Here is a 128,723-nt window from a genome sequence, read left to right as displayed (position 1 = left end):
TTTCCAAACTTGTTACAAGAATGTTGAAAAACATGACAAAGTGAGGTTGGACTGACTGATGCTTGAGTACGAGATGCCCTGGTTTGTTTAGACATGGTGTAATGTGCCATAACCAGTAGGTTCACCGCTTGTGCCATTTGGTGAAGTCTGTTCTTGAAAAACAGGCTTTTTTGACGAACAATAATGGAACGATGTGGGTTTCCGTACGATGACCACTATGAATGTTCTTTAATGAAGAGTGGGATTTACAGGCTTTAAAAAAAAATACAAAAATAAAGAACTGGGTCAGGTTTATAACAGACCATTTTTTTAAATATTAAATATATATATATAACTTGTGCGCTATAACCGGATGGAATGTTGAACATTGCAGCAGCAATGTTCAACATTCCATCCGGTTATAGCGCACAAGTTGTTTTGATCAACTTTGTGCGACTAAAACCACTGATTTCTGTTATTTATTTAACTTGTAGTTGCAAATCGGTATAACTAAAGAACTTCATTCAAACTTTGAATTTAAAATGTCATTGCTATGGAATTTTACTGCCTCCAGTTGCTACAGCTAGTGGTAGAGTCGACTCCAAAATAATCGATTCCTCGACTCCCATTCTGCTATGATTCAGTATTTTTGCAACGGAGGAGACTGAGTGGTTGCCATAGTCACTTTAATTATGCCATACTGTGCAGCAGCTCAAATCAGCAGGATGGGGAGCGGGGGCATTTTTATTAAGAGGTTTACCATGGATTTCTGAAATAATGATTATGATCACACTTCCTCAATGTAAATATTATGGGGACACCTATACATTTGGCTGCCAAGCATGAGTTTTCAGTGTAGCCTTGTCTAGACATGACTTTGAAAAACTATCTTCACGTCTTTAATTTTTTTTTTTAAATAAATAAAAACTCCACTCCAGGCTTCCGTTAATTGAATGAAAAATAAGAATAATTACGTGGCAGTTTGGAAAAACCTAACCTTTATGAATTGTCCACTGGAATAATGTTAGTATTACTTGAGATGTTTATTATGTAATTATTATCCCCATCCAGAATGGGCTATATAACACCGCAAAGAATGGGTTTATCAGCATAGTGCTCCACATAATCCCAAGGCTGTGCACAGCAGAATTATGACTGAAATATTCTAGTTCCTACACACCACCTTCCATATTCATACAAAATAGGCCTTTTTATAAGCTGATAAGCATCATGCTAATGGCAGTTCTCTCTAGAATGCAAAATGTCTTTAGTAGGACTCCGCAATATTGAGTTGGTGTGTAGGCTTTGCACAGACGTTTCAGCTTGTTTTGGGAGTTGAGGAAGATTCGACTCCAACCACAGGAGTCTGAGTCGACTCCAAAAATCATTGAGTCGTTCACCCCTAGCTTTAGCTAGCTAAAGCGTTAAGTTCAATGTTCAGATAAAAAAAAAAAGTTTGAACCCCGGTCACACCACACCCAGACCCATATATTTAGTTACGCCAACTTTTAGAATTCTAGACATTCACTGTTACACGACATTGTTTAAATGTTCCCCATGTAATGTTAATGAGGAGGTAACATGGCTGCCATAGAATGTTGAAGTGTCATGTACAGGGCTGTGAAAAAGTATTTGCCCTCTTTCAAATTCTCTACTTTTGCATATTTTTGATGTGAATGTTATCAGATCTTCAACCAAAACCTGATATCAGATAAAGAACCTGAGGGAACAAATAACACACTGACATTTATTTCATAAACAAAGTATACAACACCAAAGGCCCGTGTGTTACAAAGTAAGTGCCACCTTTTAGCTGCGATGATTCCAACCAAATGCTTCCTGTAGTTGTTGATCAGTCTCATGTCACTGTGGAGGAATTTTGACCCACTTTTCCATGCAGAACTGCTGTAACTCGGCAGCTATTTGTGGGTTTTCAAGCATAAACTGCTCATTTCAAGTCCTGCCACATCTCAGTTGGAATTAGGTCTGGACTTTGACTAAGCCATTCCAAAACTTAAAATGTATTGCTTTTCAACCATTTTCATGTAGAGTTGATTGTGTGTTTTGGATCATTGTCTTGCTGCATGACCCAGCTGCGCTTCAGCTCACAGACAGATGCCCTGACATTCTCCTGTAGAATTCTCTAATACAGAGCAGAATTCATGGTTCCTTCCATTAAGTCAAGTGGTCCAGGTCCTAAGGCAGCCAAGCACAGCAGTAATTGAGTGTACAGGGGCAATTACTTTCTCACACAGGGGAATTGGGTGTTGCAAAACTTTGTTAAATAAGTATAAAAAATATTATTTGTAAACTCAGGTTCCCTTTATCTAATATTAGGTTTTGGTTGAATATCTGATAACATTCAGTACCAAAAAGATAGTAAATTAGGAAGGGGGCAATGTAAATGCATCATAATGCAGAAACCTCATTGGCCCAACGCTTTAAATACATGTCTCTGACCAGGAAGGAGATGCGTTCTGTCTCCTAGAGCTGAACCAACTTTGGTGTGGAAAGTGCAAATTGATCCCAGAACAACAGCAAAGGACCTTGTGAAGATGCTGGAGGAAACAGGTACAAAGTATCCATATTCACAGTAAAACGAGTCCTATATCGATATAACCTGAAAGGCCGCTCAGCAAGGAAGAAGCCACTGCTCCAAAACCGCCATAAAAAAAGCCAGACTACGGTTTGCAACTGCACATGGGGACAAAGATGGTACTTTTTGTAGAACTGTCCTCTGGTCTGATGAAACAAAAATAGAACTGTTTGGCCATAATGACCATCCTTATGTTTGGAGGAAAAAGGGGGAGGGTTGCAAGCCGAAGAACACCATCCCAACCGTCAAGCACAGGGGTGGCAGCATCATGTTGTGGGGGTGCTTTGCTGCAGGAGGGACTGGTGCACTTCACAAAATAGATGGCATCATAAGGAAGGACAATTATGTGTATATATTGAAGCAACATCTCAAGACATCAGTCAGGAAGTTAAAGCTTGGTCGCAAATGGGTCTTCCAAATGGACAATGACCCCAAACATACTTCCAAAGTTGTGGCAAAATGGCTTAAGGACAACAAAGTCCAGGTATTGGAGTGGCCATCACAAAGCCCTGACCTCAATCCTATAGAAAATGTGTGGGCAGAACTGAAAAAGCGCATGCCAGCAAGCAGGCCTACAAACCTGACTCAGTTACACCAGCTCTGTCAGGAGGAATGGGCCAAAATTCACCCAACTTATTGTGGGAAGCTTGTGGAACGCTACCCAAAACATTTGACCCAAGTTAAACAATTTAATGGCAATGCTGTCAAATACCAATTGAGTGTATGTAAACTTCTGACCCACTGGGAATGTGATGAAATAAATAAATCATTCTCTCTACTATTATTCTGACATTTCACATTCTCAAAATAAAGTGGTGATCCTAACTGACCTAAGACAGGGAATTTTTATTAGGATTAAATGTCAGGAATTGTGGAAAAACTGAGTTTAAATGTATTTGGCTAAGGTGTATGTAACCTTCTGACTTCAACTGTACATAAAGTGCATTTGGGATGCATTCAGACCACTTTACATTTCCACATTTTGTTACGACAGTCTTATTCTGAAATGTATTAAATAGTATTTTTCCTCATCAAGCTACACACAATACCCCTTAATGACAAAGCAAAACAGGTTTTGAGAAATGTTTACAAATGGGTTAAAGAAACTAAAGTATCATCAATTGTATTCTCTAATGGCACACGGAAATATGTATTGAGTCTTTTGGCTTTTGTTATGTTCTTTGTGTAACAGAGTCAAATATTGTCCTGTAAGCTTTCCCAAAAGCTTGACATTTCTCTACTGGCGCTGCCGAATTGGATCCTTTTTGGAGGCGCAGCTGGTTACTATGTTGTCAAACAGTGGGGTCGCGTGTTGGTGAAGCCGAGGGCGCAATATCAACTACCATTAAGGATGTTGAGTGCAGAAGCAATACTGCTAAGCAGCACTGAAGCCTGTTACATTTGTTCCCAGCAGGAGCCTTCCTCCCAGGAGGCAGCGATGGCGGCGGCAGCAGTGTGTGGTGCCTCCTCTTTCTCCCCTTGCCCTCCAGACAGACCAGGACAAACTTCAACCTGAGTAAAGATGTGACCTGTGGCATCTGCATGAAGACGGTGTATGAGAAGACCAGCACTGGGGATAGGCGCTTCGGCATCCTGACAATCCTTCTGCCTGAGCTACAGTGTCACCTGGAGAAAAAAACTAAACTTCCAGGAAGAAGGTATAAAGTAAGCGAATGGGGAGAAATGTTCGTTTTTTGTAGCTTGTTTTAGTTTTTCATCATCTGCTGTCGGCAGTGTCCTGTCCTGTCTTTGTTTATTTATTTTTAAAATTTTGACTTGTCGAAGTATCCAACAACTTTGTCTCTCTTCCCAAGGGGTTGCCAAAAGTGCAGAGTCAAGTCGGCGTTTTACATCCCCAACAAGTACTGGGTGGAAGGACAACCAAAGGAAACCCTTATCCGTAACTTTAAAGATAAATGCAGGTCAGCTTTTACCATTCTCTCGACCAGATGTCATTTTGGATTTCTGGGGTTCTGGCATCCTAGTTTGATTGTGGTAAACCTGCTCTGTTTCAACTCCAAAAAATAAGATGTAGTTTCTTCATGTGTCATGGATGCTGTCCCTTCATGTGTCACGGATGCTGTCCCTTCATGTGTCACGGATGCTGTCCCTTCATGTGTCACGGATGCTGTCCCTTCATGTGTCACGGATGCTGTCCCTTCATGTGTCACGGATGCTGTCCCTTCATGTGTCATGGATGCTGTCCCTTCATGTGTCACGGATGCTGTCCCTTCATGTGTCACGGATGCTGTCCCTTCATGTGTCACGGATGCTGTCCCTTCATGTGTCACGGATGCTTGTCACGGATGCTGTCCCTTCATGTGTCACGGATGCTGTCCCTTCATGTGTCATGGATGCTGTCCCTTCATGTGTCACGGATGGTGTCCCTTCAAGAAGGAGTGTCTGTTGGTATGACCTGCCTCAAGGCTACAGACCCCGTCACCGCCACGATCATCTTGTGGTATTTCAATGATCGTATTAATGTCACACACACACAGTTCAACATAGATAAATGTAAACTGAAACAGATATTTGTGATATTGTTGTGACCACTCAATGCATTTCTAATTGTAAAAAGGTTCTTTTTTTTTGTTCTCACCCAACAGCACCATGCCATGAGTCTAGATGACTTGGACAGCTTCTTGACTATGTCATTGTTCTGACTCTATTGGATGACTTGGACAGCTTCTTGACTATGTCATTGTTCGGACTCTTCTGGATGACTTGGACAGCTTCTTGACTATGTCATTGTTCTGACTCTATTGGACGACTTGGACAGCTTCTTGACTATGTCATTGTTCTGACTCTATTGGACGACTTGGACAGCTTCTTGACTATGTCATTGTTCTGACTCTTCTGGATGACTTGCTGGATGATGACGAAGGTGTTCCTGCTTAACCTGAGCGAATATGACGAGTATGACCTATTCTAAGCACCGCCACCCTTCCCCATGGGTTTGGACTGCAATGGGTTAACTAGGGCCTTTACTCTGGCCCCATTTTTAGAAGACTATTTGTTAACTCACTGCCCCTAAATAGCCTCTCTGAACTGTTAGTACCAATAGATGCTGGAACAAATTATCTTTCCTCGTGGGGAAAAACAAATGTAAGGTTATAAGCCTAGCACTTGCAGACCTGTTGCTTCAAGATCGGTACCGAAGGCTAGGACGACCACTGACTCCCTTACTACCATCTACTAACCTTTTGATTGGATCCCAGGGCTGTGTTGGTTGTTGCTTGGAGTCATCCTCTTAGACCTGTGATTGGCTGTTCTCTTGCTGTTGATGGGTTTTTGTTTCCATGCAAGTTGATGGGTTAATGAATTAGTTGGCTAATTGATGTGATGGGCTCCGACCTGTTGGTTTGCCATCTGTTGTTCCATTGGTTGGTCCTGTTGTGCCAATATTGTCTTTTGCACCATTTAGTACGTTAGTGAGATTTTAATAATGCTGTAAGTCTAGATTGAAAGTATACTTTGCCTTGCCCTGAGATATGGCTAGACTCCTATAGTGCCATTATAATCTAGCCATGCCTCCTCAGTGGCGGTTCTAGACCATTTCAACTGGGGGGGCCAAGCTGGGGCCAGTTGTACTGTTAGAGGGGCCAGTTACATTAGACGTTATTGTTGTCATATCGTTTTCTTCACTGCATTGCAGGCATTAGCAGGCAAAAGACCATGTTCATAATCATTAGTGTTCCGCGTTGCCACTGTCTAATAACGGATGTAAAAAAAGAACGATAGCAAAAATGTGTTATGTAAAAATTATTTCATAATCCACATTTAGGGGGGCCACAAGGGGGTCCAAAATTGTTGTCACAGGGGCACTGCCCCCCCCCCCCCCCCCATTTTTCACTTGTCTGACATATTTGAGATGCTTATTTAAAAATATATATCTTTCTTTTAACCTATATTGAACTAGGCAAGTCTGTTAAGAACAAATATTTTACAATGACGGCCTACCCCGGCCAAACCCTCCCCTAACCCGGACGACGCTGGGCCAATTGTTCGCGCCGCCCTATGGGACTCCCGATCACTGCCGGTTGTGATGCAGCGCCTTACACCACTGCACCACTCGGGAGCCCAGATTAGGCTTCATGCTTACCTTTACTGTTGACAGGGAAACTCTTGTTGCGGTGTTGACATGCTGATTGAAGACCTAATGTTAGATTTTATTTATTATATTATGTTTTCTATTTTCACACAGAAAAGTGAGTAAACTATTGTTTCACAGTTTGCTGCTTATTTTTTCCCCTGCTGCAGGCATTGGCGATGTCTAATGTTAGTGAATTCCCACATACGCACAAGTGGTACAGTGAATTCAGACCCCTTCTCTTTTTCTACATTTTGTTACGTTAGTCTATTTCTAAAATGTATTACATTTATTTTTTCCTCATCAATCTACGCACAATACTCCATAATGACAAAGCGAAAACAGGTTTTTAGAAATGTTAGCAAATTTATAAATAAAAAAACAACAGAAATACCTTATTTGCCTAAATATTGCGACCCCAGTATGTCTTAGTTGGCTTCAAGTTTCATTTGAGTACTGGTTTGTTTTTGTTGAACCTTTTTATACTGAAGCCAAAACTGTACACAGTGGTTGTGATAAAGACTGCTTGGTATGGATGACTCAAACACACATTTTCAGTATAGCCCCCCAAAAAGTGAAAAACCATTTATTGAAATGTGTTAATGTACTGTATGTCCAGGATCCAGTCAGCCAGGAAGAGCTCCGTTACCACTCCAGCTCAGTAGGCGGCGCCAAGTTCACGTCAGGAAGAGCTCCGTTACCACTCCAGCTCAGTAGGCGGCGCCAAGTTCACGTCAGGAAGAGGGAAATCTCATGACATTTTGTATCGCTGGTTAGTTGGAGGCAAAAACCAGAGTTCCAAATTAACAACACATTACGCTTATTTTAGGCCGTTTCTTGTTAGCCATAAGACGACCATGGACACAAATACTTTGTTGCTCCGGTTTGATGGACGCTCCCGGTTGCTGCTCCGTTCTTTTCTCTCGGGAGCTACCGGTGCCCGTCGAGGTCTGTGGGTTTTCCAGCGGCAGCGACGGTCAGACCCGGACCGCTGCCTACACACCTGTCTCGAGACCCTTTGCCAGCAGGAAATATGTCTGAACAGTGATGCTCAGACCCTGACAACGTGAGAAAATAGTCCAAACTCGTTTATTCCACTAAAGTTAAACAGCTAGGCTTTTTGGCCTCGTTGTTTGACTTCTCTAGACTGACCAGACTAGTGATGTGTATTTTAAATGTAAAACAATGCATACAATATACGTTTCTCTTCGATAACCCACTGCTCTTCTCCTTAGCAAACCACTCGTGTGCCTGTTTCCAGTTGCCTTCCAACGGAGTCTCATGTCCTTCCTCCATCTCACCCACCCTTTGCATCCCCGGACCAGTGTTGTTCGCCTGCTAGACTGCCTCAGCCAGGGGGAGCATGCCCCAAACCCCTGGGTGTCTGCCCTGGTCGTACAGCTCCGGAGAGACTTGGGAGCCCCTGGGGGGAAGGAGCCCCTAATCACCCCCCAGTGCAGAGAAAGACTAAGGGGACTATGTGAGCGTCTGAGGGGTGGTGGTGGTGGTGATGATAAAGCAACAGGATGGGCCTTGTGTTTAGGTGGACCAATAGAGCCACAACTGTCCTCATCCTCACAGAGTGGGCTAGATGTGGTTCCACAGAGGAAGAGGAAGAGCAGCTGTGTGGATCTGGACTCAGAACCAGAGGACGACGCCGGACAGCAGCGTAAGAGGATGAAGATAAGTCTCTCTCCTGTGGACACTGAGAGGAGTTGTAGCAGAATGGAGTATGTGGTGGGAACGGAGGGTTTGAAAGATGAGATGGAGACGGACCGGGTGGATGGTGTCATCCCAGAACCAGCTGTGGAACCGCAGCCAGCAGCAGGGAGTCCATGTGATGTCCTGCCTGAGAACGTAAAGGTGAGACAAATAAAGGACATGACTTAACTATTCAGTCACATTAGTATTCTGTTGACACCACCAAAGAACAAAGTAACTTATGTGTTTTCTTGTTTCAGGCTTCTATCCCTCAAATCAAGGAAATATTGGAAAGTGAGATGGAGGTAAGATACCTATTTTAATGAAGTGATCATGTCTGAGATGTACTCACTCACATGAAAGTGCCTAAATCCCCTGTGTCCTCTTTGTTTAGTGGGACCAGAGCTCAGCGGAAGTCTTCAAGGTGCTGAACGACTGTGACCCGTCCCAGGTTGGACTTTTTTAAATTGACACTAAAACGTTAGCAAAATCAGGTCATTCATGAGCACTACTTCCAACAACAACAACCATTCTCTCTGTAGGTAGAGATCTTATGTAGGATGCTGAGTTTGTCTGAGATGCCAGAACAGATCCTACCTCAGCTCTGTAGCTGCCTGCTGGAGCTCTCTCCTGATCTCAGTCACAGCACAGCAGCCACACTCATCAAGAGTCTCCTGCTGGGAAAGGTACCTCACAGTTCATTCATATGTACCCTTTTCACACTACTGACCAACACTGAGCCAAGACAAGCTGCGCTGGGCTGGCCTGGTTACCAAGCTGCGCTGGGCTGGCCTGGTTACCAAGCTGCGCTGGGCTGGCCAGGTTACCAAGCTGCGCTGGCCTGGCCTGGTTACCAAGCTGCGCAGGGCTGGCCTGGTTACCAAGCTGCGCTGGCCTGGCCTGGTTACCAAGCTGCGCTGGCCTGGCCTGGTTACCAAGCTGCGCTGGGCTGGCCTGGTTACCAAGCTGCGCAGGGCTGGCCTGGTTACCAAGCTGCGCAGGGCTGGCCTGGTTACCAAGCTGCGCAGGGCTGGCCTGGTTACCAAGCTGCGCTGGGCTGGCCTGGTTACCAAGCTGCCCTGGCCTGGCCTGGTTACCAAGCTGCGCTGGCCTGGCCTGGTTACCAAGCTGCGCTGGCCTGGCCTGGTTACCAATCCATCATAGTTTCTTTGCTGGAAAGGACAATGTGAAAATAAAAATCTGAGCCAGCACAGTACTGTTCAAGTCGGCCTTATAATGTGAATAAGACAATAGCTTGTCAGGCTACCTGCATCTCAGACTTCTTCTCCCGTACTGTTGACCTCTGGCAGGTTCTGTCCCTTTCTGAACCTGCCTCACGCTGTCTAGTCACGGCTGTGACGTCACTATGCAGTCGCTACCCCAGGCCAACCTGCCACGCTCTGATTGGACCAGTCCTGGAGGAAGGGCAGACAGGTGAGTGGGAAATATACATTGATCCATTGTGGACTCCAAAATAGAAGAGCATTAACTCTCAGTCAATATAGTATCCACCACCTATGATGTTCTGTTCGGCCACTAATCATCAATTAATCTTTCTATTTATATATAATCTCTTTATTTACCACGTACGGTGCCTTTGGAAAATATTCAGAGCCCTTGACTTTTTCCACATTTTGTAACATTAGAGCCTTATTCTAAAATGTATTGCATTGTTTTTTTCCCCTCAATCTACACACAATACTCCATAATGACAACGCAGAAACAGGTTTTTATAAATGCTTGCTACTTTATACAAAATAAAAAAAACTGATCACATTTCCATAAGTATTCAGACCCTTTACTCAGTACTTTGTTGAAGCACCTTTGGCAGCGATTACAGCCTTGAGTCTTCTTGGGTATGACGCTACAAGCTTCACACACACGTGTATTTGGGGAGTTTCTCCCATTCTTCTCTGCAGATCCTCTCAAGCTCTGTCAGGTTGTATGGGGAGCGTTGCTGCACAGCTATTTTCAGGTCTCTCCAGAGATGTTCGATTGGGTTCAAGTCTGGGCTCTGGCTGGGCCACTCAAGAACATTCTGAGACTTGTCCCAAAGCCACTCCTGCATTGTCTTGGCTGTGTGCTTAAGGTCATTGTCCTGTTGGAATGTGAACCTTCGCCCCAGTCTGAGAACCTGCTCCAGAGTCCTCAGGACTTCATCAAAGATCTCTCTGTTCGTCTTTCCCTCGAAACTGACTAGTCTCCCAGGCCCTGCCACTGAAAAACATCACAGCATGATGCTGCCACCACCATGCTTCACCGTAGGGATGGTGCCAGGTTTCCTCCAGACGTGACGCTTGGCATTCAGGCCAAAGAGTTGAATCTTGGTTTCATCAGACCGTCAGACCAGATGTTTCTCATGATTTGAGAGTCCTTTAGGTGCCTTTTGGTAAACTAAGTGGGCTGTCATGTGCCTTTTTACTGATGAGTGTCTTTTGTCTGGCCGCTCTACCATAAAGGCCTGATTGGTGGAGTGCTGCAGAGATGTTTGTCCTTCTGGAAGGTTCTCAAATCTCCACGGAGGAACTCTGGAGCGCTGTCAGAATAACCATCGGGATCTCATAGCAAATGGTCTGAATACTTATTTAAATAAGGTATTCGGTTATTTTTAGTACATTTGCAAACATTTCTAAAAACCTTTGTCATTATGGGGTATTGTGTGTAGATTGCTGAGGAAATGTTTTATTTAATCCATTTTAGAATAAGGCTGTAACGTAACAAAATGTGGAAAAGTCAAGGGGTCTGAATACTTTCCGAAGGCGCTGTATATCTAAATCTTGGATGTCTCATCAGGCAGTGCACAGGCTGAGCTGCTCAACAGGTTGATAGAAGACTGCCTGGATCCCCACTACAGACTGCTGGTGTTTCAGTAAGACAAACCAACCCGTTAGCTGTAATGGATCTAACAACTAGTGAAGTGTTCTGGCTGTATTGATTATATGCATTTTAATACAATGTCTTATACAGTCTCATAAGCTCTTTTGTCCAGAATGACAATCAAAGGGATTTGGTGTGAAGGACTGCTGTCTGTCATTCATGCCCTGCTGGACAAGAAGGTGAACCATAAATCTACTCCACTCACGTACAAACTAGTCCTCTAATGTACCATACCTACCAAGCCAGACCAAACTGTACTGAACAAAAATATAAACGCAACATGCAACAATTTCAATGATTTCACTGAGTTAAAGTTCATGTAAGGAAATCAGTCAACTTAAAAAAAATGTTTTTCCCCACAAAAGGGCTTCATTATAGACAGAAATCCTCCTCAGTTTCATCAGCTGTCCGCGTGGCTGGTCTCAGACGATCCCGCAGTTTAAGAAGCCGGATGTGGAGGTCCTGGTCTGGCGTGGTTAAACGTGTTGCGGTTGTGAGGCTGATTGAACGTGCTGCCAAATTCTCTGGCAACAGCTCTGGTGGACATTCCTACAGTCTGCATGCCAATTGCACGTGTGGCGTTGTGTGGCATTTTAGTAGATTTTTATTGTCTCAAGCACAAGGTGCACCTGTGTAATGATCATGCTGATTAATCAGCTTCTTGATATGACACAGCTGTCAGGTGGATGGATTATCTTGGCAAAGGAGAAATACTCACTAACAAGGATGTAAACAAATTTGTGCAAAAAATTGGAGCGAAATAAGCTTTTTGTGTGTATGGAACATTTCTGGGATCTTTTATTTCAGCTAATGAAACATGGGACTAACACTTTACATGTGGCGTTTAGATTTTTGTTCAGTATAGTTTTCTAATGTACCATAGCTATCCAAACCAGACCAATTGATTTGATCGCATTGTATGTGAAAACAGTATTCATAAAATCCCTAGTCTCTCAATGATTTGAATCTGTTTGTATGACTTTTCAGCTGGAGCTAAATGAAGAGCTGTTCACACTCTTCACTGACCAGCTAAGCTCCCAGGCACCTCACTTCACCAAGTCCATGAAGTATGCCAAGATGATGCTCGCTGTGCTGACCAAGTATAACACGCATGTAGGTTATTTCAATCAATCAAACGTATTTATAAAGCCCTTTTTACATCAGCAGTTGTCCAAAAGAGCTGTACAGTAACCTGGCCTAGATCCTAAAGAGGAAACAGAGGCACGTTGGCTATGAAAACACCTTAAGTCCAGTCTAAAGGTTTAACTGTCACTTGACGTCTGTTTACTGATAGACTGCTATTGTCTGGTTGTATTTGTCCAGGTAACTGTGGCTCACAAACACACACTGTCCTGCTGCTTGTCCTCCAATGAGACATTCTTGAAGAAGTCCCTTCAAGCTGCCCTGAAGAGAATCAAACATTCATGAAATACTGTCTGAATCACAATACTGTTAAACTATTAAATTAATTATAATGCCTGAGTACAGTAAATGGTAGGGTATTTTAAAGTCATTTTACTAAAATGGTATGTCAGCTGTGTTTAAAAAACGCAAGTTCTTGCAGAATTCCAGAATGTTTACATTAGATCAATACGAAACTACAAACTTGCGTAGCATACATAGTTTGTAATTTTTTAAAAACAAATTACAAGTCGGACATTTGTAGTTTCGTATTGATCTAATGTAAAAATTCTGGAATTCTGCAAGAACTTGCGTAGCATACATAAGCCTGTATGTATAAACAATGTTGCAAATGTCTGGAATGCGGTTTTAACCAATCAGCATTTAACCAATCATCATTCAGACCCACTAGTTGTAATAAAAGCCAACATGCACAAAAATATTGGTTACCTTTTGGAGAGTGTACTGTCTGAGTCTTTTAACTTGTATTTTTCTGTCAGAGAGGCATACATATGGTACCACAGTATTCTCTTTTAGTCCCGATCAGATTTTCTTCAGTGGCATGATGGAAAAAATATTGCAATATTTTGCACCCACCAATATGGCTGAACTCCGTGTCCAGTTTATTTTTGTGCAATTTCCGGGTCGACTTCCTTTCCAGCGCAGCGTGAAGGAGGAGAAACCGACAATATGAGGTCAGTAAAAAATGATTTTATAAATCGCTTATTTTTTTTAAATTACACTTATTAAGGAATATATTTATGTAAATCAGCACTTCAACAATTGCTCATTGGATGGATTTACCTTTTTAACTAACATCTGGACACATGATTTTTGAATGTCAAATTTACCCAAGGACTTGTGGAGACATAATTCTATTGTTAGAAGTATTTTTTTCTTTAACTCCTTGATTTACTTCAATTCAATCTTATCTAATGGAACACATGGAGCAGTTAGAGGATTTACTTCTGATTTATTACTGATAAAGCAACAATTGTTCAAGGGTCAACATACTGTATGTTCAACCATCTAATTATAGCCTGCTATAAATAAGGGGGGGGGGGCACTCAAAAGCTTTGCTTAATTTTTTCACTGCTCAGAAACTTAACTTCATAGTAAGTTGTTTTTTTTTTTACAAAAGGGTGGTAAATAAATCCCTTGCTGCCCTGTACTATAATTGTATGTAGTAATTTGTTGTTTGTCCTGTTTTTTCTTCATTCACAGTAAGGTCTCCAGGGACATGTTATACGAGGCTTTTTGGGAGGTCCAGCAGGGCTCTGGCTAAGCCCAGGAAGTAAGACCACTGAGCAGTCCATATTCACATGACTTTGTGTCATTACAATAAAAAATATCAAGTGGGATAGTACTGTAATGGCAAATATTGGCCATTATTGTATTTCTGTGATTTAGAGAGAGTGCGTTCGGAAAGTATTCAGACCCCTTGACTATTTCCACATTTTGTTACATAACAGCCTTATTCTATTTTTTTTTTAATCCTCAATCTACACACATTACCCCATAATGACAAAGCAAAAACAGGATTTTAGAGATTTTTGCAAATGTATAAAAAAACAGAAATTCCTTATTTACATTAGTATTCAGACCCTTTGTTATGAGACTAGAAATTGACATCAGGTGCATCCTGTTTCTATGTATCATCCTTGATGTTTCTACAACTTAATTGGAGTTCACCTGTGGTAAATTCAATTGATTGGACATGATTTGGAAAGGCACACACCTGTCTATACAAGGTCCCCCAGTTGACAGTGCAGGTCAGAGCAAAAATCAAGCCATGAGGCCGAAGGAATTGTCCGTAGAGCCCCAAGGTACCAAAAAATGTCTACAGTATTGAAGATCCCCAAGAACACAGGAAACAGTTTGGAACCACTAAGACTCTTCCTAGAGCTGGCCGCCCAGTCAAACTGAGCAGTTGGGGGAGAAGGGCCTTGGTCAGGGAGGTGACCAAGAACTCGATGATTACTCTGACAGAGCTCTGGAATTCCTCTGTGGAGATGGGAGAACCTTCCAGAAGGACAACCATCTCTGCAGCACTCCACCAATCAGGCCTTTATGGTAGTGTCCAGATGGAAGCCACTCCTCAATAAAAGGCACGTGATAGCCCGCTTGGAGTTTGCCAAAAGGCACCTAAAGACTCAGACAATGAGAAACAAGATTTTCTGGTCTGATGAAACTAAGATTGAACTCTTTGGGCTGAATGCCAAGCGTCACATTTGGAGGAAATCTGGCACCATCCCTACGGTGAAGCATGGTGGTGGCAGTATCTTGCTGTGGGGATGTTTTTCAGCAGCAGGGACTGGGAGACTAGTCAGGATTGAGAGAAAGATGAACGGAGCAAAGTACAGAGATCCTTGAGGAAAACCTTCTCCAGAGTGTTCAGGACCTCAGACTGAGGCGGCGGTTCACATTCCAACAGGACAACGACCCTAAGCACATGTTCAAGACAACGCAGGAGTGGCTTCGGGACAAGTCTCTGAATGTTCTTGAGTGGCCCAGCCAGAGCAGGAACTTGAACCCGATCCAACATCTCTGGAGAGACCTGAAATAGCTGTGCAGCGACGCTCCCCATCCAACCTGACAGAGCTTGAGAGGATCTGCAGAGAAGAATGTGAGAAAATCCCCATATACAGGTGTGCCAAGCTTGTAGCGTCATACCCAAGAATACTTGAGGCTGTAATCACTGCCAAAGGTGCTTCAACAAAGTACTGAGTAAAGGGTCTGAATACTTATGTAAATGTGATATTTCCGTTTTTCATTTCTAATAAACATGCCAAAAAAATATATTAACCTGTTTTTGCTTTGTCATTATGTGGAATTGTGTGGATGGGGGGGGCTGTAATGGAACAAAATGTGGAAAAAGTCAAGGGGTCTGAATACTTTCCGAAGGCAATGTATATCCTGTCGTTAAGGCCCTTGAATAGTTTTCAAATCATTTTGTAAGTTTTTCCTAAGTGTAAAAGTCATTGTCATTGTATGACACTTGGAATCAAAACATTTACAATGTTTAAGGGGTAATCTGCAGTTGCAACATCCATTTTGACTTATACATGAATTATATATGCTCATTGATTCTTGAAGAATATTACTTGTAAATGCCTCATGAGCTTAGTTCAACTGTTGTACCCCATTAGAAGCCAAAATATAAGCTTGTAAATGTTAACAACTGCTGTAAAGCCTCAAAATGTGCTTAAAACTATCATTTGATATCTTGGATGGTCAGTCCTTGCATTAATAGCTCTGTTTATGAATTTAAGAGCGGTTACATTTCTCCATGTCCATCCCGTGTCCTCAATATTGTGTCAACTACGGATATCACCTTTAAACCCGTGATATGCATGACACGTCTTTCCATTGTATCTTCTCTCTGCTCAGGTTTGTGGAGACGGTGGAACTACAGATCAGCCTGAAGAACTACGGTCCCCAAAAGGACAAGCTTTTCTCTGGTACTGTCAGGTCCGGTCCACTACTGTCTCACCCTACCTTCTCTTTGTCTGCTCCTTAACCTTAACGCTGAAGAGTGAGAATCCACCTTTGTATCAGTCTCTCAATAGTCTAAAATGTCATCCTCTTCAACAAGATGGGTGAAAACAATAGTAATGGCTTGTGATGAATTGGGAATTTTCTTTCACCTGTCCAGTTCTGAAGGAAAGAAGACAAGGAGAGGAAAGGAGGCTTTTTAGACTATTGAGATGCATCCACATACCCCAGGTGACATCCAGGACAATTCATTGAAGAAGTAATGGTTCATCTAACTGAGCCTATACCATAATATATAATATTCCCTGTCCCCAAGCCAACCATAGTGCTATGAAATACTGTACCAGTCGGTGGAGGTAGACCGTCTGACTGACTGTTTGGAAGCCAGCCAAGGTGGTAAAGCTTCTATGTTGAGTCTGTTGGAGGAGGGAGGGTAGCCTGGTCCCAGATCTGCTTGTGCTGTCTTGGCAGCTCCTAATATGACACAGATCTGGGACCAGGCTAGAGAGAGGGTCAACTACAGACGTTAACCAGTGAGGGTCAATGTTCTCTGTCTCTCCGTGTGTCCCTTACCACAGACTAAAGACCCTGCCCGGGCCCAAGTTCTCAGTGTGTATCCTGAGTGACCAGCAGCACTGTGATGAGGCTAAGGCTGCAGACCTGCCCCACATGGACATTGAAGCCCTGAAGAAACTCAACAAGAAGCTTGTCAAGAGACTCTGTAGGGAGTGTTTCAATACGCTTTGTGTTGTATATCAATATGAGTGTAACATCTATTGCTACAGAGAGATGAGTGGCTATTTCATGACATGTGACAATATGACTTGAACCTATTGTCACAAAACAGTTTCCCAATACATACAAACATTGCCTAGACATGACTGACACTTGTTGCTGCATAATTGTAGAAGGATGGGCAACATATGAGATGTAGTAGGAAACAGTGCATACTCTGACTTATATAAGATTCTAGCACCCTTTCCACAGAGTACGTACCACACCTTGTCAAAAGGTCTTTCAGCCAAGTAGTATGATGCATTCCTGGCATCCGAGTCTCTGATCAAGCAGATCCCTCATATCCTGGGGCCTCAACAAGGCTGGCAAGTTCCCCTTGCTGCTCACACACAATGAGAACCTTAGCACCAAGGTGAACGAGGTCAAATCCACCATCAAGTTTCAGATGAAGAAGGTATATGGGCACACGTCACCTCACGTCCCGAATCTCTACTCTTCTCCCTGAAGTGTGCTCAGCTCACTTTCCCTAATGGGTTTGAAGCATTGAATTGGCGTTAACATAGGCTAGAGGGCATATTCACCGTATTTCTTCCACCAGTCCATCCGTAAATCCAGGAGGGGGTGAAGAAGTACACATTTGTACTTGTTGAATCAGAATCTCACTGGTTGAGATTGACAACACTTTTCTTATTGCAATACTTTTGTGCTAAATGTCCCACTGTGTGTGTGTTCCAGGTGCTGTGTTTGGCTGTGGGTCACATAAAGATGACAGAGGAGGAGCTGGTGTACAACATCCACCTGGCCGTCAACTTCCTGGTCTCTCTGCTCAAGATGAACTGGCAGAACGTTCCTGCCCTCTACATCAAGAGCACCATGAGAAAACCCCAGCGTCTTCACTAGTCTTTATTATTCTCCACTAGAGTCAGCTAGAGAATCACACTGCCCTGTGAGTCAGGATCACTATGGGAAAACCCCAGCACCTCTCCTAGAGAGCCAAACCAGCCTGGTCCCAGATCTGTTGGTGCTGTCTTGCCAACTCCTTTGGTTATTGTTGTGTCTTGAACTAGCTGTCAAACTGCCTTCCTTTTTTCTATGAATAAACCTGCAAAGATCCTCAAATCTTCTGTTTTGTTTGTTGCAGTTGTGAAATGACACCTTTTTAATAAACAGTGTGGTAGTGTAGATCTGAAAATATACTGCAGAAACCATGCACGATTCCTCCGTGTCAGTAACAGAAATGCATTACCTTGACTAAACAACATGTTGTTTCAAGAGGATTAGTGTAAGTAAGGAGGTGGGAGAGTCGGTCTTGGCGTCCAGATGTCTGTTTAGAACAGACAACAGACTGCTTCTTAACCTCTGACTCTAACCAAGGCACAGCCTGCCCTGATGTATGTGATTTTATAACACTATACACACACACCTACTAAGTGATTGCTGTGAGCTGAGCCACACAGACACACACTGAGCTTTTTTAGGTTGTACCTTATACGGTTAGGCTCTGTACCTGTCCTGGTCTCGTTCCCTGACTGACTGGATCTCATAGGATTAATGACTGAGTGCAGTCCTCTGGAACTGACAGAGAGAAGAGATTAATGGAGTGAGAAAGATTTTTTTTTCTCAGAGTGATATGCAGATCTGATCTTGTTCTTGTCTACTTTATTATTTGCTCTGCATTACATTTTCATCTGTAGTCCAGGGGACAGGGATTAGTTGATCAAATCACCTTGGTTGTCATTAGTAACCAGTCTGTATACCATTGTTCTGCTGGTATGGTGCCAATCCATGCTATGAGCACTCTGGGGAGTCAGACTGTTAATCATCCAGACTGTATCTAATACATTGGGCTCATAATGTCAGAATGAGTCATGGTGTTTCTATTCCTCTAGGCTGCTGATGGGACACCTAAACAAAGTAACCATCCGACCAAGATGCTAATCGTGCTAGACAGTGTGGACAGTGAGGAAGGCATAGTACCCCTCTCTAGAAATAAGGGAGTCATTATTTTATGGTTGCTGTTATTTTGTCTAATGAATAGGATGACACAAGCTTCAGCAGCATCAACATTTTTGGGGGGGTGAATATGAAGCCTAGGCCTACAGTGTATGAGGTGTGTATTGTTTATGAGGGGATTTGTAGCAGAGTTTTGACCTGTCTCTGTTGTCAGGCTCTGTGTCTGGACAGTGAGCGCAGTAAGATCCTCCTGATGGAGATGTGTCTGGCTATGCTGGGAGAAACAGAGGAGATCATCTCCAACACAGCAGAGGTGCTGGCAGCTGTACATCAGGTAGTCTCTCTCAGACATTACTATAGAGTTAATCTACCTCAAGACTTTGATTATGTCTCTGTGTGGCGGGAGGCTCTGTGTGGTAGGAGGCTCATGTGAGACGAGCGGTGGAGCTGATGGTGAGCCACGTTGACAAGCTGAAGAGGTGTTGACAACCTGAAGAGGTGTCATGAGAGAGACGACACTGAGCTGGACGAGACCAAGAAACTCACTGGGAAATGTTTCTGCAGGAACTACAGCGAACCTGGGTCTCCCACACGCCACAAGACTGTTAGCCCGCTGAGCTAAAGCCTCTGTAGATCTCAGGTCGAGGACTTAGGTGAGGTTACTTATCAGGTCTATCTTCGTAGGCCGTCATTGTAAATAAGAATTTGTTTTTAATTGACTTGCCTAGATAAATAAAGGTAAAAAAAAACTTAAAAAACACGGATCATTATGTGATAGGCACTGTGGTTGTTTGACTGGTGTATCTCACGTTGCAGATACAGAGGCAGAAGGCCAATAAAACCTCAGCAGGTAAGATCACTTCCCTGTATGTCTTACTGTGTTAAATGAGGCCTCACCTCCTGGTTACACTAGTGACCATATCCCGCAAAAGCGGAGGTGTTGCTAACATTTACGATAGCAAATTTCAATTTACAAAAAAACCCCGACGTTTTCGTCTTTTGAGCTTCTAGTCATGAAATCTATGCAGCCTACTCAATCACTTTTTATAGCTACTGTTTACAGGCCTCCTGGGCCATATACAGCGTTCCTCACCGAGTTTCCTGAATTCCTATCGGACTTTGTAGTCATGGCAGATAATGTTCAAGTTTTTGGTGACTAATATTCACATGGAAAAGTCCACAGACCCACTCTAAAAGGCTTTCGGAGCCATCATCGACTCAGTGGGTTTTGTCCAACATGTTTCTGGACCTACTCACTGCCACAGTCATACCTAGTTTTGTCCAGTGAAATAAATGATTTGGATCTTAATGTTTTTCCTCATAATCCTGGACTATCAGACCACCATTTTATTACGTTTGCAATCGCAACAATAATCTGCTCAGACGCCAACCAAGCCGTGCTATAAATTCTAGGACATCCAAAAGATTCCAAGATGCCCTTCCAGACTCCCTCCACCTACGCAAGGACGTCAGAGTACAAAAATCAGTTAACCCCCTAACTGAGGAACTCAATTTAACCTTGCGTAACACCCTAGATGCAGTCGCAGCCCTAAAAACAAAAAACATTTGTCACAAGAAACTAGCTCCCTGGTATTCAGAAAATACCCGAACTCTGAAGCAAGCTTCCAGAAAATTGGAAAGGAAATGGCGCTACACCAAACTGGAAGTCTTCCGACGAGCTTGGTAAGACAGTACCGTGCAGTATCGAAGAGCCCTCACTGCTGCTCGATCATCCTATTTTTCCAACTTAATTGAGGAAAATAAGAACAATCCAAAATGTATTTTTGATGCTGTCGCAAAGCTAACTAAAAAGCAGCATTCCCCAAGAGAGGATGGCTTTCACTTCAGCAGTGATAAATTCATGAACTTCTTTGACGAAAAGGTCATGATCATTAGAAGCAAATTACGGACTCCTCTTCAAATCTGCGTATTCCTCCAAAGCTCAGATGTCCTGAGACTGTCAGGACCTAGGATCAAGGGAGACACTCACGTCTTTTAAACTATATCTCTTGACACATTGATGAAAATAATCATGGCCTCTAAACCTTCAAGCTGCATACTGGACCCTTTCCAACTAAACTGCTGAAAGAGCTGCTTCCTGTGCTTGGCCCTCCTATGTTGAATATAATAAACGGCTCCCTATCCACCGGATGTGTACCAAACTCACTAAAAGTGGTAATAATAAAGTTTCTCTTGGAAAAGCCAAACCTTGACCCAGAAAATATAAAAAAACTAATCGGCCAATATCGAATCTCCCATTCCTCTCAAAACATTTTGAAAAATCTGTTGCGCAGCAACTCACTGCGTTCCTAAAGATAAACAATGTACACGAAACGCTTCAGTCTGGTTTTAGACCCCATCATAGCACTGAGACTGCACTTGTAAATGTTTTAATGGCGTCAGATCGAGGCTCTGTATCTGTCCTCGTGCTCCTAGACCTTAGTGCTGCTTTTGATACCATCTATCACCACATTCTTTTGGAGAGATTGGAAACCCAAATTGGTCTACACAGTTCTGGCCTGGTTTAGATCTTATCTGTCGGAAAGATATCAGTTTGTCTCTGTGGATGGTTTGTCCTCTGACAAATCAACTATCAATTACGGTGTTCCTCAAGGCTCCGTTATAGGACCACTAGTGTTTTCACTATATATTTTACCTCTTGGTGATGTCATTTGGAATTAACTTTCACTGCTATGCGGACGATACACAGCTGTATATTTCGATGAAACATGGTGAAGCCCCAAAATTGTCCTCCCTGGAAGCCTGTGTTTCAGACATAAGGAAGTGGATGGCAGCAAATGTTCTACTTTTAAACTCGGACAAAACAGAGATGCTTGTTCTAGGTCCCAAGAAACAAAGAGATCTTCTGTTGGATCTGACAATTAATCTTGATGGTTGTACAGTCACTCTGGACCCTGATCTCTCTTTTGACGAACATATCAAGACTGTTTCAAGGACCGTTTTTTTCCATCTACGTAACATTGCAATAATCAGAAACTTTCTGTCCAGTAATGATGCAGAAAAATGAATCCATGCTTTTGTCACTTCTAGGTTAGACTACTGCAAAGCTCTACTTTCCGGCTACCCGGATAAAGAACTAAATAAACTTCAGTTAGTGCTAAACACGGCTGCTAGAATCTTGACTAGAACCCCAAAATTTGATCATGTTACTCCAGTGCTAGCCTCTCTACACTGGCTTCCTGTTAAGGCAAGGGCTGATTTCAAGGTTTTACTGCTAACCTACAAAGCATTAGGTAGGAGCAAGCCCATGTATCTTTCCAATTTGGTCCTGCCATACATACCTACACATCCGCTACGGTCACAAGACGCAGGCCTCCTTACTGTTTCTAGAATTTCTAAATTTCTAAGCAAACAGCTGGAGGCAGGGCTTTCTCCTATAGCGCTCCATTTTTATGGAATGGTCTTCCTATCCATGTGAGAGACGCAGACTCGGTCTCGACCTTTAAGTCTTTTTTGAAGACTCATCTCTTCAGTAGGTCCTATGATTGAGTGTAGTCTGGCCCAGGAGTGTGAAGGTGAACAGAAAGGCACTGGAGCAACAGACCGCCCTTGCTGTCTCTGCCTGGCCGGTTCCCCTCTTGCCACTGGGATTCTCTGCCTCAAACCCTATGACGGGGGCTGAGTCACTGGCTTACAGGTGCTCTTCCATGCCGTCCCTAGGAGGGGTGCGTCACTTGAGTGGGTTGAGTCACTGACATGATCTTCCTGTCCGGGTTGGCGCCCCCCTTTGATTTGTGCCGTGGGGGAGATCTTTGTGGGCTATACTCAGCCTTGTCTCAGGATGGTAAGTTGGTGGTTGAATATATCCATCTAGTGGTGTGGGGGCTGTGCTTTGGCAAAGTGGGTGGGGTTATATCCTGCCTGTTTGGCCCTGTCCGGGGGTATTGTCGGACGGGGCCACAGTGTCTCCCGACCCCTCCTGTCTCAGCCTCCAGCATTTATGCTGCAATAGTTTGTGTCGGGGGGCTAGTTATATCTGGAGTATTTCTCCTGTCTTATCCGGTGTCCTGTGTTAATTTAAGTATGCTCTCTCTAATTTTCTTCTTTCTTTCTCTTTCTCTCTCTCTCTCGGAGGACCTGAGCCCTAGGGTTTTATAAATATATTTGATTGATTGATTGTCTTCATGCAGCTGACAAATTCACTATGTAAAACATTGTATTATATATATATTTTTGTCTTCTTTTAACCTTCAATCCCTTTCATGTCACTCTCTTTTCTTTTCCCTTATCTCTTTCTTCCTCTCATTCTTCTAGTTGCACATTGGTGCAAGTCGTCGAAGCAGTGATCACCAAACAAGCCCAGGTCTGAGGAGTCCACCCCCCAGACCCAGACCCCTCTCTCAGGTCTGAGGAGTCCACCCCCCAGACCCAGACCCCTCTCTCAGGTCTGAGGAGTCCACCCCCCAGACCCAGACCCCTCTCTCAGACCCACACCAACCAATACACGACTGGAACGTAATGTGATAGCTGTACCAAAGATTTGTATAATTAACCCAAGATAGACCAGAGCCTGTCGTTTCCAATGGTAGCAAATGAATTATAGTGTGCAGAATGAGCCAGGAGGTGGGCAGAGCCAAGCACGCGTTCTAGCATTTAATGTTATTTGTCACATGCGCCGAATACAACAGGTGTAAACCTTACAGTGAAATGCTTACCTACAAGCCCTTAACCAACAATGCAGTTTTAAGAAAAAATACGTTTTAAGAAATGATTTACCAAAATTAACTGAAGGAAAACATTTCAAAGAAGAAAATAGAAAAATAACGAATAATTAAAGAGCAACAATAAAATAACAGTAAGTCAATTCGCCATTGACTTCTTCTAAACAATGCAATTTTTAGAAACTTTGGCGAAGTGTAAAGTCTACAAAATGCAGTCCACTCTGTTTGCTACAGATTATAGTTTTGGAAACAGAAAACTGTATGGAGATCAAATGTTTTATTGATGACAAAATTAGCATAATGTTGGCCAAAATCCAATCTCGCTCCACTGCCGGCTACTGGGCTTTTATCATCACCATATTTGGTAGTGAGTGGTAATGAAAACCGGACGCTTCACTTTTATACATCCGGTGAAATATCTGGCTCATTGTTCTATCTGTGGCTATACTAGGACTTTCTCCTCTGATGTCACTACTATGGAAGCATATTGCTATCAAAATGTATGCGCAGACATATGCTTCCATACTTTACTGCCATGACATAGACAACCACCTTCTCTCTTTAGTTGTGGCCCTGTGTGCAAAGAGCACCCCCTGGCCCACTGGCTATGGCACTGCCGCTGGGTTGTCCTCAGCGTGTTTCTGTTGGTGCTCTGCTGTGGTCCTACTGATCACCCTCTTTCAGGTTCAGTCCTGAACAAAGATCCTTTCTGGTTTTAAGCTTCAACACAAACACTCCCTGAAGGAGACAGACCGGCACAGCCCGTCCTGGTTCTGGCCCCTTGCATGTACTGGCAGAAGTAACAAGCTGGTGTTATCTTCTATTGCAAACTGTCACATGGTGCATGCCTACCTTTTAAAATATGTTAATAATATTGTTATGAAGTTATTTTATACTGACTAGAAACAAAAACCTGCAAATGAATCTCTCAAAAAATAAATGCCACTTGACGATCAATCATATCAAGCCTTTTAATTAGAAATATAGAAACGATATCAAAACGTAGACAATAAACTGGTTAGTACCACAACAAAACCGCAATGCAGTGAAAACCTCCAACACAATTATGCTTCAAAGAAACCAATTAGAAACAAATGCATCTTAGGTTAATATAAATTAAAAGTTTAACAGGTTAATGTTCAGCTTATTTCATGTTATTGTACTACAGCTCACAGAGAAACAGACACTTTCTAGCATTTTCTAGTTCTATTTTCAAAATTATGTTATAAAATAATATAATACAATTATATTAAGGATTTAGTGACAGTTGTGCCTTTACTTCTAAAGGATCCATTAAGTTAATAGATAGAGAAAACAAAGATAATGTAGACATTCAATTAAATAAATACATAATTATATTAGGAATGTTGCAGATTTATTACTCCCGATGTAATAGATAAAGAAAGAAAACAAATATATAGAAATTAAATAAAGAAATAATTATATTAAGAATGGCGTACCTTCATTTGGAAACTACGTGAATCTTGTTGTGCAAATATGTGTGCCAGACACATAACTTCTACAGTAAGCTATCTTGATATGTTGTAGTCATTAACAAATTTATGAAACTTGTTACAAAAACATATCGTATTTAACCTGAAGAAAATAATCTAATTGACACCTGAAATAATAATAACTTAATTTTTTAAATAAAATAAATAAACTGGCAAAGTGCCTTTTATATAGAAATGTCAAACTTGCTTTGCATAAAGCATTAGATAAAATAGTGGTCAAGCTAGATACATATCATGGTACCCAACTACCCATGGAGCCAAGGTCTTCATTTTGTCGAGGACAGTTGTCCCTCACCAGGGACATATAATCTCACAGAGTCCATTGACTCCAAAAATACAGACATATTCAATAGTCTAGAGAAAGTCCTTCCCTCTCGTGTGTAGCATAGCATACTGCAGTAGGGAAACTCCCCCTGGTTACAGCCAGAGACATATACTGCAGTAGGGCAACTCCCCCTGGTTACAACCAGAGACATATACTGCAGTAGGGCAACTCCCCCTGGTTACAGCCAGAGACATATACTGCAGTAGGGCAACTCCCCCTGGTTACAGCCAGAGACATATACTGCAGTAGGGAAACTCCCCCTGGTTACAGCCAGAGACATATACTGCAGTAGGGCAACTCCCCCTGGTTACAGCCAGAGACATATACTGCAGTAGGGCAACTCCCCCTGGTTACAGCCAGAGCCATATACTGCAGTAGGGACACTCCCCCTGGTTACAGCCAGAGACAGATACTGCAGTAGGGCAACTCCCCCTGGTTACAGCCAGAGACAGATACTGCAGTAGGGAAACTCCCCCTGGTTACAGCCAGAGACATATACTGCAGTAGGGCAACTCCCCCTGGTTACAGACAGAGACATATACTGCAGTAGGGCAACTCCCCCTGGTTACAGCCAGAGACATATACTGCAGTAGGGCAACTCCCCCTGGTTACAACCAGAGACATATACTGCAGTAGGGCAACTCCCCCTGGTTACAACCAGAGACATATACTGCAGTAGGGCAACTCCCCCTGGTTACAGCCAGAGACATATACTGCAGTAGGGCAACTCCCCCTGGTTACAACCAGAGACATATACTGCAGTAGGGCAACTCCCCCTGGTTACAGACAGAGACATATACTGCAGTAGGGAAACTCCCCCTGGTTACAGACAGAGACATATACTGCAGTAGGGCAACTCCCCCTGGTTACAGCCAGAGACATATACTGCAGTAGGGAAACTCCCCCTGGTTACAGACAGAGACATATACTGCAGTAGGGAAACTCCCCCTGGTTACAGACAGAGACATATACTGCATATATATAGATATATATTGTGTACCGTATACAGTATATGGATGTGGTTACACCTGGCTGACGATCTCTGAGTCCTCTTCAACAAACCACTGTACAGGAGTTCCATCTGCAGCCCTCTGAAGGATCCTCTTCTGGTGGGGACCCTGAAACACAACAACACATTTCATTCCTGTTCATTATATTTATATGTATACTTAAAATGTTAGTCATTTAGCAGACACTCTTATCCAGAGCGACTTACGGGAGCATTTAGGGTTAAGTTCCTTGATCTACGACACATCAACAGATGTTTCACCTTGTAGGATCAGAGATTCGAAGTATCAACCTTTCGGTTACTGGCCCAACGGTTTTAACCGCTAGACTACCTGCCTCCCTACATTACATTACACTCCTAACCGCTAGACTACCTGCCTGCCTACATTACATTACATTACACTCCTAACCGCTAGACTACCTGCCTCCCTACATTACATTACACTCCTAACCACTAGACTACCTGCCTCCCTACATTACATTACATTACACTCCTAACCGCTAGACTACCTGCCTCCCTACATTACATTACATTACACTCCTAACCGCTAGACTACCTGCCTCCCTACATTACATTACATTACACTCCTAACCACTAGACTACCTGCCTCCCTACATTACATTACACTCCTAACCGCTAGACTACCTGCCTCACTACATTACATTACACTCCTAACCGCTAGACTACCTGCCTCCCTACATTACATTACACTCCTAACCACTAGACTACCTGCCTCCCTACATTACATTACATTACACTCCTAACCACTAGACTACCTGCCTCCCTACATTACATTACACTCCTAACCGCTAGACTACCTGCCTGCCTACATTACATTACATTACACTCCTAACCGCTAGACTACCTGCCTCCCTACATTACATTACATTACACTCCTAACCGCTAGACTACCTGCCTCCCTACATTACATTACACTAAACTCCTAACCACTAGACTACCTGCCTCCCTACATTACACTACACTCCTAACCGCTAGACTACCTGCCTCCCTACATTACATTACATTACACTCCTAACCGCTAGACTACCTGCCTCCCTACATTACATTACACTCCTAACCGCTAGACTACCTGCCTCCCTACATTACATTACACTCCTAACCGCTAGACTACCTGCCTCCCTACATTACATTACACTCCTAACCTCTAGACTACCTGCCTCCCTACATTACATTACACTCCTAACCACTAGACTACCTGCCTCCCTACATTACATTACATTACACTCCTAACCGCTAGACTACCTGCCTCCCTACATTACATTACACTCCTAACCACTAGACTACCTGCCTCCCTACATTACACTACACTCCTAACCGCTAGACTACCTGCCTCCCTACATTACATTACACTCCTAACCGCTAGACTACCTGCCTCCCTACATTACATTACATTACACTCCTAACCGCTAGACTACCTGCCTCCCTACATTACATTACACTCCTAACCGCTAGACTACCTGCCTCCCTACATTACATTACATTACACTCCTAACCGCTAGACTACCTGCCTCCCTACATTACATTACACTCCTAACCGCTAGACTACCTGCCTCCCTACATTACATTACATTACACTCCTAACCACTAGACTACCTGCCTCCCTACATTACATTACACTCCTAACCACTAGACTACCTGCCTCCCTACATTACATTACACTCCTAACCACTAGACTACCTGCCTCCCTACATTACATTACACTCCTAACCGCTAGACTACCTGCCTCCCTACATTACATTACACTCCTAACCGCTAGACTACCTGCCTCCCTACATTACATTACATTACACTCCTAACCGCTAGACTACCTGCCTCCCTACATTACATTACACTCCTAACCACTAGACTACCTGCCTCCCTACATTACATTACACTCCTAACCGCTAGACTACCTGCCTCCCTACATTACACTACACTCCTAACCGCTAGACTACCTGCCTCCCTACATTACATTACATTACACTCCTAACCGCTAGACTACCTGCCTCCCTACATTACATTACACTACTAACCGCTAGACTACCTGCCTCCCTACATTACACTCCTAACCGCTAGACTACCTGCCTCCCTACATTACATTACACTCCTAACCACTAGACTACCTGCCTCCCTACATTACATTACACTCCTAACCGCTAGACTACCTGCCTCCCTACATTACATTACACTCCTAACCGCTAGACTACCTGCCTCCCTACATTACATTACACTCCTAACCACTAGACTACCTGCCTCCCTACATTACATTACACTCCTAACCACTAGACTACCTGCCTCCCTACATTACATTACACTACACTCCTAACCACTAGACTACCTGCCTCCCTACATTACATTACATTACACTCCTAACCGCTAGACTACCTGCCTCCCTACATTACATTACACTCCTAACCGCTAGACTACCTGCCTCCCTACATTACATTACACTCCTAACCGCTAGACTACCTGCCTCCCTACATTACATTACACTCCTAACCGCTAGACTACCTGCCTCCCTACATTACATTACACTCCTAACCACTAGACTACCTGCCTCCCTACATTACATTACACTCCTAACCACTAGACTACCTGCCTCCCTACATTACATTACACTACACTCCTAACCACTAGACTACCTGCCTCCCTACATTACATTACACTCCTAACCGCTAGACTACCTGCCTCCCTACATTACATTACACTCCTAACCGCTAGACTACCTGCCTGCCTCCCTACATTACATTACATTACACTCCTAACCGCTAGACTACCTGCCTGCCTCCCTACATTACATTACACTACACTCCTAACCGCTAGACTACCTGCCTGCCTCCCTACATTACATTACATTACACTCCTAACCGCTAGACTACCTGCCTCCCTACATTACATTACACTCCTAACCACTAGACTACCTGCCTCCCTACATTACATTACATTACACTCCTAACCGCTAGACTACCTGCCTCCCTACATTACATTACACTCCTAACCGCTAGACTACCTGCCTCCCTACATTACATTACACTCCTAACCGCTAGACTACCTGCCTCCCTACATTACATTACACTCCTAACCACTAGACTACCTGCCTCCCTACATTACATTACACTCCTAACCGCTAGACTACCTGCCTCCCTACATTACATTACATTACACTCCTAACCGCTAGACTACCTGCCTCCCTACATTACATTACACTCCTAACCTCTAGACTACCTGCCTCCCTACATTACATTACACTCCTAACCACTAGACTACCTGCCTCCCTACATTACATTCCCGTTCCTTTAGCTCCACATCTATCTGTTCTAATATCAATGAGAGATGTAGGTAATGCAATGGTGGTGAGTGTTAGGGGGTATCCTCACCTGCAGGTAGGGCGGGAGGAGGTGAGGGGACGTGGGGCTCTTCGCTCTGAACGACCCCTGGCGCGACTTCTGGAACTGGTTCCAGGACTTGAGCTCGTCTGACAACATCTCCCTGGGCAACACCCGGGCAGGTTGGTTGGGGTACTCCCTCAGTGACGGGGTATGTACCAGGCGAGTGTAGGGGGGTGGAGGCTTCAGAACTCTCCTTGGGGATGACGGTGGGGGCCCCTGCTGCCAGTGTCTGTGCTGCTGCTGTGGCTGGGGGGGCCGGGAGGGGGACAGGTAAAGACCCTTCCCCAGGGGACTGCCCAGGTCCTGTGGGGAAAGAGGGGAACAGGTGCCTTCCTCTGCCATTCTTCTCAAGCTGGGAGAGGACTGGTGCTGGTTGTTTTTCTTGTGAAAGCTGGAGCCATTCAACGCAGGGCTGGTGGGACTTTGGGCTCCGTAGTGGAAGCCATAGGGAGGAGGGCAGAGCTTAGGGATCTCGGGAGATGCGGGGCCCTCCCTGTCTTTGTGATTATCTCTGTCCGTGTCCCGGCTGGGGGGGCTGGTGTAGGAGGGGAGAGAGTGTTCAGAGCTGCTGTCCTCAGAGCTGGACTGGTACAGCCGCTGGGGGTTGGTGTAGGAGGGGACAGAGTGTTCAGAGCTGGACTGGTACAGACACTGGGGGGCGTACTGTGGAGACCGAACCAGGAACTCTGGCCGTCGGCGTGGCAACCTGGCTCTCCCACGTCCCTCACCCAGGTCATGAGTGGGCTTACTTCTGGGAAGCCTGAGAAGAGGAAAAAAGACAGGGGAGAGAAAAGTGAGCTACTGTGATACACAAAGTGCATGTCTGTCTCCCTATACTGTGCAATTAATACAACAACTTCATTATTAAATGCGATCTAGTCAATGTATTTTATCAATATAATTTATGTAACTTATTACCCACCCACAACAATAGACACACAAGAAGACACAATAAAGGTAATCAACACCTTTATCTGTGTTATGGTGTTGGCGTTCTGTATTAGGGTGTTGACATTCTGTGTTCTGGTGGTTACGTTCTGTGTTATAGTGTTGTCAGTCTGTGTTATGGTGATGTTCTGTGTTATGGTGTTGACGTTCTGTGTTCTGTTGTTGACGTTCTGTGTTCTGGTGTTGACGTTCTGTGTTCTGGTGTTGACGTTCTGTGTTCTGGTGTTGACGTTCTGTGTTATGGTGTTGACGTTCTGTGTTATGGTGTTGACGCTCTGTGTTCTGGTGTTGACGTTCTGTGTTATGGTGTTGACAGTCTGTTATGGTGTTGACGTTCTGTGTTATGGTGTTGACAGTCAGTGTTATGGTGGTAACGTTCTGTGTAACGGTGGTGACGTTGTGAAGCATTGGTTGGTTACCTGAAGGACAGGGAGTACTGTCTGCGTAGGTGCAGCTCTGGAGTAGAGGGGGCGCTGGAGGAGTTGATCTGTCCATGTCTCAGAGCCATGTTCTTAATGGAGGGGAAGTGGGAGGGCAGGACTCTGCTGTCTGCAGGGAACACTGGGGTCCCTACTGGGATCCCTACTGGACTTCTGCTCAGAAAAAGAGGGAGAGAGAAAGAGATTTAAACAACTGCTAGTTTAGAAGTTAGAAGATGTAGGTTATGTAGTCAAAAGCAAATCCCTTTTTATGGGGTTCTGGGCAGAATAAATATTTGAGTAGTGAAGTAGGACCTGCACACTCAGTTGCTCCACCTTTATTGGCTAACAGCGTTCCGATCCAAAAAGGATATGGACTCTTACCTGAGAGGTGTGTTAGGTTTCAGATAGGACTGGTCCAGATTAGACTCTCTCCAGGGGGAGTTCTGGATGGGGGAGCGCTCAGGAAACTCCACACTGCAGCTGGAGCCCATACTGGAGGTCTGGGTCTGCTCCACACCGCAACTGGAGCCGAGGCTCTGGCTCTGGGCTGAGGTGTGATGGAGACTGCCCTGGGAGGAGGAGGACTGGAGGGACAGGGAGCCCACAGACGACTGTATGAGTGGGTCTACAGATGATGAGGAAGAGAGAGAGTCTATGGATAGACCGAGGAGACACAATAGAAAGGGTCAGACATGATGACACTTTGGAATAGTTGAATTGTATTGGCATTTCTACTGTGTTCGTTGATAACTCACCATCGTCCAGGGCCACTGCATCAGACAGGGAGCTGTCGTCAGACATGCACAGATCTGGGGACAGAAATAAAAGAAAGGCTTTATTTAAGACTTCAGTTAGAGGAAGGTGTTGTGGAAAGGATCAACATTGTAATTCTTCTGACATGTACTGCTTATGTGATTCAATAACTAAACAATTGTGAATAAAAAATAAAAAACTCCAACCTCCATCGGACTGAGTGAGAATATAACCAAAGACAGCACAGTATGAAAATAGGCATAGCCTTAATGGCCATGTACTCTTAAAATCTCTTAGAACCTTCCTAGGTTCCAGCCTTTCTAGAAAGTTTTTCCTAGCCACTGTGCTAATACATCTGCATTACCTTTAGGCTGGGTTTCTGTATAAGAACTTTGTGACATCTGCTTACATAAAAAGGGCTTTATAAATACATTTCATTTGATAGGCAGAAACTGCATGTCAATCAATGTCATGGCGACCTTGGCTAGCTAAGCTCATGTGTAGAAACATGTCATCGGGTCTTAACTGTCCAATGAAAATAGTATCTGAAATACTTCTTCAGTATATCCTGTCCACAGGGGGCTGCTGACGGGAGGACGGCTCATAATAATGGCTGGAATGGAGTGAATGACTGGTATTAAACACCTGGAAACTACGTGTTTGATGTGTCTGATACCGTTCCATTTATTCCGTTCCAGCCATTACTATGAGCCGTCCTCCCCAATTAAGGTGCCACCGGCCTCCTGTGATCCTGTTGCTTTCATCCCTAAAATATCTGTATAAATGAATTGGTCCCAATTAAGTATGAACAACAGTACAACTATAAAAATCAAAGGCACTCCTTCGATATAAATGTGTTTTTGGCAAAAATGAAAACGTGTGAGTTCGTCACTTTCACGAGGTTGGAGTAATAACATGTTCAACTACTTAAGAAATGGGATCCAATCAAGGTTGTGCCTTTAGATTTAGAGAAAATTAACAACTAAGGAATCATTTTTCATTTCTCTCATCGACTTCTCAAGCACCAGCCTGGTCTGCTTGGTTTGCTTAGCAAGCGTTCCCGGAAGTCTCACAATGTTTAGTAACTGTGATTCTGTTTAACCTGAGCTCCCTGCAGACTGCAGAGCCCAATGTGGCCAGATGGGGGCAGCAGTAACACAGGCACAGCATTCACCTCTGTGTTTGGCTGTGTTGTTGTTCTTGTTGGTTGGTGGAGAGGAGCACTCGTTTCTGATCCTGTGCTGAAACACAGCTTCCTGGAGATCCTTGACTTTCCTATCTTCCCTCTTACACTGCAGCAGCCTGCTCTTCTTCTGTGGTTTGGACAGGTGCTCCTCCACTGAGAGTCTACGAGCCGCTTCAACGATCTGGAGCTGCAAGGCCAGGTCTGCCTCTAAGGAATGAAGCTCTGAATCCTGAATGAGAGAAAGTTTTTATTTTTATTTAGCTTAGATGAATAACAATGAACTATCAATTTAATAGACTTCTTGATTGGGTTTAAGGAAATAAATACTGTATTCAGTGTTCAAATCTCTCTATCTGATATGCACTTTGCCTTTGCTTATAAGCTTTACAACATATTGTTAGGAAAATCTCCTGACCTTACCTATTACCAATACTGTGTAATATAGGAAGTGTAAAGGGTTCATATTGGTCAGTACCTCTCCATCCTGGTGGATGAGACTGTCATCCAGTTTGAAGGTAGCTCCTATCCTCCTTCGGACACGAGGGGGCTTCTCATCAGGAAGTAAGGGGTAGTCTGAAGACAACTTACCTGTCAGCTCCTGTAAAATAAATACAATCCAAAGTCAACTGAAGTCATTTCTAAACATACCCCTAAGAGATTACAGCTGAAAGAGCAGTCTGTAACTCTTCTATGAACCATTGGTATGTAAATATGAGACTCAGTCTTGTGACGTGCAGGAGACCTATGTTAGCCCACTGAACTACAACCTAGGCATTACCTCAGGGAGCTAACATAGGTCTTCAGGTCTCAGGCTAGGTTAGACACTCACAGCCTCCATGACGCAAATATATATATATATATATATATATATATTATATATTTTTTATATATTTTTTATATATTTTTTATTAGGGGGTAGATCAGCTTTAATGTTGCAGATAGATTGTAGCTTCCATCAATGTAATTGTTTGCATCACCCATATTGTCACGTATATTCCCTCTCTGGCCTCTAGGTCACCAGGCTGCTCGTTAGGGCGCACACCTGTCACCAGCGGTACGCCCATAATGACACTCACCTGGACTCCATCACCTCCTTGATTACCTGCCCTTTATATATCACTCCTTTTGGTTTCTTCCCCCGTCGTCATTGTTCCTGCTTCATGTCGGTGAGCTGTTTGTGTTTCTTGTTTTGTTCATTTATTAAACGTATTCACTCCCTGAACTTGCTTCCCGACTCTCAGTGTACATCGTTACACGTATATTTATTTGCAAATATATATACAGTACCGGTCAAAAGTTTGGATACACCTACTCATTCAAGGGTTTTTCTTTATTTTTCTATGTTGTAGAATAATAGTGAAGACATCAAAACTATGAAATAACACCATATGGATATATTTTATTTGAGATTCTTCAAAGTAGCCACCCTTTGCCTTGATGACAGCTTTACACACTTCTGGCATTCTCTCAACCAGCTTCATGAGGTAGTCACCTGGAATGCATTTCAATTAACAGGTGTGCGTTTGAGCCAATCAGTTCTGTTCAAACAAGGTATGGGTGGTATACAGAAGATAGCTCTATTTGGTAAAAGACCAAGTCCATATTATGGCAAGAACAGCTTAAATAAGCAAAGAGAAACGACACTACATCATTACTTTAAGACATGAAGGTCAGTCAATGCGGAAAATTTCAAGAACTTTGAAAGTTTCTTCAAGTGCAGTCGCAAAAACCATCAAGCGCTATGATGAAACTGGCTCTCATGAGGACACCACAGAAAAGGAAGACCCAGAGTTACCTCTGATGCAGACAATAAGTTCATTAGAGTTACCAGCGTCAGAAATTGCAGCCCAAATAAATGCGTCACAGAGTTCAAGTAACACACATCTCAACATCAATTCTTCAGAGGAGACTGTGTGAACCAGGCCTTCGTGGTCGAATTGCTGCAAAGAAACCACTACTAAAGGACACCAATAAGAAGAGACTTGCTTGGGCCAAGAAACATGAGCAATGGACATTTGGTCTGATGAGTCCAAACGTGAGATTTCTGGTTCCAACCACCGTGTCTTTGTGAGACGAAGAGTAGTTGACCGGATGATCTCTGCATGTGGTTCCCATCGTGAAGCATGGAGGAGGAGGTGTGATGGTGCTTTGCTGGTGACACTGTCAGTGATTTATTTAGAATTCAAGGCACACTTAACCAGCATGGCTACCACAGTATTCTGCAGCGATACGCCATCCCATCTGGTTTGCACTTAGTGGGACTATCAATTGTTTTTCTACAGGACAATGACCCAAAACACACCTCCAGGCTGTGTGAGGGTTATTTGAGCAAGAAGGAGAGTGATGGAGTGCTGCATCAGATGACCTGGCCTCCACAATCCCCCGACCTCAACCCAACTGAGATGGTTTGGGATGAGTTGGACAGAGTGAAGGAAAAGCAGCCAACAAGTGCTCACCATATGTGGGAACTCCTTCAACACTGTTGGAAAAGCATTCCTCATGAAGCTGGTTGAGAGAATGCCAAGAGTGAGCAAAGCTGTCATCAAGGTAAAGGGTAGCTACTTTGAAGAATCTCAAATATATATATAAAATATTTTTTGATTTGTTTAACACTTTTTTGGTTACTACATGATTCCATATGTGATATTTCATAGTTTGATGTATTCACTATTAATCTACAATGTAGAAAACCCCTGGAATGAGTAGGTGTGTCAACTTTTGACTGGTACTGTATATATATATCTTAACACCGGTATAGATATGTATAAATACAATAGTGTGAATACTCACAGCCTCTCTAATGCAGAGCTTCTTGAGGTCCAGTAGACACAGCTCCAGCCTGTCCTCCAGAGCCTGGTGCTTCAGCCTCATGACCCGGGTGTGGGTGGTCAGGTCCCTGACTGGCAACGTGGGGCTGTCGGGACCTGAGATGATGTTAATGGAGATTTTTCCACAGAGCATAGGTCTCATGCAGGCATCAAAGGTGCCACATTTGGAGCTTTTATCACAGAATGAATGATTGTTAGTGTATTGATAGTTGGTCTATAATCTATATCTGCTGAATTTATCTCTGAAGTTCAATATTTGATACGATAGATTTAGGTCTCAGCATTAATAATGCATTCAGTGCTTTCCGTAAAGATTTATATCTGAACCTAGAATGGATCTAAAGCCTTCACATTTAGGGTTCAGCATTGTTGATGTGTTAAGCTCTTACCAGAGTTGAGAATGATCCCACTGTCAGTGTCACTGATCTCCTCTTTATCCATCATGGCTGTTGGAAGGTATTTTCACACTGTTAAAACCTGTTGGAAAATAGTTAAATATTTCAATCAGATTTATTAAATCATCCTTATTCACCAAAAAACACATCCAGCGTTATGATCACTCAGGACAGGGGAAAATTGCTTCACCTACAAAATATACGTTTCCATTCCTGATGCCGAATGACTCTTTTTATTCTGATCCACTAGCTCTCTCCTTCCTCTTATCTCTCTTCTTCTCCTTCCTCTCCCTTCTCCCTCCGTCCTGCCCTGTTCTCCCTCCCTCCTGCCCTGTTCTCTCTCCCTCCTCCCCCTTCTCCCTTCCCTCTGCCCTGTTCTCCCTCCCCCCTGCCCTGTTCTCCCTCCCTTCTGCCCTGTTCTCCCTCCCTCCTGCCCTGTTCTCCCTCCCCCTGCCCTGTTCTCCCTCCCTCCTGCCCTGTTCTCGCTCCCCCTGCCCTGTTCTCCCTCCCTCCTGCCCTGTTCTCCCTCCCTCCCTCCTGCCCTGTTCTCCCTCCCTCCTGCCCTGTTCGCCCTTCACAATAGGCCGCAGCCCCCATGCTTGACTCGGCACATGTGTGAGGGGACCAGGGGTTAATCCGAAACCGGACGCTATGGCAACGGTCACAGGGTGCACCGCTGTTCTCCGAGGGGAGTGTGTGTGTGTTGCCATACGGAATGTCAGAGGGCGTTTAAAAGGGACGCACCACCGCACCCCCAAAAAAGAGAACAGGAAAGCAGATGGCTGCAGGGCAAGGGAATTACCCCTCTCATGGACTGCACCTGTTCCCCCTCCCAGTCACACACACACACCAACAGCGCTCCATTCAACCAGTGTCCAGAGAAACAACCCTCGAGGGGCTTTTGAAGTGGAACAATGTCTCAATGCTGAGCCTGTCTCTGTAGCATCAGCCAGCTCACAGAAAGACACTGAAGATTCATGATATAGCACATCTAGGATTTCACTTGTACATTCTCACACTGTTGAACACATAAACAATGTTTATGATCCATTCTATTGTGTGTGTGTGTGTGTGTGTGTGTGTGTGTGTGTGTGTGTGTGTGTGTGTGTGTGTGTGTGTGTGTGTGTGTGTGTGTGTGTGTGTGTGTGTGTGTGTGTGTGTGTGTGTGTGTGTGTACTAGGGTTGAATGGCGGGAACCCGGTTACTGAGATTTACCACCCAAAACCACTCCCTTTCCCGGGATACATAACTGCGAGAAACCGATAAATTATAATAAATTATTTATATGAACAGCATGGCGTGAAATTGAACTTTTTAATTATATGCAATGTCTAAATATGGCCTCTCTACGGCCTCGGCGTGATGAATCAACGCTCAGGGTGGGGACAGACCATCTCAGTATGGAGAGTAGTTCACAATGAATGTACTGTAGACCTATGTATCATCTCACCATTGTAACATTTTTTCTTGTGACAGGTAGGCCTACATTTGCAGCAGCGCAGCCTATGCTACAGTAATATAAAGCCTGAATGTGTGTCTAATTCACCCATCTCCCTCTGGCTTTCAGTTACTGTTTTAATTGCAGATAGAGTTTTAAAACAGCCTATCACTCATATCGTTGCTTTAAATCAGTGTACACGCAAGCACTCTCTCTCCATCAACATCCACAATAGATGATCCTGTTCTAGATTTTCTAGATAGATTGAACAGGTCAGTGTAGACCAAGTGTGCGTCTGAAATGGCACCCTACTCCCTATATAGTGCCCATAGCTCTGGTCAAAGGTTGTGCACTATATAGGTAATAGGATGCAATTTTGGGCACATCCCAAGACCACTACACTGCTGGAAATAACTTCCTTTAGACTGGGCAGCTATTTGAGCTGTTGACATGAATCTTCTGTATCTATGTCTAAAAACACAACTTCAGTATGTCAACAGACGGAAGGAACTCATGTAGCTCACGTCTCTACACATTCAGGTCATGTTGCCTTAGCCGCTGTGGGTTACCAAGTGCAAATAATCCACTGGTCCTATCTAGACTCATCACCCTGGGAATGTCCCAAATGGAACCCTATTCCCTTTAAAGTGCACTACTTTTGACCAGGACCCATGTCTTCTATATAGAGAATAGGCTCAATGGCACGGCACAGACAGAATTTTCACCTAGTCGGCTCAGGGATTCGCACCAGCGACCTCTCGGTTACCGACCCAACGCTCTTAACCACTAGGCTACCTGTATCCACCAGTCTGGATAATCTGCTGTGGGTTCAATAACTGCTGATCCAGTCGAGGAGGAGCGCTGGTTGGTTGGGCCAACACTGAGACAACAGCAGGAGGAGGAGAGTGGAAAGGAACAGGGCTGAGGTAGGGGCCTACAGTGAGACAGTGGAAGGAAGGGCCTGAGGTAGGGGCCTACAATGAGACAGTGGAAGGAAGAGGTAGGGGCCTACAGTGAGACAGTGGAAGGAAGGGCCTGAGGTAGGGGCCTACAGTGAGACAGTGGAAGGAAGAGGGCTGAGGTAGGGGCCTACAGTGAGACATTGGAAGGAAGAGGGCTGAGGTAGGGGCCTACAGTGAGACAGTGGAAGGAAGAGGGCTGAGGTAGGGGCCTACAATGAGATAGTGGAAGGAAGAGGGCTGAGGTAGGGGCCTACAATGAGACAGTGGAAGGAAGGGCCTGAGGTAGGGGCCTACAGTGAGACATTGGAAGGAAGAGGGCTGAGGTAGGGGCCTACAATGAGACAGTGGAAGGAAGAGGGCTGAGGTAGGGGCCTACAGTGAGACATTGGAAGGAAGGGCCTGAGGTAGGGGCCTACAGTGAGACATTGGAAGGAAGGGCCTGAGGTAGGGGCCTACAGTGAGACATTGGAAGGAAGGGCCTGAGGTAGGGGCCTACAGTGAGACAGTGGAAGGAAGAGGGCTGAGGTAGGGGCCTACAGTGAGACAGTGAAAGGAAGAGGGCTGAGGTAGGGGCCTACAGTGAGACAGTAGAAGGAAGAGGGCTGAGGTAGGGGCCTACAGTGAGACAGTGGAAGGAAGAGGGCTGAGGTAGGGGCCTACAATGAGACAGTGGAAGGAAGGGCCTGAGGTAGGGGCCTACAGTGAGACATTGGAAGGAAGAGGGCTGAGGTAGGGGCCTACAATGAGACAGTGGAAGGAAGGGCCTGAGGTAGGGGCCTACAGTGAGACATTGGAAGGAAGGGCCTGAGGTAGGGGCCTACAGTGAGACATTGGAAGGAAGGGCCTGAGGTAGGGGCCTACAGTGAGACATTGGAAGGAAGGGCCTGAGGTAGGGGCCTACAGTGAGACATTGGAAGGAAGGGCCTGAGGTAGGGGCCTACAGTGAGACATTGGAAGGAAGGGCCTGAGGTAGGGGCCTACAGTGAGACAGTGGAAGGAAGAGGGCTGAGGTAGGGGCCTACAGTGAGACAGTGGAAGGAAGAGGGCTGAGGTAGGGGCCTACAATGAGACAGTGGAAGGAAGGGCCTGAGGTAGGGGCCTACAGTGAGACATTGGAAGGAAGGGCCTGAGGTAGGGGCCTACAGTGAGACATTGGAAGGAAAGGCCTGAGGTAGGGGCCTACAGTGAGACAGTGGAAGGAAGAGGGCTGAGGTAGGGGCCTACAGTGAGACAGTGGAAGGAAGAGGGCTGAGGTAGGGGCCTACAGTGAGACAGTGAAACGAAGAGGGCTGAGGTAGGGGCCTACAGTGAGACAGTGGAAGGAAGAGGGCTGAGGTAGGGGCCTACAATGAGACAGTGGAAGGAAGGGCCTGAGGTAGGGGCCTACAGTGAGACAGTGGAAGGAAGAGGGCTGAGGTAGGGGCCTACAGTGAGACAGTGGAAGGAAGAGGTAGGGGCCTACAGTGAGACAGTGGAAGGAAGAGGGCTGAGGAAGGGGCCTACAGTGAGACAGTGGAAGGAAGAGGGCTGAGGTAGGGGCCTACAGTGAGACAGTGGAAGGAAGAGGTAGGGGCCTACAGTGAGACAGTGGAAGGAAAGGCCTGAGGTAGGGGCCTACAGTGAGACAGTGGAAGGAAGAGGGCTGAGGAAGGGGCCTACAGTGAGACAGTGGAAGGAAGAGGGCTGAGGTAGGGGCCTACAGTGAGACAGTGGAAGGAAGAGGGCTGAGGTAGGGGCCTACAGTGAGACAGTGGAAGGAAGAGGTAGGGGCCTACAGTGAGACAGTGGAAGGAAGAGGGCTGAGGAAGGGGCCTACAGTGAGACAGTGGAAGGAAGAGGGCTGAGGTAGGGGCCTACAGTGAGACAGTGGAAAGGAAGAGGGACTCTAACCTTAAATACAAACTGATATGAGCAGAAACAGCATATTCAGACAGAGAGAGGGGGAAACAGGGCTAGGTCTGAGTGGGGGAAGTGGAGTGAGGTAGAGACCTACATAAGGGGAACTCCCTGACTCAGACACTGACTGTAATAAAAAACAGGAACTCAGAGGAACTCAGAGGCAGGCAGAGGCAGGGTAATGTGGTGTTTCGCCCACTTACACCCCATAACTCTCCTAAGACTTTCACAATGTCTGTGGTTGCCTGAGGCCAAGGTCTACTGAGTGGTTGGATTGGAGTACAGCATTATTCAGGACCTTTCTATAAGTTGTAAACCTATGCCAAGACGAAATAATTTGCCATAAAGTCTCCCTCTGTAGTGCCTTGCCATACCAGGCAGTGATGCAACCAGTCAGGATGGTCTCGATGGTGCAGCTGTAGAACCTTTTGAGGAACTTAGGACCCATGACAAATCTTTTCAGTCTCCTGAGGGGGAATAGGTTTTGTCATGCCCTCTTCACGACTGTCTTAGTGTGTTTGGACCATGTTAGTTTGTTGGTGATATGGACACCAAGGAACTAGAAGCTCTCAACCTGCTCCACTGCAGCCCCGTCGAGGAGAATGGTGGTGTGCTCGGTACTCTTTTTCCTGTAGTCCACAATCATCTCCTTTGTCTTGATCACGTTGAGGGAGAGGTTGTGGTCCTGGCACCACACGGCCAGGTCTCTGACCTCCTCCCTATACGCTGTCTCGTTGTTGTCGGTGATCAGGCCTAAAACTGTTGTGTCATCGGCAAACTTAATGATGGTGTTGGAGTTGTGCCTGGCCATGCAGTCATGAGTGAACAGGGAGTACAGAAGGGGGCTGAGCACACACCCCTGAGGGGCCCCTGTGTTGAGGATCAGCGTGGCGGATGTGGTGTTACCTACCCTTACCACCTGGGGGCGGCCCGTCAGGAAGTCCAGGATCCAGTTGCAGAGGGAGGTGTTTAGTCCCAGGGTCCTTAGCTTATTGATGAGCTTTGTGGGCACTATGGTGTTGAATGCTGAGCTGTAGTCAATGAATAGCATTCTCACATAGGTGTTCCTTTTGTCCAGGTGGGAAAGGGCAGTGTGGAGTGCAATAGAGACGGCATCATCTGTGGATTTGTTGGGGTGGTATGCAAATTGGAGTGGGTCTAGGGTTTCTGGGATGATGGTGTTTATGTGAGCCATGACCAGCCTTTCAAAGCATTTCATTGTTACAGGAGTGCTACGGGTCGGTTGTCATTTAGGCAGGTTATCTTAGTGTTCTTGGCCACAGGCACTATGGTGGTCTGCTTGAAACATGTTGGTATTACAGACTCAGACAGGGAGAGGTTGAAAATGTCAATGAAGACACTTGCTAGTTGGTCAGCGCAAGCTCGCAGTACACATCCTGGTAATCCGTCTGGCCCTGCGGCCTTGTGAATGTTGACCTGTCTAAAGGTCTTACATCGGCTGCGGAGAGCGTGATCACACAGTCTTCCGGTACAGCTGGTGCTCTCATGCATGTTTCAGTGTTATTTGCCTCAAAGCGAGCATAGAAGTAGTTTAGCTCGTCTGGTAGGCTCGTGTCACTGGGCAGCTCTCGGCTGTGCTTCCCGTTGTAGTCTGTAATGGCTTGCAAGCCCTGCCACATCCGACGAGTGTCAGAGCCGGTGTAGTACGATTTGATCATTGTCCGGTATTGAAGCTTTGACTGTTTGATGATTCGTCGGAGGGCATAGCGGGATTTCTTATAAGCTTCCAGGTTAGAGTCCCGCACCATGAAAGCAGCAGCTCTAGCCTTTAGCTCAGTGCGGATGCTGCCTGTAATCCATGGCTTCTGGTTGGGGTATGTACGTACAGTCACTGTGGGGACGATGTCATCGATGCACTTATTGATGAAGCACTCGGCGGTTCCGTTCTCTTAGCTTGTGTGGCCTACCACTTTGCGGCTTACAGTTGACCGGGGCAGCTCTAGCAGGCCAGAAGTTTGACGAACTGAGTTGTTGGAAAGGTGGCATGCTATGACAATGCCACGTTGAAAGTCACTGAGCTCTTCAGTAAGGCCATTCTACTGCCAATGTTTGTCTATGGAGATTGCATGGCTGTGTGCTCAATTTTCTTGGTCGACCAACAGCCTATCGACCAAACAATCAACCAGTCGACTAATTTGGGTCAGCTCCACTCCATTGGGTCAAGAGTAGCCAAATATCTCAGCATTTCCTGTAGTATTACTGTTACCTTATGCTCCACTTTACAGTAGACCATGGCTTCATTGCTTTGTCATAACAAGCTAACTTCCCCAAAGTCCTGTGATGATCAGTGATCACAGCAATCTAAGGATGGCTTGTCAGGATCACTGCTTCTGTTACTCCCATCCTCATTCCCCTCTGCTTGCCGGACTGTGAAAACTAAACTAACTAATCTAACGGGAAACTGTTTGTTTACAGGAGATGATGATGATGATGTGTGTGTCATGTGTGTGTGTTTGTATATGTGTGTGTGTGTGTTCAACTGAAACCAAACCAAGGCCTATGTGAAGCCTGTAATTAAGATTCTCTAGTGAATGCTGATACTATTGAAGAAATTAAATTACTTTACAGCATGTCTGATTTCAGAGGCTGGTCAATAGGAAAATGGATCCATTCTGTTCTGTCTGTATATACACAACATGGTCTGCTGGAGAGGAGGAAAGGGATTCCATGTTTTATTTAACCTTTATTTAACCAGGCAAGTCAGTTAAGAACAAATTCTTATTTACAATGACAGCCTACCCCAGTCAAACCCAGACAACGCTGGACCAATTGTGCGCCACCCTATGGGACTCCCAATCACGGTCAGATGTGATACAGCCTGGATTTGAACCAGGTACTGCAGTGACACCTCTTGCACTGAGATGCAGTGTCTTAGACCACTGCGCCCCTCGAGATCCCCAAAATGTGCATGACTGAGTGAGTGAGTGAGTGAGTGAGTGAGTGAGTGAGTGAGTGAGTGAGTGAGTGAGTGAGTGAGTGAGTGAGTGAGTGAGTGAGTGAGTGAGTGAGTGAGTGAGTGAGTGAGTGAGTGAGTGAGAGTGATTTCAGAGGGGTTTTATACACACACACTCTCTTTCTTAGATCATCTTATCTAGACCAACAGTACTGTAAAGTCAAAATATGTGTCCATCAACATAGTGGTAAAACAATGGGCAGAGATGGGAGAGAAGAACATCTGAAATTCCACAACCATAGAATTAGAATGAATAGAATGGGAATTCTAAAGTCATTCATTCTAATTACATCACCACACCAGCATGGAGAGAATGAACCTCCCTCCCACATACACAGTTGCCTGATCCCTCGCAGTGGAGGCCATATGCTAGGCAGACACAGCAGCTCTGCTACAGACCAAGAACAGCATAAATACAGAGACCATAGAGGATAGCATTAACACAGAGACCATAATACAGAGACCATAGAGGACAACAGTAATTCAGAGACCATAGAGGACAGCATTAATACAGAGACCATAATACAGAGACCATAGAGGACAACATTAATACAGAGACCATAGAGGACAGCATTAATAAAGAGACCATAATACAGAGACCATAGAGGACAGCATTAATACAGAGACCATAGAGGATAGCATTAATACAGAGACCATAGAGGACAGCATTAATACAGAGACCATATAGGACAGCATTAACACAGAGACCATAATACAGAGACCATAGAGGACAACATTAATACAGAGACCATAGAGGACAGCATTAATAAAGAGACCATAGAGAACAGCATTAACACAGAGACCATAGACGGCAGCATTAACACAGAGACCATAGAGGACAGCATTAACACAGAGACCATAGAGGACAGCATTAATACAGAGACCATAGAGGACAGCATTAATACAGAGACCATAGAGGACAGCATTAACACAGAGACCATAATACAGAGACCATAATACAGAGACCATAGAGGACAGCATTAATACAGAGATCATAGAGGACAGCATTAATACAGAGACCATAGAGGACAGCATTAATACAGAGACCATAGAAGACAACATTAATACAGAGACTATAGAGGGCATTATTAATACAGAGACCATATATGACAGCATTAATACAGAGACCATAGATGACAGCATTAACACAGAGACCATAGAGGACAGCATTAATACAGAGACCATAATACAGAGACCATAGAGGACAGCATTAATACAGAGACCATAGATGACAGCATTAATACAGAGACCATAGATGACAGCATTAACACAGAGACCATAGAGGACAGCATTAACACAGAGACCATAATACAGAGACCATAGAGGACAGCATTAATACAGAGACCATAGATGACAGCATTAATACAGAGACCATAGATGACGGCATTAATACAGAGACCATAGATGACAGCATTAATACAGAGACCATAGATGACAGCATTAATACAGAGACCATAGATGACAGCATTAATACAGAGACCATAGAGGACAGCATTAATACAGAGACCATAGATGACAGCATTAATACAGAGACCATAGAGGACAGCATTAATACAGAGACCATAGATGACAGCATTAATACAGAGACCATAGATGACAGCATTAATACAGAGACCATAGAGGACAGCATTAATACAGAGACCATAGATGACAGCATTAACACAGAGACCATAGAGGACAGCATTAATACAGAGACCATAGAGGACAGCATTAATACAGAGACCATAGATGACAGCATTAATACAGAGACCATAGATGACAGCATTAATACAGAGACCATAGAGGACAGCATTAATACAGAGACCATAGATGACAGCATTAATACAGAGACCATAGATGACAGCATTAATACAGAGACCATATATGACAGCATTAATACAGAGACCATAGATGACAGCATTAACACAGAGACCATAGAGGACAGCATTAATACAGAGACCATAGATGACAGCATTAATACAGAGACCATAGATGACAGCATTAATACAGAGACCATAGATGACAGCATTAATACAGAGACCATAGATGACAGCATTAATACAGAGACCATAGAGGACAGCATTAATACAGAGACCATAGATGACAGCATTAATACAGAGACCATAGAGGACAGCATTAATACAGAGACCATAGATGACAGCATTAATACAGAGACCATAGATGACAGCATTAATACAGAGACCATAGAGGACAGCATTAATACAGAGACCATAGATGACAGCATTAACACAGAGACCATAGAGGACAGCATTAATACAGAGACCATAGAGGACAGCATTAATACAGAGACCATAGATGACAGCATTAATACAGAGACCATAGATGACAGCATTAATACAGAGACCATAGAGGACAGCATTAATACAGAGACCATAGATGACAGCATTAATACAGAGACCATAGATGACAGCATTAATACAGAGACCATATATGACAGCATTAATACAGAGACCATAGATGACAGCATTAACACAGAGACCATAGAGGACAGCATTAATACAGAGACCATAGAGGACAGCATTAATACAGAGACCATAGATGACAGCATTAATACAGAGACCATAGATGACAGCATTAATACAGAGACCATAGAGGACAGCATTAATACAGAGACCATAGATGACAGCATTAATACAGAGACCATAGATGACAGCATTAATACAGAGACCATATATGACAGCATTAATACAGAGACCATAGATGACAGCATTAACACAGAGACCATAGAGGACAGCATTAATACAGAGACCATAGAGGAGATAACCCATTGTTCACCAAGATCAAGACACATGGCTCTCTTTGACCCTCCGGGCCTCAACACGACTTAATAGTGGTCAACCCCTGTAAATTATGGTAACAGGATGTGTGACTCTGACAGATTTAGCTTCTTCTCCTATTTATAGCCTCTCTGTTCGGCTTCACCCTATTTAATCCACCCATGTGCTTGACAATAGTAACACATTCATCTTGACAATAGTAACACATTCATCTGGACAATAGTAACACATTCATCTTGACAATAGTAACACATTCATCTTGACAATAGTAACACATTCAACTTGACAATAGTAACACATTCATCTTGACAATAGTAACACATTCATCTTGACAATAGTAACACATTCAACTTGACAATAGTAACACATTCATCTTGACAATAGTAACACATTCATCTTGACAATAGTAACACATTCAACTTGACAATAGTAACACATTCATCTTGACAATAGTAACACATTCATCTTGACAATAGTAACACATTCATCTGGACAATAGTAACACATTCATCTGGACAATAGTAACACATTCATCTGGACAATAGTAACACATTCATCTTGACAATAGTAACACATTCATCTTGACAATAGTAACACATTCAACTTGACAATAGTAACACATTCATCTTGACAATAGTAACACATTCATCTTGACAATAGTAACACATTCATCTTGACAATAGTAACACATTCATCTTGACAATAGTAACACATTCAACTTGACAATAGTAACACATTCATCTTGACAATAGTAACACATTCATCTTGACAATAGTAACACATTCATCTTGACAATAGTAACACATTCAACTTGACAATAGTAACACATTCATCTTGACAATAGTAACACATTCATCTGGACAATAGTAACACATTCATCTGGACAATAGTAACACATTCAGCTTTGCATATAGTGTTTGAAGTAGAAGTAACACTGAGGTGTTTTACTGTAGGTCAGTGGGGGTTGTTTGTCAAAAATTTAAAAAACGTAAATTGTTTAGTGTCAATGGATGCAAACAACCGTTTTTTTTATACAAAGACTGAAAAGGCTTGTTATGTGCAATATGGAGACCGTTAGGTCCTTTTGACTCATCTTCCTGTGTAAAGTGCCTTCAACATGTCTATTTTACCTCTTGGTGATGTCATTCGGAAACACAATGTTAACTTTCACTGCTATGCGGACGATACACAGCTGTACATTTACATTTACCTTTAAGTCATTTAGCAGACGCTCTTATCCAGAGCAACTTACAGTAGTGAATGCATACATTTCATTTCTGTGCTGGCCCCCCGTGGGAATCGAACCCACAACCCTGGCGTTGCAAACACCATGCTCTACCAACTGAGCTACAGGGAAGGCTGTATTAATGTTGTCTTCTATGGTCTCTGTATTAATGCTGTCCTCTATGGTCTCTGTATTAATGCTGTCCTCTATGGTCTCTGTCTCTGTACATTTTGATGAAACATGGTGAAGCCCCAAAATTGCCCTCCCTGGAAGCCTGTGTTTCAGACATAAGGATGTGGATGGCGGCAAATGTTCCACTTTAAACTCGGACAAAACAGAGATGCTCGTTCTAGGTCCCAAGAAACAAAGAGATCTTCTGTTGGATCTGACAATTAATCTTGATGGTTGTACAGTCGTCTCAAATAAAACTGTGAAGGACCTCGGCGTTACTCTGGACCCTGATCTCTCTTTTGACGAACATATCAAGACTGTTTCAAGGACAGCTTTTTTCCATATATGTAACATTGCAAAAATCATTAACTTTCTGTCCAGAAATGATGCAGAAAAATGTATCCATGCTTTTGTCACTTCTAGATTAGACTACTGCAATGCTCTACTTTCCGGCTACCCGGATAAAGTACTAAATAAACTTATGTTTGTGCTAAACACAGCTGCTAGAATCTTGACTAGAACCAAAAAAAATTATATTACTCCAGTGCTAGCCTCCCTACACTGGCTTCCTGTTAAGGCAATGGCTGATTTCAAGGTTTTATTACTAATCTACAAAGCATTACATGGGCTTGCTCCTACATATCTTTCCGATTTGGTCCTGCTGTACATTTTACCTTTATTTAACTAGGCAAGGCCTCCTTATTGTCCCTAAATTTCTAAGCAAACAGATGGAGGCAGGGCTTTCTCCTATAGAGCTCCATTTTTATGGAATGGTCTGCCTATCCATGTGAGAGACTCAGACTCGGTCTCAACCTTTAAGTCTTTATTGAAGACTCATCTCTTCAGTAGGTCCTATGATTGAGTGTAGTCTGGCCCAGGAGTGTGAAGGTGAACTGAAAGGCACTGGAGCAACGAACCACCCTTGCTGTCTCTGCCTGGCCGGTTCCCCTCTCTCCACTGGGATTCTCTGCCTCTAACCCTATTACGGGGGCTGAGTCACTGGCTTACTGGTGCTCTTCCATGCCGTCCCTAGGAGGGCTGAGTCACTGGCTTACTGGTGCTCTTCCATGCCGTCCCTAGGAGGGCTGAGTCACTGGCTTACTGGTGCTCTTCCATGCCGTCCCTAGGAGGGGTGAGTCACTTGAGTGGGTTGAGTCACTGACGTGATCTTCCTGTCCGGGTTGGTGCCCCCCCCCCGGGTTGTGCTGTGGGGGAGATCTTCGTGGGCTATCCTTGGCCTTGTCTCAGGATGGTAAGTTGGTGGTTGCAGATATCCCTCTAGTGGTGTGGGGGCTGTGCTTTGGCAAAGTGGGTGGGGTTATATCCTGCCTGTTTGACCCTGTCCGGGGGTATCGTCGGACGGGGCCGCAGTGTCTCCTGACCCCTCCTGTCTCAGCCTCCAGTATTTATGCTGCAATAGTTTATGTGTCGGGGGGCTAGGGTCAGTCTGTTATATCTGGAGTATTTCTCCTGTCTTATCTGGTGTCCTGTGTGAATTTAAGTATGCTCCCTCTCCTCTCTCTCTTTCTCTCAGAGGACCTGAGCCCTAGGACCATGCATCAGGACAACCTGGCCTGATGACTCCTTGCTGTCCCCAGTCCATCTGGTCGTGCTGCTGCTCCAGTTTCAACTGTTCTGCCTGCGGCTATGGAACCCTGACCTGTTCACTGGACGTGCTACCTTGTCCCAGACCTGCTGTTTTTGTCTCTCTCTCTCTCTACCGCACCTGCTGTCTCTAACTCTGAATGATCGACTATGAAAAGCCAAATGACATTTACTCCTGAGGTGCTGACCTGTTCCACCCTCTACAACCACTGTGATTATTATTATTTGACCCTGTTGGTCATCTATGAACATTTGAACAACTTGGCCATGTACTGTTATAATCCCCTCAGAGACGTGTTCCTCTCTAGGTTTCTTCCTAAGTTCCTGCCTTTCTGGGGACTTTTTCCTGGCCACCGTGCTTCTACATCTGCATTGCTTGCTGTTTGGGGTTTTAGGCTGGGTTTCTGTATAGCACTTTGTGTCATCGGCTGATGTAAAAAGGGCTTTATAAATACATTTTATTGATTGATTGACAGGATCTACTGGTGATTGTATCATTAAGATAACTAGTGTGGTGTATAAACAACACACTCTCAACTAGTAATATGTTAGGTCTATTGCAGCTTTAATTCTGGGTCTAAGAGGTCAACTTAAAGCAACGCTCATATGACTCACCGTTTATCAGACCAATAATAACCATGTAAAACAACAGCACCGCTGAGAGTTGCTCATCTAATGTCTGTCAAATATTTCATGTCTGAATCAAAGAGAACTTTTCAGATATATCACAGTTGAAAAAGTCATCCTCATAGTCAGTCACACTCACACAGATAAAATGCATTCTGAAGAATCGCCGCCAAACTCATCGATTGAAACTGTGCATCAGTTGTCCTGTTGGAACGTCTATACGTTCATCTGATAATGATACAGTAACTTTGCATAGTTTTAAACTGTCTACATTGTTACAACCTGACTGTACACCCAGTTATTGTAACTGTATTCTCACTGTGCCATATAACAATACGTTTATGAAATGTGATAGTTATTTTTACCTTTTAAAAGCGTTGGTCCAACAATCCTGAGGACTTCACCACAGCCCCTCGTTGAAGAAATGTGCGGAGTCTATCTCGGGTCACATGTGTGATGGGTGTTGGGGGCGTTTCGTTCTATGGTGGGACGTCTGTCCTCGGATCAATCCGTTCTCTAGAAAGAGAGAGGAGCGTGCTGCGAACTTTTAGAATTTTAACAGATTTTTTTTCTTTGACTGGGTATAGTTTCTGGATGAGTTTTTAAAAGAATAAAAAAGTTAAATCTAACTTCATTTTGGATAATTCCTCCTTACGTTTTCACTTTTTTTTGTTTGTCCAGACACGCTCTGCCCCATTGACACAGACAGGACTCTCGGAGGAGGGGAAGGGGGCATTATACGACTGAAAGGGGAGATCGAGAAGAATAGCCGGAGGAAAGAAAAGTTTGTGGGAGGGGCAGAGACGAGTGCCGGTGGACAGCTGGCTGGTAGGACTGTGTGATGGAGCATGCCTCTTGAATAATAGAATGACATACAACTCAAATGCGTGACATGCATCCACAATTACATCAAACTTTTTTCATGCTATTTTGACTAGTTCTAAGAGATATATATATATATAAAGGTATTTGAATTCAATGAAGGAGGATGATGGATTGTAGAATACATTAAAATCAATTAAAAAAAACAACCTCCAGAGTCACAAACGCCCCACGGAGCATCCCTTTACTTGCCTGGTCGGGGAGGAGAGGGGAGAGGGAGAGCCTGTCGCTATAGCTACCATTCCCCCCGCCTCATCACTCCAGATGGCCAGCTTTCTTCTCTCATCCCGTGATGGAATGAAAAGATCGGCTAATTAAACAAAGTCCCATATCCATGTGAAAGACTGAAGAGCCCTTGGGGAAGAGTTGAGCGCAGGAGAGCTGGCCAGGCCAAGTATTGATTCTCACAGTTGTTGTCCCCTAGAATCTACAACACTAGGGTTATTTAAACGGGAATGTTTGTAATCGTTGAAATCTTTATTGCTAAAAAAAGAAAAGGAACAACCACAACAACAACGACAGATAAACAAACAATTTAATTAAACGAATTGGACTAATACACATAACATCTGCCATTATGGGGGTTTAGCTATATGCGTGACAACTGAAAATAGAAAATAACTACATTACATAAAGAGAATTCAGAGTTTCAGTCACTGCTCTGTGTCCAATAGTGGAGTAACGTATACTTAATATATGGCCTTTGAAAGAAATGAACAAATGAAAATGAACACACACACCACATTATGACGCCATGCTGCTGTAAACCAATTGCTTGTGTTGAATACAGACTTCAAAACTAAAAGTGAATAATTTTTCTAGTAATATTATTTAAAAACGTAGAAAAAGAAAAACATCTATTCATAAATAAAATAAGATATTTATCCTTAACATACACATTGTTTACAGTAGACCTAAACTCAGCAAAAAAAGAAATGGCCATTTTTCAGGACCCTGTCTTTCAAAGATAATTCGTAAAAATCCAAATAACACAGATCTTCATTGTAAAGGGTTTAAACACTGTTTCCCATGCTTGTTCAATGAACCATAAACAATTAATGAACATGCACCTGTGGAACAGTTGTTAAGACAGTAACAGCTTACAGACGGTAGGCAATTAAGGTCACAGTTATGAAAACTTAGGACACTAAAGAGGCCTTTCTACTGACTATGAAAAACATATAAAGAAAGATGCCCAGGGTCCCTGCTCATCTGTGTGAACGTGCCTTAGGCATGCTGCAAGGAGGCATGAGGACTGCAGAGGTGGCCAGGGCAATAAATTGCAATGTCCGTCCTGTGAGACGCCTAAGACAGCGCTACAGGGAGACAGGACGGATAGTTGATTGTCCTCACAGTGGGAGACCATGTGTAACAACACCTGCACAGGATCGGTACATCTGAACATCACACCTGCAGGACAGGTACAGGATGGCAACAACAACTGTCCGAGTTACACCAGGAACGCACAATCCCTCCATCAGTGCTCACACTGTCCGCAATAGGCTGGTTGAGGCTGGACTGAGGGCTTGTAGGCCTGTTGTAAGGCAGGTCCTCACCAGACATCACCGGCAACAACGTCGCCTATGAGCACAAACCCACCATCGCTGGACCAGACAGGACTGGCAAAAAGTGCTCTTCACTGACAAGTCGCGGTTTTGTCTCACCTGGGGTGATGGTCGGATTCGCGTTTATCGTTGAAGGAATGAGCGTTACATCGAGGCCTGTACTCTGGAGCAGGATCGATTTGGAGGTCCGTCATGGTCTGGGGCGGTGTGTCACAGCATCATCGGACTGAGCTTGCTGTCATTGCAGGCAATCTCAACGCTGTGCGTTACAGGGAAGACATCCTCCTCCCTCATGTGGTACCCTTCCTGCAGGCTCATCCTGACATGACCCTCCAGCATGACAATGCCACCAGTCATACTGCTCGTTCTGTGCGTGATTTCCTGCAATACAGGAATGTCAGTGTTCTGCCATGGCCAGCGAAGAGCCCGGATCTCAATCCCATTGAGCACGTCTGGGACCTGTTGGATCGGAGGGTGAGGGCGAGGGCCATTCCCCCCAGAAATGTATGGGAACTTGCAGGTGCCTTGGTGCAAGAGTGGGGTAACATCTCACAGCAAGAACTGGCAAATCTGGTGCAGTCCATGAGGAGGAGATGCACTGTAGTACTTAATGCAGCTGATGGCCACACCAGATACTGACTGTTACTTTTGATTTTTACCCCCCCCCCCTTGTTCAGGGACACATTATTCCATTTCTGTTGGTCACATGTCTGTGGAACTTGTTCAGTTTATGTCTCAGTTGTTGAATCTTGTTATGTTTATACAAATATTTACACATGTTAAGTTTGCTGAAAATAAACGCAGTTGACAGTGAGAGGACGTTTCTTTTTTTGCTGAGTTTATGTATTTTCACTCACATTCTTTATATGAAACCTACTGACTGGTTTTCCTACATTGCTTATTTGCCTTTTTCCACACAGTATAACAGTCCAGCAAGAGATGCATATCAGTCCTAGGAGTAGACTTTTCAATAACTTGCTGCAGTGAAGTTGGTCCTCATCATATAGCTGTAGGATATGGATCGCAGTGGAGGCTGGTGGAGGGAGAAACAGGAGGATGGATTCATTGCAATGGCAGAACCATTGTGGTGAGGGAGGTGAACAAGTGCACCCTTTGGACTCTTGGGTGAAGAAACGGGGCGCAGCCAGGGCCTCCGTGGTGAGAGGCTGCGGGGGCTGATGGGACAGGATGGAACGTCAAGTGGTCGTCACTGCCCAGACATCTGTGTGCGCCTCAGGTTGTCCTTCACTCGTACAAACTCAGGGACTTCTCTCTCCTGCTCCTCCCGGCGCCTGATCTCCTCCTGCTCATACTGAAACATGACAGTAGATTCATTTCAAACATGGTCATAGCCTTCTGCTGTTTTTGTAAATAGTAAATACACAATTTGTTTTTCTCCCACTTATTGGTGTTTTATTACATAGTGTGTGGATGTGTGTTTGGCGTGTGTGTGTGTCTGGTGTGTGTGTTTGGCGTGTGTGTGTGTGTGTGTGTGTGTGTGTCTGGTGTGTGTGTGTGTGTGTGTGTGTGTGTGTGTGTGTCTGGTGTGTGTGTTTGGCGTGTGTGTGTGTGTTTGGCGTGTGTGTGTGTGTGTGTGTGTGTGTGTGTGTGTGTGTGTGTGTGTGTGTGTGTCTCTGTGTGGTGTGTGTTACCTCCAGCAGTATCTGCTGTCTCTTGCGTAGCTCAGTCTCCAGTTCCAGAGGAGGCTGTAGAGCCAGTTCCTGCTCTCTGTGCTGCTCCAGCCTCCTCTGTTCCAGGACTCGCTTCAGCTCAGGCTTCTCTCCTGGCAACAGACCTCTAAGTGGGCACAACAGACAACATATTCAGACATATTTACACTACTGCGCCAAGCAGAGCTGAGCTGACCTGGCATGCATCCATCATAGTTGCTGGAAAGGACAGTGTGAAACGAAATATCTAAGCCAGAAGAACGGTTCAGGTTGGCATGATTTGGGTGAAAAGGGTATTACATGCAGGGGGCTCAGTCTCACACACACACACACACACACACACACACACACACACACACACACACACACACACACACACACACACACACACACACACACACACACACACACACACACACACACACACACACACACACTACCACTCGGTCTGTCCTTGTGGTGCTGGGAATAAAGGCAGCATAGTTTAATAATACTAGACCTACACTCAGACACTATTATCTCTGCACCTTTCATTTGGTCTATGCTTCAGCAGATGAGATCTTTCTTAAAACTTTGGAGATGTATAATAGAGCCTTTTGTTGATTTCTGTGTATATTGTAAGTATATGGAAGTGTTTTATTTCAACCCCACCGTTTGGTGCTGACCAACAGTTCGCGGTGCAGGTCGTGGTGACTGGGAGTCTCCACCGTGGAGCAGTTCAGCTTCCCCCTGGGCTGCTGCAGCTGGGACTGGCTCACCTCCTGGACCTTACTACACTCTGTAGACTGCCAGGACAGGGCGTCGCGGCACACATAGTTCTCTACAGGAGAGAAAAGGGTATAAAAAAAATATATATCTGAGGATTTGGCAAGTCGAGCGTTTTTCCAGATCTGTTTATGCGCTTGCCAACTCCAATGCTGTCATTGTCAGATAATTCCATAAGTTGTCAAGAGAGCAAAAACAGACAAATCAAATCTAATTTTATTTGTCACATGCGTCGTATACAACAGGTGTAGACCTTACAGTGAAATGCTTATTTACAACTCAGGCTACCACAAGTCAACTTGTACCATCAAATCTGAGATCACATCATTTATGAATTGAATCAGTCTTAGCTGTTACTATAGATGTACCTTTTCTATGGTGACGAAATCCTGGCCGCTGAGGAAGCACCTGAAAGGTGAGAGAGAAAAGAAAGGAAATCGCCCATTAATTAACTCCAGCAGAGTATAACAAACATTGTACTGCATGGAGTCTAGTAATATGATACAGTAGGGAACCACACATCCGCACCACACGGTACCAAGGGCATGTAAAACAGAGAGCTAATGGAGAAATAAGGATGAACCACTGTCAATGAACCACATAGGTGCATTATGTGGAGTGGAGTCTGGACATCCTATCTGATCACCATCTCAAGCATCTGCTCAGAAACACTGGATGAGTGGGTAATATTTTCCTATAGTGTAAAACATCTTCCTTCACAGCACATTGTAATCAAACAATGTGCTATGTAATCATGTTTTCCCTGTGTTAATCAAGCTGCTTGTTGATTCACCCCGTGGGATCTAGGTTGTGTAATAAGGGATAGAAGAAGAGCCATCCCCGGCTAGGCTGCCTGCTGTGTTACTATCGCGTGAAGAAGAAGAGCCCTCCCCGGCTAGGCTGCCTGCTGTGTTACTAACGCGTGAAGAAGAAGAAGAGCCCTCCCCGGCTAGGCTGCCTGCTGTGTTACTAACGCGTGAGCGTGAAGAAGAAGAGCCATCCCTGGCTATGCTGCCTGCTGTGTTACTAACGCATGAAGAAGAAGAAGAGCCCTCCCCGGCTAGGCTGCCTGCTGTGTTACTAACGCATGAAGAAGAGCCCTCCCCGGCTAGGCTGCCTGCTGTGTTACTAACACGTGAAGAAGAAGAAGAGCCCTCCCCGGCTAGGCTGCCTGCTGTGTTACTATCGCGTGAAGAAGAAGAGCCCTCCCCGGCTAGGCTGCCTGCTGTGTTACTAACGCGTGAAGAAGAAGAGCCATCCCTGGCTATGCTGCCTGCTGTGTTACTAACGCATGAAGAAGAGCCCTCCCCGGCTAGGCTGCCTGCTGTGTTACTAACGCATGAAGAAGAAGAGCCATCCCTGGCTAGGCTGCCTGCTGTGTTACTATCGCGTGAAGAAGAAGAGCCATCCCCGGCTAGGCTGCCTGCTGTGTAACTATCGCGTGAAGAAGAAGAGCCACACGGAGGGAGCTCCTGTCAGAGCGCCAGGTCTTATTAACGGTTTGACTCTACACTCAAGGTTACCAAGCTTTCCCAGTTCGGTCCATTCTCAAGCTCATCATCATCATCATCATCATCATCACAGGGGCTTCAACTAAGGAGCTTCAATGTCATCATGATAATAATGCCATGGCAACCACCTGATGACAAAATCAACAAATATAAGGAGAAATCGTAGTATGCATGTGAAAACAAGCACCAGACTATTAGAACTGAACAACGTAACAGCCATGTAACAGCCTAATTATAAAACCTTTATAAAAGGTGACTTTATTGTAAAGTGTAACTATGGGAAGTATAGAAATAGTTACCACAGCTGGTAGAGAGAATTAACTCATCATAAGACTGTCCCTACTAGTTCCAACAGACAGCAGATTCCTCTGTCAGCCACACCCAGTAGTTGAAATCAGATAACCCTACTCTCAGATATATAATCACACTCCCCTTTGGAAGCAGGCCTCATGAACAGTATCGTATTAACCAGAGGACAGATGGCATACTGCAGTTGTCGTGACTGTTCTGTGACTGGCCTTTGACTCACAGACAAAGTCAAAGACAAAAACTAGCATCTTGCTCCAGGCCACAAACAATATCAACCCTGCAGGTCTACTACTGGTCTGTACATAGTTTTTCGTGCTGGACTGATTGTACTACACCCATAATGTGTCGGAAGCACTGAGGCTGTGGGAAAAGACTGCTATTGGTCCTTCAGCCTATCAACTACCCAGCATGCTCTGTACTGTGCATGCATGTCTGTTTAGAACACGTCACTCTAAAGACTGTCAGGGACTATCTGCTATCTCTGGAACCAGTGTTATAAGCTGTACTGTCCTGTTGCCCTCTCCCACCCTCCCTCCCTCCCATCCTCCCTCCCTCCCTCCCACCCTCCCTCCCTGCCTCCCTCCCTCCCTCCCTCCCTCCCTCCCTCCCTCCCTCCCTGCCTCACTCCCTCCCTCCCTCCCTCCCTCCCTCCCTCCCTCCCTCCCTCCCTCCCTCCCATCCTCCCTCCCTCCCTCCCTCCCTCCCTCACTCCCACCCTCCCTCCCTCCCTGCCTCCCTCCCTCCCTCCCTCCCACCCTGCCTCCCTCCCACCCTCCCTGCCTCCCTCCCTCCCTGCCTCCCTCCCTCCCTCCCACCCTCCCTCCCTCCCTCCCGGCCTCCCTCCCTCCCTCCCTCCCTCCCTCCCTCCCTCCCACCCTGCCTCCCTCCCTCCCTGCCTCATATTGCATTCTTGGGGGAAAACATATTGGATTGAATTTGTATCATTATGCCATAGGTTTATGGTCAAATCAGTTCAATCGGAAGCTATTCCCTTCTTGTAACATTCAGATGACCCATTTTAAAACCCACTTGGCCACCTTGTGGCCACCAGTGGTAACATCTGTGGTCGGACCTGAAGTGTTTTTGATCATGGTCTGTAGACTATAATTAACTCAAAGCCCAATGCTTGGTTATGACAGAAGGATAGACAAGACACAAGTGATAGAACATAGATACATCCAAAGTAAAATTAGACTAAACATTGTAAAATTCTCCTAACTGAAAATTAAACATGTTTATATAAACTTGAGTGATTATCTTGAGTGATTATCCTTCATAGCCTGGTTCCTCTCTAGGTTTCTTCCTAGGTTCTGGCCTTTCTAGTGAGTTTTTCCTAGCCACCCCCTCATAGCCTGGTTCCTCTCTAGGTTTCTTCCTAGGTTCTGGCCTTTCTAGTGAGTTTTTCCTAGCCACCCCCTCATAGCCTGGTTCCTCTCTAGGTTTCTTCCTAGGTTCTGGCCTTTCTAGTGAGTTTTTCCTAGCCACCCCCTCATAGCCTGGTTCCTCTCTAGGTTTCTTCCTAGGTTCTGGCCTTTCTAGTGAGTTTTTCCTAGCCACCCCCTCACAGCCTGGTTCCTCTCTAGGTTTCTTCCTAGGTTCTGGCCTTTCCAGTGAGTTTTTCCTAGCCACCCCCTCATAGCCTGGTTCCTCTCTAGGTTTCTTCCTAGGTTCCTGCCTTTCTAGTGAGTTTTTCCTAGCCACCGTGCTTCTACACCTGCATTGCTTGCTGTATGGGATTTTATGCTGGGTTTCTGTACAGCACTTTGTGACATCAGCTGACGTAAGAAGGGCTTTATAAATACATTTGATTGATTGATCTCTCATCCTTTGCCAAAAAACACCAACATACACCTCCAGTCTACTGCGAAGAAATCCTCATAGGTCTGTCTGAAATCTTTTAGATTGCTCGACTCTTTTGATTGTTTGGATCAATCCACACACCGTCTGTAATTCTGTACTACTGATTAAGTATAGGCACAGTAGAGTTGTTGCTCTCCAATATAACCCCATAACATTTTGACTATGCAGAAAGAAGCAACAGCATCCATAGCATCAATGCATAGTCAGCTTAGGTATCCATTCCTAGAAGGTCACAGATCAGTTTCTCTAATGTGTTGATCAGAATCACCTGTCACTGTCAGTCAACACCATATAATCTAATATAACACAAATGTAATGTATCTCTATGGCCAGCACCCACCACCTATGACAGGTGTCCAACAGAAAACCAGGCATGACAGTTGAGCCGCCAATTCACAAAGGAGTTCAGACAATAATAAACAGACTCACTTTCTTTGCGTTGTATGACCCTTCCATGGCACGGTCGCTACGGTCCCCCGTTTCTATCAAGCTACAAGGTCTCTCCCCTCTCTCGCTCTCTTATTCAATAGTCCATTGTCAAATGCCACACACCTCTACACAGACAGGTGCCTGCTTCTTTGCAGCTCCCAAATCCAACATAGTAGTGCTGTCGCTGAGGAGAAGACTGTCTGTAAGGTTACAGTTGAATGATTTAAACTACCAGTCGTTGACACACAGTGGCAGTAGACAACCCCGATAATCCCATTACGCCATTCAAGATTAAGGGTACATCCCAAATGGAACCCTATTTCTTATATAGAACACTACGTTTAACCAGAGCACTGGTCGAAGGTAATCTACTACATAGAGACTAGGGTGCCATTTGGAGTTCATATCCCTAGATTAGGACGTGGGATTAGCTAATTGCCTTGGACATCAATGCTGCTTTTAACCACTCCAAATTACAAAGGTAGTGTAATGCAAAATGAACGAGTTGAGTTGCTATGCTGCTGTTATTAAACCAAAATAACATGGCAGTGATGGCAGAGTCCCCTTGGCAGCTTTGGGAATCTACCCCTTGACGGCTGAGCCCTTTAATGCTGTCTAGTAAATAAGACAACATGGTCTAAGGACAAAGGCCTATATCAGTGGAGGCTGCTGAGTGGAGCACGGGTCATAATAATGGCTGGAACGGAGTGAATAGAATGGCACCAAACACATGGAAACCATGGAAACCACGTGTTTGATATATTTGATACCATTCCGCTAAATCTGCTCCAGCCATTACCACGAGCCCGTCTTCCCAATTTAAAAAAAAATAATGTTTAACCTTTATTTAACCAGGCAAGTCAGTTAAGAACTAATAATTATTTTACAATGACGGCCTACCCCGGCCAAACCCTCTCCTAACCCGGACAATGTGGGCCAATTGTGCACCGCTGGACTCCCTGATCACGGCCAGTTGTGATACAGCTCGGGATCGAACCAGGGTCTGTAGTAACGCTTCTAACACTGAGATGCAGTGCCTTAGACCGCTGGAGTCCAAAGGTGCCACCAACCTCCTGTGGCCTGTATGTTTTCAAGTAAACCAATACGTACACTACCGTTCAAAAGTTTGGGGTCACTTAGAAATGTCCTTGTTTTTGAAAGAAAAGCAAATTCTCCGTCCATTAAAATAACATAAAATTGATCAGAAATACAGTGTAGACATTGTTAATGTTGTAAATGATCAACAGTGAAGAGGCGACTCCAGGATGCTGGCCTTCTTGGCAGAGTTCCTCTGTCTGTGTTCTTTTGCCCATCTTAATCTTTTATTTTTATTGGCCAGTCTGAGATATGGCTTTTCCTTTGCAACTCTGCCTAGAAGGCCAGCATCCCGGAGTTGCCTCTTCACTGTTGACGTGTTTTGCGGGTGCTATTTAATGAAGCTGCCAGTTGAGGGCTTGTGTGGCGTGTTTCTAAAACTAGACACAATAATGTACTTGTCCTCTTGCTCAGTTGTGCACCGGGGCCTCCCACTCCTCTTTCTATTCTGGTTAGAGCCAGTTTGCGCTGTTCTATGAAGGGAGCAGTACACAGCGTTGTATAAAATATTCAGTTTCTTGGCAATTTCTCGCATGGAATAGCCTTCATTTCTCAGAACAAGAATAGACTGACAAGTTTCAGAAGAAAACATTTTGTTTCTGGACATTTTGGACCTGTAATCGAATTCACACATGCTGATGCTCCAGATACTCAACTAGTCTAAAGAAGGCCAGTTTTATTTCTTCTTTAATCAGCCCACCAGTTTTCAGCTGTGCTAACATAATTGCAAAAGGGTTTTCTAATGATCAATTAGCCTTTTAAAATTATAAACTTGGATTAGCTAACACAACGTGCCATTGGAACACAGGAGTGATGGTTGCTGATAATGGGCCTCTGTACGCCTATGTAGATATTCCATAAAAAAATCTGCTGTTTCCAGCTACAATAGTCATTTACAACATAAACAATGTCTACACTGTATTTCTGATCAATTTCATGTTATTTTAATTGACAAAAAAAAGGTGCTTTTCTTTCAAAAACAAGGACATTTCTAAGTGACCCCAAACTTCTGAACGGTAGTGAGTGTGTATGTGTGTATATATATATATATATGTATATATATGTGTGTGTATATATATATATATACATACATACAGTTGAAGTCGGAAGTTTACATACACCTTAGCCAAATGCATTTAAACTCAGTTTTTCAATTCTTGACATTTAATCCTTGTAACAATTCTCTGTCTTAGGTCAGTTAGGATCACCACTTTATTTTAAGAATGTGAAATGTCAGAATAATAGTAGAGAGAATTATTTATTTCAGCTTTTATTTCTTTCGTCACATTTCCAGTGGGTCAGAAGTTCACATACACTCAATTAGTATTTGGTAGCATTGCCTTTAAATTGTTTAACTTGGGTCAAACATTTCGGAGAGCCTTCCACAAGCTTCCCACAATAAGTTGGGTGAATTTTGGCCCATTCCTCCTGACAGAGCTGATGTAACTGAGTCAGGTTTGTATTCCTCCTTGCTCACACACGCTTTTTCAGGTCTGCCCACACATTTTCTATGGGATTGAGGTCAGGGATTTGTGATGGCCACTCCAATACCTTGACTTTGTTGTACTGAAGCCATTTTGCCACAACTTTGGAAGTGTGCTTGGGGTCATTGTCCATTTGGAAGACCCATTTTCGACCAAGCTTTAACTTCCTGACTGATGTCTTGAGATGTTGCTTCAATATATCCACATAAATGTCCTTCCTCATGATGCCATCTATTTTGTGAAGTGCACCAGACTCTCCTGCAGCAAAGCACCCCCACAACATGACGCTGCCATGCCCGCGCTTCACGGTTGAGATGGTGTTCTTTGGCTTGCACGCCTCCCCCTTTTTCCTCCAAACATAACGATGGTCATTATGGCCAAACAGTTCTATTTTTGTTTCATCAGACCAGAGGACATTTCTCCAAAAAGTACGATATTTTTCCCCATGTGCAGTTGCAAACCGCAGTCTGGCTTTTTTATGCCGGTTTTGGAGCAGTGGCTTCTTCCTTGCTGAGCTGCCTTTTAGGTTATGTCGATATAGGACTCGTTTTACTGTGAATATAGATACTTTTGTACCTGTACCAGTTTGCTACTGGAACGAGCTGCAAAAAACACTCAAACTGGACCTTTTTATCTCCATTTCTTCATTCAAAGACTCAATCATGGATACGCTTACTGACAGTTGTGGCTGCTTTGCGTGATGCATTTTTGTCTCTACCTTCTTGCCCTTTGTGCTGTTGTCTGTGCCCAGTTGTGTGTACCATGTTTTGTGCTGCTGCCAAGTTGTGTTGCTACCGTGTTGTTGTCGTGCTGTGTTGCTACCATGCTGTGTTGTCATGTGTTGCTGCCATGCTATGTTGTTGTCTTAGGTCTTTCTTTATGTAGTGCTGTGGTGTCTCTCTTGTCGTGTTTTGTCCTATACTTTTGTTTTATTTTTAATCCCAGCCCCCGTCCCCACAGGAAGCCTTTTGGTAGGCCGTCATTGTAAATAAGAATTTGTTCTTAACTGGCTTGCCTAGTTAAATAAAGGTTAAATAAACATTTATTAAGAACTAACATGCACACAAGCAATTAGTATTTTTTAAAGAGACTGGATTGCGTGATAAAATGTCCCATCAACCATTGTCTTTAACATTTCAATAGTCTAAAGTGGGTTTCTCTCATTGTCTCGTTTCAAAACAGATCTGTTGAGATCAGCTTGGTCCAGTTTAGCTCAGTGCAGAATGCAAATGTAGGGATTAAGTAAGTTAAAAACAAAAATATATCACTAAGAGATTCACCCTCATTGATTTAACTAAGAGATGCACCCTCATTGATTTCACTAAGAGATGCACCCTCATTGATTTCACTAAGAGATGCACCCTCATTGATTTCACTAAGAGATGCACCCTCATTGATTTCACTAAGAGATTCACCCTCATTGATTTCACTAAGAGATTCACCCTCATTGTACCAGATATGGACTAGAAGTGATCTTGCAACTGGTTTACATTGCCCTCCTACTGTGATCAAACAAATGTAAATATAGTAGCAGCATGCCTTTGCTTTGAGAATGCCTTCTGTTCCTGTGATGCATCTTGATCGGCGATCCATTGGTCTTCCCTTTCGAGCAGCACTCCAATCGACGTTATTCCTGTTCCACTGGTTAGCCTGTTTACACAGAAGTTGCTCATGTTGCTTCAAAGACGATATCAAACATAACGACCAAAAGTAGACAGATAATGACAGATTTTCGGTATCGTTCTAAAAGTGTTTAAGTACAGTTGCTTATTAGCTAGCAAGCTAACTTTAGCCACCAGCAAGTTTTCAGGTGTCGTTCGCCATCTCGCCAGCAGGTAATTTAGCTAGATAATGTGAAAACGTGGCTCTGACTCAGTCAATAGCCATTCACTTCAAAAGCACAATAAAGACCTAAATTAACGCCACACTTGGGACTATTCGTTCAACTTCAGCAAGTTAGTACACAAACGGTCTACAAACAAATCTACGAAATTGTTACATCAGTTTGCTAATGCCTATCTCTGAGTAATGTATTCGTTCGACCGTGTACTGGTGTTCGGCTTGCTGTTGATCTGCACGTGTGCCTCGCATGAAGGGCTGACAGAGAAGGGTCTGGGAGAGTGTTTTACAATGGTATTAAATGGGAATAAAACTGCCTCCTAATGAACATGCCAGAGATTGATAATTAGTCAACAGGATTAAATCAGGCATCCCTAAAACATAGTAAAGGGTCTTCTTATTAATGTGCTATTTAAAATGGAAAGTTAATCATGATTTCAATAAAAGTTCAAGCACATCACTTGTGCATTTGTAAACACACCTTCCACATGCTTTTCTAATGATTTTGAAATGTGATGTTTAAAACTTGATATAACCAGTGTTTGTCTATGTTCTTGTCTCAACAGCATCTGTGGGACCAGACTTCACCTGACAGTGGCTCTATCCTATGTGACCATGGTGTTCTGTGTCCTCTTTCTTAAGTGACCAACTAGGGGACTGGACACCTCATGGACACTAGCCTGGTCCCAGGTTTCTTTGACAATGACAGCAATGGAATTTTCAAGACAGTAGAAACACAAATAGATCTGTGATGAGGCTACATGGACACTGGCTATGAGCTTGGAACCAATGAACGATGAGGCTAAAAACTTTCCAAAAGTGGGCTTCTCTGTCAACATGCCACACACCCTGCACTTTCTGAGCTGAGATGTTATTTGAGTTGAGATGGTGATGAAAAAAGGTCAAGACACTGACTGACACAGAGATCAACAACATGAGAGAGTTCTCCTCTGTGTGCAGTCAGTGGTGAAAACAGGTTAGGTGATATATCTCTTTCTGTATATTCAAAAGGGGACTTTGGGGAATTTACTGTGAATCTAGTGCTTTTGGAGTTCAGTTTGGACCAAGGTATAACACAGCCATTCATTTGACATAAATTTTTTTAAGTGTGATTTTCTATTATGTGGATGAAGGTGGAATAGAGGGTGGAAATGGAAAATAAATTTTATAAAATATATTGCAGTAAATTAATAAAGTTGAACCATTTATAAGTTATTTATATGTTAAGAATGTTGTGTGATTAATTATAAAAAAGGCACATGTACGCCTCCTTCCTGCTCAATACAAGGCAACCACAGGTTACCATCTATGGCCACGTGAGGGCACGCTAGTATTTACCCCAGCCTTTCCCCCCGAAATGTCCCATGATTCCCTGCGCTATATAAATTCACTAACTCGGAAACGGAGCCATTCTTGTTTTGTTTGAGTGGTGGCGTGTGTTTGTGCGAGTGAATGAATGCGAGAGAATGATTGTTTTATGTCTGTAATGTTTAATGTCTTAGTCTAGCGACCAAAAAAAAAAAACTACACAGTGATCTTATTTGATCTGGTCGGGGTTTGGCCTGGCTCCGATTCGGAAATGATAGTACCCGACATGCGAGCCCCAGAGGCCATGAGCATGAAGCTTCCACTAACTTCAGGGCCTCCACAAGAAATTGTGGTCAGAAGTGATGACTCGATCAGATATACTAGTGCCGAGGAGATTTGTGGTTTTACCTCATTCTCCACACCGGCCAATGAGTATAACAGCGATTCTGATCTGCCATAAATTCGGTAATTGTGCCCAGGTGTAAGAAGCTGCCTGTGTTTGGTTGGCTAGCTACTAAGCTAACGTTGCCTAACGAGGTAACTCTTGCCCATGCGAACAGCAAAGCTAATAAACAGCCAGGTAATGAGCCAATGACAATGGAAGTAAAGTAGTTTTGGAGATAAGTGGGCAAATTTGTAGTTTCAAAGATATTCGGTTTGTGGTCCTGCTGCTGGTCACTTCAAATGAAACCATGCTAGTTAAACACTTTCTGGTCAATGTGCATCCAGTCTAAAAAAATGTCATTTGACTTGGGGGAGAGATAAATAGTTGCTTCCGTCAATGTAATTGTCTGCATCATTTTCAATCTCCCATGTATTTTATTTGTGTGTGTGTATAAGTAGCGTGGTTCGTTCTGCACTTTTAATTAGGACCCAGCCACGACTGTAGGTCTGCTGGTTGGATTATTTTTATTTGTCCTGCACACGAAGAGACAACACAATATTTTAGCCCTTGGCGCAGTCACAGCTCTCAGGCACTTTGCTAGCCGAAGGTCAGGCAAAAGAGAACAGTAAGGGGGTACGGAAATACAGAGAACAGATGGGACAAACCAAAATATACAAAACCTTTACAATCACGTGTATGTGCAATATTGGTATGAAAAAGTGTTTGTACACCCAAAAATAACAAATAGCTATGCAGCTGTAATTAAAAAAACAATTCAAAACACTGAATTATTATCAAATTATAACATCCCCTCTTGATCTTGCCTTTATATCCTTTATCATTTTCTGCTAACCCTACCCCCCCCTAATTGGAGTAAACTAATGAACAACACTTAGGCTTTTACTTCCAGTTTATACACACTATATACATTTTACAATAGTTATGTTTTGTTTGTTTTTAGTCCTGTCCTTCCCCAACCTCTCCCATCTATTTCTGATGTCCATCTAGTTTGAATTCTATTTGCTGTATATTTTTAACTGCTGTTTCACAGAAGTTCTGAACCTATATACATTTTACAGACACAGTATATTTTACATGTGTTATCTTGTTATTAGTCCCACCCTACAGCTCCATTCAACTCCTCCCATCTGTCTCTTAACACCATCCATATTGGATTTCTATTTGCCGTATATTTTTCAACTGCTGAGATGCTTCACAAAAGTTCGGAACCTTATCTCATAGTTTCTATAGATTGTAAATTAAATAGTTTTTTTTGCTAAAAGTATTATATACTGCTCAAAAAAATAAAGGGAACACTTAAACAACACAATGTAACTCCAAGTCAATCACACTTCTGTGAAATCAAAATGTCCACTTAGGATGCAACACTGATTGACAATAAATGTCACATGCTGTTGTGCAAATGGAATAGACAACAGGTGGAAATTATAGGCAATTAGCAAGACACCTCCAATAAAGGAGTGGTTCTGCAGGTGGGGACCACAGACCACTTCTCAGTTCCTATGCTTCCTGGCTGATGTTTTGGTCACTTTTGAATGCTGGCGGTGCTTTCACTCTAGTGGTAGCATGAGACGGAGTCTACAACCCACACAAGTGGCTCAGGTAGTGCAGCTCATCCAGGATGGCACATCAATGCGAGCTGTGGCAAGAAGGTTTGCTGTGTCTGTCAGCGTAGTGTCCAGAGCATGGAGGCGCTACCAGGAGACAGGCCAGTACATCAGGAGACGTGGAGAAGGCCGTAGGAGTGCAACAACCCAGCAGCAGGACCGCTACCTCCGCCTTTGTGCAAGGAGGAGCACTGCCAGAGCCCTGCAAAATGACCTCCAGCAGGCCACAAATGTGCATGTGTCTGCTCAAACGGTCAGAAACAGACTCCATGAGGGCCCGACGTCCACAGGTGGGGGTTGTGCTTACAGCCCAACACCGTGCAGGACGTTTGGCATTTGCCAGAGAACACCAAGATTGGCAAATTCGCCACTGGTGCCCTGTGCTCTTCACAGATGAAAGCAGGTTCACACTGAGCACATGTGACAGACGTGACAGAGTCTGGCGACGCCGTGGAGAACTTTCTGCTGCCTGCAACATCCTCCAGCATGACCGGTTTGGCGGTGGGTCAGTCATGGTGTGGGGTGGCATTTCTTTGGGGGGCCGCACAGCCCTCCATGTGCTCGCCAGAGGTAGCCTGACTGCCATTAGGTACCGATATGAGATCCTCAGACCCCTTGTGAGACCATATGCTGGTGCGGTTGGCCCTGGGTTCCTCCTAATGCAAGACAATGCTAGACCTCATGTGGCTGGAGTGTGTCAACAGTTCCTGCAAGAGGAAGGCATTGATGCTATGGACTGGCCCGCCCGTTCCCCAGACCTGAATCCAATTGAGCACATCTGGGACATCATGTCTTGCTCCATCCACCAACGCCACGTTGCACCACAGACTGTCCAGGAGTTGGCGGATGCTTTAGTCCAGGTCTGGGAGGAGATCCCTCAGGAGACCATCCGCCACCACATCAGGAGCATGCCCAGGCCTTGTAGGGAGGTCATACAGGCACGTGGAGGCCACACACACTACTGAGCCTCATTTTGACTTGTTTTAAGGACATTACATCAAAGTTGGATCAGCCTGTAGTGTGGTTTTCCACTTTAATTTTGTGTGACTCCAAATCCAGACCTCCATGGGTTGATAAATTGGATTTCCATTGATTATTTTTGTGTGATTTTGTTGTCAACACATTCAACTATGTAAAGAAAAGTATTTAATAAGATTATTTCATTCATTCAGATCTAGGATGTGTTATTTTAGTGTTCCCTTTATTTTTTTGAGCAGTGTATTATTGATTGATTTACTATTTACTATGACTTTTCAGATCACCCAGTATTGCTATCTGCAGAGTTAGCTCCAGGTAAATGTTGCAATTCTTCAGCCATTCCTGAACCTGTGACCAAAAACAAGTTACATATGGACAGTACCAAAATAAATAGTTTAATGACTCTGTCACTTCGCAGCAAAATCTGCAGAGCTGGGAAAGTTGTATCCCCCATATGCACTACCGTTCAAAAGTTTGGGGTCACTTAGACATTTCCTTGCTTTTGAAAGAAAAGCAATTTTTTTGCCCATTAAAATAACATGAAATTGATCAGAAATACAGTGTAGACATTGTTTATGTTGTAAATTACTATTGTAGCTGGAAACGGACAATTTTTTTATGGAATATCTACATAGGCATACAGAGGCCCATTATCAACAACCTTCACTCCTGTGTTCCAATGGCAAGTTGTGTTAGCTAATCCAAGTTTATCATTTTAAAAGGCTAATTGATCATTATAAAACCTTTTTGCAATTATGTTAACACAGCTGAAAACTGTTGTTCTGATTAAAGAAGCAATAAAACTGGCCTTCTTTAGACTAGTTGAGTATCTGGAGCATCAGCATTTGTGGGTTCGATTACAGGCAGGGTTCTTCACAACTGGCAGGTTGGGGCTCCCGACGGAGCCAGGGTGGACCTCACAGGCAGGGACTAGCAGAGGTTGTAGGGCAGAGGACTGAAGGGCCCAGAAGTCAGGGTCGAGCTCTGGCCTCTGAGGTCGCTGAAGGTCTCGGATGAGGAGCAAGCGGAGGCTCCCCCACAGGGTCAGAGAGGACCTTGCTGGCGAGGATGGGACCTCAGGGCGGAGGCTGAAGCAGCTCCCGTGGAGGAAGCCATGGTGGGCTCCCACTCAAGACCAGGTGGGGGCTCCCCAAAGGAGCTGGGCTGGTCTCTTTGTGCTGAGATAAGTGGGAACTGCAATGCATGGGCAGCCGGTGTCTGGAAGCCAGGGCTAAGTGGAAGACCCATGGCTGGAGATTAACTTGGCTCCTCATCAGCCTTGGTTTCTCAAATGATTGCCTCGCCTGGTTCACCAACTACTTCTCTGATAAGAGTTCAATGTGTCAAATCGGATGGCCTGTTGTCCGGGCCTCTGGCAGTCTCTATGGGGGTGCCAATTCTTGAGCCAACTCTTTTCTCTGTATACATCAATGATGTCGCTCTTGCTGCTGGTGAGTCTCTGATCCACCTCTACGCAGACGATACCATTCTGTATACTTCTGGCCCTTCTTTGGGCACTGTGTTAACAACCCTCCAGATGAGCTTCAATGCCATACAACTCTCCTTCCGTGGCCTCCAACTGCTCTTAAATACAAGTAAAACTAAATGCATGCTCTTCAACCTATCCCTGCCCGCACCTGCCCGCCCGTCCAGCATTACTACTGTGGACGGTTCTGACTTAGAATATGTGGACAACTACAAATACCTAGGTGTCTGGTTAGACTGTAAACTCTCCTTCCAGACTCACATCAAACATCTCCAATCCAAAGTCAAATCTAGAATTGGCTTCCTATTTCGCAACAAAGCATCCTTCACTCATGCTGCCAAACATACCCTCGTAAAACTGACCATCCTACCGATCCTCGAGTTCGGCGATGTCATTTACAAAAGAGCCTCCAATACCCTACTCAATAAACTGGATGCAGTCTATCACAGTGCCATTCGTTTTGTCACCAACGCCCCATATACTACCCACCACTGCGACCTGTACGCTCTCGTTGGCTGGCCCTCGCGTCATACTCGTCGCCAAACCCACTGGCTCCAGGTCATCTACAAGACCCTGCTAGGTAAAGTCCCCCCTTATCTAAGCTCACTGGTCACCATAGCAGCACCCACCTGTAGCATGCGCTCCAGCAGGTATATCTCTCTGGTCACCCCTAAAGCCAATTCCTCCTTTGGCCGTCTCTCCTTCCAGTTCTCTACTGCCAATGACTGGAACGAACTACAAAAATCTCTGAAACTGGAAACACTTATCTCCCTCACTAGCTTTAAGCACCAGCTGTCAGAGCAGCTCACAGATCACTGCACCTGTACATAGCCCATCTATAATTTAGCCTAAACAACTACCTCTTCCCCTACTGTATTTATTTATTTTGCTCCTTTGCACCCCATTATTTATATTTCTACCTTGCACTTTCTTCCACTACAAATCTACCATTCCAGTGTTTTACTTGCTATATTGTATTTACTTTGCCACCATGGCCTTTTTTGCCTTTACCTCCCTTATCTCACCTCATTTGCTCACATTGTATATAGACTTATATTTCTATTGTATTATTGACTGTATGTTTGTTTTACTCCATGTGTAACTCTGTGTTGTTGTATGTGTCGAACTGCTTTGCTTTATCTTGGCCAGGTCGCAGTTGTAAATGAGAACTTGTTCTCAACTTGCCTACCTGGTTAAATAAAGGTGAAATAAATATAAATAAATAAACAAAGTGCGGCAATGCCTGCTAAAACAGCATTCTCTAAAGCAAAAAATAATAGACTATTTTGGTAAAATAGACAAAATGTTGCTGTCCATTCATTTAAAACCCTATATTTATTTAATTATTTTCCCTGGCTCTAGAGAGGGGAAGCCTGTGCCTCATAGGTAGGCTAGATACTGTATCAGCAGTCGTGGAATAAGTTCAACTCTCCACCCCTACGTGCATCAGCACTTGGCGGTCCCATTCTGTGAGCTTGTGTGGCCTACCACTTCACGGCTGAGCCATTGTTGCTCCTAGACATTTCCGCTTCACAATAACAGCACTTACAGTTGACCAGGGCAGAAAATGACGGTGCCACGTTGAAAGTCACTGAGCTCTTCAGTAAAGCCATACTACTGCCAATGTTTGTCTATGGAGATTAAATGGCTATGTGCTCGATTGTACACACCTGTCAGCAACGAGTGTGGCTGAAATAGACAAATCCACTAATTTGAAGGGGTGTGCACATACTTTTGTATAGAATGATGTATCATCATCATCAATCTGCATTTTCAAATAAAATACATATTTTAGTGTTAAAGATACGTTACAATAGTTTTGAAACTTAAAGGCAGAGATATAACCAGATGTACTAGTGGTGGTTATTGTTGTTCTGAGTATCAGTACTATCCTAACTTAATACTATATAACCTGTCTTTATCAACCAGTACTATACCAACTTAATACTATATAACCTGTCTTTATCAACCAGTACTATCCTAACTTAATACTATATAACCTGTCTTTATCAACCAGGACTATCCTAACTTAATACTATATAACCTGTCTTTATCAACCAGTACTATCCTAACTTAATACTATATAACCTGTCTTTATCAACCAGTACTATACCAACTTAATACTATATAACCTGTCTTTATCAACCAGGACTATCCTAACTTAATACTATATAACCTGTCTTTATCAACCAGGACTATCCTAACTTAATACTATATAACCTGTCTTTATCAACCAGTACTATCCTAACTTAATACTATATAACCTGTCTTTATCTACCAGTACTATCCGAACTTAATACTATATAACCTCTATTTATCGACCCCAGCTGTTCTCTCCCAACCTGAATAAGTTCTGCTGTGTGACGTCTGGCAGTGTGAGACTACTACAACATCTTAACTCTCTCAACTTGAAAAAGAGCAAAGCACCAATATTTGGAAAGGCACACACCTGTCTATATAAGGTCCCACAGTTGATAGTGCATGTCAGAGCAAAAACCAAGCCATGAAGTCATCATCAGGTTTAGAGATGGAAATTAGTTAGAGGAGGGATTCCCAACGAGGCCCCGAAATATGAGACTCCTCTGGTAGATCCCAGTTTGGGAATCCCACTAACTAGAAGAGCACCTGGAACCTCCAACCTCTGGATGGAGGAACACATATGGGATGTATTTATTATTCAGTGTGTTGACATTTTCAGAACGTTGCATATAGAAATGTATTAAATAGTGCTGACACGATTCCTGGACTCTATCCTGCTGACAGACAGTCATATTTGTTCTACACAATACAAATCTATGAGAACATTCTGTAATGTTGCACCTGGTGAACAGTATGAATGTTGATCCCTTCACTGCTTTGCACCAGACAAGAAGCATATATTCTAAACCAAACAATGGAATGGCTGGAACATGATGGATGTCTTTATAAGTTTACAGAGAGGTGAAGAGAGTAAACATTTTGTTCAGAAACACTCTCCATTTAAACTCTCAACATCTCTGGGTTGTTGCAAGAACTATGTTAGTTTTACAGTGGTGCAAAAAGTACCCAATTGTCATACTTGATTAAAAGTAAAGATACCTTAATAGAAAATGACTCAAGTAAACGTGAATGTCACCCAGTAATATACTACGTGTATAAAAGTATCTGGTTTTAAATATATTTAAGTACAGTTGTGGAAAAAGTTCTCAATTGTCATACTTAAGTAAAAAGTAAATACTATACATCAAAATCCTTATATTACGCAAACCAGATGGCACAATTTTCTTATCATTTTTTTTATGTACAGCCAGGGGCATACTCCAACAACACTCAGACATCACAAATGCAGTATTTGTGTTTAGTTAGTGCACCAGATCAGAGGCAGTAGGGATGACATTCAAAATGTAACAAGTACTTTTGGGTGTCAAGGAAAATTTGGGGATTAAAAAGTACAGATTTTCTTTAGGAATGTACATTTTACATTGACATTTTAGTAATATAGCAGACACTTTTATCCAGAGTGACTTGCAGTTAGTGCAGTCACCTTAAGATAGCTAGGTGTGACAACCACATATCACAGACATAGTTAGTACACGTTTCCTCAATAAAGCAGTTGTCAGCAAAATCAGAGCTAGAAGGGGAAGTCAAGTGCAAGTGTTGGTTCAGGAAAGTTTTTTTGTTTTTGTGGGGGGATTCGAGGGGGATTATTTAAGGTAATCTTTGAAGAGGCAGGGTTTCAGGTGCTTTCGGAAGATGGACAGGGACTCTGCTGTTCTAGCTTTAGGGGGAGCTGGTTCCACTATTAGGGTGCCAGGACAGAGAAGAGCTTCGATTGGGCTCCTGTATGGGTGGGAGGACAGCTCCTGCTCAAAATGTAGTAATTTTACATATTAGTCATTTAGCAGACACTCTTATCCAGAGTGACAGTAGTGAGTGCATACATTTTCATACTGATCCCCCTTGGGAATTGAACCCACAATCCCAAAGTTGCAAGCACCATGCTCTACCAATTGAGCCACACAGGACCAATGTAGTGAAGTAAAAGTTTAAAAAAATATAAATAGTAAAGTACAGATATCCAGTAGAACCTCAAAGTAGTTTTACTTAGTTACTTTACACCTCTGTTAGAGATAATGGGAATATGTTTTTTACCTAAAGCTTTTATACATTTGATCATATCAAAACAAATTCATTTGTTTCCAGGCATTGGGAGAATGCTTTTCTCACCAAATTGTGTTGGTGTTTAGAAGCGAACATGGACCGATTTGATGCTCTCCCAATAGTAATACAGTTTGCAGCCTTGTAAAAATCTCAATGGGTGCCTTATATTTTATGGTGAGATTGATTTCCCACAATATTTTCGGTATATTTTTACGAAACATGTGAACCTGTGCTTTTGGTGTAATGAATTAATAACATGTGTTTTTTTCATTGTTCCCCCATTATTATCAGCCATTATGGGTCTGCCTTATATAAAAACATTTCCAACTGATGTCTGTTTCCAAAAATATTTTGTGAAAAACATGACTTTGTTCTTATTTCTACTCATACTGAGGTATAGTTTTATTTAATTTGGAATGGGGCCATTTACTAAATGTTTGATACGTGTTTTTATTGACTCTTGAAATAATTTTTATTTGCATTAAAATCACTGTTTGTCTAAGCTTTTAAATAAACTTATTAAAAAGGTTCTGTGAAAAAATATCTGCCATATCTGGTTTCTCCAGTATCTGGTTTGTCCTTTGAGTTGCTCGAGATTTGGAGTTGATCTCGCGACATTTTGTTGTTGCAGCAGAGGAAAACGGGCGCGCTGGGTAGATGACATTGTGAAATCCCGGGAGCCCAGACGCAAATGGAGTAGCTAGAAACGCTTTCTCAACAAACTCTTTCCGCCCTAAAACGTGCAGAATTTCAAGAATTTTGCACCTTGCTCACAACGAACTAGCTAGCCAGAGGTTACAGCATTTTCTTAAACTACTTAGCGAACTTACTTTAGTTGCACGAGTCTAGCTGCTGCCACCCTTGACCAAGAAAAAGGAGAAGTCACAACTTGCAGTTTGAGGGTTGTTCTGCAGGGATGTCGCAGAAAGAAAGACCTACGTTTTATCGGCAGGAGGTGACCAAGACGATTTGGGAGGTACCAGAACGCTACCAGACCCTTTCTCCAGTCGGTTCCGGGGCCTACGGATCAGTTTGGTAAATCACGTTTTTTTGTTGTCTTATTATGTCTACAATAGAGCTAACCAATGTAGCCATTAATTTCTATAAGGCCTGTTTAGATAGACGCTCAAGTTAGCTTTCCCGGCTGGTGTATTCAGAATAGAGCGATGCCCGGCCGTAAGGCCCTATCGTTTCTCCAACTGTGCCAGAGAGAGCGGAGCATGCGAACCAGTCTGTCCTCACAGTCCCAGAACATTAACTAGACTCACCATTCGATAAAACGTTGCCATGTGAAATGCTGCAATGTCCCAGCTACAAAGTTGGCTAGTTACGTGCACGATTTAAATGTATCCAGGTACTTGTATAGTTTATCCGAATAGCAACATTACATTTAAACGTATTAAAGCTATGAACATATTATGCAAATTGATAGCCACAAAGAGAGTTGCAAAGTACTCCGTGTGGTCGTATCGGTCATTTGGTTTCGTGTACTTTCTGTTATGTTATTTAATAGTTTATCCAGCGGGTTGGGCAACGGAGGCATTTTCAACCCAAAGTTGGCTAATTCCATCTGTTGTTAATTAAACCTCAGAGTTATGCCATGATGATGTTATGATGACTCATCAGGCCCAGAATAGGATTAATTATTCTAACCAGGATACATGGCTCACTGGTTTACTGTCTGGACTTGTTCCTTAGATGTTGAAGAAAGGGGATAGGGTCTGTCTGTCTTTACGCGTTCCTTAGTTGAGGAAACAAGATATGGTGTGTGCTTCTGTATGAAGGACATTAACTGCAAGTTATTAACCTCTTGCCCTTTTTTACACTTTTGACATCTATGTTTCCCCGTTTGAATCCACTTTTAGTGAAGTACTTGCCTGGTCCCACATCTGTTAGTGCTTTTGCCAGCTCCATTGTCATGTTAGCCTAGTTTGTTTTGCACCAATACAGGCTCCTGTAATACTTCTGCTGCTAGGCAACAACAGGACAGGGTAATCCTTCAACGATCGTATGTTCAGAGGTTTCCTTAACCTTTAGTTAATGAAAATGGGACCAGTAGTAGCCTTTATTACCTGAGTATTACCCTTGTAGTACCCTGTTTTACCCTTGTAGTACCCTGTCTTATCTTTATCTAATACCGACTATGTTATTATTATCATCTGCTGGGTTGGTGTCTGAGTAAACATATAGTTTGTTGTTGTTCTCCCCAGAGCAGGAAGTGACTGCTGTGCTGCTGCTAGGCAGTGGGCTCATTTTTTGATGGCGGGATTACTGTAGGGTTAAAAAGGGAACTGGATATCAGACCAAGGGACATTTTATATGTGTGCACCGAAGCTCACATACATACAACTTTATCTAAATGTTTGTTTGGTGTGTCCTGGGGACTCCTGACCTCCTTGGTCTTGCAACTATTTCATCACAAACAATTATTCACCTCTGCTCTGTGAGTGTGTACAACAGTTTTGGCTCTCTTGCCAACTTCCTGTGGAATTGTCAATGACCGCAATAGATTTGACAAGAGAGACCAAACCGATCCAGGCTGGCAGCTGACTGCTCTTGACTGTGGTTAGGAGAGATTCAAAGAGAGAGGAAGTGAGCGGGAGACTTCCCTCCCGGTCTGTCAGTCAGCCAAGGTGAATCTCAAATATCCTGGATTCCTCAGGTCCTCCCTCTCCTTGCCATCTTCTCAATAAGTCAGAGGAATAGAGGAGAGCATTGTTTCACGTTTTGTAATGTCACATGCACAAGTACAGAAATGCCTTTCTTGCAAACTCAAAACCCAACAATGCAATAATCAATAACAATGTATTACTAGACAAAAAATCACACGAGAATTAAGAAATAAGAAATGCATGATAAAGTAAGTAAGCATACTATATACAGGAAATATTTAAAAAGTCCGTTCCAATACCATATTTACATATGCAGGGGTACTGGAGTGATAAGAGGTAGATATGCATAGGGGTAAGGTAACTAGGCAACAGGATATAAGGTAAACAGAGTAGCAGCACTTTGCATGTGAGTGGGTGTGCGGGTGTGTAGAGTCAGTATAAATGTATGTGCATATTATGTGTGAGTGAGCAGATGATGGAGTGAGTGTGTGTGTGTGTGTGTGTGTGTGTTGGAGTGACGTGTGTGTAGGGCCCTGTGAGTGTGCATAGAGAAAGGTCAATAAAGATACAAGGTTAACTTAGTCTGTTTTTAGATATTTTATTAGCTATTTATCACTCGTATTGGTTGGGGATAGAAGGTGTTCAAGATCCTGTTGGTGTCAGATATTATGCATCGGTACCGCTTGCCGTGCGGCAGCAGAGAAAATAGTCTATGGCTTGGGTGGTTGGGGTCTTTGCCGATTTTCCGGCCCTTCTTTTCACGCCGCCTGATAGAGGTCCCAGTGATGTACTGGGCTGTCGGCACAACTCTCTGTAGCGCTTTACGATTGAGGGCGGTGCTATTGCCATACCAAGCAATGATGCAGCCAGTCATTGGAGGAGAAGATCCAAGATGAGATCAAAGGTGTTTGTCTCCTGCAATGCTTTCCTCACTTCCCTCTAACGCAACAACACATCTGCCACGCTGATCCTCAACACTGGGGCCCCTCAGGGGTGCGTGCTTAGTCCCCTTCTGTACTCCCTGTTCACCCACGACTGCATGGCCAAGCACAACTCCAACACCATTAAGTTTGCTGACGACACAACTGTGGTCGGCCTGATCACCGACAACGATGAGACAGCCTATAGGGAGGAGGTCAGAGACCTGGCAGTTTGGTGCCAGGTCAACAACCTCCCTCAACATGAGCAAGACAAAGGAGCTGATTGTTGACTATAGGAAAAGGAGGGCCGTCAGGCCCTCATTTAACATCGACAGGGCTGAAGTGGAGCGGGTTGAGAGTTTCAAGTTCCTTGGTGTCCACATCACCAACAAACTATCATGGTCCAAACACAAAAGACAGTTGTGAACAGGGCACGACAAAGCCTATTCCCCTCAGGAGACTGACAAGATTTGGCATGGGTCCCCAGATACTCAAAGTTCTACAGCTGCACCATTGAGAGCATCCTGGCCGGTTGCATCACCGCCTGGTATGGTAACTGCTCGGCATCTGACCGTAAAGCGCTACAGAGGGTACAGCGTACAGCCCACTACTACACTGAGGCCAAGCTTCCTGGCATCCAGAACCTTTCAGTTGAAGTCGGAAGTTTACATACACCTCAGCCAAATACATTTAAACTCAGTTTTTCACAATTCCTGACATTTAATCCTAGTAAAAATTCCCTGTCTTAGGTCAGTTAGGATCACCACTTTATTATAAGAATGTGAAATGTCAGAATAATAGTAGAGAATTATTTCAGCTTTTATTTCTTTCATCACATTTCCAGTGGGTCAGAAGTTTACATACACTCAATTAGTATTTGGTAGCATTGCCTTTAAATTGTTTAACTTGGGTCAAATGTTTCGGGTAGCCTTCCACAAGCTTCCCACAATAAGTTGGGTGAATTCTGGCCCATTCCTCCTGACAGAGCTGGTGTAACTGAGTCAGGTTTGTAGGCCTCCTTGCTCACACACACTCTTTCAGTTCTGCTCACAAATTTTCTATAGGGTTGAGGTCAGGGCTTTGTGATGGCCACTCTAATACCTTGACTTTGTTGTCCTTAAGCCATTTTACCACAACTTTGAAAGTATGCTTGGGTGTCATTTTCCATTTGGAAGACCCATTTGCGACCAAGCTTTACCTTCCTGATTGATGTCTTGAGATGTTGCTTCAATGTATCCACATAATTGTCCTGCCTCATGATGCCATCGATTTTGTGAAGTGCACCAGTCCTTCCTGCAGCAAAGCACCCCCACAACATGATGCTGCCACCCCTGTGCATCATGTTTGGGATGGTGTTCTTCCGCTTGCAAGCCCCCCCCCACTTTTTCCTCCAAAAATAACGATGGTCATTATGGCCAAATAGTTCTATTTTTGTTTCATCAGACCAGAGGACATTTCTCCAAAAAGTCCAATCTTTGTCCCCATGTGCAGTTGCAAACCGTAGTCTCTTTTTTTATGGTGGTTTTGGAGCAGTGGCTTCTTCCTTGCTGAGCTGTCTTTCAGGTTATGTCGATATAGTGCTAGTTTTACTGTGGATATAGATACTTTTGTATCTGTTTCCTCCAGCGTCTTCACAAGGTCCTTTGCTGTTGTTCTGGGATTGATTTGCACTTTTCACACCAAAGTATGTTCATCTCTAGGAGACAGAACTCGTCTCCTTCCTGAGCGGTATGACGGCTGTGTGGTCACATGGTGTTTATACTTACGTACTATTGTTTGTACAGATGAACGTGGTACCTTCAGGTGTTTGGAAATTGCTCCCAAGGATGAACCAGACTTGTGAAGGTCTAGGATGATTTCTTTTGATTTTCCCATGATGTCAAGCAAAGAGGCACTGAGTTTGAAGGTAGGCCTTGAAATACATCCATAGGTACACCTCCAATTGACTCAAATGATGTCAATTAGCCTATCAGAAGCTTCTAAAGCCATGACATCATTTTCTGGAATTTTCCAAGCTGTTTAAAGTCACAGTAAATTGACTGTATGTAAACGTCTGACCCACTGGAATTGTGATACAGTGAAATAATCTGTCTGTAAAAAATTGTTGGAAAAATTGCTAGTGTCATGCACAAAGTAGGTGTCTTAACCGACTTGCCAAAACTATAGTTTGTTTACAGGAAATTTGTGGTGGTTGAAAAACTAGTTTTAATGACTTAAATTTAAGTGTATGGAAACTTCCGACTTTAACTGTATATACTATGCAGTGTCAGAAGAAAGCCCAAAAAATTGTCAAGGTCTCCAGTCACCCAAGTCATAGACTGTTCTCTCTGCTACTGCACGGCAAGCGGTACTGGAGCGCCAAGTCTAGCCCCAAAAAGCTCCTTAACAGCTTCTATCCCCAAGCCATAAGACTGCTGAACAATTCATCTAATTGCCACCCAGACTATTTACATTGATCCCCTGCAATTTTGTTCCAATTTTTTAAAGTTTATTTAGTAGATATTTTCTTAACAATTTTTTTGTTGAACTGCAATGTTGATTAAGTGCTTGTCAGGAAGTATTTCAATGTAAGGTATTGTATTCGGCCCATGTGACAAATATAATTGGATTTTATTTGCTGATAGCGTATTGAGAGGGTGTCAGGAGAGAGGACAAGAGGACTCTAGGAAAAGACTATTGACCATTCCCTAGCGATGCTCCTCTTCACCTAGCCTGTCTGTCAGACTGTCCATATTCAGACTCTCCATGGCCAGACAACATGGATATGAAGTGGACTTTTAAGGGGAATAGGGTGCCGTTGGGGGGATTGCCTCAGTCTGCTGAGAGATTACAATTTCACTTCTGCTGACGTCTCGTTTTCCTTCTCACTTCAGCACCTCTTGCTTCACTTCATCTGCTTTCATGCAAATATTGGTCCTTTTTAAATGTTTTTTCCCCTCTGTGTCTTCTTGTAAAATGACAGCCTGGCTGCAGCTTCAGGACGACACCTATGTGTGAGTTGAGTTAACTCTCTTAGGTCTATCGTTATCTGTTTTCTTTATACTGAATGTCTCTTTATTACCCCTTCATATTTTCCTGTCAGCCAATGCCTATTGACGGTGGGTCGTTCTCTCGGCCAATGCCTATTGACGGTGGGTCGTTCTCTCGGCCAATGCCTATTGACGGTGGGTCGTTCTCTCGGCCAATGCCTATTGACGGTGGGTCGTTCTCTCGGCCAATGCCTATTGACGGTGGGTCGTTCTCTCGGCCAATGCCTATTGACGGTGGGTCGTTCTCCTCGGCCAATGCCTATTGACGGTGGGTCGTTCTCTCGGCCAATGCCTATTGACGGTGGGTCGTTCTCTCAGCCAATGCCTATTGACGGTGGGTCGTTCTCTCAGCCAATGCCTATTGACGGTGGGTCGTTCTCTCAGCCAATGCCTATTGACGGTGGGTCGTTCTCTCAGCCAATGCCTATTGACGGTGGGTCGTTCTCTCAGCCAATGCCTATTGACGGTGGGGTCGTTCTCTCAGCCAATGCCTATTGACGGTGGGTCGTTCTCTCAGCCAATGCCTATTGACGATGGGTCGTTCTCTCAGCCAATGCCTATTGACGGTGGGTCGTTCTCTCGGCCAATGCCTATTGACGGTGGGTCGTTCTCTCGGCCAATGCCCATTGACGGTGGGTCGTTCTCTCGGCCAATGCCCATTGACGGTGGGTCGTTCTCTCGGCCAATGCCCATTGACGGTGGGTCGTTCTCTCGGCCAATGCCTATTGACGGTGGGTCGTTCTCTCGGCCAATGCCTATTGACGGTGGGTCGTTCTCTCGGCCAATGCCTATTGACGGTGGGTCGTTCTCTCGGCCAATGCCTATTGACGGTGGGTCGTTCTCTCAGCCAATGCCTATTGACGGTGGGTCGTTCTCTCAGCCAATGCCTATTGACGGTGGGTCGTTCTCTCAGCCAATGCCTATTGACGGTGGGTCGTTCTCTCGGCCAATGCCTATTGACGGTGGGTCGTTCTCTCGGCCAATGCCTATTGACGGTGGGTCGTTCTCTCGGCCAATGCCTATTGACGGTGGGTCGTTCTCTCGGCCAATGCCTATTGACGGTGGGTCGTTCTCTCGGCCAATGCCTATTGACGGTGGGTCGTTCTCTCGGCCAATGCCTATTGACGGTGGGTCGTTCTCTCGGCCAATGCCTATTGACGGTGGGGTCGTTCTCTCGGCCAATGCCTATTGACGGTGGGTCGTTCTCTCGGCCAATGCCTATTGACGGTGGGTCGTTCTCTCGGCCAATGCCTATTGACGGTGGGTCGTTCTCTCGGGCCAATGCCTATTGACGGTGGATCACTGAGAGAGCCTACTGTTTGTGAAGATCGTGTGCGTAACGTTTTGTCACAACGCTGATTTCTATTAGATCAGTACTTTGAACTATCCTATCAGTACTTGTATTGAAGAAGAATGGGTGCAGCTTTGTTAGATAATGTTGACTAATATCCACCTCTTGTAGTTGAAATAAAGTCATCCATTTCTGTTTTCTCCAGCTCGTCGTACGATCAGAAGACGGGTCTGAAGATCGCTGTGAAGAAGCTCTCCCGGCCTTTCCAGTCCTTTATCCACGCCAAGAGAACCTACAGAGAGCTACGGCTGCTCAAGCACATGAAGCATGAGAATGTGAGTTTTGTCTCAAAAGCTGCACAACGTTTTTTGCTGCATGAATCATTATGTAACTGCTTGAATCATTATGTTACTGCTTGAATCATTATGTTACTGCTTGAATATCATCTCTAGGATGATGTTGGCTTAAGTCTTCTATTGCCCTCTCTGTCTTGCTGTCTCTCGCTGTCTGTCTCTCTGTCTCGCTCGCTCTCTCTTGTCCGTGTCGCTCGCTCTCTCTTGTCCGTGTCGCTCGCTCTCTCTTGTCCGTCTCGCTCTCTCCTCTCTTTTAAAAGCAGCAGAACTATGTTGGCTACATGAATCATATTACTGAATACAACTGTGCTGCTGACTCAGATATCAACTGTATGAAGATGTTGGTTGAAGTATTCTATTGTTCTAGTTCCAATGCTCCTCTCTGCTGAAACCAACTCCTTGTGGAGTCAGGAAGTCATTGGGAGAGCTGATACAGTCCTCGTTCCTTGTTGGATTATTAACTTGACCATTGGCCTTTCTGTATTTCAGGTGATCGGCCTTCTAGATGTTTTCACACCTGCTACTAGTCTGGAGGAGTTCAATGATGTGTGAGTTGAGTTAACTCTTAGGTCTATCGTTATCTGTTTTCTTTATATGCTGAATGTCTCTTTATTACCCCTTCATATTTTCCTGTCAGCCAATGCCTATTGACGGTGGGTCGTTCTCTCAGCCAATGCCTATTGACGGTGGGTCGTTCTCTCAGCCAATGCCTATTGACGGTGGGTCGTTCTCTCAGCCAATGCCTATTGACGGTGGGTCGTTCTCTCAGCCAATGCCTATTGACGGTGGGTCGTTCTCTCGGCCAATGCCTATTGACGGTGGGTCGTTCTCTCGGCCAATGCCTATTGACGGTGGGTCGTTCTCTCGGCCAATGCCTATTGACGGTGGGTCGTTCTCTCAGCCAATGCCTATTGACGGTGGGTCGTTCTCTCGGCCAATGCCTATTGACGGTGGGTCGTTACATTTACATTACATTTAAGTCATTTAGCAGACGCTCTTATCCAGAGCGACTTACAAATTGGTGCATTCACCTATAATATCCAGTAGAACAAACACTTTACAATAGTGCATCTAAATCCTTTAAAGGGGGGGGGGTTAGAAGGATTACTTTATCCTATCCCAGGTATTCCTTAAAGAGGTGGGGTTTCAGGTGTCTCCGGAAGGTGGTGATTGACTCCGCTGTCCTCTCGTTCTCTCGGCCAATGCCTATTGACGGTGGGTCGTTCTCTCAGCCAATGCCTATTGACGGTGGGTCGTTCTCTCAGCCAATGCCTATTGACGGTGGATCATTGCCTCACTTCCGACATAAAGAGTAGCCTACACAGTGTCTTTATTTTCCCAGCAGCAGAGATCAAACAAGTCCTGCTCTGTCTGGGAAGCTCCTGGGTACCTATGACTATTATCAGTAGTACTACCTGTTAACAATGTTCCCTCTAAGCTGTGTGAGTGCCCGTACTCTACACAGACTGTACTACTCAGCCCGTACTCTACACAGACTGTACTACTCAGCCCGTACTCTACACAGACTGTACTACTCGGCCCGTACTCTACACAGACTGTACTACTCGGCCCGTACTCTACACAGACTGTACTACTCGGCCCGTACTCTACACAGACTGTCCTACTCGGCCCGTACTCTGCACAGACTGTGCTACTCGGCCCGTACTCTGCACAGACTGCGCTACTCGGCCCGTACTCTGCACAGACTGCGCTACTCGGCCCGTACTCTGCACAGACTGCGCTACTCGGCCCGTACTCTGCACAGACTGCGCTACTCGGCCCGTACTCTGCACAGACTGCGCTACTCGGCCCGTACTCTGCACGACTGCGCTACTCGGCCCGTACTCTGCACAGACTGCGCTACTCGGCCCGTACTCTGCACAGACTGCGCTACTCGGCCCGTACTCTGCACAGACTGCGCTACTCGGCCCGTACTCTGCACAGACTGCGCTACTCGGCCCGTACTCTGCACAGACTGCGCTACTCGGCCCGTACTCTGCACAGACTGCGCTACTCTGCACAGACTGGATATCGCGGCCTACTCTGCACAGACTGCGCTACTCGGCCCGTACTCTGCACAGACTGCGCTACTCGGCCCGTACTCTGCACAGACTGCGCTACTCGGCCCGTACTCTGCACAGACTGCGCTACTCGGCCCGTACTCTGCACAGACTGCGCTACTCGGCCCGTACTCTGCACAGACTGCGCTACTCGGCCCGTACTCTGCACAGACTGCGCTACTCGGCCCGTACTCTGCACAGACTGCGCTACTCGGCCCGTACTCTGCACAGACTGCGCTACTCGGCCCGTACTCTGCACAGACTGCGCTACTCGGCCCGTACTCTGCACAGACTGCGCTACTCGCCCGTACTCTGCACAGACTGCGCTACTCGGCCCGTACTCTGCACAGACTGCGCTACTCGGCCCGTACTCTGCACAGTCTGCGCTACTCGGCCCGTACTCTGCACAGACTGCGCTACTCGGCCCGTACTCTGCACAGACTGCGCTACTCGGCCCGTACTCTGCACAGACTGCGCTACTCGGCCCGTACTCTGCACAGACTGCGCTACTCGGCCCGTACTCTGCACAGACTGCGCTACTCGGCCCGTACTCTGCACAGACTGCGCTACTCGGCCCGTACTCTGCACAGACTGCGCTACTCGGCCCGTACTCTGCACAGACCAGTGCGGCATAAACAGTCAGTAGGACTGTATGCAAATAGACCATTGCCATATGTTTTTTATTTTTACTTTATTTAAATAGGCAAGTCAGTTAAAAGAACAAATTGTTATTAACAATGACGGCCTACGGCGGACGACGCTGGGCAAATTGTGCTCCACCCTATGGGACTCCCAATCACGGCCGGTTGTGATACAGCCTGGATTCGAACCAGGGTGTCTGTAGTGACGCCTCAAGCACTGAGATGCAGTGCCATAGACCTCTGCGCCACTCAGGAGCCCTTCTATGGATCTCTGCCATTTGCTTTGAACTTGACTGTTTACGGGGCGGCAGGTAGCCTAGTGGTTAGAGCGTTGGACTAGTAACCGAAAGGTTGCAAGATCGAATCCCCGAGCTGACAAGGTAAAAATCTGTCGTTCTGCCCCTGAACAAGGCAGGTTACTCACTGTTCCTAGGTCGTCATTGAAAATAAGAATTTGTTCTTAACTGACTTGCCTAGTCAAATAAAAGGGGAGTGATTTCTTCCTACAAGAGCACAAAACGTGTACATTTCTTGACGTCTTTGAAAAGGGAGTCGGCTAGTTTTTAATAAAAAAAGGCAAGTCCGTTAAGAACAAATTCTTATTTACAATGACGGCCTAACCCGGATGATGCTGGGCCAATTGTGCGCTGCGCTACGGGACTCCAAATCACATCCGGTTATGATACAGCCTGGAATCGAACCAGCGTCTGTAGTGACGCCTCTATCACTGAGATGCAGTGCGACTGCTGCGTCACTCGGGAGCCCTTAAAGGGGCAGTGTTGTATTTTGAGACAGGCTTGATTAAGCTAAGTAGCCAATAGGCAGAGTGTAGCATCATTTGTCTAATTCTCTGTAATAATGGTATGGGAATAATAATGCATTTGATTTTGTGAAGTGGTTTCTTGCATCATACAACACAAAAACATTTCAGTCGCCTCCTTGTCTTTATAAACAGGTTAATGTAGAATCTACATTAACCTGTTTATAAAGACAAGGAGGCGACTGAAAATTGTAGATGAACAGGTTCATGTCCAGCCCTGCGTGTTCTTTTTCAAAAGTCTTATGGAATGTAGGTCTACATTGAACACCACACATTGGCTGCTACTGTAGGCTGAATGATAGAACACCTATTTCCATGTTAAAATGTTATGGGATGCATTTTCTCTGTTGTTTTTGATGGTAGGCCATTCTTGTAGGCCTACATTATGATAAAATAGCCACAGTAGCCTACGTGGCCATTGTTGAAACTTAAAGCGGGTACAGCCTCAGTGTTCACAGTAAACAGGTGCTGGAAGTTGCACTGCATTTTGTGCTTAAGAAAACCTGAAATTTGCTCAGTGCTGACATTTATTTGAAGGAACATTGCCTGTGACTATTGTCGGTAGTACTGCCCGGTGACGATCTCCCTTCCTTACCTTGCTAATAGTTCCTCATTGACTGCCTTGGCTTCAGGCAGTTATGGTTTGTTGATGTTAGAAGTCAGTGAGAAAAGGACATTGTTCAGCTAATGAGTCATTGCTGCCCTGCAGATTGCCTTTTCCCTCTGGTGGGTGTGTCTGTTAGTGCTATTTGCCATGTTTGTCTTGACAATGACAGCAATGAAGAGCATAAACTGATCTGGGACCAGGCTACCTCTCTGGCAACTCCACCACACATAGGCAGGGGTAACTGAAGTATTCTCTCAGACTCTCAGCTGCCCCCTTGTCCCACATAGATGAACACCCTGTACCACAGAGGAATTGGGGGTGGGGGGGCACAGGCCACACAGGGAGGAGAGAGGGTAGAGGAGAAGAGGGAGGGTAGAGAAGAGAGAGGCGTCTGGAGAGAGGGAGGGTAGAGGGGGAGCGAGAGGGGTCTGGAGGGAGGGTGGAGAGAGTGAGAGATGTGAAACGGCTGCAGTGGAAGAAGCTGCTCACACAGAATGATCAAAAGGGAATCAAGGCTATTTTCAGCTCATGCTTATAATCTGTGTTCAACATACGCCTGCAGGACAGAGGAGCACAAACTGCTGTCCAGGAAAAAGATGGGATATGTTATGCAGAGGTGCTGTATCAGTGGTTCGCCCAAACAGCTTCTAAAATATGTGACTCACAGGTCTGTCCATATCTCCTCCTCTACCCCTGAGAGGGAGGGAGGGAATGGATCAACACAGATGAGGGCTCAGTATTTATGTACCTTATTTATACACCCCCCCTCTCTCTCTCTCTCTCTCTCTCTCTCTCTCTCTCTCTCATGCCCTCTCTCTCATGCCATCTCTCTCTCGCCCTCCCTCACGCTGAGTGAAACCTCCATGTGCTCCTCCTGTATGTTTTGGCTCGTCCTCCTTCCCTCCAGAAGTGCTTTACCACTGTTTAGGGCTGTTTTAATCCACTATGGGATTAGATTTGAATTGCTAAAATACGTGGGTTTAATGGACCTGTATTTTGTTTAATGCCATTCTATTCGTGGAGGGCTCGCCTTGCTGTGGCTTCTAGAGAGGAGGAGGAATGTGTGTCTGGGGAGCAGCAGCTCAACTGGTTTCAACTGGTAAAAAACGGACACGGTTTACAATCAAAGGGTTATTGACAACTTGTGAGCTATATTTCATTAGCAAATATTTATTGTGAAAACTTCAATGCATTTGTACACAAGCACGTGTTGTCTCTCAAATGCATTGTTACGGTTGGTTGTTGGTTAGCTAGCTAGCAAATTTTAGCCATATTAGCATAAACATGATATCAGTCAAAACAAGAGATGGTATCAAGAACAAGATAGTTCTATCTGAAACGAGACATTTACAATTCACAGCACAGCAGTTTCTTGTCATTGTTACCATCTATCTGACCGTTCAGGCAACATACAGCCTTTTAACTCTTTGCACGCGCATTATTGTGGTGACGTCGTCAACCCAACCGTCTATAGAAACAGGTGAATGTATGCGTCCATGGGTAAAACAAATAGAATGAAGAGTTTTGGGAAAATACACTGCTCAAACACTAAAATAACACATCCTAGATCTGAATGAAAGAAATAATCTTATTAAATACTTTTTTCTTTAATGTGCTGACAACAAAATCACACAAAAATAATCAATGGAAATCCAATTTATCAACCCATGGAAGTCTGGATTTGGAGTCACACTCAAAATTAAAGTGGATAACCACACTACAGGCTGATCCAACTTTGATGGGATGTCCTTAAAACAAGTCAAAATGAGGCTCAGTAGTGTGTGTGGCCTCCACGTGCCTGTATGACCTCCCTACAACGCCTGGGCATGCTCCTGATGAGGTGGCGGATGATCTCCTCCCAGACCTGGACTAAAGCATCCACCAACTCCTGGACAGTCTGTGGTGCAACGTGGCGTTGGTGGGTGGAGCGAGACATGATGTCCCAGATGTGCTCAATTGGATTCAGGTCTGGGGAACGGGCAGGCCAGTCCATAGCATCAATGCCTTCCTCTTGCAGGAACTGCTGACACACTCCAGCCACATGAGGTCTAGCATTGTCTTGCATTAGGAGGAACCCAGGGCCAACCGCACCAGCATATGGTCTCACAAGGGGTCTGAGGATCTCATCTCGGTACCTAATGGCAGTCAGGCTACCTCTGGCGAGCACATGGAGGGCTGTGCGGCCCCCCAAAGAAATGCCACCCCACACCATGACTGACCCACCGCCAAACTGATCATGCTGGAGGATGTTGCAGGCAGCAGAACGTTCTCCACGGCGTCTCCAGACTGTCACATGTGCTCAGTGTGAACCTGCTATCATCTGTGAAGAGCACAGGGCGCCAGTGGCGAATTTGCCAATCTTGGTGTTCTCTGGCAAATGCCAAACGTCCTGCACGGTGTTGGGCTGTAAGCAGAACCCCCACCTGTGGACGTCGGGCCCTCATGGAGTCTGTTTCTGACCGTTTAAGCAGACACATGCACATTTGTGGCCTGCTGGAGGTCATTTTGCAGGGCTCTGGCAGTGCTCCTCCTTGCACAAAGGCGGAGGTAGCGGTCTTGCTGCTGGGTTGTTGCACTCCTACGGCCTCCTCCACGTCTCCTGATGTACTGGCCTGTCTCCTGGTAGCGCCTCCATGCTCTGGACACTACGCTGACAGACACAGCAAACCTTCTTGCCACAGCTCGCATCGATGTGCCATCCTGGATGAGCTGCACTACCTGAGCCACTTGTGTGGGTTGTAGACTCTGTCTCATGCTACCACTAGAGTGAAAGCACCGCCAGCATTCAAAAGTGACCAAAACATCAGCCAGGAAGCATAGGAACTGAGAAGTGGTCTGTGGTCACCACCTGCAGAACCACTCCTTTATTGGGGGTGTCTTGCTAATTGCCTATAATTTCCACCTGTTGTCTATTCCATTTGCACAACAGCATGTGAAATTTATTGTCAATCAGTGTTGCTTCCTAAGTGGACAGTTTGATTTCACAGAAGTGTGATTGACTTGGAGTTACATTGTGTTGTTTAAGTGTTACCTTATTTTTTGGAGCAGTATATGTATGTATATATATATATATATATATATATATATATATATATATATATATATATATATATATATATACAGACCAATATATATATATATATATCAAGGATGTTTTTAGAGGCGGGTGGGAAACAGATGGCACATCGTAATACGGTGGCGTTGGTGAGCATTATGGGTTCCCTGGTTACATTAACCAGATAATAAATAATTAGCCCGAAATGGCAGCAGGTAGCCTACTGGTTAGAACATTGGACTAGTAACCGGAAGGTTGCAAGATCGAATCCCTGAGCTGACAAGGTAAAAATCTGTCGTTCTGCCACTGAACAAGGCAGTTAACCCACTGTTCCTAGGCCGTCATTGAAAATAAGAATTTGTTCTTAACTGACTTGACTAGGTAAAGGTAAAATAGTTTTTTTAAATTAAAAGCCGAAAACCTAAACATATGTCACACTAGTGGACTATGTAACAGTGAGAAACAGATGGTAGTCGATGTCTTAATACCACAGAGTTTTTAAACCCAGACGTGCAACCACGCAAGACTTCTGGGAATGCTTGCAATGTTTTTCAATCGTTTTTCAAAATCTAAATGCACAACCTAGATTGGAGCCAATGTCTTCAGTAGCTGAACATGTTTATAATGTCTTCAGTAGCTGAACATGTTTATAATGTCTTCAGTAGCTGAACACGTTTATAATGTCTTCAGTAGCTGAACACGGTTAGAATGTCTTCAGTAGCTGAACATGGTTAGAATGTCTTCGGGAGCCGAACACGGTTAGAATGTCTTCGGGAGCCGAACACGGTTAGAATGTCTTCGGGAGCCGAACACGGTTAGAATGTCTTCGGGAGCCGAACACGGTTAGAATGTCTTCGGGAGCCGAACACGGTTAGAATGTCTTCGGGAGCCGAACACGGTTAGAATGTCTTCGGGAGCCGAACACGGTTAGAATGTCTTCGGGAGCCGAACACGGTTAGAATGTCTTCGGGAGCCGAACACGGTTAGAATGTCTTCGGGAGCCGAACACGGTTAGAATGTCTTCGGGAGCCGAACACGGTTAGAATGTCTTCGGGAGCCGAACACGGTTAGAATGTCTTCGGGAGCCGAACACGGTTAGAATGTCTTCGGGAGCCGAACACGGTTAGAATGGCTTCGGGAGCCGAACACGGTTAGAATGGCTTCGGGAGCCGAACACGGTTAGAATGGCTTCGGGAGCTGAACACGGTATAACTCCAACCTCGTGAAAGTGACAAACTGGCGCGTTTTCATTTTCGTCAGAACCAACTTTATATCGAAGAAGTGCCTTTTATTTTGAAGGCCTGCGCCGTTCGGCGCAAGTCGACCGTTAGGCCAGATGACGTGGTTTTGGGCATGAGCTTGGTTGGCCAACGTCGCCATGACATCGCCGACACACGTGATCGGGGATTTCTATTGGAGAAGCAATTTCTACATATCTTCGTACTAAACCATCTTTGTTAATACAGGGGAGGTGTTTAGTTTGAGCCTATGTCTGGTTGTGATTGGCAGGTACCTGGTGACCCACCTGATGGGGGCAGACCTCAACAACATAATCAAGTGTCAGAAGCTGACAGACGACCATGTGCAGTTCCTCATATACCAGATCCTCCGGGGGTTAAAGGTGAAACACACACACAGACAGTTCCTTATCTACCAGATACTCTGGGGGTTAAAGGTGAAACAACATGCTTGGAGATTTTAAACATTCTTCAACTAACTGCCATTCACAGTTGTTGACCAGTGTTGTGTACATTCCCAGCAGGCAAAACTGTTGAAAGGAAGTCATCATTTTAGAATTTTCGCCATCTGTGATGTACCTAAAAACTACAAACTTATGATTCATGATGTTGATTTAATGTAACGCCTCTGCTCTCCTTCACCTCTCTCTCCTCAGTATATCCACTCAGCAGATATCATTCACAGAGTAAGTCTCCTCTCCTGTTTGATTCAGCCCACCGTGAAAAAACCCTTCCCAGATGACAACCCTGGGTCCTGTGTTAGTTTATGACAATTTGGTTCACTTCCACATGGCAGGTTCAGGCCCAGGCTCGCTCCTTATTCAAACACTATAAACCACAGAGGAAGTGAAACCATTAACAGTACCCCTGTTTTGTACTGTGACCGAGTCAATGATTCAGAACTGCTGTTTTGAAAGAACTGATCTGATTGAGTTAGTCTTGCAGAAGTACTGTAGTTAGTCTTGCAGAAGTACTGTAGTTAGTCTTGCAGAAGTACTGTAGTTAGTCTTGCAGAAGTACTGTAGTTAGTCTTGCAGAAGTACTGTAGTTAGTCTTGCAGAAGTACTGTAGTTAGTCTTGCAGAAGTACTGTAGTTAGTCTTGCAGAAGTACTGTAGTTAGTCTTGCAGAAGTACTGTAGTTAGTCTTGCAGAAGTACTGTAGTTAGTCTTGCAGAAGTACTGTAGTTAGTCTTGCAGAAGTACTGTAGTTAGTCTTGCAGAAGTACTGTAGTTAGTCTTGCAGAAGTACTGTAGTTAGTCTTGCAGAAGTACTGTAGTTAGTCTTGCAGAAGTACAGATAGTGGGGGTTTGGTTTGAGAGAATCTAGACCCAATTGAGAAAGCACATTCAGATCTGGCCTCATGTAGGTAGTCTGTAATAATATAGAAATAATAATACTGTTAATGTCTTGTCTGCCATCGCTCTTCAGGACCTGAAACCCAGCAACCTGGCTGTGAATGAGGACTGTGAGCTGAAGGTAAGGCGTTTATTATTGGCCCACTCATTTAAACTTTGTTCATCCTGAACAGTCCGGACAAGAATATCAGACCGTCTGCCTGAGGGGGAAAGCAAGCACACCCTTATGAAATGGTGCAATTAAAAGTTCACTGCAAGGAGAGAACAGTCTGTAACTTTTCTGTTCACTATATGACTATCTTGAAGTACCACATGGTTTGGTTCTGTCTGTCCTCAGATTCTGGACTTTGGGCTGGCGCGGCACACAGACGATGAGATGACTGGTTATGTTGCCACTCGCTGGTACAGGGCCCCAGAGATCATGCTAAACTGGATGCATTACAACATGACAGGTATAGTAGCTAAACTGGATGCATTACAACATGACAGGTACAGTAGCTAAACTGGATGCATTACAACATGACAGGTACAGTAGCTAGAGATCTGATGCATTACAACATGACAGGTACAGTAGCTAGAGATCTGATGCATTACAACATGACAGGTATAGTAGCTAAACTGGATGCATTACAACATGACAGGTACAGTAGCTAAACTGGATGCATTACAACATGACAGGTACAGTAGCTAGAGATCTAATGCATTACAACATGACAGGTACAGTAGATAGAGATCTGATGCATTACAACATGACAGGTACAGTAGCTAAACTGGATGCATTACAACATGACAGGTACAGTAGCTAAACTGGATGCATTACAACATGACAGGTACAGTAGCTAAACTGGATGCATTACAACATGACAGGTACAGTAGCTAGAGAACTGGATGCATTACAACATGACAGGTACAGTAGCTAGAGATCTGATGCATTACAACATGACAGGTACAGTAGCTAGAGATCTGATGCATTACAACATGACAGGTACAGTAGCTAGAGATCTGATGCAATACATCATGACGGGTACAGTAGCTAGAGATCTGAGTGGTTTAGACAGCCTGCATCTGCTCACTGTAGACATGTATACGAGCTATACATTTAGGCTAAACATTGTTGGTGTACTTGTGACCTTGGGCCGATGTTCTTGCCATGTGGATGTCATAATAGCAGGACACTGAATGGACATAATGAACATAATGTTTTCCACCCTATGTGTAACAGATGTGTTATTCCTCTAATATGCAACAGTAGATGTGTTATTCCTCTAATATGTAACAGTAGATATGTGTTAGTCCTCTAATATGTAACAGTAGATATGTGTTAGTCCTCTAATATGTAACAGTAGATATGTGTTAGTCCACTATCTGTAACAGTATACATGTGTTAGTCCACTATATGTAAAAGTTTACATGTGTTATTCCTCTTTATGTCACAGTAGATATTTGTTATTCCTCTTTGTCACTGTATACATTTGTTATTCCTCTTTATGTCACTGTATACATGTGTTGTCCCTCTGTGTTACGGTAGACGTTTGTTGTCCCTCTGTGTTACGGTAGACGTTTGTTGTCCCTCTGTGTTACGGTAGACGTTTGTTGTCCCTCTGTGTTACGGTAGACGTTTGTTGTCCCTCTGTGTTACGGTAGACGTCTGTTGTCCCTCTGTGTTACGGTAGACGTTTGCTGTCCCTCTGTGTTACGGTAGACGTTTGCTGTCCCTCTGTGTTACGGTAGACGTTTGCTGTCCCTCTGTGTTACGGTAGACGTTTGCTGTCCCTCTGTGTTACGGTAGACGTTTGCTGTCCCTCTGTGTTACGGTAGACGTTTGTTGTCCCTCTGTGTTACGGTAGACGTTTGTTGTCCCTCTGTGTTACGGTAGACGTTTGTTGTCCCTCTGTGTTACGGTAGACGTTTGTTGTCCCTCTGTGTTACGGTAGACGTTTGCTGTCCCTCTGTGTTACGGTAGACGTTTGCTGTCCCTCTGTGTTACGGTAGACGTTTGCTGTCCCTCTGTGTTACGGTAGACGTTTGCTTTCCCTCTGTGTTACGGTAGACGTTTGCTTTCCCTCTGTGTTACGGTAGACGTTTGCTTTCCCTCTGTGTTACGGTAGACGTTTGATATAATGATTTCCTCTTTGTTACACAGATATAATGATTTCCTCTTTGTTACACAGATATAATGATTTCCTCTTTGTTACACAGATATAATGATTACCTCTATATGTTACAGTGGACATTTGGTCTGTGGGATGTATCATGGCTGAACTCCTCACTGGCAGAACGCTCTTTCCTGGTACTGACCGTATCCTTTCATTGCCCTAACCTCAGTTACCCTACTATTGGTCTGATATGAGTACCGAAGCTGAAATGCCCTCTACTTTGTGAGTATGCCTGGCCTACCCATTAAACCACTCTGTTTCCGTGACTAACCTTCGAGTGGTTGGTGGTGAGATTCCCACACAATATGTCCTTATTGAATTACATTGGATAAGACCGGTGTACACACAGACTCCTACTGCTGGTGATTGATTGACGTGATGGTAACAGCTTTTTGCAGGTCCAGACCATGTGACCTAAAATAATGTGTTCTAAGCTAAAGCTCTTCTATGTTCCTAACCTGCTGCTCTGCAAAACTAACCTCTTCAACTAACCCCGCTGTGGTGTCTTCTTCAACTAACCCCGCTGTGGTGTCTTCTCCAACTAACCCCGCTGTGGTGTCTTCTTCAACTAACCCCGCTGTGGTGTCTTCTTCAACTAACCCCGCTGTGGTGTCTTCTTCAACTAACCCCGCTGGGGTGGTGTCTTCTCCAACTAACCCCGCTGGGGTGGTGTCTTCTCCAACTAACCCCGCTGGGGTGGTGTCTTCTCCAACTAACCCCGCTGTGGTGTCTTCAACTAACCCCGCTGTGGTGTCTTCAACTAACCCCGCTGTGGTGTCTTCTTCAACTAACCCCGCTGGGGTGGTGTCTTCTCCAACTAACCCCGCTGGGGTGGTGTCTTCTCCAACTAACCCCGCTGGGGTGGTGTCTTCTCCAACTAACCCCGCTGGGGTGGTGTCTTCTCCAACTAACCCCGCTGGGGTGGTGTCTTCTTCAACTAACCCCGCTGGGGTGGTGTCTTCTTCAACTAACCCCGCTGGGGTGGTGTCTTCTTCAACTAACCCCGCTGGGGTGGTGTCTTCTTCAACTAACCCCGCTGGGGTGGTGTCTTCTTCAACTAACCCCGCTGGGGTGGTGTCTTCTTCAACTAACCCCGCTGGGGTGGTGTCTTCTCCAACTAACCCCGCTGGGGTGGTGTCTTCTCCAACTAACCCCGCTGGGGTGGTGTCTTCTCCAACTAACCCCGCTGGGGTGGTGTCTTCTCCAACTAACCCCGCTGGGGTGGTGTCTTCTCCAACTAACCCCGCTGGGGTGGTGTCTTCTCCAACTAACCTGCTGGGGTGGTGTCTTCTCCAACTAACCCCGCTGGGGTGGTGGTGTCTCCAACTAACCCCGCTGGGGTGGTGGTGTCTTCAACTAACCCCGCTGTGGTGGTGTCTTCTCCAACTAACCCCGCTGGGGTGGTGTCTTCTCCAACTAACCCCGCTGGGGTGGTGTCTTCTCCAACTAACCCCGCTGGGGTGGTGTCTTCTCCAACTAACCCCGCTGGGGTGGTGTCTTCTCCAACTAACCCCGCTGGGGTGGTGTCTTCTCCAACTAACCCCGCTGGGGTGGTGTCTTCTCCAACTAACCCCGCTGGGGTGGTGTCTTCTCCAACTAACCCCGCTGGGGTGCCATCTATGTTTTGTTCTCTTACGATCAGCTCTGTTGTCTCTCCCTACAGCATGCCATGAGGCTGAATTACACTGTAGAAGATTTCATACTTTGTCAGTTTCTGTAGCCACACTAATTTCTACCTCGCCACACTTGGTCTCTAAAACTGTTTTATCAGGCTTCCTAGCCTTCTTCCATTGTCTGTCTGATGCACAGAGCCTCCTTCTGTAACACATGTCTAAATGTTTTCCTCTCTGGATCTGCTGAATGAGTCTGGCACTAATCTTTGTGTTTCCTTGCCTGTCAGTGTTTTCAGAGGTACTAACAACAAGGCAGTGTGTTTACCCATTACATTCCATAGTTCTTATCCAGCATGATGACACCTAGCAATTCCAATTGGGGCCCTGTGTTTTGCGCATTCGTGTGTCATAGCAAGATTTTAATAAAGTTTAAAATCCAAATATGTCACATGATTGCACAAAACACAGAGCCTCAGATATAATATAGGAGTTCATGTTGATTTTCAACCATTGAGTAGCTATTCTGATATAGTTTGTACAAGTATGTTACACTTTATTTATAATAGCAATAAGGCCCGAGGGGGTGTGGTATATGGCCAATATACCACGGCTAAAGGATGTTCTTAGGCACAACGCAATGCGGAGTACCTATATACAGCCCTTAGCTGTGGTATATTGGCCACATCACAAACCCCCGAGGTGCCTTATTGCTATTATAAACCTGTTACCAACATAATTTGAGCAGTAAAAATAAAAGTTTTGTCATACCTGTGGTATACTGTCTGATATACCACGGCTGTCAGCCAATCAGCATTCAGGGCTTGAACCACCCAGTTTATAATATATGTTATAGTCAGTGTGAAACTCTGACAATTCAATGTCCCGGGCTGCATTTGTCATTGTTCTTGGTTCCATTGTGCCAGGCAAGCTCAATCAAGTACAGCTCAGTTACTTTAAAGACTGCAAATACTGTTCTTGCTGGTTCCTCTCCCCTCCCCTGCCAGCTCCTGTTGTTCCTTTACACACGGTACCTGTTAGACATTGATCAGTTGAAGCTAATAATGATGCTCGTTGGGACGCCAGGGCCTGAGCTCTTGATGAAAATCTCCTCTTTGTCTGTGAGTTGTACACATGGTTATTATGCTGGAAGGTCTCTGCTTGCTTAAATTGCTAAAGGGCCTGGTAATTATTTGTTTTTGCATCAATTTGTGAAGTGTGTTGTACTCTTCAGCAACAACAACTATTTTACATGTTTACATCCTCTTAAATCTCTGTTTGTGAGATGGGGTCAAATGCAACACCTGTTTTTGATTTGAAAACGAATTATTCACTTGGATAAATGAACATACATTTCTCAGGGCTCTACAGTGCGACCATTTTACTTGCATATGCGCCCAAATATTTTGCTATGCGACCTGGAATTTAAATTTAGGAGCACCAGTGCTCCTAGAAAAATTACGAATTCTAGCTTTATTACCTAAAATATTTTTTGGTGTGCTCTTAAATTTCTTTGTGCCTCCATTTTTTTTTAACTAAAAAGGGTCAGCATAGAGCCCTGCTTCTATGTTCAAAGCTTGGGTTTCGCTGCTGTGATTTATTAACTTGACTTTCTCCTAATTGAACTTTCTCTTCTCTACCATAACCTCAAGCATGCTACCAGTCTGCCTTACACACACCTTTACAATCTCACCCTCTCTTTTCTTACCTTTCCCTCCAAAGATGAGACTATTCCCTTTTTTTTGCAGAGCGTCTTAGGAGTTGAGCCTTATCATAAAACTCATAAAGAAGACTGTTAGCCCGCTGAGCTAAAGCCTAGGCCAGAAAGCCAGGTATAAGCTCGACGGGCTAATGCGAGTCATCAGGTCTCCCACTGGCTAGCTGCTTGTCAACTTACCGTCTCTGCTGTCTGCTGATACCCCTTGACCCGTACCTGATAGATATAAACCAGCTTCAACAGATAATGCGTCTGACAGGAACGCCCCCAGCCTCTCTAATAAGCAGGATGCCCAGCCACGAGGTGAGCAGGACCAAATTACTCAATTCAATGCATTCTATATGGGGCCAAGCAAGGATTTGAACCCAAGTCCTCGAACCTGCGTGCCGCAAGACTGTTAGCCCCAGGGTTGGGGTAAATTCCAAGTCAATTCAGGAAGTAAACTGAAAATTGCATTTTTACTTCCTGAGTTGACCAAATTGACCCCGTCACACCTAGCCCAGAGCAGTGCCACCGCCGTCACACCTAGCCCAGAGCAGTGCCACCGCCGTCACACCTAGCCCAGAGCAGTGCCACCGCCGTCACACCTAGCCCAGAGCAGTGCCACCGCCGTCACACCTAGCCCAGAGCAGTGCCACCGCCGTCACACCTAGCCCAGAGCAGTGCCACCGCCGTCACACCTAGCCCAGAGCAGTGCCACCGCCGTCACACCTAGCCCAGAGCAGTGCCACCGCCGTCACACCTAGCCCAGAGCAGTGCCACCGCCGTCACACCTAGCCCAGAGCAGTGCCACCGCCGTCACACCTAGCCCAGAGCTACAATATTACAACCTCCTTAGAGGATATTTGCTCCCACATAAAGAGGAAGTAGACAAACATACATGTAGCATTTTGACGTTGCTGCTTTTTTCGACTGTAGGTTTCTATGTTCTGCTACCCACAGCTCTCTACTATAACCACTGAGTGGTGTCTGATGCTTGCTGTACGTCAATGCAAGTCAAGCAGCAACTACTCTCTTGCCTTCTAATGTTTGGTTTGCCATAGCAGTGTTGTAAAGCATTATGAAGCCATATAAAGTATTAATATGTCAAGAATTGCACGCTAACAAACTATGGCACATTGCCTGAACCAGAATTTGTTTGAATTGAAACACTTCCTCCTCTGACAACAGTGTGGTAAGGAAAGTAGGAACTGAAATTCACAGTATTGCAGTTCCTCTTTTTGAAGTGTGAACTGATTGAGTAGAGATGGTAGCTACATTACATGGTGATAGATTATAAGTACTGCAACCAAATAAACAATACTCAGTTATAATACTGTTTCTTCTCCTTCTGCTTTCTCTCTCTCTGCACATTCACCAAATCTGCAATGAAACCCTCTCTTAGCAGTGCTGATAATTAATCCAATGCAGCCATATGATCAAGTGATCTAGTCACATTTCTCCTGATGAGGGATCCCAAATGGCACCCTATTCCCTTTATAGTGCACAGTCACAAATGGGGACATGGGAATATGGTGTGGTTTGGGACAAGTCCTTGTCTAATATGGGACTAATTAGTGCTAATCATAATCTTTACTCTCTGAATACAAAGTTAGTGGCTGCTTTCCCAGCCCCAGATAAAGACATTTTGTTGTTGTTGCCCAGAATAAGTAGCCTTAATCTGGGTCGGGGAAACCAACCCTATGACCCCAAAAGAAAAGTGGTCATCTTGTGGCTTTGAAGTGTATTCCAAATGGCACCCTATGTTCTACATAGTGCCTACACAGAGCCCTATGGGACCTGGTCAAACAGGGCATTATGTAGTTAATACAGTGCCGTTTTGGATGCCAGCCTTGTTTGTGTGCTATTGGCCTTTGACCTCTGATCTCTTTACTCCCATTGGTTTACAGGCAAGGAACTACATCAACTCCTTGCCTCAGATGCCCAAGAGGAATTTTTCTGACGTGTTCATCGGAGCCAACCCACAAGGTAGTGTTGGAATAATTTTACACTCAAAACACTTGGCTGTAAATCAGACCCCAAGATGTTATCATTTGTGATGATAATGAGAGGAAGGAGTCATAAGATGGCCTGCTGCAGCCCTTTTCAAAAAGCATCTTAGAGTAGGTGCTTATTTAGGTTTCCCCTGTCCATACAATCTTTAGCGATTTATGATGGAAAAATGCAAAACTGATCCTATAACAGCACTCCTACACTGAGAGTCTTTGTGAATATGGACCCTGTTGGTATGGATGATGTTTTTCCTCCTTGTAGCTGTGGACCTGCTGGAGAAGATGTTGGTTCTGGACACAGATAAGAGGATCACGGCTGCCCAGGCTCTGGCCCACCCCTACTTCTCCCAGTACCACGACCCAGATGACGAGCCTGAGGCTGACCCCTACGACCAGAGCTTTGAGAGCCGCGACCTGGACATCGAAGAATGGAAACGTATGTAGAATGGAATAGACAGGGCCATTATGAGATAATTTATAGACGGGGCCATTATGAGATCATTTATAGAAGGGGGCCATTATGAGGTCATTTATAGACGGGGGCCATTATGAGGTCATTTATAGACGGGGGGCCATTATGAGGTCATTTATAGACGGGGGGCCATTATGAGGTCATTTATAGACGGGGGGGGCCATTATGAGATCATTTATAGACGGGGGCCATTATGAGATCATTTATAGACGGGGGCCATTATGAGGTCATTTATAGACGGGGGGCCATTATGAGGTCATTTATAGACGGGGGGCCATTTAGAGGTCATTTATAGACGGGGGGCCATTTATAGACGGGGGGCCATTATACCTGAATGCTTTTAAGTAAAGTGGGACCAAACTTTTTGTCCATCTTGCAAAATAAATGTATTTTGCTCTGCTCTGCTCACAACCCCTCAGACAGCTCTGAAACACCTGCGAAACACATTTCTATCTCCCTCCCTTCCTCACAGGGCTGACCTTTGAGGCGGTATGTGATTTTGAGCCACCCATCTTCGATGGAAACGACATGGAATCGTGATTGGGCGATGTGATTTCTACAAGCCCCTCTCCCGTCAACACCCCACATCTCCATCACTGAGGTTCCCTCTTATCAGACCACCTTTTGGAATAACAATATCATCATCAGAGTGCCTACAAACGTTTGTCTATTGTTAGTTATATTTCTTAAGCTCGCGCTCTCTCACCCACCATTTTGACTCAGTAAGGTGTTGCAAGGGAAACGTTACAAAAATAGCCTGGTCCCAGATTCGTTGGTGCTGTGGCATGACAATGGCCATGGGAGTTGGCTGTACAACCCAAACAGATATGGGACCAGGCTAGAACTACAATGGAGGATAGGAGAGCGACATTTTAAGGGCTGTTAAGTCGGTGTTAACAAATACTGATTGTATGTGTCTACTACCATGTATTTTCAAGGGAGAAACAGAGGCAAGCAGAAAACAACCACTAATACCATTATTGGTCCATTTCTGAAAAATCTCATGCTTCTTTTATTATTCTGTCTATATTTGTGTCACAAATGGCACCCTATTCCCTATTTAGTGCTCTACTTTTGACCAGGGCACTATATAGGGAATAGGGTGCCATTTGGAATAAAATCTATATTTAAACTAGTTTTGTATTCCTCCTTCAGAAGTTTTATTATTATGAAACTATTGCTTACCACTGTATTCTATTGCTCACCACTGTGATATCCGAAAGAAATTAGATGCTGAATTGAAACATCTGGAAAATGTGTTCTGATTGAATCATTTCATGGTGTGTATCATCTGAAATGTGTTCTGATTGAATCATTTCATGGTGTGAATCATCTGAAATGTGCAATAATGCTTGTCTGTCACTCGCGCTCTGCCAATCTACCAATCACAGCGTTCGTGTCAGACTCCCCTGGCTTTGTTTTCCTGTCAATCAGCACTGGTATCAAGACTCCCAGGCGCTTCATAAACCGTTGACGATCCGCTTTAATGGGTCTGTTATATGACACAGGATGTGTCCCAAATGGAACTCTACTACCTATATATTGCAGTACTAAATGCGAAAGACTATATTTCAGTTGAATGCATTCAGTTGTGCAACTGACTAGGTATGTTCCTTTGAACAGGGCCCATAGGCTTATGGTCAACAGTAGTGCACTATATAGTGAATTGGGGGCCTTTGGGATGCACATAGGGATTCATTCTATTCTTCAACATTGTTATGAACTTATTAACTTTGAGGAAATGTTTTAGCTGTGAGAAATGTTTCAATATACCACGATGCAGATGAATTCCCCCCCCCCCCCCCCCCCCCCCCAAGTATTAAAACTGTTCAATACCAGCGCCAGAACATAGGATGTGTAATACCTTTTACATTTTAGTCATTTAACAGACGCTCTTATCCAGAACGACTTACAGGAGTAATTAGGGTTAAGTGCCTTGCTCAAGGGCACATCGACAGATTTTTCACCTAGACAGCTCAGGGATTCGAAGTATCAACCTTTCGGTTACTGGCCCAACGGTTTTAACCGCTAGGCTACCTGCCGCCCATTTAGTGCTCACAAGCCGTAAAATCATTATTCAGCTAACTGAATACTCAAATGATGTCATTCTGGCAGATTCAGACAATTTTTGTTGCTTCCTCTCGTCCTCATCTCCTTGATCTGCACTGAGGTAAAGGAACTGGACAGGAGAAAGCGAAGGCCTGGTAGGGCTCAACTATATTGCTTTCAACTGTTCTGTGTTTTCAGAACAGAACTGTGCAGATGAAGGACACAATGGAAGGAAGACACTGTAGAATATTGAGATACAGCCCGAGTCAGAATATATAACTGATAGCCCCAGGACTCTAGCCTAGTTGAACCATGCTGCGCTCCATTGAATAGACAATTCATTCTGGTTTCACCACTTTCCATATTGACACTTTAAAACCAAATGGAACTGATATGAGCCATTGTGGGTTGTCAATGAATGTGCCAATCAATGTGGCATTAAGTAAACTAGGGATAATATGTATTTTTGGGTACAAAATCAACTCAAATGTATGTAAATATCTGTTCTATATTTTATTTTTTAATCTTCATGACTTTTTTGGTTTGTTGAATTTAAACAATCTTCATTATCAGCATGTTCATCATTTGTGCGTGTGTTTTGAATATATGTGTTAACAGGAGCTTGACGTGTCATGCTTAAAGCCGCAAAATAGAAAAATGTAAATCCATGTCAAAAAGAAATGAGGGAATTGCTTAGATATATTTATACTTTGTTGAGGTGGTATTTCAACTGGAGAGATACTGTTGTTTATTTCAGCCAATCCCCATAGAAGACTGACATCTAACAGTCTTTACAGCAGAGTAACTATTACTATAATTAATGCCTTTGTTTATAAAGAAATAAAGACTAGTCATTTTTAAGTCAATAGTCTGTTTTGTGCTTTGTGGCCTCAAGTCCATAACCTACATGTGCTAGAAGTCGTCAAGGTTTGCAAAGGAAGTGGCAATGCTTATCTCTGTAGCTTATAACAGCTTTTCACACTACTGAGCCATATCAAGCCGGATTGTGCATCCACCAACCAAGCAGTGAAAGACGATGTGAAAAGATATCAGAGCCATCACAGTTCTTTTGGTCAGAGCAGTTGTGTGGAAATGTGTATTAATGGTAAAGTTTGTTTTGCATGGCCAGGTACCCCAGGTGGGCAGAGTTCTCATTTTAGACCATTCCATTGGTCTTTAAGTGAAATCCTCATCCAACCGAGACACCAGCCATGCAAAACGAACTCCACCACTCAATTAAATAAAGGCAGCAGTGTGTGGGCCACACACATAGTGTTGACTATGACACTAGTCTATTCAATCATTAAATGTGAAGACTGTTATATTTATCAAATCAATTCTCTGTAATTATTCTGTAACTAAACAAATCACGGAATAGTAATTAGCTAGGAAGTCGGGGTACCACGGGAAAATGTTTTTATAGAGTTTAAATTTCCTGAAAAATATCTGAAGAGTTATATATCTTATCGATTACAGTCTTCTATTGATGTATTGTTACGTCGCAAACCTTTGGATATCTGCACGAATCCTAACATAAATCATGAATCAGTGATATACAAATTGGCTTAATTATTTATTTACCAACTAATCAATCACAGAATTACATAAACACACACACACACACACACAATACATTGGTTACTGACATGATACACTGAAAAGTCCCTAATGGGCTAAGTCGATATGACGGCTTGGTAGACAAAGGAAAGGGGTGGGGCCAGCTCAAGAGCGGCCCCACCCCTTCGCAGAGAGGGCCTTTGTTGTCCCTCTCTGCGATCGCCGGTCTGTCTGCTGGATAGATTGTCTGGTTTGTCCACCATCGATCAAAGTCTTTGGGAGTTGTAGCTTGTTATAATAGATATGTCAGAGTACTATTCGGTCATTCGACTGGTTGCGTTTACTAGACTAAAGTACTTAAACAGCTGCAGCCTGAATAATTGGTCTTTAGTTTGTAGATTTCTTCACCATTTAAGCGTGGGGATGATCTCCATGTTCTCTGGTCTTGTCCTTTGGTAGAGTTGTAGTATGAACCACTTCACACACCAGCATCACCCTGCATGTTTTGGTCTAGAGTTTTAGCCATTTCAACGTGGGCTCCCTGTCCCGGCGTTATCTTGACTAAATGTACATTTTGTAAATGTGCTCTGTGCTCATGGGGTGTGGTCACTGACGAGTTGAAACTTTACATGAAAAACCATACTCTCATTTAGAAGGCTAACATCACATTTCATCTTTTCAAAAGTAGTCCCATACTCAATCATTCATTTTATACAACATTCAAATGTAAATCTGGTAACTGGGAAATATACACATTCAGAGAAACAGTTATGTTGTTCAGCTGTGGTAGTTATATTACAAATTAGTAAGGAATTCGACATGATTGTTCTTTAAGTACCCACGGACAATTTCAACTGGTTGGAATACAGAAATATTGTTACATTATTACATTTATTACATTTATTATTACATTATTATTTATTATTACATTATTATTATTATTATTACATTTACATTTATTATTACATTATTATTATTACATTTATTATTACATTATTATTATTACATTTATTATTACATTATTACATTTATTATTACATTATTATTATTACATTTATTATTAAATTATTACATTTATTACATTACTACATTTATTATTACATTATTACATTTATTATTACATTATTACATTTATTATTACATTATTATTATTATTATTACATTTACATTTATTATTACATTATTATTATTACATTTATTATTACATTATTATTATTACATTTATTATTACATTATTACATTTATTATTACATTATTATTATTACATTTATTATTAAATTATTACATTTATTACATTATTACATTTATTATTACATTATTACATTTATTATTACATTATTACATTTATTATTACATTATTATTATTACATTTATTATTACATTATTACATTTATTATTACATTATTATTATTACATTTATTACATTTATTATTATTACATTATTACATTTATTATTACATTATTACATTTATTATTACATTATTACATTTACATTTATTATTACATTATTACATTTATTATTACATTATTACATTTGTTATTACATTATTATTATTACATTTACATTTATTATTACATTATTACATTTATTCAACCTTTTGAGGTTACCGTACTGTAAAGTCTTTCTCTATGGTAACAAAGGGATTCTCAACCTTCATTTTTGCCGAGTGGGGCAAAGAGTTTTAGGTATTTATGACCGTCATAAACCTGTGGTGGGAGAGAGAGAGAGGGCTATGATCTTCACCCCAAAAAAGGTGCGTCGTGACACTATATTGAGTACACTCTATTTTCTAAATAATGTTATTTTTCAGTTATTAATAAATTGATTGGGGACCCTGCATAGCACCTGGATTAGGCCAAACCTAATGAACAGACAAAGCAGGTTGTGTTCTGTAGGAAGGGGGGAGGGGACAAATAAACGTGGCGTACTGGAAGATTGAACGAACATGCGTGGGATATTAAACCTATAGCTGCTATCAGGCGTGGGATATTAAACCTATAGCTGCTATCAGGCGTGGGATATTAAACCTATCTAGCTGCTATCAGGCGTGGGATATTAAACCTATCTAGCAGCTATCAGGCGTGGGATATTAAACCTATCTAGCTGCTATCAAGCGTGGGATATTAAACCTATCTAGCTGCTATCTGGCGTGGGATATTAAACCTATCTAGCAGCTATCAGGCGTGGGATATTAAACCTATCTAGCAGCTATCAGGCGTGGGATATTAAACCTATCTAGCTGCTATCAGGCGTTGGATATTAAACCTATCTAGCTGCTATCAGGCGTGGGTTGTTAAACCTATCTAGCTGCTATCAGGCGTGGGATATTAAACCTATAGCTGCTATCAGGCGTGGGATATTAAACCTATCTAGCTGCTATCAGGCGTGGAATATTAAACCTATCTAGCTGCTATCAGGCGTGGGATATTAAACCTATCTAGCTGCTATCAGGCGTGGGATATTAAACCTATCTAGCTGCTATCAGGCGTGGGATATTAAACCTATCTAGCTGCTATCAGGCGTGGGATATTAAACCTATCTAGCTGCTATCAGGCGTGGGATATTAAACCTATCTAGCAGCTATCAGGCGTGGGATATTAAACCTATCTAGCAGCTATCAGGCGTGGGATATTAAACCTATAGCTGCTATCAGGCGTGGGATATTAAACCTATCTGGCTGCTATCAGGCGTGGGATATTAAACCTATCTAGCTGCTATCAGGCGTGGGATATTAAACCTATCTAGCAGCTATCAGGCGTGGGATATTAAACCTATCTAGCAGCTATCAGGCGTGGGATATTAAACCTATAGCTGCTATCAGGCGTGGGATATTAAACCTATCTAGCTGCTATCAGGCGTGGGATATTAAACCTATCTAGCTGCTATCAGGCGTGGGATATTAAACCTATCTAGCAGCTATCAGGCGTGGGATATTAAACCTATCTAGCAGCTATCAGGCGTGGGTTATTAAACCTATCTAGCAGCTATCAGGCGTGGGATATTAAACCTATCTAGCTGCTATCAGGCGTGGGATATTAAACCTATCTAGCTGCTATCAGGCGTGGGATATTAAACCTATAGCTGCTATCAGGCGTGGGATATTAAACCTATCTAGCTGCTATCAGGCGTGGGATATTAAACCTATCTAGCTGCTATCAGGCGTGGGATATTAAACCTATCTAGCTGCTATCAGGCTTGGGATATTAAACCTATCTAGCTGCTATCAGGCGTGGGATATTAAACCTATCTAGCTGCTATCAGGCGTGGGATATTAAACCTATAGCTGCTATCAGGCGTGGGATATTAAACCTATCTAGCTGCTATCAGGCGTGGGATATTAAACCTATCTAGCTGCTATCAGGCGTGGGATATTAAACCTATCTAGCAGCTATCAGGCGTGGGATATTAAACCTATCTAGCTGCTATCAGGCTTGGGATATTAAACCTATCTAGCTGCTATCAGGCGTGGGATATTAAACCTATAGCTGCTATCAGGCGTGGGATATTAAACCTTTAGCTGCTATCAGGCGTGGGATATTAAACCTATCTAGCAGCTATCAGGCGTGGGATATTAAACCTATAGCTGCTATCAGGCGTGGGATATTAAACCTATAGCTGCTATCAGGCGTGGGATATTAAACCTATCTAGCTGCTATCAGGCGTGGGATATTAAACCTATAGCTGCTATCAGGCGTGGGATATTAAACCTATAGATGCTATCAGGCGTGGGATATTAAACCTATCTAGCTGCTATCAGGCGTGGGATATTAAACCTATCTAGCTGCTATCAGGCGTGGAATTGACATTTTAGTCATTTAGCAGATGCTCTTATCCAAAGCGTTTTACAGTTACCACTTCACGGTCATTTTTTACTCAACAAATAGCTATCCAGCAAGGTCACAGTGTCACGCCCTGACCATAGAGAGCCCTCGGGGTTCTCTATGGTGTTTTAGGTCAGGGCATGACTAGGGGGGTTTCTAGGTATTATATTTCTATGTTGGTGTGTGTGTATGGTTCCCAATTAGAGGCAGCTGATAATCGTTACCTCTAATTGGGGATCATACTTAGTGTGTCCTTTTTCCCACCTGTGTTGTGGGATATTGTTTTGTTTTGTATGAGTGCCTATGTGCGCTACGTATTTCCCGATCGTTATATCTTTGTTGTTTTGGAAGTTTCACTATCATTAAAATGTGGAACTCTACTCACGCTGCGCCTTGGTCCAATTATTCATACGACGTTCGTGACACAGAGCTTGTGAGGGGGGGTGGTAGAGATAGAGATAGAAATATCACTCAGGAAATTCCCCATTATTGTATCATTCACTGGTCATTCAGCTCAAAACTGGTCACTGGTCACTCCTATCTCACCCAATTTCCCCACAATGCCCTTACCTGTAGCCCACTAGTGTGAACTTGTAGAACTGAAAAGAATTGTTTCTTCATACATTCACTCTGAATTCAAACATTCTGAATAGCTCAAAATGTCATTGTTGTTACAATCATATTAGCCTCTCAGAATACAATAACATGTATCTTAATTCAAAAATAAATTAAGTTCGTATTGGTAATGTCTTTGGGAGCAGGACAGACATGATCTGAAATTACATGTAATGTTGACAAAATCGCAACCCTGCACACAAAACTAAATCTGTCTGGAATAAGACAATATATTGAATTCATGAAAAATGAATGGCTATATAAGGATAGCTTTAACCTGGGTGGTTCGAGCCCTGAATGCTGATTGGCTGACAGCGGTGGTATATCAGACCATATAACACGGGCATGACAAACCATTTATTTTTACTGCTCTAATTATGTTGGTAACCAGTTTACAATAGCAATAAGGCACCTCTGGGTTTGTGGTATATGGCCAATATACCACGGCTAAGGGCTGTATCCAGGTACTCTGCATTACGTTGTGTTTAAGAACAGCCCTTAGTCGTGGTATATTGGCCATATACCACACCCCCTCGGGCCTTATTGCTTAAATAAGCATCAAATAGCAGCCTCTTTAATAGTCCACAGGGGCTCACACTTCACAAAGGATTGGGTCTTGTGGTGAGATAACGGAAAAACGCACAGAATGACAATATATATATATATATATATGTATTTTCCTTTATACAAACATTTGAAAATAATGCTTTTGGAAGACACCTTTTTACTGTCTTTTGGCTGATTTGTTTTACGCTGTGTGACAAACTAAAGATGTGTTGATGAGGTATTTATATCTTACGTTATTCCATATGACAGTCAGGATATTGTAGGCAACAAAATAAAATGTGATTCCCAATAGCAAACGTAAACACAGTAGATAGCATGGAAAATGACACACGTAATACCAAACTCTAATTGTCTTGTTTTACATTTTTGTCAAAGATGGTTTTGGGTACTTTTCCATTATGACTTTGCTGTAATTCAACAGGCTGACACCATGGAGATCCAAGGGGAACTCACAGCTGAATTCAGCCACGCCGGGGTCTGGAAAAGTCACATTAGTCCTGTTCATCCACGTCAGAAAGTCCTTCAGGCCACCGTCACAGTGGAAACGATTCCTATATAAGTTGATCCAGCTGAGAGACCTGAAAGCCGCTGGGTCAGGAGAGGAGAGGAAATTGTAAGAGAGGTCAACTGTTTTGAGACTCGCTGGGAAAATGTCTGGTTGGAGGTATGTGAGAGAGTTGAAGCTGAGATCCATCTCTTCCAGAGAGACGAGACCTTTGAATATGCCATTTGGGAGAGCCCTCAGCGAGTTAAAGCTTAAATCCAGACTAAAAAGCTTGATAAGATTTTCAAATACATCCAAACACTCTCCATGTCCCCATAAAATCTGCAGGGCGATGTTCCTTAGCTCCAGCAGCTTTAGAGAGTTTACAGCAGGCACTGAAATATTATTGCTAAAGATGCACCACTTAATGTTGTTGTTACCATACCAGATACGCTCAATGCGCATGAATTTAGCTAACACAATGTATACATCCTCTAAATTAGTTAACCTGTTGTTTTGAACATTCAGTATGATAGTACTGTTAGCAAAGCCCAAGAGGCCCTCTAAGGATGTGATCTTATTATCAGCCAAATGAAGAAGTTGCAGGTTTGGTAGTGGTGCAAGGTAACCATATGTACCTAGTTGCCGAATAGAGTTTCCTGTAAGATCCAGGATTTGTAGGTTTGGAAGTCCTGTAAATGCTTGATATCCCAATGCACCAATATGATTGTAAGATAAATCTAATTCTAAAATATTGGGTAGATTGTCAAATGTGTAAGAATAGATTTCCCCAATAAGATTGTGTGACAGGTTGAGCCTTTGTAAATTTTCAAGACCCCAAAACGCTCCCCTGTCAATCTGATTAATTTTGTTTTGGGCTAATGTTATGTCCTCTACCTCTCTTAGTGAACTGAACACTGCGTATTGCAAAGCAAATATAAAGCATTTGGAAAAATCTAGAATCTTGATGCCACTATTCTTGAGGCCATTGAATGTTTTCTTGTTTGGGTCTTTGACATTGCTGAAACCAAATGATTTTCCCATGGTGCTGTGTTTCAGAATAATATGGTGAATTTTCGTTCCTTGGATTGCATTGAAAAACAATTTGGCCTTGTCCACGTTGAATCCATTGGAAGATAAGTCAAGTGTCTCTATAGACATGTTCCTAAAGGGGTTTCCACATCGTTTCCAGTCAAAACCATTTTGAGTCATACCATATAGATATACGCTGTTCAAGTTGAGCAACCGAAAGTGTTTGCCACGAAAGCCAAGCAAATCTTCCTCACATATGCTTTCCATCTGGTTTAGGGTAATGTTTATCTCTTGGAAATCTGTCATGTTCACAAAGAATGGTGCAGGTTGGATTCTTTTCACTTGGTTACCATATAGATCTAGAGTTTTCAAAGAGACCAGGGGCCTGAGATAGTCTCCCTGTAATATGGACCCAGTCAGGTCACACACATACAGAGAGAGTGTTCTCAGGTTGGACAGTCCAACAAACGCATCTGGCTCAATCTGTAAACCTCTATTATGTCCTAAATAGAGCACTGCCAAGTTTGCCAGTCTTTGAAAGGTGTTATTTCTTATAGTAAACCCATTGACTCGTTGCCAACTGAGGTCCAGTTCCTTTAGCCCTTCAAGCCCAGAGAAGGATGTTTCGTTTATCTCACTGATGTAGTTATCCCTCATATACACATGGGTAATGTATGGAGGCAGTGCAGGGACCTGGTAGAGAGACAGGTTGGTGCAAACTGCTATAGAACCATATAGTGGACATCTTGGGGTGCATTTCACCACCTGCAGGTAGACTCCAAAGACAGCCAGCAGTATACACTTCATCATCCCCCTTGCACAAAAGTAGAAAATAATGGAAAATATTTTAATAGAATTAAAATGATGTTATATCATTACAGGGCTACCATACATACATTAATTGAATAGATATTTCAGTCTTGGGGTATCCCCTTCAGATGAGACATCCTTGGCTAGGGAGTTTATGTTTAACTGTCTGTTTGCACTAAAGGTCCATAGTGCACTGGTTCTGTCCCAGCCTGCTAATGTAAATCCCCTACTTTATGTGTGTTCTGAGTACACAGCCTTGCTCTAGCCTGGTGTAACAAGGCTTCCCCAGGCCTGTTTGTATTATATCAATGAATAAAGGTGCATCTGGGACAGCTGAGGGATGGGGCTGGAGAAATGTCACCACTCTCAAATTCATAGACGGAACTATGAGATCAAAATGATAGAATGGTAGAAGCTATTTTATTTTATTTTTTGACCATTTTAATTGAAAACAATCAAAGTTAGATACTTAGTTAATACCCAGAAATGATTTGATGGTGAGATCAAAATGGCTGCATTGGACATTTAAGTTCTTGGACAATTTTTTCCCCAAAGTTCAATACAAATCCAAGTCAACAATCAGGTTCAAATAATGTTTAAAAACAAATCAATATTTTCCCCATGTATTAAGTTAAGTCAAAAAAGGTTAAAAAAAAATCACATTAAACCACCAATCAACTTCAACAAAAAAATGAATAATCAAATAATCAAAGAATGAATGAAAAGTTGTAGCTTACCTGAAGTGATGCGCGCTCATAAAAAATGTGTTTACAGCTTGTGAGTATGTTTATGAGATCTCTCCTCGCAGATAACTTGAAGCACTGGTTTTCATAAACTCCTCCCCAGAAACGGACTTTCTTATCCAGCAATTTTTGAGAGTGATCTACATGAGATAACTTTACTTCTGTTCTGACTGACTTAGTTCAGTTTTTATAGTCCTGTGGTTTTGACTTACGTCAAAGCGTCCTCTTGAAACACAGGGGAAAAACCTTTCCCCCTGTGTAAGCATGTTGTGCAAAATTGTGTCACAATTACATTGTTATTACACATTATGCTAGTTGAATGTGTAGAACCAGGGGAATTTCTTTCTGTCTCAATACTCCCTTTACAATCAGGGGTGGAATTAGTGAAAAAATATCACTCCGGGAATTAACCACTATCGGACCACCGGGCACGCAGCTCAAAACATTATGCATGCCAGAAATGTTCGCCCTGTTATTTTGGAAACTCCTATCTTACTCAATTTCCACACAATTTGATTTGATTTGAATTCCACCGCTGCTTACCTTGTAGAACTGTAAAATGGTGTATTAATATATTCACTCTGAATGAAAACATTCTGAATAGTCCAAAACTGTAAGGTTTTAATATTACGCTCATATTAGCCTCTCAATAACGTTTAAAAAAAACGTAAAGCTCATATTGGTAATGTCTTTGAGAGCAGGACAGACATGATCTGAATTACATGCAATGATGAAAAAATTGCAACCCTGCACACCAAAAACATCAGCCTGGAATAAGACAATATATTGAACTAATGAAATAGGAACGACTTTAAGTCAATAAGGATAAATAAGCATCATCAAATAGCAGCCTCTAGTAGTCCACAAGGGGTCACACTTCACAAATGAGTGAGCCTTATCATAGAGAATGATAGAGGACTCTACTGCCCAAAAGCCTGTTTTACCATGGGCATCGCTATCGAGGACTTTTACCATTTTGAAGTCGTCAACTGGGAGGGACTTGCTATGGGTTAAGGAAGGATCACATAATTCCATCCAGGTCATCAGGAGGGATCAGTCAATTAATTATAATTGTGAGAAAATATTCCATAACTGCAAGGGGCAGTAAATCACCAACTTACACCTGTTTAAACAACACACTCCAGGTGGCAGTGTGCACCCTTTCAGTTTGTTTACCAACTCATAGAAGTAGTAGAAGAAGAAAATGGACTACTTCAAAGTGGAGATGGCCTCAATGGCGCTGCCTGTATGCTCACAGATGCCATAATGGGACAAAAACAAAAAAGAGTCCTATATCCTTCTCTATGGGACTTACCACTAGGCTTACCAGAGGTTTAACTTCTCTAGCCAATTCACTCTTCAACCACTAGAAGGCCTGTCATACCAAATAGTGTCCCCCTGCCCAAAAGTGTAATAGTTTATTGAATCCCATTATGACGCAGGGGGGACACCTTTTTGGCTTGGGGACATTATTTGGCATTACATTTTACATTTTAGTCATTTAGCAGACGCTCTTATCCAGAGCAACCAACAGTAGTGAATGCATACATTTCAATTCATTTCATAATTTTATTTTTATTTTTCTCCATACTGGCCCCCCGTGGGAATCAAACCCACAACCCTGGCATTGCAAACACCATGCTCTACCAACTGAGCCTCAGGGAGGCTATGACAGCCCCATATTTCTCTGAGGAGGATGAGCAGGAAGTAGGGCAGAGGCTTTTTTTCGCTCTCTCTCTATCTGTGTGTGTACCAATGTATTTTGGGTTTTCTATCCAGGAATCTATGTCCATTATGGATGAAGTGATTCCTGCCCCCTCCCTGACCTACGAGTCCCTGCCCAGTCCCATCTCCTCTCTGTTGGCCCTGACCTTCCTTCATGGCCCTGGTCCTCACACCTGGAGAGTCCACCACTGTCCTTCAGAGCCCTGCTCCTCACACCTGGAGAGCATTCAGCACTGTCCTTCAGAGCCCTGCATTTCACACCTGAAGAGTCCACCACTGTCCTTCAGAGCCCTGCATTTCACACCTGGAGAGCATTCAGCACTGTCCTTCAGAGCCCTGCATTTCACACCTGGAGAGTCCACCACTGTCCTTCAGAGCCCTGCATTTCACACCTGAAGAGTCCACCACTGTCCTTCAAAGCCCTGGTCCTCACACCTGGAGAGTCCACCACTGTCCTTCAGAGCCCTGCATTTCACACCTGGAGAGTCCACCACTGTCCTTCAGAGCCCTGCTCTTCAAACCTGGAGAGCATTCAGCAGGATGCAACTTCTTGGAATGTTCAGATAGAAATATGCTATGTAGAACAAACGTGCCTTGGACTTGGAGAATAAGGAATCATGTTTGCTCTACTGTGTGGTGGACTGCTGGGCCACGTTCAGTAACCAAACTTTGTTGATCGTGGCATATAGAAATGCCACGATCAACAAAGTTTGGCTACTGAACGTGGCCCAGCAGTCCACCACACAGATCCTGGGTGACACCCAAGCAAGGATGAATCACTGGCAGTCAGCTTGTAGTTCTATTTCTAATCATTAGTAAAAACCATTCTAAAATAAATTATTATTATTTTGAAATTAAGTCATTTTCTGGTTTATATATTATTTGATGTGTATAACAAGTATTTAGATTAGCTTAAATTATCTTTCGGTAGTTATTTTAAAGAACAGGAGGTTGGTGGCACCTTGATTTGGGAGGATGGGCTTGTGGTAATGGCTGGAGCAGAATCAATGGAATGGTATCAAAACATAAAACACACAAAACATAACAGCTCTCCGCTTATGAGCCGTTGTCACGTTGGTAAAAAGGGATCGGGAGATGCATAATAATAATTTTTATTTACCCAAATTACAGCGTGCCATGTAAAGGCACAGGGACGAAGACCAAACAAACACGTATACAAAACACAAGGTTGAGACCCAAACAAAAGAGCGAAGAGTACCTCGAATAAATACACAAGCGCCCAATGATACAACACGGGACAAGACCCGTAATCATCTGCGCAATACAAGCGGCACGAAAGCCAAAACACAGCACAGCTACTCACACGAGCAACGGATATTGGAACAATAATCGACAGCCCAATGGAAATCAAAGGGCACATTTATACAATTACAATTAGGGAAAGGGGGACCAGGTGTGCGTAATGACACAGTTCCGGAGGGATCCGTGACATCCGTAAAGGGATACTTTTATGATAGCCCTACGCATGGATGTGGCGCAGTAGAGAGTTCCCAAAACATGAGCCCAATGCTATCATTACAGTAAACCTCAGGAAGTGTCACGATCGCTATCTTCGAACTCCCGATCATAAATAAACCAAGGTGCAGCGTGCATGGAATTCCACATCTTTTAATGAAGATGAAACTAACCAAAACAACAAAACAGGAGAACAACGAAAACGTGACGTTCTGGGGCTGCGCAAAGGCAGCTACACAAAAACAAGATCCCACGACTAAAGGTGGAAAAAGGGCTGCCTAAGTATGATTCCTAATCAGAGACCACAATAGACAGCTGCCTCTGATTAGGAACCATACTCGACTCAACACAAAGAAATAGACAAACTCGATTGCCCACCCCACATCACACCCTGACCTAACCAAACTAGAGGAAAATAAACATCTCTCTAAGGTCAGGGTGTGACAGGAAGGCTTCCCAGACCTCCAGCATGTGGAACTACTCCCCACTGACAGCACAATCATCTCTCCATCTGCAACACACCAATTAGATAGTCAGAGATGGGTGTGTGAGCAGGCACAACATGTAAATGGTATCAGACATCAGACATCCTAGCAGTGGCGATTTTAGCATGTAAATCTGTAATGCTTTTTGTAGGAGAAGTATCGGAGTCAGGCGCAGGACACAGGGATGAGTGCAAACAAAACGTTTTACTCAAAAAAACAATAATCCAACTTCTCCCACAGTAATAAAACATGGCTGGGCGAAACACCTCCAACAACTACAAAACAGGAAACAATCACGGACAAGACAAACATGAACGCCAGAGGGTTAAATAATGAACATAATCAGGGAATAAGAAACAGGTGTGTATAATAAAGACAAAACCAAACGAACAGGGAAACATAGATCGGTGGTAACTAGTAAGCCAGTGACGTCGATCGCCGAACACCGCCCGAACAAGGAGAGGGGCCGACTTTGGCGGAAGTCGTGACAAAATCTTGGTGAGGCAAACAAAAAAATCCATGTTTTAGATGCATGCCAGCAAACCAACTACCCCAAACACAACATTAAACAATACATGAATTGCACTGTTACTGTGACAAATGGTGCCCACACACTGTTAGGGCCTACATAAAGCTGTCCCAACAGCAGAGTCCCAACAGCAGTCCCAACACCTTACCACTGCTACACCTGGCAGTGGAGCCTTGCATGGCAGTGAAACAGTTCATTCAGCCTCATTTACTGCCTTTCAAATAAACATAGCTGATATGCCTGACTTGTTTAACAAATGTGGTTTCTACTGACAATTGAGATGTACAAATTATGGCATAAGGGGACGACAAGCGGATAAGAGGCAATCTGTAATTTCGATTAAAACATTTTTAGAGCTAGGACGGGCGTAGTTAATATAACTAACTTATTTGTTTATCACTTTTGAAATGTACAGCAACAGAATTCAGAACATGGGCCGTTCTTAAAGTATTCTCCCTGTACACCAAGTCAGAACCGTAGGATAAATAATGGGGGCAATTAAGCAGACAATGAGTGCTCTTACAATATTCAGGCTAGAAAGGTAGGCTATGTTATGAGGGGAAAAGGGACCAAATTATTAGGGTGAGGCACATGGGCTACTAACAGCTCACTACACAACATCAATCAATCAATCAATCAGTCAATCAATCAATCAGTCAAATGTATTTATAAAGCCCTTCTTCCATCAGCAGAAACCCAGCCTAAAACCTCAAACAGCAAGCAATGCAGATGTAGAAGAATGGTGGCTAGGAAAAACTCCCTAGAAAGGCCAGAACCTAGGAAGAACCTAGGGAGGAACCAGGCTCTGAGGGGTGGCCAGTCCTCTTCTGGCTGTGCCAGGTGGAGATTATAACAGAACATGGCCAAGATGTTCAAACGTTCAAAGATGACCAGCAGGGTCAGATTATAATAATCACAGTGGTTGTAGAGGGTGCAACAGGTCAGCACCTCAGGAGAAAATGTCAGTTGGCTTTTCATAGTCGATCATTCAGAGTATCTCTACCGCTCCTGCTGTCTCAAGAGAGTTGAAAACAGCAGGTCTGGGACAGGTAGCACGTCCAGTGAACAGGTCAGGGTTCTATAGCCGCTGGCAAACCAGTTGAAACTGGAGCAGCAGCATTACCAGGTGGAGTGGGGACAGCAAGGAGTCATCAGGCAAGGTAGTCCTGAGGCATGGTCCTAGGGCTCAGGTCTTCCAAGAGATGACAGAGAGAGAGAGAAAGAGAGAGATAGAGAATTAGAGGGAGCATACTTAAATTCACACAGGACCCCCGGATAAGACCTGGATAAGACATGAGAAATAGTCCAGATATAACAGACTGACCCTAGCCCCCCGACACATAAACTATTGCAGCATAAATACTGGAGGCTTAGACAAGAAGGGTCAGGAGACACTGTGGCCCCGTCCAACGACACCAAAGGACAGGGCCAAACAGCCAGGATATAACCCCACCCACTTTGCCAAGGCACAGCCCCCACACCACTAGAGGGATATCTTCAACCACAAACCTACTACCCTGAGACAAGGTCGAGTATAGCCCACGAAGATCTCCCCCACGGCACGAACCTGACGGGGGCGCCAACCCAGACAGGAAGATCACGTCAGTGACTCAACCCACTCAAGTGATGCACCCTTCCTAGGGACGGCATGGAAGAGCACCAGTAAGCCAGTGACTCAGCCCCCGTAATAGGGTTAGAGGCAGAGAATCCCAGTGGAGAGAGGGTATCCGGCCAGGCAGAGACAGCAAGGGTGGTTCGTCGCTCCAGTGCCTTTCCGTTCACCTTCACACACCTGGGCCAGACTACACTCAATCATAGGACCTACTGAAGAGATGAGTCTTCAATAAAGACTTAAAGGTCGAGTCTGAGTCTGCATCTCTCACATGGATAGGCAGACTCCATTCCATAAAAATTGAGCTCTATAGGAGAAAGCCCTGCATCCAGCTGTTTGCTTAGAAATTCTCGGGACAGTAAGGAGGCTTGCGTCTTGTGACCGTAGCATACGTGTCAGTATGTATGGCAGGACCAAATCGGAAAGATAGGTAGGAGCAAGCCCATGTAATGCTTTGTAGGTTAGCAGTAAAACCTTGAAATCAGCCCTAACCTTAACAGGAAACCAGTGTAGAGAGGCTATCACTGGATTAATATGATCAAATATTTGGGTTCTAGTCAAGATTCTTGCAGCCGTGTTTAGCACTAACTGAAGTTTATTTGGTGCTTTATCCGGATAGCCGGAAAGTAGAGCATTTCAGTAGTCTTATCTAGAAGTGACAAAAGCATGGATACATTTTTCTGCATCATTTTTGGACAGAAAGTTTCTGAGTTTTGTAATGTTACGAAGATGGAAAAAAGCTGTCCTGGATATCAGAAGGTGAATACACCAATTTGTAAGTTGCTCTGGATAAGAGCGTCTGCTAAATGACGTAAATGTAAATGTAAATGTAAATGTAAATATCCTTGATATGTTCGACAAAAGAGAGATGAGGGTCCAGAGTAACGCTGAGGTCCTTCACGGTTTTATTTGAGATGACTGTACAACCATCAAGATTAATTGTCAGATCCAACAGAAGATCTCTTTGTTTCTTGGGGCCTAGAACAAGCATCTCTGTTTTGTCCGAGTTTAAAAGTAAAACATTTGCCACCATCCACTTCCTTATGTCTGAAACACAGGCTTTCAGGGAGGGCAATTTTGGGGCTTCACCATATTTCATTGAAATGTACAGCTGTGTATCGTCTGCATAGCAGTGAAAGTTAACATTTTGTTTCCGAATGACATCACCAAGAGGTAAAATATATAGTGAAAACAATAGTGGTCCTAAAAAGGAACCTTGAGGAACACCAACATTTACAGTTGATTTGTCAGAAGACAAACCATCCACAGAGACAAACTGATATCTTTCCGACAGATAAAATCTAAACCAGGCCAGAACTTGTCCATGTAGACCAATTTGGGTTTCCAATCTCTCCAAAAGAATGTGGTGATCGATGGTATCAAAAGCAGCACTAAGGTCTAGGAGCACGAGGACAGATGCAGAGCCTTGGTCTGACGCCATTAAAAGGTAATTTACCACCTTCACGAGTGCAGTCTCAGTGCTATGATGGGGTCTAAAACCAGACTGAAGCGTTTCGTATACATCGTTTGTCTTCAGGAAGGCAGTGAGTTGCTGCGCAACAGATTTTTCAAAAATGTTTGAGAGGAATGGGATTTTCGATAATGGACGACAGTTTTTTTATATTTTCTGGGTCAAAGTTTGGCTTTTTCAAGAGAGGCTTTATTACTGCCACTTTTAGTGAGTTTGGTACACATCCGGTGGATAGGGAGCCGTTTGTTATATTCAACATAGGAGGGCCAAGCACAGGAAGCAGCTCTTTCAGTAGTTTAGTTGGAATAGGGTCCAGTATGCATCTTGAAGGTTTTGAGGCCAAGACTATTTTCATCAATGTGTCAAGAGATATAATATTACAAAACTTGAGTGTCTCCCTTGATCCCAGGTCCTGGCAGTGTTGTGCAGACTCAGGACAACTGAGCTTTGGAGAAATACGCAGATTTAAAGAGGAGTCCGTAATTTGCTTTCTAGTGATCATGATCATTTTGTCAAATAAGTTCATGAATTTATCACTGCTGAAGTGAAAGCCATCCTCTCTTGAGGAATGCTGCTTTTTAGTTAGCTTTGCGACAGTATCAAAAATACATTTTGGATTGTTCTTATTCTCCTCTGTTAAGTTGGAAAAAATAGGATGATCGAGCAGCAGTGAGGGCTCTTCGATACTGCACGGTGCAGTCTTTCCAAGCTAGTCGGAAGACTTCCAGTTTGGTTTAGCACCATTTCCGTTACAACTTTCTTAGCTACAGTATGCATATCTCCCTGGCAGATAACATAATTTATGCAGCAGCATACAATACGTTTTTGGACTCACCTTGTTGTGCTGTGCTCACTTGAACAGGAACGTGGCGCGGCACGGCGGTCCTTTGTGGGCAAACTTTGTCATCAAAGTCTGACTTTCTTTGGATTTATGGTGCTTTCAAGACAACTGGGAACTTGGAAAAAAACAAGGTCGAATCATGATGACGTCAGTGACCTTCAGGTCAGAGCTCTAGAAAGAGGCCCGAGTTCCCGACTTGCAATTCCGAGTTGGATGACTGTTCAAAACGTATTTTCCCATTCAGAGCTCATTTCCCAGTTCTGAGTTTCCAGTTGTTTTGAGCGCGGAAAAAGTCATGCTGGATTGACACCATGGCCACTCACCCACTCCACCAAATAGCAGGCTAGTGATTGCTTTGCAATACTTGCAGTTAGCCGCTGATTCCTTCCAAACCACTCATTGTTGAATTTGCGATTTCCTTGTGTAATTTTTATGTTCCATGGCCGATGAGCACTGAAACATTTTATATATAATTTCTCTTCTTTATTTCTCTTCATATGATAAGGATTAAAAAGGATTTTCCAGCAGATTGTCGACTTGATTCATGATGATGCCTGCTAGCTTGCTAGCTAAGATTTTGAAAGTATGATGTTGACATGATCAGTCTAATCAAAGCTGCTGTAGATATAACGTGATTTGACATCATTTTATCTGTGGCCAATGACCTTGAGCCTTCTTGGATGGGCACTTCTAATGTAACTCTATGGCAGCACCAAAGGGGCTTGAATTTTCTAGCTCTACCCTTAGATTTGAAGGTGACGTTGTGTCCCCATGAGTGACAGAACACTGAGCCAATCACGGTGCAACTAGAGAACATTACCAACCCCTACGCTCCGTATATTCCGCTGGCTGCCCCACCACCACAGAAAGCACTGAGCTAGGCTCAAACACCTGCATTTTGGAGCTGCCTTACTCAAGAAAGCAAAAAAACACTACGTTTTTTTAAACTTTTTTTTTACATTGTTTTCAAACTGATATGTGAAGGTGGGTCTCAAAACAGCCCTGAATGACTGGTCACCACTGCATCCTAGAAATGCCTGCTGTATGGAACATCCAATCAGTGCATTCAAATAGAGGTGCCTGCCAGTCCGAAAGAGGAACAACCTCCCACATTCCTCCAACCACCAGTCATGGTACTGCCACTTAATATCCTTTTTTACTATGCATGATAATGATCATTAAACAAAACTATTCCTTAATGAAGGGGTATTGTGTAATCAGATGTGTCAGATTTATCGTAATCCATGTTAAATTTGTTTGGCGCTGTTAAATCCCAGCCTCAGGCATTGTCCGGTGTGGAGCAGAGTTGAGGTAATGTTTGGCGTGACTCATCACAACATTTGACTGATATCTCCACCGCCAGAAGTTGCAGTGGAGCACATTGTGGCGAACAGCATCATGAAAGAGCCGCCTGCCTCTCGTCAACAGCCACTTCACAATCCCCGACATCCCTAGACCCACTTCACTGTACCCAACATCCCTAGACCCTCTTCACTATCCCCGACATCCCTATACCCACTTCACTATCCCCGACATCCCTAGACCCACTTCACTATACCCGACATCCCTAGACCCACTTCACTATCCCCAACATCCCTAGACCCATTTCACTATCCCCGACATCCCTAGACCCACTTCACTATCCCCGACATCCCTAGACCCACTTCACTATACCCAACATCCCTAGACCCACTTCACTATCCCCGACATCCCTAGAACCACTTCACTATCCCCGACATCCCTAGACCCACTTCACTATACCCAACATCCCTAGACCCACTTCACTATCCCCGACATCCCTAGAACCACTTCACTATCCCCGACATCCCTAGACCCACTTCACTATCCCCGACATCCCTAGACCCACTTCACTATACCCGACATCCCTAGACCCACTTCACTATCCCCAACATCCCTAGACCCACTTCACTATCCCCGACATCCCTAGAACCACTTCACTATCCCCGACATCCCTAGACCCACTTCACTATCCCCGACATCCCTAGACCCACTTCCCTAACCCCGACATCCCTAGACCCACTTCACTATACCCAACATCCCTAGACCCACTTCACTATCCCCGACATCCCTAGACCCACTTCACTATACCCAACATCCCTAGACCCACTTCACTATACCCGACATCCCAAGACCCATTTCACTATCCCCAACATCCCTAGATCCCCCATGAATATACACTCCTCTCCATACTGTATGGCTGCAACCTGGTCTCAGAGCATTTCATATTATTCTGTACGTAAATCCATCACACTCCATTTAGTATGATATGTTACATTTCCTATGGTATGTATTAATTTGTGGATGTTCCTCACCCATTTGTATCATATTTTACAAATCTGCAAAATGTACTGTATGTTATGAATTTGCAAAACATATGATACGTTACGAATTCTAACTAGGTGGTTAGGTGGCTAATGTTAGCTTGGCTAGGGGTTAGGGGTTAGGGTTAAGGTTAGGGTTAAGTTTAGGAGTTAGGCTAAAGGGTTAAGGTTAGGGTTTGGGGAAGGGTTAGCTAACATGCTAAGTAGTTGCAAAGTAGCTAAAAAGCAGTAAGTGGTTGAAAAGTTGCTAATTAGCTAAAATTGTCCATGATGAGATGCAAACTCACAACCTTTGGGTTCCTAAACATGCATGTTACACCACCCATCCAGCCTACTTTCGTTTTGCCTTAAGTAACCATTGGCCTTATGTACAGTGAGGGAAAAAAGTATTTGATCTCCTGCTGATTTTATACGTTTGCCCACTGACAAAGAAATGATCAGTCTATAATTTTAATGGTAGGTTTATTTGAACAGTGAGAGACAGAATAACAAAAAAAAAATCCAGAAATACGCATGTCTAAAATGTTATAAAATTATTTGCATTTTAATGAGGGAAATAAGTATTTGACCCCTCTGCAAAACAAGACTTAGTGCTTGGTGGCAAAACCCTTGTTGGCAATCACAGAGGTCAGACGTTTCTTGTAGTTGGCCACCAGGTTTGCACACATCTCAGGAGGGATTTTGTCCCACTCCTCTTTGCAGATCTTCTCCAAGTCATTAAGGTTTCGAGGCTGACGTTTGGCAACTCGAACCTTCAGCTCCCTTCACAGATTTTCTATGGGATTAAGGTCTGGAGACTGGCTAGGCCACTCCAGGACCTTAATGTGCTTCTTCTTGAGCCACTCCTTTGTTGCCTTGGCCGTGTGTTTTGGGTCATTGTCATGCTGGAATACCCATCCATGACCCATTTTCAATGCCCTGGCTGAGGAAGGAGGTTCTCACCCAAGATTTGACAGTACATGGCCCCGTCCATCGTCCCTTTGATGCGGTGAAGTTGTCCTGTCCCCTTAGGAGAAAAACACCCGCAAAGCATAATGTTTCCACCTCCATGTTTGACGGTGGGGATGGTATTCTTGGGGTCATAGGCAGCATTCCTCCTCCTCGAAACATGGCGAGTTGAGTTGATGCCAAAGAGCTCCATTTTGGTCTCATCTGACCACAACACTTTCACCCAGTTGTCCTCTGAATCATTCAGATGTTCATTGGCAAACTTCAGACGGGCATGTATATGTGCTTTCTTGAGCAGGGGGACCTTGCGGGCGCTGCAGGATTTCAGTCCTTCACGGCGTAGTGTGTTACCAATAGTTTTCTTGGTGACTATGGTCCCAGCTGTCTTGAGATCATTGACAAGATCCTCCCGTGTAGTTCTGGGCTGATTCCTCACCGTTCTCATGATCAATGCAACTCCACGAGGGGAGATCTTGCACGGAGCCCCAGGCCGAGGGAGATTGACAGTTCTTTTGTGTTTCTTCCATTTGCGAATAATCGCACTAACTGTTGTCACCTTCTCACCAAGTTGCTTGGCGATGGTCTTGTAGCCCATTCCAGCCTTGTGTAGGTCTACAATCTTGTCCCTGACATCCTTGGAGAGCTCTTTGGTCTTGGCCATGGTAGAGAGTCTGGAATCTGATTGATTGATTGCTTCTGTGGACAGGTGTATTTAAGACACTCCCTTTAAGAGTGTGCTCCTAATCTCAGCTCGTTACCTGTATAAAAGACACCTGGGAGCTAGAAATCTTTCTGATTGAGAGGGGGTCAAATACTTATTTCCCTCATTAAAATGCTAATCAATTTATAACATTTTTGACATGCGTTTTTCTGGATTTTTTTGTTGTTATTCTGTCTCTCACTGTTCAAATAAACCTACCATTGAAATTATAGACTGATCAGCAGGGGATCAAATACTTTTTTCCTCACTGTAACCATACCAATCGTAACAAATACTAATTTGAGTGTTCCATATTTATGTTTACTATGTTACATCTAGTCTATGAGACCAGGCTGGTAAATGTGGCTCTATAATTGGATTTGAGATCAATGTTTCATATGAGGAGACCATACAGAATTTCACTGTCACGTCCTGACCAGTAAAAGGGGTTATTTGTTATTGTAGTTTGGTCAGGGCGTGGCAGGGGGTGTTTGTTTTGTGTGTTTCGGTGTTTTTGGTTTATGTTCTATATTTTCTATTTCTATGTGTATATCTGGTTTTCATTTTCTATGTTGGGTTTTTGGCAATGACCTCCAATTAGAGGAAGCTGGTTGTCGTTGTCTCTAATTGGAGGCCATATTTAGTTGGGTTTGTTTTCACTTGTGTTTTGTGGGTGGTTATTTTCTGTATAGCCTGTGTGCCTTACGGAACTGTTTCGTCATTTTGTTTATTTTGTTTAAGTGTTCACGTTTTCCTTAATAAATTAAGAAGATGAGCACTTTACCCGCTGCGCCTTGGTCCAATCCTTACGACGCCTATGACATTCACCTTTAATTTGAGCGTATTTTCATACATATCTGTTCCACTGTTTAGAAATGAAAGTACTTTATGTAGCTAGTCCCCCCTTTGGAAAGGTTTCATAAGTATTTGGACAAATTCACTTATAATGTATTAAAGGAGTCAGAAGTTTATAATTTGTGTAGTATACCTGGCACTCAATAACTACAAACTTGTTGGATGCAGTTTGTTTTGGTTGTGTTTTGGGTTATGTTTTGCCCAATAGGAACTGAATGATGACTGAAGTGAGTCGATAAGATGTTTCTGAGCGGTTAGCATCGTATGAGGTTAGCATTGTATGAGGTTAGCATCATATAATCTTTGTGCCTCTGTATCTTTCTGACTCATCATTATTCAAATTCATGATCCATAACCATGGTAGCATCCACATTAATGTACAAGTGTTCAGAAGATCTTCTATTCTTGATTACAATAAAAGTTACTCAGAAATGACACATACATTCAAAATTCAGTTCCTATTGGGCAAAATATAATCTGAAACAGAACTAAACAAACTGCAAATGCATCCAATGAGTTTGTAGAGTCACAAGCTTGATGTAGTCCAATGGTTCCAAACTCCAGTCCAGAGTGTGTCACACCCTGATCTGTTTCACCTGGCTTGTGCTTATCTCCCATAGAACACCAGGCGTCTCTCGTTTGTTCCCATTATCCCCTGTGTATTTTTTACCGGTGTTTTCTGTCTGCCTGTTACCAGTTCGTCTTCAAATCAAATCAAATGTATTTATATAGCCCTTCGTACATCAGCTGAAATCTCAAAGTGCTGTACAGAAACCCAGCCTAAAACCCCAAACAGCAAGCAATGCATGTGACAGAAGCACGGTGGCTAGGGCTCAGGTCCTCCGAGAGAACGAAAGGAAGAGAGAAAGAGAGAATTAGAGAGAGCGTATATAAATTCACACAGGACACCGACCTTTTCTGTCTGCCCTGACACTGAGCCCGCCTGGCATACCATTCTGTACTGTCCAAATACATTGGGCAGAGTGGGGTAAGTTGAGCGACCCTTGTTTCTAGGAAACCATACACAACATTGATCATTTGACCAAATATTCATCATGTCATGGTCTGTAAAGAAAGAAACCACATGGAAAAGTGGTAAGCAAGTTAGGTCCGGATTTTCACAAAGTCAAATGAATTTATTGTGTTAGAGGTTTGATGATGCTTGGATCTAAACCAAAGCAGATAGTTTTAAGATTGTTCTATACATCAGTTGGGGGTCTCTATAAGCTTGAATATGAGATCCTAAACCTAGCATGAAGATGGAGAGGATGGCTCATAATAATGTCTGGAATGGAGTGAATGGTTTCGATACCATTCCATTTATTCCATTCCAGACGTTACTATGAGCCCATCCTCCCCAATTAAGGTGCCACCAGCCACCTGTGACTGGGGAGTGTAGGCAACTGTCTGCTGTGTTAACGGCTGTCCACCAAAATATGTCCTAAATGTTTAATTGCAAAACTAAAATCCTAACAATGCAGTCCTTGTTTTGTCCCACAGCTGTTCCCAGACCACCACCTCCACCTGCTCCTCCAGCTGCAAAACCCAGACGGCAGCCTTCTGAATCTCCCCCGTCCCTCCCCACTGAGGTCACACACACTCCCTCCAAGGTAGACCAGATGTGGATATTGATTTTCCAGGATAAGCCAAAACATTATTCTTCCTGTGCTGCAAAAATTCTGGTTAGATTTCTGTCTGTTGCTTTGATCTCTGTCTAAATTAGATTTTTCTGTCAACAGCAGAAGGAAAGTAAGGACAACACTCACAAAAAGACAGCCACAGCCTCTATGAGGGAGTCCAGCCACACCCTCTACGAAGGAGTCCAGCACACCCTCTACGAGGGAGTCCAGCCACACCCTGTACGAGGGAGTCCAGCCACAGCTTCTATGAGGGTCCAGCCACACCCTCTATGAGGGAGTCGAGCCACACCCTCTACGGGGGAGTCCAGCCACAGCCTCTATGAGAGAGTCCAGCCACAGCCTCTATGGGGGAGTCCAGCCACACCCTCTATGAGGGAGTCCAGCCACACCCCCAGCCATGTACCTAACAGAAGACAAAGTACTGTGCCCATCAAATTACCCAGCCCTGTGGCCGACCAATCCCCCGGCTACAACATTAACTCAGGTAAAGCCCCCATCATAGCTCACACTGACTCCTGTAACATAGTGACCTAGGTAATGCATGTATAACAACACACTGACTCAGGTAACAGTGACCTAGGTAATGCATGTATAACAACACACTGAATCAGGTAACATAGTGACCTAGGTAATGCATGTATAACAACACACTGACTCAGGTAACATAGTGACCTAGGTAATGCATGTATAACAACACACTGACTCAGGTAACATAGTGACCTAGGTAATACATGTATAACAACACACTGACTCAGGTAACATAGTGACCTAGGTAATGCATGTATAACAACACACTGACTCAGGTAACATAGTGACCTAGGTAATGCATGTATAACAACACACTGACTCAGGTAACATAGTGACCTAGGTCATGCATGTATAACAACACACTGAATCAGGTAACATAGTGACCTAGGTAATGCATGTATAACAACACACTGACTCAGGTAACATAGTGACCTAGGTAATGCATGTATAACAACACACTGACTCAGGTAACATAGTGACCTAGGTAATGCATGTATAACAACACACTGACTCAGGTAACATAGTGACCTAGGTAATGCATGTATAACAACACACTGACTCAGGTAACCCCCTCCTGAGGAAATCCTCTTCAGACCCCAAAAACCTCAATATAAGCTAAGGTTGTAATGGTTGTTGAATTCCTAACTATACCACATGGAGCATTGGCTACACGGCTGGAAATGGTTCAACTCTGAGACTACCGAGCCCTACCGAATAAGAACAAATCTTAATTAATGATTGCTAGTCTGCAGCTAGAAATGATGTCAACCTGGGATGTGAAGACCGACAACCGCCGAAACATCTATAACGATGAGAACATTTCTGAATGGTACTCTGAAGTATACGTTCTAACCACGAAAGACTTCAGGGAAGCAGAGAGAGAGAGATGCTCTTAATGAACTCTCCAACAGACAGATGGACGATTTCAACAGAGATCCCGACGGCACACTGAGTGTAAATATATATTGATTGCAGTTATTCCCGAATGAGTGAGCGTTCATGTGTAATGGATTAGCATTTCAATTAATATAATTATCAACTGTGTAGTGATTCCTTTTTTGTCTTTCCCGCTGTTCTCAGTCTACCCCCACTTCCCTTTGTCCACCAAGCCGTCATATCGTCTTAGCCCACTAGGGAACCTCCCCTATCATTTCCTCCATATCTACTGTGTTGTTTGTTTATGCATTTATGTGATGATTTAGTTAGTTAGTAAATAAATGATTAAGACAATTGATGTATGGATGATTCATAGTGAAGACTGGGTTCGTGCAGATAACCAACAATTTACAACGTTTGGAATGAGACTAACATGAGGTAAAGAATAATTAATTAATTAGAAGACTAATTGATCAGATATTCAAATATCTGAAGAGTTATATTAACAAAATTATAACTTTGTAATCTGAAGGTTTTCCTTGGTGCCTCGACTTCCTAGTTAATTACATTTACATGATTAGTTTAATCATGTAATAATAATTACAGAGAATTGATTTGATAAAATAAGTCTTCACTTTAATGATGCCAAAGACACGACAAACTATAGAATGACTAATCATACTAGACAAGTGCTTCAATGGTAAAATTGGAAAAAAAGAGATACAACTTGAAAAAGACAAAAGGTCACCTCACCATCCTGCTCCATATTGGGACTACCTCCCACCTGCCTCCCCGACCCTGCCACCCCATTGGCAGAACCACAGATCAGGCCTGGGACTCTGAAGAGGATCAGCCTTACAGGTAAGACACAGTGGCCACAAGGCCATGAGATGCACATTCTCTCACCTACTGTGATAAACATGTCAAATGGAATTAATGGAAGTAAATGTGTCACACAGCCTAGAGTGGCTTCAACATTCTAAAGGGGTAGTATGGTATATATACTTACTTTTATTAAATATGTGTGTACAGTGTCAACAGACAGTGTTGCTGTGTGCTAAAGTCCTATTGTAGGTTCCCGATGTCTCACCTCACTCTCCCCCCCGGGCCATGGAGCCCAGAAATACAGTGTAGACATTGTTAATGTTGTAAATGACTATTGTAGCTGGAAACGGCAGATTTGTTATGCAATATCTACATAGGTTTACAGAGGACCAGTCCTGTGTTCTAATGGCACGTTGTGTTAGCTAATCCAAGTTTATAATTTTAAAAGGCTAATTGATCATTAGAAAACCCTTTTGCAATTCTGTTAGCACAGCTGAAAACTGTTGTTCTGATTAAAGAAGCAATAAAACTGGCCTTCATTAGACTAGTTGAGTATCTGGAGCATCAGCATGTGTGGGTTCGATTACAGGCTCAAAATGGCCAAAAACAAAGAACTTTCTTCTGAAACTCGAAGGCCAGCATCCCCGATTCGCCTCTTCACTGTTGATGTTGAGACTAGTGTTTTGTGGGTACTATTTAATGAAGCTGTCAGTTGAGGACTTGTGAGGCATCTGTTTCTCAATCTAGACACTCTAATGTACTTGTCCTCTTGCTCAGTTGTGCACCGGGGCCTCCCACTCCTCTTTCTATTCTGGTTAGAGCTAGTTTGCGCTGTTCTGTGAATGGAGTAGTACACAGCGTTGTACCAGATCTTCAGTTTCTTGGCAATTTCTCACATGGAATAGCCTTCATTTCTCAGAACAAGAATAGACTGACGAGTTTCAAAAGAAAGTTCTTTGTTTCTTGCCATTTTGA

The 128,723-nt window shown here is 43.8% G+C and overlaps 5 protein-coding genes, 1 non-coding gene and 1 pseudogene across 10 annotated transcripts; 4 read left to right on the top strand and 3 right to left on the bottom strand.

Moving 5' to 3' along the window:
- Positions 1–7,395: 7,395 nt before the first annotated feature.
- fance (FA complementation group E) lies at positions 7,396–13,100 on the top strand. Of its 3 annotated transcripts, XM_029718540.1 has the most exons (10): positions 7,396–7,731; positions 7,901–8,528; positions 8,627–8,671; positions 8,761–8,817; positions 8,909–9,052; positions 9,677–9,800; positions 11,160–11,235; positions 11,356–11,422; positions 12,231–12,356; positions 12,567–13,100. In XM_029718540.1, the coding sequence occupies exons 1-10, from the start codon at positions 7,523–7,525 to the stop codon at positions 12,669–12,671; spliced, it is 1,581 nt and encodes a 526-aa protein (XP_029574400.1). In that variant the 5' UTR covers positions 7,396–7,522; the 3' UTR covers positions 12,672–13,100. The 3 variants fall into 3 exon arrangements, with proteins under 3 accessions (XP_029574400.1, XP_029574401.1, XP_029574402.1); XM_029718541.1 differs by lacking the exon at positions 12,567–13,100 and having other exon boundaries at positions 11,343–11,422; positions 12,231–12,347; XM_029718542.1 differs by lacking the exons at positions 12,231–12,356; positions 12,567–13,100 and having other exon boundaries at positions 11,343–11,513.
- A 234-nt stretch (positions 13,101–13,334) lies between these two features.
- LOC115166464 (60S ribosomal protein L10a-like) lies at positions 13,335–17,993 on the top strand (annotated as a pseudogene).
- Positions 17,994–25,293: 7,300 nt separating this feature from the next.
- Positions 25,294–50,438, bottom strand: LOC115165436 (innate immunity activator protein-like). The gene is made up of 10 exons (XM_029718539.1): positions 50,319–50,438; positions 36,273–36,360; positions 35,846–35,979; positions 33,531–33,653; positions 33,044–33,284; positions 31,872–31,925; positions 31,498–31,768; positions 31,114–31,287; positions 29,735–30,506; positions 25,294–26,466 (listed from the first exon to the last, which is right to left on the bottom strand). The coding sequence occupies exons 2-10, from the start codon at positions 36,325–36,327 to the stop codon at positions 26,371–26,373; spliced, it is 1,920 nt and encodes a 639-aa protein (XP_029574399.1). The 5' UTR covers positions 36,328–36,360; positions 50,319–50,438; the 3' UTR covers positions 25,294–26,370.
- A 2,787-nt stretch (positions 50,439–53,225) lies between these two features.
- LOC115165435 (protein FAM107B-like) lies at positions 53,226–91,666 on the bottom strand. 2 transcript variants are annotated; one of them, XM_029718537.1, is made up of 6 exons: positions 91,580–91,666; positions 63,063–63,173; positions 55,204–55,243; positions 54,722–54,890; positions 54,053–54,197; positions 53,226–53,712 (listed from the first exon to the last, which is right to left on the bottom strand). In XM_029718537.1, exons 2-6 carry the CDS (start codon positions 63,114–63,116, stop codon positions 53,608–53,610), a joined length of 513 nt encoding a protein of 170 aa, XP_029574397.1. In that variant the 5' UTR covers positions 63,117–63,173; positions 91,580–91,666; the 3' UTR covers positions 53,226–53,607. The 2 variants fall into 2 exon arrangements, with proteins under 2 accessions (XP_029574397.1, XP_029574398.1); XM_029718538.1 differs by lacking the exons at positions 63,063–63,173; positions 91,580–91,666 and adding an exon at positions 58,945–59,173.
- LOC115166505 (small Cajal body-specific RNA 2) lies at positions 64,748–65,125 on the top strand. Its single transcript, XR_003870340.1, has one exon.
- LOC115165434 (mitogen-activated protein kinase 14A) lies at positions 73,884–102,131 on the top strand. 2 transcript variants are annotated; one of them, XM_029718536.1, is made up of 12 exons: positions 73,884–74,322; positions 81,345–81,474; positions 81,982–82,040; positions 90,185–90,296; positions 90,570–90,599; positions 91,344–91,391; positions 91,608–91,722; positions 93,498–93,569; positions 96,977–97,056; positions 98,643–98,721; positions 99,007–99,180; positions 99,689–102,131. In XM_029718536.1, the coding sequence occupies exons 1-12, from the start codon at positions 74,204–74,206 to the stop codon at positions 99,754–99,756; spliced, it is 1,086 nt and encodes a 361-aa protein (XP_029574396.1). In that variant the 5' UTR covers positions 73,884–74,203; the 3' UTR covers positions 99,757–102,131. The 2 variants fall into 2 exon arrangements, with proteins under 2 accessions (XP_029574396.1, XP_029574395.1); XM_029718535.1 differs by lacking the exon at positions 96,977–97,056 and adding an exon at positions 96,078–96,157 and having other exon boundaries at positions 73,889–74,322.
- A 5,785-nt stretch (positions 102,132–107,916) lies between these two features.
- Positions 107,917–111,118, bottom strand: LOC115165433 (toll-like receptor 5). The gene is made up of 2 exons (XM_029718534.1): positions 110,890–111,118; positions 107,917–110,156 (listed from the first exon to the last, which is right to left on the bottom strand). Exons 1-2 carry the CDS (start codon positions 110,907–110,909, stop codon positions 108,185–108,187), a joined length of 1,992 nt encoding a protein of 663 aa, XP_029574394.1. The 5' UTR covers positions 110,910–111,118; the 3' UTR covers positions 107,917–108,184.
- Positions 111,119–128,723: the final 17,605 nt, after the last annotated feature.

The sequence above is a fragment of the Salmo trutta genome, chromosome 28 (assembly GCF_901001165.1).
Source record: "Salmo trutta chromosome 28, fSalTru1.1, whole genome shotgun sequence".
NCBI classification, from domain to species: Eukaryota; Metazoa; Chordata; class Actinopteri; order Salmoniformes; family Salmonidae; genus Salmo; species Salmo trutta.
Note: the sequence above shows the minus strand (reverse complement) of the source record. Positions and strands in the feature narration are given on the sequence as shown.

What these genes read in the sequence shown, in the direction of transcription:
- fance (XM_029718540.1), top strand. Translation starts at nt 7,523, where the DNA reads ATGGACACAAATACTTTGTTGCTCCGGTTTGATGGACGCTCCCGGTTG. An exon ending in TCCTGCCTGAGAACGTAAAG is followed by an intron (nt 8,529 to 8,626) that starts GTGAGACAAATA and finishes TTCTTGTTTCAG; the next exon opens with GCTTCTATCCCTCAAATCAA. An exon ending in CCTGGAGGAAGGGCAGACAG is followed by an intron (nt 9,801 to 11,159) that starts GTGAGTGGGAAA and finishes ATGTCTCATCAG; the next exon opens with GCAGTGCACAGGCTGAGCTG.
- LOC115165436 (XM_029718539.1), bottom strand. Translation starts at nt 36,327, where the DNA reads ATGATGGATAAAGAGGAGATCAGTGACACTGACAGTGGGATCATTCTC. An exon ending in AGCTCTGCATTAGAGAGGCT is followed by an intron (nt 33,654 to 35,845) that starts GTGAGTATTCAC and finishes TTTATTTTACAG; the next exon opens with GAGCTGACAGGTAAGTTGTC. An exon ending in CAACACAGCCAAACACAGAG is followed by an intron (nt 31,926 to 33,043) that starts GTGAATGCTGTG and finishes TTCTGTCCCCAG; the next exon opens with ATCTGTGCATGTCTGACGAC.
- LOC115165435 (XM_029718537.1), bottom strand. Translation starts at nt 63,116, where the DNA reads ATGGATCGCCGATCAAGATGCATCACAGGAACAGAAGGCATTCTCAAA. An exon ending in ATTTCGTCACCATAGAAAAG is followed by an intron (nt 54,891 to 55,203) that starts GTACATCTATAG and finishes TCTCTCCTGTAG; the next exon opens with AGAACTATGTGTGCCGCGAC. An exon ending in CTGTTGGTCAGCACCAAACG is followed by an intron (nt 54,198 to 54,721) that starts GTGGGGTTGAAA and finishes GTGCCCACTTAG; the next exon opens with AGGTCTGTTGCCAGGAGAGA.
- LOC115165434 (XM_029718536.1), top strand. Translation starts at nt 74,204, where the DNA reads ATGTCGCAGAAAGAAAGACCTACGTTTTATCGGCAGGAGGTGACCAAG. An exon ending in GGGGCCTACGGATCAGTTTG is followed by an intron (nt 74,323 to 81,344) that starts GTAAATCACGTT and finishes TGTTTTCTCCAG; the next exon opens with CTCGTCGTACGATCAGAAGA. An exon ending in AGCACATGAAGCATGAGAAT is followed by an intron (nt 81,475 to 81,981) that starts GTGAGTTTTGTC and finishes TCTGTATTTCAG; the next exon opens with GTGATCGGCCTTCTAGATGT.
- LOC115165433 (XM_029718534.1), bottom strand. Translation starts at nt 110,909, where the DNA reads ATGAGCGCGCATCACTTCAG. An exon ending in ATGAGCGCGCATCACTTCAG is followed by an intron (nt 110,157 to 110,889) that starts GTAAGCTACAAC and finishes CTTTTGTGCAAG; the next exon opens with GGGGATGATGAAGTGTATAC.